At 41.3% G+C, this 144,179-nt stretch overlaps 1 protein-coding gene and 1 long non-coding RNA gene across 5 annotated transcripts; one reads left to right on the top strand and one right to left on the bottom strand.

Moving 5' to 3' along the window:
- Positions 1-10,449: 10,449 nt before the first annotated feature.
- LOC123286646 (uncharacterized) lies at positions 10,450-14,349 on the bottom strand. Its single transcript, XR_006529323.2, has 3 exons — positions 13,969-14,349; positions 13,276-13,407; positions 10,450-12,766 (listed from the first exon to the last, which is right to left on the bottom strand). It is a non-coding gene; the product is annotated as an uncharacterized lncRNA (long non-coding RNA).
- Positions 14,350-32,413: 18,064 nt separating this feature from the next.
- PIK3R1 (phosphoinositide-3-kinase regulatory subunit 1) lies at positions 32,414-115,797 on the top strand. Of its 4 annotated transcripts, none has more exons than XM_044772649.2 (16): positions 32,414-32,655; positions 43,022-43,739; positions 86,788-86,880; positions 87,312-87,386; positions 92,620-92,751; positions 93,570-93,771; positions 93,969-94,048; positions 106,339-106,441; positions 107,228-107,326; positions 107,428-107,608; positions 107,968-108,093; positions 108,841-108,983; positions 109,219-109,395; positions 109,493-109,561; positions 110,242-110,412; positions 111,572-115,797. In XM_044772649.2, the coding sequence occupies exons 2-16, from the start codon at positions 43,406-43,408 to the stop codon at positions 111,759-111,761; spliced, it is 2,175 nt and encodes a 724-aa protein (XP_044628584.1). In that variant the 5' UTR covers positions 32,414-32,655; positions 43,022-43,405; the 3' UTR covers positions 111,762-115,797. The 4 variants fall into 4 exon arrangements, with proteins under 4 accessions (XP_044628584.1, XP_070375656.1, XP_044628593.1 ...); XM_070519555.1 differs by having other exon boundaries at positions 32,433-32,655; positions 87,312-87,446; XM_044772658.2 differs by lacking the exons at positions 32,414-32,655; positions 43,022-43,739; positions 86,788-86,880; ... (2 more) ...; positions 93,570-93,771; positions 93,969-94,048 and adding an exon at positions 102,149-102,671.
- The last annotated feature ends 28,382 nt before the right edge of the window (positions 115,798-144,179 follow it).

The following is a 144,179-nucleotide window of genomic DNA, read 5'->3' as shown; positions in this document are numbered from 1 at the left end:
TGCTCACTTTTAGTGTCTTCATCCACCCTCGAGATGCTCATTCTTACGTCATCCAAGCTCCTCCCGCCAAAATGGGTAGTGGGGGGTTTTCGGGGGGACTTTAAAGCACAGTTTAAGCATCATATCGTTTTCTTTTCATTTTCAGCGCATGCTCTGTCGCTGCCCAGAGAGTCAAATGTCAAAGCCTTTTAGGCTGGGATTCTTCCAGTTATGCTACAGGGTCTGAGCCTTTTCAGAGTAAACAAAAAAAAGTTGTTTAAAGAAGGAATAAACATTTAGGCTAAGATATTGGGAGATGATTTTTGAAAATATGAGCATGTTTTCTTCTTGTTTCTTGAAGAGTCCAAGATGCTCCTTTTGACCTATGAGGAAAAACCAATGCAGCCACTGTGTTCAATGTGTGGATTATTGTGGCCTTTGCATTTCCTGGGCCTGCAAGTCACAACGCAGCCATCTCGTTACACAGAGAGTGAGTAGGGATGGAACACGTGAAACTCATAGACTACATAGACCCGTCTGCCTAAGAGTGGCATAATGCATTCCACCTCTTTATTAGTCTAACACTCGGAGACATTAAATAAATTGCCCAAGATTATAAGCATGAGTGGCATTAATCAGAAGTTCTGTAAGGGCAGCATAAGAAAGCTATTTCTCAAAATAAGTTTTGGAACTTCTGTTTCTTAGTTTCATTTCCCCATTAGCTCTTATCTCTAATACTGTGATAACCATAATTAATTATGTCTGCATCAGTGAAGTTTGAAAACCCAATATTTTCTAATAAGGTGCACCGGAAGACCAAGGCAATCAGAGATGTCACCTTGGAGGAACTTGACATTGGTGTGGTGCTTAGCACCTAGTGGGCATTTGAAGAACATGTACTGAAATAAACTGAGTACGTTGAATCCTAGCCTCTAATTGCCTACACACTACTGTAAAATACAGCAGTTGCTATTAATTTATTCCACAAACGCATATTAAACCACTGCTCCAAGTCAGGCACTTTGCTCAGAGGGGCCTGTGTTGATAATTAAGACATGAACCCTGCCTTCCAAGAGATCACAATTCAGTGGAGAAGACAGATGCATAATGTATTATTCTGTTACTGTGTGACAAATCACAAACTTAGAACTTAAAACAATACTCATTTATTAACTTACACTTCTGTTGGTCAGAAGCCTGGGTATAGCGCAAGTGGGTTCTCTGCTCTGGGTCCCACATGGGTGAAATCAAGTTGTTAGGTGGGCTGCATTCTTGTCTGAAGCTGGCATCCTACTCTGAGCTCATGTGCTTGTGACAGAATTCATTTCCTTGAGGTTATAGGACTAAAGTTCCTTGCTGGCTGTCAGCCAAGAGCTACTCTCAGATCCCAAAGGCTGCCAGCACTCTTTGCCATGTGGCCCCTTGCACCTCCAGGGAAGCAATGGATTCTCTCCCTTGCATCAGATCCCTCTCACACTTCAAGTCTCTTTTGAAGAGCCTCATCTTTTTTCAAAACTGACCTGATCAGGTAGGTCAGTCCTGCCAAGGGTAATCTTACGATCCTAAGGTCAATTGATTTGCAACTTAATCACATCCGTAAAATCCCTTTTGCCATATAATGTTACGTAATCACAGGAGTAATATCTCCTCATATTCATAGGTTTTGCTTACATGTAATAGAAGGGAATTATACAAAGGGCCCGTTGGTCATCTTAGAATTCTGCCTACTGCACATAACAAAAAGTTAACCACACACCAGAGTAAGTGATATATTGAAGATGGCTACAAAGAGCTGTGAGAACCCAGAGAAGGGGACAAATAACTCTACCTAGTGGAATGCATAGAGTTAGAGTACGAGAAGGGGTAAAGTTGGAGCTGATCGGGAAGAATGAGCAGGAGAGCGGCAATTAGAGAAAGAGAAGGCTCTTAGATGTCTGTTTTCTTTCTCCCTTGAGTTCATGGAGCAAGCCACCCCTGGGGACTCCCTCCCCTCACCCACAACATCCCAAGCCTAGTCATGGATTCACAGACAATGTTTAAGAAAGATTTTGATTGATTATCTAATTTACGAGCATCATATTATATGATCTCAAACCTCTCACCTCCCTTATTCTTACCCTTCAAAGGTTTTAAAAATATAAAATTAAAAGTCACTTATTAGACAGTTGGTGAAGTCTTAATACTGATCTGATATTAAGGAATTAATTTTTAAGTGTGATAATGGTATTGTGGATTTTAAAAGGAGTATTTATCTCTTAGAAATACAGATGGATATATTTATAAATGATGATATCTTGAAAAAATAAAAATAGTAAAATTTGATCTTGTAAATTTTTGAGATACCTGTGTGTGTGTTTGTACACAAAGAAATACATAATTGATTTTTGGTGACTGACTTCTATTAACCTGTCCCATATTTTTTTCTTTCGCTATTCTATTATATTCGGAATGTTCAGTGACACGTTGGTTAAAGATATTTTGGGTTTAAGCAACAAAATCTGATTCTGTTTAATGCTAGGGAATGAAAAGGGAAATTATTTGAAGGATACTGGTTGTCCAATTTCGGCAGCTGGTCTCCGAAAATGGCCCACAAGGAGCCACACCTCCTAGTTTCATGACCTTATATAGGCCCACATTGAATCTGTGCTGGCCTTTGCAACTCTTGTTTGTTTGTTTTGTTTTTTCCAGTTTTATTGAGATATAATTGACATATAACATTGTATAAGTTTAAGGGGTATGGCATAATGATTTGATATACGTATAAATTGCAAAATGATCACCACAATAAGTTTAGTTAACATCCGTCACCTCACGTAGTTACAAATCTTTTTTATCTTGTGATGAAAACTTTGTTAGAAACTTTCAAATATACTATACAGTATTGTTAACTATAGTCACCATGTTGTACATTACATCCTCCTAACTTATTTATGACTGGAAGTTTATACCTTTTCTTCACCTTCACCTGATTTCCTCACCCCCCAACCCCACCTCTGGCAACCAGCAGTCTGTTCTCTGTTTCTACGAGTTCAGGTATTTTTAGATTTCACATACAAGTAAGATCATACAGTATTTGTCTTTCTCTGTCTGACTTATCTCTGCCTGACATATTTCACTTAGCATACTGCCATTAATGTCATCCATGTTGTCACAAATGGCAGGATTTCCTTTTTTTTATAGCTGAATAAATATTCCATGGTATATATATACCCCACATTTTTTTTATTTTGACCCATTCATCTTTTAATGGGTACCTGTTGTTCCCACATCTTGGCTATTGTAAATAAGGCTGCAATGAACATGGGTGCAGATATCTTTTTGAGTTAGTGTTTTCATTTCCTTCAGATAAATACCCAGACATAGAATTGTTGGATCATATAGTAGTTCTGTTTTTAAAATTTTGGGGAACCTCCATACTGTTTTGCATAGTGGCTGCACCAATTTACATTCCCACCAACAGTGCACAAGGGTTCCTTTTCTCCACATCCTTGCCAACACTTGTTATTTCTTGTTTTTTTAATAATAATCATAGTAACAGGTGTGAAGTGATATCTCATTGTGGTTTTGATTTGCATCTCCTTCAAAATTAGAGATGTGGAACATTTTTTCATGTACCTATTGGCGATCTGTATGTCTTCTGTGGAAAAATGTCTTTTCAGGTTCTCTGCCCATTTTTTAATTGGATTGTTTTTTCCTATTGAGTCGTATGAGTTCTTTATATGTTTTGGATAGTAACCCCTTATTGTATATACAATTTGCAAATATTTTCTCTCGTTTGGTAGGTTGCCTTTTCCTTTTGTTGATGGTTTCCTTTGCTGTGCAGAAGCTTTTCAGTTTGATATAGTCTCACTTGTTTATTTTTGCGTTTGTTGCCTTTGCTTTGGGTGTCAAATACAAACAATTATTGCTAAGACCATTGTCAAGGAGCTTACTTCCTATGTTTTCTTCTCGGAGTTTTATGGTTCCAGGTCTTACATTCAAGTCTTAATCCATTTTGAGTTGATTTTTGTGTACGGTGTAAGATAGGGGTCCAGTTTCACTCTTCTGCATGTGGCTGTCCAGTTTCCTTACACCATTTGTTGACTAGACTGTTCTTTCCCCATTGTATATTCTTGGCTCTTTGTCATACATTAATTGACCATATATGCATGGATTTATTTCTGGCTCTCTATTCTGTTCCATGTATCTATATGTTGTCTTTATGTCAATATGATACTGTTTTCATTACTACAGCTTTTAATACAGTTGGAACTCAGGAAGCGTGATGCCTCCAGCTTTGTTCTCAAGGTTGCTCAAGATTGATTTAACTATTTGGGGTCTTTTGTGGTTCCATACAAATTTTAGAATTATTTGTCCTACTTCTGTGAAAAATGCCATTGGAATTTTGATAGCGATTGTGTTGAATCTGCAGGTTGCTTTGGGTAGTATGGACATTTTAACAATATTAGTTCTTCCAATACATGAGCAAAGGATATTTTTCCTTTTTTTTTTTTTTGTGCCTTCTTTAATTTCTTTCATCAGTGTCTTATAGTTTTTAGTGTACAGGTATTTCACCTCCTTGGCTAAATTTATTCCTAGGTATTTTATTCTTTTTGATGCAATTGTAAGTGGGATTGTTTTCTTTGTTTCTCTCTCAGAATGTTCATTATCCATCTCTAGAAATGTAACTGGGTTTTGTATATTGAGTTCATATCTTGCAACTTTATTGAATTTGTTTAGTAGTTCTAACAGTTGTTGGGAGGAGCCTTTAGGGCATTCTGTACATAATATCATGTCATCTTTAAATCAAATTTTACTTCTTCCTTTCCAATTTGGATAACTTTCATTTCTTTTTCTACCTAATTGCTTTGGCTAGGACTTCTAACACTACATTGTTTAAAAGCGGTGAGAATCAGCATCCTTGTCCTGTTCCTGATCTTAGAGGAAAAGCTTTCAGCTTTCCACCATTGAGTATGATGTTAGCTGTGGTTTAAGGTGTTGAGGTTGCTTCCTGTATACCCACTTTGTTGAGAGTTTTTATTATGAATGGCTGTTGAATTTTGTCAAATGCTTTTCCTGCATTTATTGAGATGATCATATGATTTTTATCCTTCATTTTGTTAACATGGTGTATCACATAGATCGATTTGCAGATGTTGAAGCATCCTTGCATCCTTGGAGTAAATCCTTCTTGATCATGGCATATGATCTTTTAATGTATTGTGGAAGTCGTTTTGCTAACATTTTGCTTAGTATTTTTGCATCTATGTTCATCAGGGACATTGGCCCATACAGTCATGCACTGTTTAATGACATTTTGGTCAATCATGGACCACATATACAACAGTGGTCCCATAAAATCAGTACCATATAGCTTAAGTGTGTAGTAGGCTATACCATCTAGGTGAGGTTTGCATAATGACGTAATTGCCTAACAACGCATTCCTCAGAACATATTCTGTCATTAAGCAAAGGATGACAATAATTTTCTTGTTGTGTCCTTTTCTGGTTTTGGTATCAGAGTAATGTTGGTCTTGTAAAATGAGTTTGGAAGAGTTCCCTTCTTTTTTATTTTTTTGACAAAGTTTGAAAAGGATTGGTGTTGGTTCTTTAAATGTTTCATAGAATTCACCTTTGAAGTCTTCTGGTCCTGAACTTTTATTTATTGGGAGGTTTTTGATTACTGATTCAATCTCCTTACTAGTAACCAGTCTGTTCAGGTTTTCTATTGCTTCATGATTCAGTCTTGGTAGGTTGTGTGTTTCTAGGAATTTATCCATTTCTTCCAGGTTGTCCAATTTTGTTGCTCTTAATTGTTCATAGTAGTCTCTTATGACCCTTTGTATTTCTTTTGTATCAGTTGTAACATCTTTTTCATTTCTGATTTTGAGTCCTCTCTCTTTTTTTTCTTGGCAAGTCTAGCTAAAGATTTATTTTGTTTATCTTTTCAAAAAACCAACTTTTAGTTTTATCAAGCTTTTCTATTGTTTGGTTAGTCTCTATTTTATTTATTTCCACTCTGATCTTTGCTATTTCCTTCTTTCTACTAACTTTAGGCTTCATTTGTTCTTCTTTCTCTAGTCCTTTGAGGTATAAAGTTAGGTTGTTCGTTTGAGATCTTTCTCATTTCCTGCTGTAGGCACTTGCCACTGTGAACTTCCCTCTTAGAAATGCTTTCGCTACATCCCGTAAGTTTCGGTATGTTGTATTTCCATTTTCATTTGTCTCCAGGTATTTTTTGATTTATCTTTCAATTTCTCCTTTGGCCCATTGGTTGCTCAGTAGCATGTTGTTTAATCTCCACATACTTGTGATTTTACAGTTTTTCTCTTTTAAATAATTTCTAGTTTCATATCATTGTGGTCAGAGAAGTTGCTTGATGTGATTTCAGTCTTCTTAAATTTATTAAGACGTCTTTTGTGACCTAACATATGATCTATCCCAGAGAATGTTTCATGTGTGCTTGAGAAGAATGTATATTCCATTGGTTTTGGATGTATCGTTCTGTATATGTCTGTTAACTCCATCTGGTCTAACATATTATTTAAGGCCAATATTTCCTTATTGATTTTCTCTCTGGATGATCTATTGGTTGAAGAAAGTGGAATATTACAGTCCCCTACTATTATTGTATTGCTGTCTATTTCTCCCTTTGGATCTGTTAACATTTGCTTTATATAGTTTGGTGCTCCTATGTCAGGTGCATAAATATTTACAAATATTATATCTTATTATTGGATTGACCACTTTATCATTATATAATGACCTTCTTTGTCTCTTAGTGCAATCTTTGTCTTAAAGGTATATTTTCCTGACATAGGTATAGCTACCTCAGCTTTCTGTAGGTTCCAATTTGCTTGGAGTATCTTTTTCCATCTCTTCACTTTCAGTCTGTCTATGCCCTTACATTGGAAGTGGGTCTCTTGTAGGCCGCGTGCATAAAGATGGGTCTTGTTTTTAGTCCATTCAGCCACTCTATGTCTTTTGATTGGTGAATTTATTCCATTTACATTTAAATAATTATTAATAAGTGTGGACTTATTGTCATTTTGTTAATTGTTTTCTGGCTGTTTTGTAATGCCTTTATTACTTCTTTTTCTCTTGCTCTCTTTGTGATTTGATGACTTTTTTTGTAGACTCTTTTTTCTGTGACTATTTTAATTAACAGAATGCAGCTGATGGGATGTTGTAACAGTTTGGGTCCTAAACCTTAGGAAGGAATTTTCATCTGGGGATCCCCAAGCCCTCATGTACTCAGTACTATCACTGAGCTGCTGGAGCAAGCCTCACCTTAAGTTTATATTTTGTTGGACATTTCTGCTCTATGAGACAATAAATTTATGTTATTACTTAAACTTTTGTATTTTCTGTTATTTGCATGTGAAAGCATCCATGTATCAGGGTCATTCCCAAAGAAGAGAGAATTGTTATAAGCTAGACAGATACCTCAGGAAGTGTCTACAAAAAGGGGTATAACTCCTTTTCACCTAGATCAAGAGCTATTTTGGAAGCCCAGAAGACTCAGGCAATAGAAGAGGATATGAGGTCACATGATGTCCCCATTGCCATTGCAACTCTGGATTCTGCATATCACCTGTTAGAAAGGAAGAATGATAGAAAAAAGAACTAAAACTAAAACTTAGCAGCTACCATGTGCCAGGCACTAGCCTTGGTTATTTACATATCTTACCGAATCTCATACAAAAACCCTTGGAGTAGCTATTCTTACCCTCGCAGATGTAGAAGCTGAGACTCAGAGAAGATAACTAACTTGGCCAAGATCATGTTGCTAAGTGTCAAGCAAGTTTTCCTTCTGGCTGCAATGCTCCCTTCCTCCTTCTCAATTTTGACAGATCCCAGAAGCACCTTCTCATGTCAGTTCTGTTATCATCACCATCAATTGTAATTAACTGATGAGGATAAGGAAAGGAAGTCGTAAAAGCAACTCTGGGCACATAAATCTCTGGGAGTAAGAGTGGGAGGACAAGGTTTACCGTCAACTTCACTCAGTTGCACACACTGTCAAGTCTCATGGCCATATGTATTCCATGTAGGATTACTGAATGTCAGAGCAGTGAGGGAACCATGTGCCATCTATCTGACCTTCTCCCTTTCTGGTTTATGGAACTGAGGCCAGGGACTGACATGGCCCGCCCTGAAGTCATACAGCTAGAGGCAGTGCTTGAACTAGACCAGAGTGCACTTTTAGCTGTACCTCTCCGGTCCATTGCACAGTGCAGTCTGACAGTTTGATTTTGGAGCCACACTGCCTGCCTTCATCACTTGGCCCTGCCATTCACTGAGTGCATTGGGCAAGATATTTAATCTTTTTGAGCCTCAATTTCCTCATTTGTTAAATGGCGCATAATAACAGTGCTTAGGTTTTGGTTATAAATCATATAAAACAGCATTGGGAACATAGTAATATGTATTTCCTACTGTTGACCAGCTTACCACTCACTGCTTCAATCGCACTGATTCTTTTCCCATCCTGGCCCCATCTTCAACACCTCTCAGCGACCTTATTACATTCTGGTTACCTCCAGTGTGATCTACATTACAATCTGTCAGTCACCTGCTTATGTCTGTTCTAGAAAAGAACTTTAATTTACTGCGCTAGATGGTAAGGGAGACAATAGAGCAAGAACCCTAATTTTAATCTTAATCTGTCTAACCTTTGGTTTTCCCTTTTTGGTTTTCCTGACTGTTGGTGGAAGTAAGGGGAGGAAGTTTCAGTGTTCTCTTTTCACCCACTATTGAAATTTGCCACCAGGAAAGAATCTTGTAAGCTCATTCAGTGGTAACTTACTAAGACTTAACCAGTGACCTTTGCTTTTAGGGGCACTTCGCAGTTTTACCATAGGTTAAAGCCTAAACCAAAGGCTTTCTAATGTTAAGCCTTTCGTATCAGTCAAGACTGGGAGAAGTTTGCATTTTGATTTTGTTTTGTGGATGTAGGGTAGAGTAGAAAGAAAGGGAAGAAACACTGTCTTTCCTATGACTCTAGGTTCTACCCTCCAGGCTGGGAGTGAGCTAATCTGGTGGGCAGGTGGAGAAGGGAAAGTGTTAAATTTTCCCCAGGACTTCCTGAGGCAGGCCAGCCAGGGTAGAAAAATCAGAATTGCCTCCAGGGGAATCAAGGTGTGGGGGTGGAGAGCAGATCCACCAAGAACAAGGTCTTTGCTGAGGACAAAAAAGCATGCATCAGATCCAAGAAGCCAAAATAGGATAGAGTGACCCATAGGTGACTTCAGGAATGAGTCTGAACCCAGAGCTCACACTTTTCTTTTACTTGAGCTGGCTCTGTGCTGTGGTGTGGAGACAATTTCAAGGCAACAAGACATGGACACTACTTACTACCTATTCTTGGTACTCTCAGGGTTGGTACACCTTCCAGACAGTTGGGGGTAGGGATGGGGAGAGACATTGACCAATGTGACCATGAGTTGCTTGGACTCTAGAAGAGCACCAGAACTTCAGCCAGGTCAAACCCATCAGCCCACACGGAATTCCCTCTGCACTTCCTTCTCACAGAGTCTCTGGAGATGTGAGAAGCAAGTGGCTCCACAGAAACCGGAAGTCCAAGTGGAACAGCTCCTCCACTAAAAGAGAAAACCTAGGGAGGAACCTAGGGATGGGCATAGGAGGGGGGGCAGGGCAGGGGGAGCAGAAGAAGAAGTGCATACCTTCCTGATTAGGTGCCCCAGGGGTTATTACAAGGCTTTATGCAGCAAGTACTATCTGCAGACTTAACAGATAACAAGTCTTCGCACATACACACCACTGGTTTCTCAAATGCATATGGAAGTTGTAGTGGGGTTATGCGATTACTATCATCCCTAATTTATAATTCTGTATTTTGTCAATGAATTGATAGGAAAATAAAACTTTTCTCATATGGGGACCCATGAACTTGTTTTGACTTTCAAGAGATTCTCATTCTTGGGAAGGTTCGAAACGTTGGGCCACATTATTGCTTTGCCATTGCTTCTCCTTACCACTGCTGGATGCTTCCATCACAGGTGGATGAATAAGATACCTTTGCCCACCACCTTCACCACCAGAGGATATCTTTTGATGTCCTCTTCTGAACAGCAATAAAATAAATCAAATGTGTCTGTTAAAAACTTCCTTTAAAATATCCTTCAGTGTTTTTCCATTGAGGTGTATCTTTTATGTTGTTCCCTGAGGTGAATTTCCCCTAATCCATCTTGTCTACTAGCTCCTTATATAGATTTGGGGGCAGATTCTTTTGGAGAAAATTGAACTCTGCTTTCTGAATCATCCCACTTACAAAAAAATTTAGGCAAATGTGACCTACAGGCGAGAGATACCTAAGCAATTTGGGAACTTGACAGCACATTGAAAAGCTTGCTGCTCAGATTGCTAGTCAAAGAATAGTTCAGGGTCAAAGGCATGCTGCTGACTTGGTTCAGTTTCCTTTCCACGAAAGTAAGGTAATGATCAGACAATTTTTAGTTATATGTCCAACATAATTTTTAATTATTTCAATGTTTTAATTCACAAAAATATACTGTAAAACATTTAAACAAGATAGAAGTGTACAAGAAAAAGCACCCTTATTAGTCCACAGACAGAGAAGATTAAAATTTGAAGTATTTAGGAAGATAACAATTGTGCTTACCTCTGAGGTTATTTTATGGTTGTTTATTTTTTCTTATAAATATTGTAGATGTCCAAGCAAACTGTTTTTATATAACATTGAAGAAGTGCTACTCCCTCCATCTCACACTTCTGTGCTCCTTCATCCTCTTTGTCCTCATCATCAAAGTAGCAGCTGCCCTTTGTGTTTTGTTGGGAAGTCTGTGTCATAACAGATGTCTGTCCCCATCTGCAGCAAACAGACTTTGTTTCCTTGAATTGAGACACCCACCTATGCAACCTGGGTCAACTCACTTCACCTCTCCAACTCCTCTGTTAAAGATGAGGGGTCCTTAGGACTTTGATACTGAAAACACTATGCCACCTTTCGATATTATTCAAAATAAAAAAAACACTGGACCTTAAAGTAAACATCAGGACACCTAACAAATTTCTGATTCTCCCATGGTGACTACTTCCTTGCTTTTGAGAAAAATTGAATATGAAATCCTTTCAATACATGTATGCATTTCTGCTTCATCTGGCTATCAGATAATCCTGTCCCAACAGGGGTAGGTAAACTTTATGCTCCTCCAAGCTCTGAAAGTCTATGATTTGATAGTTATAATTGGGAGAGTGGAAGTAGAGGTGAAGAAATTAATGAACACAAGTGGTATCAAATCAGGTTGAACAAGAAGAAATCACTTTGAGAGGCGGGGAGAGATGAATGATTATTTTAAAAGTTAATGCACACCCCACTTAGGTTTGAGCTATGCCTAGTGACTTCCAAAAAGCACAGTATGGAAAGGGGGACAAAATGTAACTTTCCAGTGAGAACCCTAACAAACACTACCTCAGCCAGGTGATGAAGTCAACATCAGTCATAAATCATCTCGACAGCATTTACCCTTGATATGATATGATGAAAATGGCACTTTACAGCTGAGGTCCTCCACCCAAAAACCCATTACCCTAGTCTAATCATGAGAAAAACATCAGACAAATCCCAGTAGATGGGCATCCTCTTGCTTCTTGCAAAATCACGAGTAAATCTCAGAACTATCAAGGTCATCACAACCAACAAAAGTCTGAGAAACTCTCACAGCCAAGAGGAGCCTAAGGAGAAATGACAACTAAATGTAATGTGGTATCCTGGTTGGGATCCCGGAATGGGAAAATGACATTAGGTAAAAACCAAGGAAATCTGAATAAACTCTGGACTTTAGTTAATAGCAAATCAGTATGAGTTCGTTAATTATGACAAATGTGCATTATTAGATGTTAATAGCGGAAACTGGGTGCAGGGTATATGGGAATTCTCCATACTAGCTTCTCAACTTTTCCGCAAATCTCAAACTCTTACAAAAAAATGAAACCTATTTTTTAAATCAAAAAATTAATGAGCAATTAAACTAAAAACAACAGCCTGATGGCATTAAAAATTTTTTTTTACAGGCTCATGAAGCCCCGACTGGGGGGTTTTCTTATTCTTAAAGTATTGAGAAGGAATCCTTCTGCAATTCTGCCCAATGATTCTACCTTGTCTGAATTTTCCTGGAATTCTCTGTGATGAAAAGAGTCAATATGGTTGTGTATATAAATTACTGACTTGCTATGCCATGGCCAGCTCACCCGTTCTAAGCCGCAGTCCTCTGGCACCTTGAATTTGAAATTTGTAAGGCGTAAGCTATGTGTTTACCAAAAGAAAGAGTAAAAGTTGTTTTATACTCATACCAAGATCGCATTTCTGGCTGTACCATTTATAAACTGTGTAATAATGTTGAACAAATTACTTAACCATTCTGAAATTCAATTTTCTCCTTTGTTAAAAAAAGAAAAACAGCAACAAAACCTTGCAAGAAAACATAAAGTACCTAATTCGGTACCTGGCACATAAAAGTTCTCAGTAAATGATAGTTAATAATAAACAAGGTCATCAGTCCAAATCTAGAGAAGATAATCTGCTTCGGTTGAACCAATATGTAACTTGGCCCTCTTTCCTTCTGACCCTCCTCCCCACTCCAGTAGGTCACACTGCATCAAGCATCTAGAAGGCTCTCTGCCAACGACTGCGCTGGTTTGTTATCTAAGCGAGTCTTGGTCATTAAGCAAAGTCAGGGTCTTTGTTATTGTTTTCATCACCACCGGCCAAGCAGAGAAAGACCAAGCCACAGGGTACATCTCTGCCTGCCAAGGTCCTGTATTCCTGAAACAAAAACGCGATAAAAACAGCAGTTAGTGTCACACACTGAACCCGGGCTTGGGAGCAGGTGGGGAGGGGCTCCTCCTCCTCCTTGTTCCTCAGCACCTGTCACTGAGACAGGGACTGCTCAGGCCGGGGCAGCCCAGCTTCCTCCTCCCCCCACTCATCTCCCGGGCAGCTCCAGACCCTCGGCTCCCAGCAACTCAGAGCAGCCCACTCTGCGACTAGAAAGCGCCCATTGACGGCTTGCAGCTGCCGGTGCCGCTTGCCCAAATCCTAAATAAAGCCTCAGCTTCAGCTCCAGCGAAGAAGTCACTACTGTGTTCTTCCTAGTCAAGGCTTTCAAACATTCAAAGCAAACTGGCGATGGTTAAACACTGCGTGTGTTTACACCCCGAATCTTGAATCACAATGGGGCGGCTAGAGCTGCCAAGGCCGGCAAGGCCCGGCTTTATCCTGGACACTGGAGTCTGTTCCCTGACCCACGAACAGGAGCAGAGTTGAGTAAATACCGTATCGCTTTGCTTTTGATAGATGTTCGCTCACAGGGACTTCAATACGGTCGTCTCGGGCTGGGGTGGAAGGGCACGTACTTGCAGAATCAAGATGCTGCTCACATGAGTGGGCGTTCAGAAGCTTTGAGGCTTTATAAGCCGTCCCAAAAGAGAAAACCCAAGCTATATAAAATAAAATGTATCCAAACAAAGTAAAGGATAACTGGGATCTTTTAATAAACTGCTTTGATGAAAAAGTGAGAGTGGGAAGCTAGACGAAAGAACGATGGCGTGTGGGTAGTGGGTTAAGCTGAGGGACGGATGCCTGGGACCTTAACTCTTCTCTGTTCTTGAGAATTTAAAAATTTTATTCCTTAAAAAAAAATACTACAATAAAAAAAGTCCCTTTGCTCTCCTTTTTTCCCAGGCTACAATGCAAAACATTGATTTTCTTTAAAATGTCCCAGTCTACCCTGTGTTTTCAACTTTTTCAGGTTTTTGTCCTTCAAATAACGTCAGGGTGTTGTCTTTTCTGGTTATAAAAAAAAGTATATTATTATCATGGTAAATTGAGAAATGCAGGAAAAAAAGTATAACAAAGAAAATATAAGTCCCATGTCTTTGAATTAGCACTTAATATTTTTATGTATTTCCTTTCAATCTTTATACACGCGCACACACAGAAAGAGAAAAAAGAAATTTTTAACATACCTAAATGGAATCCAGTTCTATTTAGCTTTATCCCATGCTTTTTTTCACTTCTGGTGACCATTTTTCACACCATTAGATATTCTTAAAAGAATGACTTGTAACAACTTTGGAATATTTTCACCCTGTGTTTCTCAATGCCAGAAAAAGTTCAGAACACAGTTTTACTTACACCATACCATACTTAAAAAAAATAGAACAGAATTTTTATAACTAGAGATTACAAGGAAATTCATTTTGCACTAGATATATACTACTTTCTTCAGAATAATTTAAGAATTGCAGCAGAATTCAGCATAGTATTTGGCAAGTACAGAGACAGTAGTAAGATGAAGTTTTCTCACCTTCGGATGTGCTCCCAAAGGGAAATGAGAAGAAGGAATGAAAATAGAGCATAAGGGTGGGGTGTGGATGTGGGGAGCAAAGCCAGAAATGGGAGACGATGACTCAGCTCATGCAAACACACACACACACACACACACACACACACCCCAACTTCTCCAGACCTTGCACCAGCTGGTGTGATCCCTGCCTCTCAATTAAGAACTGTGGAATCAGAACTGAAAAGGATCCAGCGAAAATCACAAAGATTAAGAGAAAAAGACATATTAGATATTAGAAATGCAGAGGAAATAATGATGGCAGACAGAAGCAAGGACAGGCCCTCCAGCACTGACTGAGCACCTGCTGCCTATAGAGCTGTACACTGGATGTGAAGACAAGCCACATCCTCGGCCCCATGGAGCTCTCAGTCTAATGGAGGAGACAGGATATAAGCAAGTCACTTCAATTCAACTTTGGAATTGCGTCTACAAAGAAACGAATGAAGTCCAGTGGGAGCCCAGCAGAAGAGAGACGACGATTCAAAAAAGAAGGTCAGAAGGCCCCAGAGAAGAAGAGACCTTGGAATCACGTTGAGAAGAATGAGATCTTACAAACATCGGGGGAAAGCAGAAATAATGGGGGAAATTTTTGCAACTGGGTGAGCAAAGAAAAACAACTATATTTTAAAATGTCTTTTTCTCATGCCTTGGGACCCAATGTAATTTGATACAGACTTGCCCTTTTTTTCTGTGGTAGAAGTATTCCTGAAAAGATTTGCATGAGACAAACTTTAATATTTTTAAGCATATTCCAAGTAAAGGGACTTGCCATTAAAGGAACCCCACTGTGAATTTGTTTTTCTAGATAACTCCTTATTTGTCTGTTTTTTTCATATGGGGCTTTACATACCACCTATAGTTAGTGCAATCATACAATAGATGTCTCTCCACTTGTGCCATTCATTAGTTCCAAACCTAAAAGGACCTTGATGGGTTTTACATTCGTTTGCTGACCCTCCCCCCTCCACACACACACATTCCCTCACTTTCCTTATATTGTGAATATTAAAAATCAGATGACAAAAGGCAGAAAACAGCACAGGCAAACGTGGCCAGGGTGAATGCAAATTTTAAAGATTAATCTTTTTTTTTTTTTTTTTAAAGATCAACCTTTTTAAAAAAAGTTTAGTTGATTTTGAAAACTACCATATTTGTAGATTTAGTATCTTTAATTCTCAGACTTTTTTCTTTTCTTTTTCTTTTTTTTTTTTTTTTTTTACCAGTTTGCAGCCTCCCAAAACCAACACAGTGACTGTTAAGATAGGTCAGGACTATAATTACAGCTCTACAAATAGAGAAACCAAAATGAAGTGGCAAGGTTAGCTCTTAGCTGCTTTCCCAGGTAGACCTTTAAATTGTCACCTGAAAATGGAGATATTTTCTGCAGTGACCAGAGGCTGCATCCTCAGACAGACTCTGGGTCCATCAAGTCCCGAAGCTGTCATTCTTAGGAGATGGATGCATCATGCTCCTCTCTCCAGTTGAATTAGGGCCCTTGAATCATGATGGTGCTGAAAATATCTGCGTATTTATGACAGGAGGATCCTGTGCCACGAAATCTAGCTGAAGGGGTGGGAGGCAGGAGTCTATTCTTATCTTCCTGTATTTTTCCTCTGATCACCAGGCCAGAATGTGTTTCACTGTGGTTAGAGTAAATAAAGACTCAGGATGACTTTTTTTTTTTCAAACAAAAACAAAAACTTCAGTTGTCCTGAAGAGCACTGATAATGTGAACTAGGACGACTGTGGCTGTTATTTAAAAGTCATCTTGGTTTCATTTTTCTTAAATTTTTGTTTTTCAGATAGATTATAATGTTCCATGGATATGTTTCTAGTTTGAGGAAACAAACTACTTTTCAAGGCTACACTTAGAAAAAGAAGACATTTTAGAACATTGCATTATTCCATTTTGAGGGTTGTTGGTCACTTATACCACTGTTATCTTTCTCTCCTTGAGCAGGGACTGGATACCCATTGGACAAATGTATTGTAATATGAAGGTTTCTATGGTAACTTTGATTCTGGATTATTTTAAGAATAATTTTGGTGAAGATATTCTTCTGGTTATTATTGCTGCATAACAAATTACTCCAAAACCCAGGAGCTTTAAACCACCATTTTATTTTGTTCACAGTTTCGTGGGTTGGGAATTCAGGAAGAGCTCAGCCTGCGCAGGTCTCCCTTGGGATCTTTGATGCTGTTGAAGTCAGATGTGGGCTGGGGATCCTGTCATCAAAGGCTCCACTGTGCTCTCTCACAGGTGTGCCATTGAGGAGTCCCCTGGGAACTTGGGGTTGGGGAGCTGGTTAACAGAGCACCCACACCAGCTTGGCTGTCTTAGGGTCATCGGCTTCCTACATGCTGGATGGCTGCCTCCACAGCAAGTGTCCCGAGAGAAACTTTTCCAGTCTAATCTCTGACATCACACAGCATCACTATCCCAAGACTCAAGTGGTTCCCAGCATGTCTCTAAGGTTGGCCCCCTCTTATTGGGAGGAATATCAAAGACACATTTTAAAACTGCCATACATGTATTTTCGTGTTTTTCTTTAACAATCACAACTTAGTGTGTATTATCTTAAACTGGCAACCTGGATCCCCTTCAAGACCCCACAAGTTTGTGAGTTCATTTTGTATTTCCAGAACCTAGCACGGGGTCTATGTTATAGCAAATACTCCAAAATGTTTGTTTATTTAAACTAAACAGAGGGCTGACAAGCCGAGAAACCTGCCATCCAAAGGAAGGAGAAGGGACTCTGTGGCTGCTACACTTTTACCTTTGATAAGTTGGAAGGCTTATCAAGCTGATAAAACCACTCTGTATAGAGATAACAGAAAGGCTTGGGTTTTTAAAGGTAAAGGAGGCTCAGAAATCTCGGGGTCGCACCCTCCTCTTCCTCCTTCACAGTCCTCACCCCACCCCCGTTTCACAGCTGAGGCCCAGAAAAGTTAAGTGACAGAGTTAGAGTCCCTAGTCATAAATTTTAGTCATCGCTTCTTTTCCAGTCCATTGTTTTGTCAGTCACTGTTTGGGGCTCAGAGTTTATCGAAAATTGCAGGGTCACTGAGATTTGCATCTTTTTTATACATGTGGGTGAGTGAGGTGAGACCTCTGCCAACCTCTTCATCTCAACAGGATTCCTTTTCCTCTATGCATTTCATGGAGCAGATAAAGAAAAATCCCAGAAAGATCTCACCAGGAGGCCACAGGACTCTGACTTGCTCTCTCCAGATATAGGTCAGAAAAATTAACTTCCTGACCCTTTCCTCCTGTCTTGCAGTAAAATCTTGTACTATCTACATCTAGGGCAGTGCTAAGTCTGGAAGGCTTCCTGTGATTTACAAAAAGCCTGTGAGGAAATGGAGATGTCCCCTCAGGGATGCCTGCCTAAACCTGTGACAGTGACCTGTTTTATTTCCAGGTGGTGACCACACATTGTACTGTGATATTGTAAGACATCATCTGAGCTGTTTGGGGTCAGGAAGGCAGAATGTCAAGCCACCTATTTTGAATCACAATGATACAGTTTGTCAAGAAGAACAGTATTTTTACAGTGACCACCCAGTTAATTAGCACAAGGAAAGCAATCACCTCTTCTCTGAAGTGTCCACAACTTCCCTCAGCAAGAGAAGGTCCTTGCCTAAGCCTGTGTCAGGGCCATATTCGAGGCTTTTTCAGTTTAGTAAATTCCATATTTATTGGGAAAGGAAAGGATAGAACAAGTGTCTGGAACTTGTTCTTAAACTAATTTAGGTCAGGAAAGTTTTCATCAATTCATTAAATTGATGTTTGTGAAAGTGACCAGCTTATACTGAGCTCTCAGGACATGTTAATTCCCCCTCTCCCCACAACGGCACTGTACCGTGAGTGACTCACGTTCGCAATGCTCAGCATTTCTCTAAAGTCCTCTGAATCTTTGTTAGCAAGGAAAAGTTCAATAACATTTGGCCTCCTGGATTTACTAAGGCAGAAAAATCTTCTAAGTTCCTTGTATTAGTCAGGGTTCTCCAGAGAACTAACAGAACATATATATATACGGACAGAGATTTATTATAAGGAATTGGACCATGTGATTATGGTGGCTGACAAGTCCCAAGATCTGCGGTTGACAAACTGGAGACCCGGGAGGGCCAATGGTGTAGTTTCAGTCTGAAAGCCAGCAGGCCTGAGCCTCAGGAAGAGCCAGTGTTTTGGTTTGAATCCAAAGGCAGGAAGAAAACCAATGTCCCACCCCAAGGCAGGCAGGAGGAAATTCTCTCTTACCCGGGGGAGGGTCAGCCTTTTTGTTCTATTCAGGTCTTCAACTGATTGGATGGGGCCCACCCACATCAGGGAAAGCAACCTGCTTTACTCAGTCTACTGATGCACGTGTTAATGTCATCCAGAAACACCCTCACAGAAGCATCCAGAATAATGTTTGACTAAATGTCTGGGAAGCCCATGGCTTAGTCTAGTTGACACATAAAATGAACCATCACTTTCCTCTTTGGATAAGGGTAGCCAAATTGAAATTTCAGATGAAATTGGCATAGTTGCAACAGAAATGACTATCTGGTTAAAGAGGATGCTTTACCAAGGATGTATAATGTGTCCAGTTCTCTGAGCTTTCAGGTGTTACTGTGAGCTCAGAACATTTCATTCCAGGGCATGTGAATAAATGGGATGCCCCCTTGTCCTGTCCCTGGAAATGTATATACAGTGACAATGTGGAGCTGGAGGGATGAGGATGTTCTATGCAGCCTGCTTGCCTCTGTGACCATCCTAGGAAGGGATGCTGAAGCAAGCTCTCCATCTTCACTCCAGAAGGTGACAGACTTGCCTTTAGAGCTATTACAGGGCATGGAGATTACAGCACAGCGTCACAGACATTCTCAGACAGCAATGACATTTTAGTCCATGCAGTTGGAAGGCAAATCACCAGCACAATTATGATTTATCCAAAATTCAGAGATTGTCTGTATGCTGCATGTTAGTCATATTCAGAAACCAGTAGCCTTTTCTCCTTCAATGGTAGGGAGTTTGGCTTGCCCAGTGGAGGCTGTGTTGCCCTGGTTAGGCACCTGCAACTATCAGGGCTTCAACTGCATATCCACCAACACAGAAGCAAAAATGAGGAACCTTGTACAATTGTTAGCATAGGAATAAAATTATAAAAACAATGGCTGAAGAAGGCTTGTATTAGCTAGAATTTATGCTTATGTTAGCTAGAATTCCTGACATTTGTAATTACTATGCTAAAGAGATTAAATAATTTATATACATGCTGTGAGGTAGGTACCATTATCATCCTCCTGCTACAATCTGGAAAGAAAAGCATAAAGGACATGAGTAACTTGTCCTAAGGTCACACAGCCAGCATGGAGCAGAGCTACCTGCAGAGATTTAAAACTAGGGAGTCTGGCTTCACGTCTAACCACCAAACTAGATGTCTTTTAGTTGGGTGCCACCCACACAAACCCACAGTCTGCCCCAGTGACCACCACAGGGCTTCTGCCTGGCACTGCCAAGTCCCTCTGGGATTAGTGGGCAAATGTTCTCCTTTTCTGCTTTCAGGTCATACCACTTATGCCACTGGCAGAAGTCTATGGGGGTGAAATGGAAGACCAGACCTGGTGGGGTCAGAGCCCTCTCCTCCAGACCCTTCACCTGTCATGAGTTTTTTACACCCAACTCTCTTCGTGCTACAACCCACCATCAACCACCTGCCCCTTAGAGTTTCGTACTGTCCGTTCCACTCAAGACTTATGTTCCCTTTGAAGTTTTTCTTACTTTTGTAACAAAAATCTTGGTGCTAAATTTAACTTCCACAGCCAGCAGGGCTCCCCTCAGTAAATATTGCCCTTCTCCCAGCTTGGTCCTCATCTATAAAGAGGGCTCACCTTCCAGACATGAGGTTGGGATTGGAGATGCAGTGGTGAGTGAGGCAAGGATGGTCCCACTCAGGGAGGTCAAGGAGCTCTTTCCTAAGGGAGTGGTACAAAGTGCAGATCTGGAGACAGAGAAGAGTGTGTCACAGGAAGAAGCTGCTCAGAGCCCTGTACCCAGGCAGGAAGGAGTGTGGTGATTTTGAGGAACTGAGAGAAGGCAGGCGTGGCTGGAGAACAGAGGATGGGGATGTGGTATATGACGAGGGAGGAGAAATAAGTAGGGGCAAGACTGTGTACAGCCCATGGTAAGGATGTTGGTCTATATACCTAAAGCAATTCTTTCAGTTCTGGCTACTTATCAGAATCACCTGGGAATAATTAAAAAATACTGATAAGAAGGGGCCGCCCGAGGCTGAGTCGATAAGTTCTCGCACTCTGCTTTGGCTGGTGGCCCAGGGTTTCAATGGCCCAGGGTTTTGCTGGTTTGGATCCCGGGTGTGGACCTAGCACCACTCATTAAGCCATGCTGAGGTGGCGTCCCACACAGCACAACCAGAAGGACCTACAACCAGAATATACACTTATGTCCTCGTGGGGCTTTGGGGAGAAGAAGAAAAAGAAGAAGAAAAAAAGAAGATCGGCAACAAATGTTAGCTCAGCTGCCAATCTTTAAAAAAAATAAATACTGATAAGAAGATCCTGCTCCAGAAGAATTAAATCCACATTTCTGGAAGTGAGACCCAGGCATCAGTATTTCTTTTTAAAGCTTCCAGGTGATGTTATTGTGAAGCCAGGGGTGAGAATTATTGCCCTACAGCAGTGGCAAACCATAAATGTTTAAAAGAATATATATATACCATATGCATTTAGGGGGAGATGATGCTATCAGGAGATTTGCATTTCAAAAAGCATCCTCTGGCCAGAACTGTGGAGTTAAGAATGCTAGGAATTAAGAGGTTCTGGGATGAAAACTAATTACTTGACTACTAAATGATGCAACTAAGGACCGGGGTAGCAGCCGTGGGGATGAAAATAAGCGAATAAATATGAGATACTTCTGGTTGGTTAAACCACTGGGACTGATGGAATGATGAAATGATGGACTCAGTAGGAGTTCCCCCTTTCCCGTGGGGCATACTTTCCAAGACCCTCAGTGGATGCCTGAAAACGCAGATAGTACCTAACCCTATATACACTATGGTTTTTCCTGTACAGACATACCTATGATAAAGTTTAACTTATAAATTAGCCACAGTAAGAGATTAACAATAATAACTACTAATAGGATAGAACAATTATAACAATATACTGTACTAAAAGTTAGGTGAATGTGATCTCTCTCTCTCGAGATATCTTGTGGTACTGTTCTCACCCTTCCTCTTCTTGTGATGGTGTGAGATAATGAAAGGTCTACGTGATGAGATGAAGTGAGGTGAATGATGTAGGCATTGTGACATAGCGCTACTTCTGGATCTCAGTTGACCGCGAGTAACCAACACCACAGAAAGCGAAACCACAGATAAGGGGGGACCACTGTACAGCACAGAGGGAAAAAGAATGACTACCAGGGTTCTGCTCATACAACAGACTGGAAAGGTGTCCTAGTTGTTGAGATAAGGACAAGGGCTAGAAGCAGACATGAGTAGAGTGGGCGTGGGGCTTCAATTTTGGCATGTGGAGTATGTTTTCATTTCATCATGTGCTTTACTTCTCTTTTCTCTAGATCATCAATATGTCACTCACCAATCCTTGTTATTTATTATTCATTAAAACAAATAATGGCAACAACAACCACCAAACTACTGAGCACTTACTAAATTCAAGATATTGGCTTGATTAATCTGCCTTTGATTGTAATTTGAAGCAGCTTACTGATGAGTAAATAAATTTCCTTAGTAAACACACACACATTTTCCTAGCAAAACTGCTTCTGTTTCATCTTCGCCATAAAATTTTTTATGTTATATATTTCTTAAGATGTTTAGTGCCAAGTGACAGAAACCCCACTCCAGAAATCTTAAACAAAAAGAACATTTTATTGTAAAGTTATGAAGGTCTCTCACAGAATACAAAGATGAATCTGCAGCCAGGTTTCAGGAACAATCAAAGTCATGAACTCATGACTTCATGGTATCTCTCCTCAGTTCTTCTTCTCCGTACATCTGCTTTGTTCTTTCTCTCTTTTCACAAACCAGCTTCCATCACTTTTGTCAAGAGAAAAGAAAACATGGCAACTGACAGTTGCTGTGGTTTCAGTCTTAGAGCTCCAACGTCAGGGAGGCAATCCTAACTTGCTCAGTGCAAAATCCAAAATCCTGAGGAAGGAACTCATTGCCTCAGTTGAGCCAGGTGTCTTCCTCTGGACCAATCAGCTGTAGCCAGGAAGTAAAACTTGAGGAAAAGGTTATGACCATCTCACATGGATTCGTATACCCCATTGAACTGGGGCTGAAATGGATGCTCCCAGAATAGTCTGTGGGGATTGTGTTGGGACTAGGGTTGCAAGTCCTGGAAAAGCAGGGGCTGGGCAAATAGTGCAAGATAGCCAGTACATCCCAATCAAGCAAGTTAACATATGTGAACCACAAGATCAAACTGAAGACAATTCCAGAAAGGTTGACAATTTAAAAAAATATTTCATCTCTCTGGACTGATGTTAATAAGGCATCTGAAGTTTCCAAAATTTCTAAAATTTCATATTAGATAGTGATGTATGCCAATAGATTTGCATTTGTAGATGATTGGGACTACGAAGTTTCGAAATGATTCAACAAAGCAACGCACTAGTTCTGAAATTATACTGACTGAATATCATTTGCATTTCTGTAAGACGGAAAGTTCTATAACAATTCCAGCTGTTTTGATTCTTATTAGTATTTGACTAACACTCAAGACCCCCCAAAGCCTAAAAAGAAGTAGCAGGAGTTGAGATTTCAATTACATTTGGGAAAATATATCCTTTGTTCCCTTAGAAATAAAGGAGAATGCGTGCGATGGCGAGTCATGAAGAAGCTGCTTTTGACAGTGTATTCTTTTGAAGCTCTAAGATAAAATGATGGCTTTGCAAATGACTGGTGATGAAAATGATCATAAATAAAGATCTCTTATGAGCTTCCTAATGGATGGGCATTGAACGTACTCAGAAATAATCAGGCCAATATTTCCATTCTGACTTCCCAGGGTGTGGCCCTCTTTGTAGACTCTATACCTCGGGTGTTCATGACCTTTGGAATTTCCCTCAAGGAATTTACAGTAGAGGTAGGACTGAACAAATCCATGGTTAAGAACATTTATATAATAATCTACTCTTGAGTGTCCAGTAGACAGTCTACACTAGTTTAGAGAGAAGTCAGGGCCGGGAGTCCAGTGCCAGGCCCGGCCCTTGAGAGCTGTGCAGCCAGTAGAGTCCGCCCCACCTGCCTCGCACCCCTTTGTCAGCACAGACTCTCCATGCTCCCTTTTGGCTTCTCCGTACTTACCCTTAACTTCCTTCTCTATCTCCCGGATGGTACCTATGATTTGCTCTACTCTTGCTCTCAACTCATTCTCAGTTAATCCCTGCTAAGGTGCTAACTGAAAATCGAGGTGTCGTCTCCAACACAGCAGAACTAGGGGTCAGGGGTTTGGATTCTAGACCTGGCTCTGTTGATACCACTCAGTGTCATCTAGGAGCAATTTTTTCATGTCCCCAGACCTCAGTTCCCTCATCTTTAAAACAAATGGGAGAGAATTAGGTGGATGCTAAACCATCATCCAGATATTAAGTTGTTAGTCTTTGTAACAGCCTTCAGATGTGTTTGCATTCTTTTTAAAGGTCTGAGAAAGACAGTCCCTTTTCCACCCCAGTATGGTTTAGAGCACAGGTCAGCAGACTTTTCTGTAAAGAGCCAGAGAGTAAATATTTTAGGCTTTATGGGCCACACAGTCCCTGTTGCAACTACTTACTCTGCATGGTTGTGTGAAAGCAGCTGGGGACAACAGGAGTTGTTTACACAAACGGGTGATGGGCTGGAGTGGGCCTGCCAGGGATGGTCTGCAGACCCCTGGTTTAGAATATGCTGTCTGGAGCCGAGTTGCTTGAGTTCAAACCTCAGCTCGAACAGCTACCTAGCCTTTCTGTGCCACAGTTTCCTTATCTGTAAAATAGGAGAAATGGAACTATGCCCACTTCGTGGGGTGGCTGTGGGGACTAAATGAATTCCTGTGCACGAAGCACCTGGACAAGCGCTCGATTCAGAATAAATGCTGTCAGCCACTGTTATCATCCTCCCTCTTTGCAGCTTCCTTTTATGTTTCTGCACACGATTTTTCTGTTGATGAACTTGGCCCAACAACCTCTTTGGTAGGGAGGTGGTTCTAGGGCAAGAGCTGCTCGCCTGCAGGTGAAGAAAGACCTTATCCCTGAGGGAAACTCCTGTGTTCACGGAATTTCTCCTGGTGAAGAGTCATAGATGTAGTCAAAGTTTCTTACTAGAGTCCAAGCGCATCAACTTCGCCCGCCTCAAACTAACAGCTCTAATGCTCACGGTAGGATAGCACTTTGAATCTGAAGACAGATGGTCTTGTAGCCTTCTGCAGGGCAGCCTGTTGGTGAGCCAGGAAGCTTCTGAACCCCCTTCCAAGAAAGAAGGAATAAGGAAAAGCTTGGCAAAGCCACCTCTGTCAAAGTACTGAGCCTCATGTCAGGGAGAATTGCGGGTTTTCAGTGTTTAGTAATACTAGGTTTTTCATGTCACACAGGGATCAGTAAGGGAATACTCCCTGAACGAGAGACGTATTAGGATCCAGATTTAATGGGGTCCAACAGGGACTGTGGAAAGGAGGCGGTGGTGGTGGGCATAGGGGGTGTGTGCTGACATTTATGATCAGGTAGGTGGCTTGAGAAGAGACACATATTCTTTTTTTCCCTTCCAATGCAGTGACAGAAAAAATGTCAGGAATTGCCAACTCTTTTGCCACAGAATTGTCTGGTAGAGGATTTTACAGCATTTCAGGTCTAAAGAAGTTTTGCCTTAGGTTGCATCATCAGCCTGCAGAGTTCCTCCTGTTTTCTATGTGGCACAGTGCCTAAATTATGTACAAGATTATTAATCTTTTCCAAGGGCATTGTTGACAGACTTGTAATCATGTATAGGTGTCATAAATCTTTTCTTCAGTAAGTCAACGGTGCCTGTTATAGTTGGCAGGTATTTACTGGGCACTAGCTAAACCAGAATGGTACCAGTGAGGCCACGACTAGAACAGTGAGGTCTGAGCCTGGAATTAGGAGACTTAGGTTCTCATTATGATTCTGTCATTAACTAGCCATGTGACTTGGAGCATCAAACAACTTTGTAAAATAGAGAAAGTTATCTAACTTTTCTGAGACTCAGTTTCCTCATCTGAAAAACGAGAAAGTTAAACTAGATGCATAAGACTCACGCCAACTCTACAATTCCAGATGCCCCAAGAAGAGAGAGGAGGTGATCCCAGAGGTCTGAAATTCTGTGTGGAGCAGCCCAAATCCTTTTGGGCTGTCTCAAAGTTTCTCGATTTATAGTGATCACAGATCAGTTGAGAATTACGGTAGTTAGAATGAAAGTTGCCCAGAGGTGGCCGATCACAGATTCAGAATAAGGAGCCTGTTAACCTGAAGGGAGGCATGACTGCGGGAGGAGGCAATGTGGGCTGCAGTCCTGGCGTCTAAAGGCCCAACTGGAGATGTGGTCCTGCTGCTTTCCCATCTATGGACCCGGGGCAAATCACACAGCTTTCCTGAGTCTGTTTCTTCATCTGTAAAGTGGAGATCATGATGCATGCTCTGCCTACAATCCAGAGCTAGTGCATCACATAAAATAATTCATGTGAAAGCCCACTTTAAACATTAAAATGTAATACAAAAGCCATCATAAGCATAGCTTCCTTCTTAAAACAGAAAACGTAAGATATATTTTTCAAATCTGTTAGTGGTTAAAGAAGCTAATAAACTACAAAACATCCTAAATCATGAGTAGACATCCCTTCAAAATGTGTTTTATTCATAACTGAAGAAAGGAAATCCTGTTAACAATCTAATACATCCACCCAACAAGGATTTTGAGTATTAAAAGATTCTAACCAGTTTTAGAAAAATCGGTACTGTCAGAATACAGCCGCACCTGATCCAAAGGGTTTTCTATGCATACACAGCTTGGCAAGACCCAGAGAAAAAGCTGTGTGATCAGAGCTAGATTGAGGAGGCTGATGGTAACGTGCTTCCTTTATTCTGTGAGGCTGTCTAAATTCTCAGAAGCTCTGACAGCTCTGGATCCCCTCCAGTGGAGGGAACAAAGGCTGGGGTTTCTTTTGAAAAATTCTTTCAGAGTGGTGAGATTGTCCGACACAGTTTCCTTAATAAAGGGCTCATTCTCCATCGGTGTGACTTTGCCCTTAATTTTTATGCTGGCAGTGCCAACACGAGCATATTTAAGCAAATCCTTTCCCCAGACAGCTGTAACAGCACCCTAACAATCTGTGCCAGCGCTCCAAGCTGGGGTGTGGAATAAATCAACTACAGGCGAAATTTCCAATTAGTTGAATCACTAAGAAATATAATTTATTAGCTTACTTTTCATTGTATTTCCAGTTCTTGTCACTTTTCAAATGCAAGATCATCTTCAAATAAAAAAAATATTAGAATGTTTCAGAATTGCTTCTTTCCTTCAAATGACACATCCTCATGGATCTAAGAGGGTTGCTTTTGTTGGAGTAAGATGGCTCTAGGACTTTGGGAAAAGGTGACCCTCTGAGAAAGAAATCAATATAACAATATAATATAATAATTGAATCAGTCTGAGAGAGAGAGAGTCTGTAAATGGTGATGGGGAAAATCTTGCATCACCCAAGCCTAAACGAGGTGATGAAGTTTTAGTTTCTAAGAGGCAGAACTGGAATGCGATGTTAGCTCAGGAAGCTGAAAGCTAAGTGTACTGGAAGCTTTGTAAAAGATTTTTAATCAAAATGAGGTAGCTTCATGGAGCCCACCCAAAGAGAAGTCAGAGAGTACGACTGAGTCCATGCTTATCAGACAGTACCAGGGAGAAAGTTCCTGAGACGGGGGATACAAGCATTCTGCTCACTAGAGCAGTGTACTCCATTGGGTGCCTGAGATACTCCAGCGAGGTTTTCCAAAGCCAGGATGAAATCTCCCTCAAGCCTCTCTACCACCATTTACTCTGGATGTTTTCAAGGTTCATCCATGGTGTAGCCTGTATCAGAACTCCATTCCTTTTCATGGCCAAATAATATTCCATTATACGTATGTACCATATTTTGTTTATCCAACCATCTGTTGATAAACACTTGGGTTTTTTCCAGCTTTTGGTTATTGTGAATAATGCTGCTATGAACATTGGCAAACAAGTATCTGACTCCCTTCTCATGGTGGTTTTAATTTGCATTTCCCTAATAACTAAAGATACTGAGCTTCTATACAGGACTCTATTTGCCATCACACATCTTCTTTGGTAAAGTGTTCAAATGTTGTTCATTTTTAAAAACTGTGTTGTTTGCTTTTTTATTATTGTGTTGTGAGAATTCCTAATGTATTCTAAATACAAATCCTTTGTTGGATGTATATTTTGCAAATAATTTCTCCAAGATGTGGCTTTTTACTTTCATAACAGTGCCTATTGAGGAGAAAACTTTTCAATTTTGATGAAGTCCAATTTATTTTTTTTCCTTTTTTGTGTTCTATTTAAGAAATCTTTTCTTTTCCTTCTAGATCTGTTTATATATATATATATATATAAGTTTTCTAGTTTCAGCTCTTAAATGTAGGTCTATGGTCCATTTCCAGTCACTTTTTATATGGTGGGATATCAGCATCGAGGGCCATTTTTCCTTGCACGTGGCTTTCCAATTCCTCCCTGCTTGGTGATGCTTTAGCATCACTTGTAGATTGACAGCATCGGCGGCCCTGTTGCTCTGTCCCCAGATCTGGCTCTGACTTATTCAGACCCTCAGAGGTTCTATCTGAACAGCACTTGCATTCTGTTGCTTTAATAGTCCTGAATATAGGAATTTCGTGTTGAGTTTCCTTCAACCCTCCAGAGCTTTCTCTAGGATTGAGTGTCTACTGGGTACCAGGAAGTCTATTAGATGCTGAAGTTACACAAAAATAAAAAGTGGCCCTTGCTTTCAAGAAAATAACTACATAAAAATTTGTTTCTATGTTTCATATTTTATCAACTCAATTGAGTTTACTGTATTGTAACTTTTTTTAAAAAGTCCAGCTTCTTCTTACAGAAGATTTTGAGAGCAGATGTTGAGTACAATTCAGCCGCAGCTATCACTAAGGTGGCTCCTCGATTTCCATCTCATACTGGTTGATTTATTTAGTCTTATTTCAAAACAAAATAGAGCTAAAAGAGACAAGGACGCCCAGAGCACGGACTGTGATCAGAATAGGTGACCATGATCCGACGCATCCTCCAGGATAGTCAGAAAGTTGTCTCTCCTAAAACTCAAAGATGGTTAATGGTGTGTACAAACTCAGAGACAACAGAATGAGAATTACAGTACTGTTGGCCTTCCGAATTCTCGCTCTGCTAGGAAACAATCCAGCCAACAATTTTTTTTTCATGTTCCTCTTAATATGTGTTTAACCTGGTTGACTCACAAAAGTGAAAGATTTTAAGCTAAGTAATACAAAGATTGATTTTTCCCCTTTCCAAACATTTCAGTTGTCAGGACAGGAGAGAAGGAAAAGAAAAATATTGGGCAAAATTCCATAGTGTTTTGCCCAGGGGTTGCTAGCACTGGTATCTCAGCCATTACCAACCCTCAGTCATCGAATGCCTGCAGTGTTTAGCGCTGTAGAGAACAGAAGATTCAAAATTCATGGGCCTTTAAGATCAACAATTTGACATTCCAACAAGCTAGTTCTCTTGTTGGGTGTCCTTTTTCTTTTTTTCAGGCCCACTTAATTTTATGATGTATAGCATCATAAAACCATCAACTGATGGTCATCACACTTATTGGCTTAACCCAGGTTTCAAAAAATGTTGAATTAATTGCCAGCATTTAAAAATTGGGAAATTTCCCATAAAAATCTGGATTTCCAGCTTGTCTCTGAAAATTGAAAAGTCTGGCAAATCTGGCCTCACAATTCCTAGGTGGCTGAACAATCAGCTCAACTCTAACACCAGCTGCTCCCTGCAAGCCCAGCCATTTGAGCTCCCGTCTTTCCCCAGCTGACTTTCTTGATGGCACCTTTCCCCCTGGATCCTCCAAGACAGTGTTTCTTCAACCTGGCTTCACACTGGAATCACCAGAGGAACTTGAAAAGCTACCGATGCCTGTGTTCCACCCCTGGAGATTTTGATCTAATCCCTCTGGGGTGCAGACCAGGAATTGGGATTTTTATAAGCTCCCCAGGCAATTCCAAATGTGTAACCCAAACTGAGGAACCCTGCCTCAGTCAGAGTATCTCTAAGTTCAACTTGCATATCAGTCACCTGGGGATCTTGTTAATATGCAGAGTGACTCAGTGGGTCTGGGATGGGCCTGGGATTCTGCATGTGTAACAAGCTCCTAGATGGTGCCCATGCTGCAGATCTGTGGACCTCTCTTTGAGAAGTAAGACTCTAAGGCATTTGTATTTCTTTTGTGTTTTGAATCCTAAACTACATGCTTAGGTTTCAAGTCTACGGGAAGCATATTCTAGCATTCACATTGTTGAAGTAGCTCGAGCGATGGTGGCAAATGAGAGTATCTTATCAGTCTTCTTGGGGGAGGGCACTCAGCTTGCTGTGGCCACTAAAAGCCTTTCAAGGTCCTTGACTCCCTCAGGTCTGACTTCCAAACCACCTTGCTTGTCACCAGTTGTACATGACACCCCTGTCTCTCTTTGGGAAATTATATATCCTCTGACATTCTGAGCTCCTTGGTGGCGGCAACAGTTTGGCTGTCACTGGTTGAACTGTGGTGTTTGTGTGCTTATTTGAGCGTTTTATTGTGGTGGTTTTCAGTCTGTGTTCCCAGATGCCCTAGGCCTAGAGCAGGGGTTCTCAAACCCTAGCATGCATCTGACCACATGAAAGGCTGGTTTAAACAGCTTGCTGGGCTCTACCTCCAGCATTTCTGACTCAATGAGGAGAGAGAATTTGCATTTCCAACAAATTCCCAGGAGATAATGACTTGGCTGGCCCAAAGACATAGAGCTTCTCTCGGCCTCACCACATGGTTACATTTTGGGAGTCTAGATAAGATTTTATTAAAGAAAAAGGTGTTTTTTTTTTTTTTTCCAGTTTGAATACCACTGTTTGGTTGTGTTTTGTTTTACTTCATAGAAATTAATGGAAAATAAAAATAAATAACAATGCTAATATTAGTGATATAGGGGCAGGTATCAATTCAATACAGATGAAACAGAGACTGAAATTATTCAGTTTATGAAAAAAGAGTCCTATTGTCCTTCTGTGGGACCCTCTTTGAACTTATGCTATGTGTTGAAATACGATGGAAAAAATTAAATGAAATACAACATATACTGGAAATATATTGCTAAAGACTATCTAAAAAAGGAAGCTCCGTTAAGAATTTCATGCTATTTTTAGGTTTGGGGGAACAGAACCTCATTGTAGCAATATATAAGTCCTTTTCCAGGAACTCATCATGTACAAAAGGAGGAGGCAGCGGGTAAGGTTTCTTCAGACCCAAGCCTAAAAGAAATACTGTGAACATCACAGCAGTTACAACTCAGCATGCTGGACTGGATCAAAGTAATCCTACCACAGGGTGGGACACCTCCTTTCATTTACAAAACTCAGACAAACAATATATGAGGCCCTTCCTTTCACATAGCAGGTGCGAAAGATGTAGTTTGGTACACTTCATGTTCACTTTTATATAAAGTGGATTCTTAAACATGCAAGTATGTGTCTGCTTCTGTATCTCCACTTCAAGAGACACATTGGAATAAAAGAAACACCAAGGCCTGAATAACCTAAAGTAGAACTTACTTTTCCGTTAGAATGTGTCACCTGTAAAAGTGGTTTTCTAAGGACACTCAATAAATTTCATGATGTTCTTTCCTCCACTTTCAACGCCCACAGAAATAAACCACCAAATTCAAAGTTTGACAGAAGTCTAAGCGCCTCGTTTAAAAAAAAAAGTAATATTCTTGCAGGGAGATTGGCAGTGGTAAAAAGGGCGTTAGGGCAAGCAGGCTGGGCGGGTGCAGATCTCAAGTCTGCAGAGAGGGGAATCTGGGAACAGCTTTTGAAGAAGCGGATTCTAACATGTTTTAATGGGAAAGAGCGGAACGCAAGGTGCTGGCATTCCATCTCCCCCGTCAGTGGAAGGTCTGAACCAACATCAGATTTTCCGGGAGGAACTTAATGATTATTAGTTGAAGAATCTGCATTTGAAAACTAACAAATTGACAGGACAATATAATTCACGTGAGCTTCCCCCACCGCCCCCGTGAGCAACAAGGGGGCCGCGGTCTGTCTGAGCGACCTACGTGTGCTCCCTCATGTCAGCCCTGGAAGGGATCAGCCAGCGTGCGCCCTTCTCATGAGCCTCTCTTCCCTTCTCCAGGACCCCCTGGCTCTGGGGGCGGCGGTGCCAGGCTCCCGGAGTTGGCGGCGGGCTGCGGGCGCGCGTCCCTCCGGTTCACCCTTTCACCCCTCCTTCACCCCGGGCGCCACGCGGGGTGGCTGGCTTTTTCCGCCCACTCCCTAGGCTGTGCTGGCGAGGCCGAGAATTGCAGGCCCTCTCCGCTTTGTCGACCTCTGGAATCCGAGTCCTCCCCGCCCCAGCCAGTCTGCTGGGGCGCTGGGGGCGCGAAAGAGTCTGGGGTTTGTTTCAAGACACTCGGATTAGAGACGCAGCCTCTAAATCTGAACTTGGCCTCGACCTCCCCCAGCCCCGCCGCCTCTGGCCCCGGAGACGCCCAGTAGCCTGGCCGGCCCGGCGGGCGCAGACCCAGAGCGCTCCACCGCGGAGGGGGCGCGCGGCACGGCCTCTCCGGGCATCCCCGCGGCAGGGGGCGGAAGGCGAGCCCCGCGGCAGGAAGGGTCGGCGGGTCCGGAGCTCCGCCCCCCGGCCGCCCGGCTCGGAGGCCGGCCCGGTGAGTGGCAGCGGCGGAGGGCGCGGCGCCAGCGCCGAGGGGCGGAGGCGCGGGCGCTGGTTGGCGCGGGCCCGGGGGCGGGGCGCGGGGCCGGGCCGGAGGCGGGGCCGGCGCCGGGCGCCGGAGCTGCGGGCGCACGGAGAGGAGTCGCGAGCAGCTGGAGCGGAGTTGGAGGAAGCAGCGGCTGCGGCGAGGGCGGCGGGCGAGCGGCTCGGAGACGGCGAGCTCCCTGCGGGAACAGCCGGCGGGTGGGAGCTGGCTCAGAGGCGCGTCGGAGCGGTGCGCGCGGGAGGCCGCCGCTGCAGCCCGGGCCCCGCGGAGGAAGGAAGCCGGCCGGCGGGGGAGGTAGGCGGCGGCAGCGGGTCCGGGTGTGTGTGCTCGGGCGGGGGAGGCGGTGCGTGCGCGCGCGGCGGCCGCCGCTCTCTTCCTGTCACCAGCAGCCGCTTCTCCTTCTGCAAAGCCGAGCCGGGGAAAGCGGGCCGGCCGCCGGCGTCTCCCGCCGGCCGGGCAGCCGCGGGCCTCGCTCCCCGCCAGCGTCCTGCGTGCTCCCGGCCACCTCCCGGCTCCCGTTTCCCCGGTCGTCTACCGAGCGGGTGCTGCACGCCGTCGGGCGCAATCGCCGCCGGAGTTGCAGGCGATCTCCGGCTTCCCCCAACCCTTCGTCACCGCACACTTCTGAGGGTCCCCACTGTCCTCTTGCTGCAGTTTTCTGGGGCCCTTCACCCTGACCGCTGCCTTTGCGTTAGCGGGAAGGAGCGGTGCCTTCCCCCGCGCCGTCCAGCTGCAACCGGGGTCGCCGCTCGGGCCCTTCCCCGGGGCGGGCGGGGCGGCGGTGGTCCCGGAGCTCACCCCCAGCCCCCGCCCTCTCAAGTTTGCCTCTCTCCTCTTCCGGGGTGGGGGAAGTGTGCCTCGGGGCGGCAGGTCGCTGGGGCCGTCACTCGGCGCCTGGTGTCGGCCGGGCCTGGGCAGGTTGTCGGAGACATACTTAATGGGGTCTTGAAGCCGCCCGGAAAACCAGCTTTTTGTCACGCGGGGCCAGGCTGGAGGGACTGCCCAGCAATATGGAGCCGGCTGGGGAGAGCAAGAGAGCCTGTAAGCCAAAGCTAAAATATCGTGGGGAATTGTCTGGAAACCACAGCTCCAACACTCACTTCCCAAGGGCAGAAACTGCCCCGCAGATCACAAGACAAAGAGAACAGAAACGCTCAGGCCAACCTCTTCAGGACAGAAATACACTTTGGTAGCCAGAATTCGAGCATGAAACGTAAGGGTGTGAACGGAATGGCTGTTACATGTTGAATGCAGAACATGTGTGAACCGGGTTTGGGGAAATTCTAATGCTTCTCCGGGCGCTGTTAGTGTCGGAATGGTCTCGCTTCTACCGTTAATCCCTGGCGGAGCTGTAGCGCTGTCGGTGTCTGTGTGTGAGGTTACTCTTGATTGGGGGTTTTATGACTTTGGACGCGATAGGATTTTTTTTTTTTTCCTCTTAGTCAGTGCGAAGTACGAATGGATAAAGCAGTTCCGGGTTTTGAATACAGCATAGGATTGTCATTTCTGTGTGATGAGGGTCAGGTTTTAGTTGTTAGGCGGGACATTTACAAAGCTTAGTGACCCAGGCTTTATGTGGAATTGTATTTTAATATTTCATCAGCTTGCGTTGCGTTTTGGCAACTTTAAAGATGATTAGGTATTAGAAAAGGTCAGAGTTAGGTAGACAGGTTCATTTCTGAGGCAGGCTATTAGAGTAATGGATCTTCAAGGTGTAAATCACTGGAAATTTGGTCACCTCTGCACAAGAGAAGGCCACGGATATCTTTTATCATTGAAAAAGAAAGAGATACAAGCGCCCCCCAGCTATAATTTTTTGACAGATCACGTTCTTGAAATCAACAGTTTAAAAGCAACAGATGATAGTTTTCTTAGGAGCAGAAGTTGCTTGAACTTTGGGAAGCAAGTGTGTCGGTCATTACAAAGAAAACACCCTAAGAGTGATTTTATGTGTGTTTGGGGGGGGTCCCTCTAAAGTTTGGGAAGGTGGGTTTGGTTCAGAATCAAGGTTTTAACTGGGAAGGCTGGTGGAGGAGGCCCCCGCCTTGCAGAGAGTTGAGTTATGTCACTGCTGGTTGCTTCAGTGTTTATTTGCCAGTTGCAGACTGCTCCTAGAGAGTTCCCCTTTCTCCATGGAAGTGTATAGATTTTTCTCATTGGAAGAAAGTTTTATGTATCTCATCTTGGCTTTCGAAGTCTTATGTGCATTTGCTTTTTAACTTTCATCTTGATTTGGGACCTGTTCTTGTCAGTTGCATAACAGAACTCTCTGCAGTGTACACACGACTATCTGCCGTTTTATCTGCTTGTGTAAAATGATGAGATCACTGTGTGTTTTCATATCTATGCTGGTGACAGTCACTGTGAAAAAGCATTTCACTTCCCATTGATTAATTATGTTGCCTTTCTTTAGCTATTTCTTGAAATTTAAATTTATGAAGATCAGGAAATTCTGGAGTATAAAGTTGGTTTTGGGAAACAAATGGTACAATAAGTTATAGGTAGTATATATTTTGGTTATTGACAGGGGGAATGGTAGTATGCATTTATCTTCTGGAAATGTTAACTGCACCTAAGCTGCTTTTTGAAGGGTTTTGTTACTTAAATGTGAACCTATTCGACTTACCCAAATTTTATGTTGTTAAAACTGTTGGCCAGACCTTTAAATTTCTCCATGAATGCCATGTAATTTTTAGGTTAGTATTTTTGTTGAAACTTCCTTTTTTTCTTAGGTAGTTCAAAGGAGTATTCTAAAAAGGCACCCACTCTGAAAGATTGTTCACATACATGCTCATTAAAACAGGAACAATTCTAGTGCAGCTTTTATTATGTTTGCATTTTGTGATTTGCAAAAGGTGTTTTATTGAATAAAGAGATGGTGAATGAGCAGATTGCAAAAAAGGATTTTATGGTCAGGTAGAATATAGAAAGCTGAGGTGATGTTTGCATTTGGGGTTTTGCTGTTAATTTCCTCACGTACACAATGAGGCACACACAGTGTGGAAGAAAATGGGAAGTACTTTTTTCGGTACATTCTCTGTTTGAGACAGGCTCTCTCTCCACAGATCTCCCTCTTTTGGACAGACAGGGATTTGCCAGTGATGGCAAGAGAATGGAGCATCTTAGTGAAGCCCTCAGAAGACGAGAAACTTACTTATCAGTGGAAGGAAGGGATTATCAATTTAGTTTTTACCTAAGAAGGCATAATATAAATTACTTAACAGACTTGAATCAAAAACTTAGGTCATAAGTAATTTTTAAAATGTTCATGTTATTTATTGCTCTTTTTCCTGTCTCCTCCACCTACACCCTAATGTGATTACTTGCCATGATTCTGCCAACACTCTTATTGGAATTACTTGCCTAAAAGAGTGGTGATTAAAGGCCATTTCATGTACATTATGCCAAATGAGCTGAAAAATAGACTATGTAATTACTCATAAACTTGTCTGTTTGGCTTGTGTTAGTGTTTTTTTTAAAGGGTAGAATGAGTATAGTATAACCTTTACTAAAAAGAAAATCCTACTGTAAAAGCATCTTTGGAGATTGTATCCTCTCAGCATTGTTTTCTTTAAAGTAAATCAAATATGTGCCCACAGGCACCTGTAGTCAAAACAGCTTGCAGGTGAACGATCACCCCAGCAGAGAATATTGAAGTCACAGGAGTCTGGCCAAAGTGTGAGGAGACTCCACCAGCGGGTGGAGTGTGTTAATCAGCAAGGTGCCTGGCCTGGTGTCCCTTCCTCTTGCCTTCCTCGCTGGACCCCTAGTGGTCGGGACCCAGGGCTCAGCCCCAGGAGCTAAGGCTGTAACATGAGGACACAGGTGCCTTCAGTCCTTGGAGGATTGCATTAGTGCTGTCATCTTTTCTCTTTGAGGGCAGGTAGGGAGCAGCCACCAAACCCTGTTGGGGAGGAGTCTTGTCCCCTAACTCCACCCCCTGCCTCACACCACACTCTCGCACACTCCTGGTCCCTCCCAGGTCTCCTTTACTCTCACCTCTGCAGAGCCACGCTCTACTTCAGACAGGGAGAGAGCCTGATGGGCAAAGTCCGCGTGCAGTGCAGCCTTTATCTCTCTATTTATTTACTCTGGAAAGGAGTCAAGGAGACGAGACGGCAGAGAGTTTTCTTTTGGCTAGCTTCAGGATGCATTTCGAGCAGTTTGCAGCATTTAGAGGCAAGCAATGCAAAAGAAAAATTCCTGGCAAATGTCCCTGTTTAAATATAAATTGTATAAGTGGCATTCAATATTAATAGTAATCAAAGTACTAACAACAATAATAATGATACCATAGCTACAGTTTGCTAGCTATGTAGCTTCAGGCAAATTATTTAACTCCTCTGTGCTTGTTTTCTTATCAGTAAAATGGCAATAATAATTGTACCTAGGGCACCGGTAAGGATTAAATCAGTTGATATATGTAAAACTCTAAGAGCTGTGCCTGGCTCATCGTGAGCACTGTGTCAGTGTTAATTATATTAAGCTCTAATTATCAAGCATGGAGCTAAGTATTTTATATGTGTAGTTTCATTTACTCTCATAATAACCCTATGAGATATAGGTTTGCTTGTTGTAGCTGTGTCACAGATGGTAGATTGTGCCACAGAGAGGTTTAGGCAACTTGCCCAAGGTTGAAAATCTAGACACTGATGGGGACAGCCGCCTGAGTCTGAAGTTCAGTGCTTTTACCAACCTTCTTGTTCAGAATTTTACAAAATAGCGTTGTTTTTTTTCAGAGACTTTAGATCATCTGCTTCAGGGCCCCGGCGCTGTGATGATGGAGAGAACTGGAATGGTCAACCCCATGGCCTTTTCTGGGTGATAGGATCTGTTTCTTAGGCCCTGGAAGCCACAGCATGAGGACCCGCGTCGTCCTTTCTCCCGCCTCCCAGTGATGACCACTGAGCCACAAGCTGCCTCCAGCTGGGCCTGGGTCTGTCTCTCCTCTGCCCCTCCTGCAGAGCTCGGGTGCCATCCCATCTCTGCTTTCTGGAGAGCCCTGCCTCCTTGTTGTTTCACCTGGGCTTGTCATGTCTCCTCTGTAGCCCATAGCCCTGAAAGGGCTATGGGCAGGAATTGTGGCCTAGACACCCAGCTTCTCCGCAGTCCTGACCCAGCCGTGAGTGTGGCAGCTGGCAGCGCATTCTGGTTACTTGGTCAGTTTAAAAATGAATGGAGAGGGGCTGGCCCTGTGGCCGAGTGGTTAAAGTTCCGCACACACCACTTCAGTGGCCCAGGTTTACCAGTTTGGATCCCGGGCATGGATCTACACCACTTGTCAAGCCATGCTGTGGCAGCAGCCCACGTACAGAAATGGAGGAAGATTGGCACAGATGTTAGCTCAGGGCTAATCTTCCTCAGAAAGGAAAAAAAAAAGGGAGATATTTGAATGTCTGTGACTTTGGGCTTAATCTGAGCCCATCATTTTTATTTTAATTGTGATAAAATTCATATACCATAAAATTTACCCTGAGCTCATCATTTTAAATTGAAATCCATTATTTTACTAGGAAATTTGTTCAGTTTGATTTTCATCATTTCCAGGACACCATATTTGGAAGGTGAAAAGATCTTTACATAATGGTTTTTTGTTTTTAAAGACTTTATGAATTTAGGTGGGGAGCATGCCCTAGACTCAGAGCTGGCACACTGAGGATGGAGAGCTGGCATGTAGGGAGGCGTGTCTGGGAGCCCAGGAACCCTCCATAGCCTTTGCAGCTGGATTGAAGATCCATTTTGTGCTTGGACCCAGTGCCAAACTCCTGATTTCATCACAGGATAAAATCATGTGATTAGGATATATTCTTGATTTATTTAAAGTGATTTAAAAATATCCTTCATTACTGCCTCCACACTAAGTTTGTAAATCCTTGTCCTTTGTAAAAGGGGAATGAGTAAGTCAACAAAGTCAGAGGGCTTTTCAAAGAGTTTTGTTTGGTTCTTTTCCAGAATGCCTGTGGGTTAGAGGGTTAAATTGAAAATTTACTTTTGAGCAGTTGTACATTGAGAAGTTATGGATTGCTACTTGTCTGGCATCAGAAGCAACTTTATTTTGAGGAACAGAAGGAGAATTCTGCAGTATCTTAGCAGAGAGAGAAAATATACTGCAATTAATGGTATTGCAGGTCGTCTTTAAAAGGATTGAAAGACTGGAGCAAAATAATTCTTAAGGAAATGTTGAACTGTTGCATTTATGTAAGAGTAAGTTAATTTGTTGTTTGTTCATAGGACTCTTTTATACCTTTTGTTACAGTAACTTATATATGCACCAGCTTGGTTCTATATCATAAAACTGCCTTGGTTATTTGAAAACATGAAATTATGCACATTTATTGTTTTCAAGTAAAACCTTTACTATGTGAATAGTTATTTTCGAGCTGGGTGGAAGTAGTTCAGTGACAGGTGTGTGTAGCCCAAGAGATTGGAGGTGCCATCTTGGGAATCTGGGCAACATGTATCCTGTTGATTGAGATAGTGTGGGCTCCAGATTGCTGTCAGGAGGGTTACATAGCACGACCAGGGCCTCAGGCTGCTGAGCCTTCTGCAGTCCTGGGGAGAATTTGAGGTGAGAGAAAAGAGAACTTGCCAGTCCTTTAGTGATGACAGCCCTTGTGCCTGTGGCTTGTGCTTCATGTATCCCTCTAAGGAGGAGCTGAGCTGTTAGAAGCTGGGCAGGGAGGGGCCTGGGATAGCAGCAGGGGCCATAGATGCCAAGAGGGATACAGGTGGCAGAAGCTAAAGCTCGGAGAGCAGAAATGGGCAGGATTCCAGAAGTGGGCAACCTTCCAGAAGTGATGTGCCCGGTATTCTTTCATTCACTAGTTTCTGGACTTCTTTGGCAAGGATGCATTTTAATGAAGTCTCTTTGGAAGGAAATTTGCGTGGTCCAAGATGCTGCTGGGTCTTGGACTTGATGGAACTGCTGCTGAGTTACAGTGGCTTCTTTTTGTGCAGGTGTGTTTGTGAAAGAGCCATGACCACTAGCAGTAAGGCTGCTGTTGCAGAGAGTAAAAAGCAGACATTCAAGGTTAATCTGAGAAGTCAGAGTGTGCAGGCGAGGAGTGTGCCTCGTTGATCCCCTGGGCATTGAAGCCAGTTGCGTTTGGGAAGTAGGTTCTAGTGGTGGTAAAGTGGAGGCTCTGGAGCCCGACTACCTGGATCTGAGTTCTGGTTCCACCTCTCAATTGCTGTGTTACTGTGCTCAAGATACTAAACTCTGCACTTCAGTTTTCTCCTATGTAAAGTGAGAATATTGATGGTACCTGCCTTATGGTTATCTTGAGTATTGAACGTGTTGATGCACATATAGCTCCCAGTAAATATTAGATGATGATGATTGAGTGAGTTAATACCCGTATAACTTCCAGTAAGTGTTAGATAATGACCATGATGACCATGACGGCAATGACAGTCATTAAAATGAGCATGGCGGTCAGGAGAAAGTGTGCAGGCTGCAGTAGGGTAGAGGTGCCTGCCTCCTCTCCCTAGCTAAGGCTTGTCTGTACCTCGCCACCCAAATGACTAGTCAGCTTGCCCTCTTACAACATTGCTCTCCAACCACCTAAGTGGCACTGAGTCATGACTGACTTTGAATTGTTTTGATTCATCTTCCTGGCCTTGATTGTGGAGTCCCAGAAGACAGGAATGATGTGTTCTAATTACAATCCTAGAGTCATAGAAGATCTGGGGTTCTTTTTATCCAACGAGGACCCAGAGTTCTGCACAGGATTCTTTTTTTTTTGCTGAGGAAGATCAGCCCTGAGCTAACATCTGTTGCCAATCTTGCACTTTTTTTGCTTGAGGAAAATTAGCCCTGAGTTAACATCTGTGCCAGTCTTTCACCACTTTATATGTGGATTGCAGCCACAGCATGGCTGACAAGTGGTGTAGGGCCGCGCCTGGGATCCAGACCTGCGAACCCTGGCCACCAAAGTGGAGTACACTGAACTTAACCACTCTGCCATGGGGCCGGGCCCTGCACAGGATTCTTTTTACACAGAAAGGAAGGTTCTTAGAAGTGGCAGTGGAGGGGGAGTTTGTGGAGCCATACGGGTCTCTGGCACATGTGGCAGAGATTGCTCCTCTGGAGTCTGGTTGTTAATCATCAGGTTCCTTGGGGTTCTTTTTCTCTTTGCACAGATTGAACCTCAGGCTGACCTAAGCCCCGTTTTCAGGTTTGTAAGACTTTGACCAGACGTGGAGCCTTTTCTTACTACAGTGTCCCCTGGCGAGAAACACGCATAGCTGCATAGGTGTGCGGTGAGCAGTGGCTTGGTGGTGGCTGAGGGCTGTGTAAGCGAGAGAGAGAGAGAAATCATTGTATTCCCCATTCTGTCAGGAATCTCACCAAACTGGCCCATTGGGCTCTGGAAATAGAGGAAACCATAGGCAGCAGCTGGCAGAAAGGTCTACCCAGCCTGCTGGTTCAGGAGTTTTCTTCCAAAAAGGCATGCATTGCCAGGAAAAGCTAACGAACATTTCAAGGCAGATTTGGAGGAAGTAAATTATTCTTAGGCATATTGCCTGGTTTCCAGGCATTTAGGGATATGTAAATTTTCACGTTCTTTAGAGTTCTGTCTCTCATTTGTACAGAGTGCATTAGTACTAAAAGTGAGATTTGCTGCTTCTACATTTTTGTGTGAATTTATGCAGTGACTATTTAATTTCATTCTGGAGCCATCAAGAGGAGAGGCTGTCTTCAGACATAATATAGTTTATTTTTCTCGTACATTGTGCTGGTTGCTTTAATTTTTTTTCTGACAACTGAAATACGAAGTGGAATATTATCTCAAATTAACATTCTTGCTTACACAAAGGTTTCCAGTGTTTGTTTTTGCTTCTTTTAATATGGAGCTCTCCTAAGAGTGTTATTGTATTCCAGCTAAGAGGCTTTCCCCAGGTACGGTGGAATACTTTACACTTCTGAATGCCAGCATAACAATTAATCTGTGATTAGATTTTGCTTCTTAAAGTGCCTACACTGAAGAGTGCCTATAATTTTAAACTTCTAAATGTTCTGCTCTTGAAAACTTAGAAAGTCTCTCTTTGATATAGCACACTGAAATTGTGTGGCTATTGTTTTTATTGCTTTATCGTTCTGCCAGCTTAACTGAAATTCACCTTTAGGTTGCTTTTACCCTTTACAATAAAGGTAATGCTGAGGAATGAAGGCAGTGCGGAGTGTGCACGCTGTTCTATTGGCCATCCACGCTCTGACTTCGTAGCTCTGCCTCTCCACTATGTTAAAAAAAGAATAAGAAAAAACTTTCGTTTCCCATTTCCCCCTCCACTAAACTGTCTTTAAAGAGTAACCTGCAACAACCATCTCTGCTTCCTCTTCAGTTCCTTAACTCCTTACATTCTAATTACCATCCTCAGTACTGCTAGACATAGTCTGCTTTCTCAAAAGTCCGTGACGATTCCACGATGCACAGAGCCCAAAATATGTTAGCCTTGCCTCAGTTTCCCCCTTCTGGAGGCCTCTGCAGGATTTAGTCTTAGGGATCCCCTTTTCATACTTGAACTCTCCTATCCCTTGTTTCTGGAACATTGCATTGTCTCCAAACCTCGACGTTCCCTTTTCAGTCGCATTTACTGAGCCTCAGCATTTGGTCCTTGGATCATTTTTTAACTTTTAATATTTTTCCCTGTGACTTCCTCCATTCCACTGTGTTCATCCTTGCCTCATTTGCAGCTGATTATGGAATCTCCAGTGTGTCCCTCTCTTGAACCACAGACCAGCTTTTCAGCTTTTCAGCCACCCAACAGCACACTTGCATTTGTATGCCCAGCAGCCCCTTCAGCCCATCAGGCCTCCGGTTTCCCTTTGCCTGATGCTGGAGCTCAATTCTTCCCATTAACTCAGGATCATGCACCTTTGGTCCTTTCTGTCGTGACCCATATGCAAGTATTGCCACATCCTCTACAGTGTCTCTTACTTCACTCCTCCCCTTTCCATACCCTCTGCTGCCACCTTGGCTCATGCCCTCATGGGTGCTTGCCCAGACCGATGCAATACACCTTACATAGCTTTCCTCACCTCTTCTGTCCCTATGCCAGTCCCTCCTACACACCCTGATTAGACAGAGATCCCTCAAGTGCAACTCTGATCCTGTTGCTCCCCTTTCTCCAAGACTTTTCAACTGTAGACTGCGTTACTCACAAACTCAGCACAGGCATGCATGATGTCCTATGACCCCTGTCTATCTAACTCAGTCTACTGCTCCCTCTATGGCTCCAGATGGATTGGACTTGCTGTTCTAACTCTCCCCATATTATGACATTGTTACATCTGTACCTAAGATCATGCCACACATTCCATTCTATCTTCAGATTCCCGCATTTAGATGTGGTCTGTCCCTCCTTTGAATCCCCTAGCATTTAGTCTCTGCCCCTCTTATGGCATTTACCTGGTGTAATGGGTCATTGTTTACCAGATGTGCCACATGCCCATACCCCTTAGATCCGTGCCTAGTGTTCTTAGAAGGCAAGGTCTGTCTTACTAATCTTTGTTGTGTAGACCCTGTAGGGCTGTGGCGCTCTGCCCTGTGTATATCTGCAAAATCGATTAAGTACTTGTTGAATGAAGTAGAAATTCAGATTCACACAGATGGAGAAGTGTGATGTTCATTCATAAGTCTTGTGTTTCCTTTGCTAGGTGCAGCTCGCCAGTGGAGTGCAACAGCAAAATCAGGCGACAGATGGACAGTGTGACAGGAGTGTCGGAGAGGATTGGGCCTCGCTGTGAGAGTCAGCCTGGAGTCAAAGTGTTGGCAAGTTGCTGAAGAGGAAGCTAGTGGGAGGACTGTGGCCCACAGAGGAAGTGGAGCCCTGACTTCAGTCACAATTGATGGAGGACAGATGGACAGCAGGATGGCCAATCACCTCTCCTCTTAAACCTTTGGAGAGTTGTCCTTTGTCCTCTGCTGGACACATATTGGGAATCTTAACACACTCTCTGACTTCACTTTCCATAGAAACGTAGAATTAGGCTGCAGTGTGTGACCAGACTCGTCTGTTGCATGGTCACAGGTTTGCAGACATGAGTGCAGAGGGGTACCAGTACAGAGCGCTCTATGATTATAAAAAGGAACGAGAAGAAGATATTGACTTGCACTTGGGTGACATATTGACTGTGAATAAAGGGTCCTTGGTAGCTCTTGGATTCTGTGACGGACAGGAAGCCAGGCCTGAAGAGATTGGCTGGTTAAACGGCTATAATGAAACGACGGGGGAGAGGGGGGACTTTCCGGGAACTTACGTAGAATATATTGGAAGGAAAAAAATCTCGCCCCCGACACCAAAGCCCCGGCCACCTCGACCCCTTCCCGTCGCACCAGGTTCTTCAAAAACTGAAGCAGACAGTGAGCAACAAGGTCAGTATTGACGAGTGATTGCTTGATGACTCCTTTTCTTTTTGAAAGGAAAAGTCTTAGATTTAGGTTGGGCTGTAATGCTTGGGCAGAAGTCATTTGGGAAACTTTACTTGAATTTACATGTGGTGCATAAAAGCTTAGTCATTACAAGGCTAGAAATTTGTGTTTGTAGAGTGGGGAGTTGTTAGAAAAATAGGGAGATGGTGTCTGAGAACCTGTATAGTGAATGTCCTTAAACACTGTTATCATAGTTGCCACTGAATTAAATGTCTATTGCATTCTTATTGTTGTGATTGGTATTAATATCTGAAGAATCATTTTGAGAGAGTGGAAGGTAAGTCTAATATGAATATATTCAACAGTAATATGATTTGCATGGGGACATATAGAAAGTAATAGCATGACGACAGAACTTGGCAGAGAAGAAGCCCTTGTTTTTGTAACCTGGTGTCTACCTCTGGCTTCCTCTCCAGGAACACTAGGGCTGAAGCTGAAGTTAATCCTGTAGTTAGCAGAGATATACAGGGTGGTGTTGTCCTTCATGAGCAATGTCATTTGTGGCATTAATGCCTGTAGTGTGCTTGGCCTTCAGGAGAAAACAAGATCTCTGAATACTTTTCTTCATTGGAAAGCACCTTGATTCACAGAGCACTCATTGTTTGTTGGAGATAGTCCATACTCAAGCTTTGTGCACAGCCATTCATTTGACATTTTTCTTCTATGCAGTTTCAGAGACAAGCCTTTTGCTCAGCTTCGCTGTTATCAACTTTGTCAAACAATTCGTTTCATCACTAGTAAATCTCAAGCATATTTTTCCTTGTGTAATCTTTTTTTCTCGAACACTGAGAAAGCTATGTTTGAAGTCAGTGGACCCGACTGCAGTGGTTGCATGTTGAGCAGCACTGACTGAAGCATCCCCAGGTACTTCTGGAAGAGGTTCTCATGTGATTATGCCTTCTTTAACGTTGGCTGATTCTAGCACAAATGAATGAGATAGAGAAGCAGAATGCAAGGGGAAATAGCTGCCTTTTGGCATTGGGTCATAAAAGGATTGGGAATATTTTGTGAAAGTCAAAGAATTTACCAAGGATATCCGAGGGGAAGGCTTTTCCTTCCCCCATCTGACCCAAAACGGATACTTGTTTCATAAACATTGTACTGTACTTTATAAATAATATCCGAATAATATCTTTTACTCTACAGTTCAAAAGCGAAAGTTAATTTTTCTTTGCAAGTGAATCAGAAAACCTTGACTATGCACATATAGATTTAATTTTGTCAGCCCTTACGTTTCTTACATATTTTCACTTAGCAGATTGAAGGTATATATATATATATATATATATATATGTAATTGTTCTTTTCCCAACAAACTACGTATTTTTAATTTGACTTTTTATTTTTTAAGTTGGAAACACTTTCTTAAGTAGGCTAATTCAAAAGGAAAAATGATTTAATTTGTCCCAGAATACAAAAGATTAAAGAATCCTAAAAATATCTGAATTTGATTAAGAAGATTGTTTAAAAGGTGAAAAGAGGGTACTTTGTCAACATTAGTGACAAAAAGATTTTGTAAAAATAATTTCTAAACAAAATTGCATTTGATAACCGCTGTCAAGTGTAACTTCATTTGGATACAGAAAAGCAAGTCTTTCCTTATAAGAAAAATGGTTTTCTCTCTTTAGGTCCTAAACTATTTTATAGTGCTTTCTTCCTCATGTAATGTGGTGACAATTGAGATTTTTATCAGCTTTTTCATTTTTCTTTTTAATACATGGAAAGGTAGAGTAAAATGAAAATTTTTAACAGAATTCAAGAAAGAGACCCATGATAATGTGCATGAAACTATTAGAAAGAGCAGGTCTGAATATAAATGAGAAATTAGGGTAATTGAAAGGTTGAAAAGGCGGTGTGAGGGCTTGGGTGGGAATATAGCACTCATCATGAGATTTTCTAGAAACATTAGTCTTGTATTGTTTAAATGATTCCTATGGAAGGAATTCAGTAGCTTCTAGTGGTTGTATGTCAGATTGATATGGAAAGTAGTTGTAAGGATAAATTTATATGTTGGAACCCATGGGATTCTGCTTTCTTTTGCCTAAGTGTGTATTTATTTGAAAAGCTTTTACAGTGACAGATTGTGTGCAGTTGAGAAAGGATGGTTCTTTTTTCTTACTGTAACTGAATTCTGTAGCCCCTTGTTTGTTTTACTCCTCCCACCTGACTTAGCCTGTTTTTTGTGCTTGACTGTCTGTATTTTATTTAGAAGGTTACCTCTGAGGTCTGAGGCCCAAATGCAGGTCTCTTTTGTTGAGACAGTGTCGTGTGGACATTGGCTCATCCCTGTAACGGCCGTGGGGTGAACAGAGGGTGCTCAGACTGCCTGCCGGCCGAGCACGTCTAAGCCTGTGCTCCCTGGATCCTGCTCTCACCATCTTCTCTCTGTTTAAAAGAAAGTTGTCATTAGACTCTGGCCCATAGTGGACTCTGTATGTGGATCTTCCTTATATAATAGAACCTGCTTTTCTACTTTCCTTGTATGTTCCTGGAAATAAAGCTGTGAAGTTTAACTTTTAGGGGCAAAGAGAGTCAAAAACCCATTTGAAAATCTGATACACAGCTCCTCTCACGAAAATGTACTTTCTGCCAATACATTTTGCACAGGGTTTTCTTAGGAAGCCCTAGCCTATAGATTGAATTGGATTTGTTTATTGGACAATCTTGTATTTATTGGAATTGAAGTCACTCAGTAAACATGAACTGCATCCTTATTTTCTGCCAGGAAGCCGGGATGAAAGATGAAATCCAGGCTTGAGAGAGCGTGCCTCCTGATGGCCTCTCCCACCCCTCCCCCCTCATGGCTGTCCTTCGTCCCCTCCCTCCCACAGCTCTTCCTCAGACATCCCTTTGGCTGACCCACTCTCACCTCTTTGCTCAGATCTTTCTTCTCATGGAGCCTCGCTCTGCTCACTTTATTTCATGTGGCAACCGGTCCTTCTGTTTATGCAAAGCATTTTTTATCTAAGGTACTTCAGAATTTACTCACCACCTTGATTGTTTATGGTCTGTTCCCTCTGGTCGATTGTAAGCTCCGTGAGGCCGGGGATCTTGGTTGTCCCCCAATTATCCCGAGCCTCTAGAACAATGCAGTAGGTTCTCAGCAAGTGGGTGGGTGCTTGTCGTTGAAGCTCATCATCTAGCTATTTCACATCCTGTGTGACTTTTGAAAGTAGCCACGTGCTTTGTATGTCAAGTGGAGGCACACAAGGCTATCACAGCCCTTCCTGTTTTTGGAAATCATGGTTTGTTATTCGCATCATTCACATCTGAAGAATCTTGCAGCCTTGGCCTTGACCGTTGCATGCTACGTCTCCAAAACTGTTGTTTTCTACACCAATGCTTAGGACAGGTAGTTCTGCTGGTGGGAAAGTGTGTTAAGCTGATAGTGTATTCAGTCAGCCACTTAAGCAAAGCAAGTAGCCGATGTGTCAAGATCAGCACGTGTCCTTGCGTGCACGTTTAATGCCCTCTCCCCTCCTTTTATCTCCTTCCCTTTGCATGGGGGCTAAAATTGCCAGTATGAATGCCGCATTTCATTTTCCCACAACCCAGTAAAGCCCCGTTTTACCCTCTTTGGAGAGCGCCTCCTCCATGTGCTGTGCGGGTGAAGGTGTGATGGGTGTGCAGAATGGGTGTTACAGGCTCCTTAGGAGAGGCGAGCTCCTCTCAGGACAGGAGTGGAAAGGCGATACTCAGTCTGTTGCAGGCTGTTCCCACACTGGCATTCCATGCCCGTACACACCATGTTCCCCCTGTACACAAGGAAATGAGTTGATGGAGGGGGAGGTTTAGTGATCAGGGAATGAAACTGTATTCCTTTCTGTCGTAGGTAAGTTTCCCAGCGGGGCTATTTCTCAAGACACTATTTTGAGATGCCTTAATTAAAGTCATGCTCATGCACAATATTCAGACAAGTGAGATTCTGTGACCCTGTTAGTTTGTACAGAATGTTGAGATCTGCTCACTTGAGAGATCGCTATTGATCTGAGTTCATATCCATCTCCATTCCCCCGTCCACACACTCCCACTTTGAACTCTAAGGGCGGGTCCCAGGTCCCAGCTGGTTCCACGAATAAAACATGAAGCACACATTTGGTGTGGCCTATTTTAAATTTTGGTGAAAGTTCTTTTTAAACAGAAAAAGAAAAAAGCCTGCAATGTGAGTTTGCTTTCATAGTTTCCCCAGCCATGTTATTTTTACGTTTTTCACACTCAGCATTTGAATGTCCCTCCACCGTTGTCGCTCCCTATCTAGAAAGCAGGGCTGTCCTAAATCACATCAGTTGACTACACTGCGTGGAGGTCACAGAAGATAGTGACCTGATCCCAAATTACACACCTTTGGTGAGTATCGCTGTTACTCACAGAAATAGTACCTGTGAAAGTAATATGTTTTGCTTCACAAATTTCTGCCATTATGGATTCTGTTTTAGTTCAGACTTTGCCTTGTCATAACCTCTGTCACCTTTTCTCCTACTCACGTGAGACTTTGCTGTGAAATTGGAGGATTGTCTTGATAAACTCCCCTGAATGCTGGGGTAAGACGTCCGACTTTTGGTGCTGACTGCCCGTTCTGCATTGACCACTCTGCTTTTGTGAGAAAGCAGGGCTGCTGACAGGATATTTGACGAGATAAGGGTTTTTGAGCTCTGTCTCCAACTTCTGACCAGCCAGAAAAATTAATCAGAACGCTAGAGATTTTTACCTAGGTGTAAAAATTTACGTGTTTGCCCTTTGTGCTTTAGGACAAAATGGAATACATTTCTGAAGATGTAATCAATAGGACTCATTAAAGAGTAGATCTGGAGAAAACAAATGTGATAATTATTTTTGATAAAATCAGATGAGCCTGACCACTTCTCTTATGATCACAGAATGTTACTCACGTACTAATTTACATATTATAACGGTTCTCTCGTAAGCACCAGCATTTCTCTTCTTCTTACTAAATTCTTGATTTTTAAGACATTTTTCCCGGTAATTTTAAATTTAAGTATTTTGTTTCCCCAGAAATGTGAGAGTAAGGAAAGTAACCCTAATTGACAATTTGCATATCCATGGTTATGTGAAAAGGAAATTGACAAGAAAAGAAAGGATTCTCACCTTTGCTGCTTTTTAGCAGGAAGCTTCTGCCCTGAGCTGGCCACGTGAGGGATTCACAGGCAGACCCTGAGGGACATGAGTTAGGGAGTCCCACTGGTATGCCCGGAGAGGAGAGGAAGACATCCTCCCTCCTTCCTCCAGTCTGTTTGACCGGAGGAACTAGGTTTTCTCTTTCCTGGCACTGTGGTGACAAGTTAAGTTCAGGATTACAGATAAGATATTATTTGAGGAAAACCCCTCCACCAGGTTACCAGGACCTGTGTCATTTAACACCATAGTGCACGACTCATATTTTCTTAAGTGAGATGTACTTGCAGGTGCTTTCGTTAAGGCTCCTAGCTTTAGACATTTCATTCTGTGCTCTTTTTTCTGCAAGGGGTAAAGGGTCGAATGTCCTTATCTGTACAACCTAAATAAAGCCTTCACACCTCTTATTGGAACAGGAGCTGTGTAAGCAGACTGAGCTTGTTTTGGTTACCAGCAACCAAGTTCATTTAGATGTTCTAATAAAATTTTCTTTGTCGTAAAAGTAGAGCTCTATATGCTGTTTCTCTTTTAGCTTAGTTGTCAATAGATTCTTTGATAACTTTGATGTCAGTCTTTTTTGATTTCTAGGTGAATGCTGCTTTGTCTAAAATAGGAGAAATTCTGATTAGTAAGCGCTTCTCCAGTAAGTCAGAGTTTGAGAAAATAAACATTCTGAAATTCAACAACAAAAGATTATTATCCTTACATCTGCTAAGTAGCATCCAAAAAGGGGATAATTTTGTACCTCTGGCAAATAAGAATACTAAGTATATCATGCCGTTTATGTACCTATGTTTTTCTTAGTAAAAGCAAACAGATGTTAGTAGCACAGCTGTCTGTTGCATATATGTGTGTCTTCGTTGCTAACAGATTTCCATGGGGAAGGACATAAAATTGTTTGAAGGCTGAAAGAGGAGAAAATAACTTGGTGTGATAGCTAGAAATGGGAAGCAGAATTGCATGATAGATTATATCTTAATGTTTTGAGGTCTTAATTGAGTTTATAGCACTCAATATCAAAACAGTTCTTAGGCTTTCAGTGAAACTAATCTAAATAGAAGAGATCAAAGTGAACTAGAAATTGGCCTTATTTGAATTACCTGGTACAGTTTCGCTGAAGTGTCAAGTTTAGTGAAATATTGTCAGAATACTTTATAAAGGTGTTATTCCTACTTCCTAACTTATGCGAGTGACCACGATATTTTGTTTCTGTATGATAATTCCATGCAATATCCGTTGTTAAAATGTTCTCATAAAATATGACTTTGCAATTAAAAACAAAACAAACAAGCAGCAGATCTTTCTGTTTAATTATGTATGCAGAACTTTATCCCAGTGGCTTTATGCCATCTAAAGCATGGCTGTCCTTTGCAGGAATACCTTCTCTGTACTGTTTCTTGCCTGGAGGTGGTTGTATTCATCTATTTATCTGTTCTCAGTTGGTAGCATGTATTATGCAATGCCTATAGATTCCTCTGTCCTGTCACAGTTTGATACATATTGAAGTTCCAACTGTGAATTTATTACCCTGTATTGTAGGAGACTATTTGTAATTTGCTGATCAAATCTGATATCCGAGATAGTAAAGATGTAGACGTAAGTGAAATATGAGTCTCTGTGATGCATTATTTGAGTCAGAAATTTCTCTCTGCCTTGCTTCCTATAAATTCCTTAACCGTTCTAATACTAATGTTCTCTAATTGTAGAGGAAAAAGTAGATACTGTCTCTTCTGAGTTTTAGCTATATTTTTGCCTTAACCTCTTACTGACACTTGTTCAGTAAAAGTTTCTCCCTTCCTACTCTTAAGAACTGTTGGAGAAACAAAGCCCAGAAAATTTAAGTTCTCACTAGTGGTGTTTTCCCAGTGTTGCAAGCCAAAAGCCAGAAGAAGGGAAAGTAGTGAAGGGACTTGAGAAACAAGCTAGGATGGATAGGCAGATGCACTCACGTGACTTCATTGCAAGATCTCATTGAAGGTTGGTCTGAGGGATTATATGGGATTATTGGTAACAAAAGTGCAAATTGGTACCAAGTTTTTGCAAATCTACATACTATATGATTTTAAGATCTTTTTCGCCGGTGTGAGAATTTATACTCTACCTCTGTTGGTGGGCACTCACCAGTTGGTGATGTCTAAATTGGTTTGAGACTTCCAGTTTCACATGTTGCAATTCATCAGCGAATTAAAAGATATTCCTGGAATGCCTCCTTTCTTCTGCATTTGTGTAGTATAACTAAATTTGTTGACATAATATGCGCTTAGAGTTCCTAGGGATTTGTCTTGGGGTTTTTTTGTTAAATTTTCCAAGGCAGGTAGAGTGTGATGGTTATAACATTTGTCTGTTTCAGACCTCTTCAAATTTATGTGATAGAAGTGTTAACATATGTACCCAAGAGGTAACACATTAGCATAGACATTAGGCAAGGCTGCATTGTAAATGTATCAAGACCATCAGGTGGTCATTGTCATCTTCCAAGCTTTACCCTAAGGAGGAAAACTGCCATGGCGCCCTCAGACTCAGCACATGCATGGTACCATTGCTATAGCGAGAAAAATTCAGCATTGATTCCAGCTTGCTGCTGAGTTTTGGAAAATGCAGTTTTCAAAATTACAGAAGGTTGTTAAAATAATCTATTGTGAATCTGCATTAAACACTGCTAGCCTTGTTTTTATCCTATTTTTAAAAATAATTTTTAATGTTTAAGAATGTTGCTTTTTTTCTATCAGTAAACAGTTCATTTGAAATATATCTTTCCATCCCTGTGTCCCGACTATAGAAACATAGTTGAATGTTTGTATCATTATTGATTTATAATTTCAGAGTATTTCACAATGTTCTTAATTATGTTATTTTTTTTAGGTAGCAAAATAAATTTTCCATTTTAGAAGGTGAGAGATTCAGAGATTAGAGCCAGATGACTTTATTGCTAAATAGTTATTATCTACTGAGTACCAAGGAATGAGGTTTAATGAATTTTGTTAGAACATATCAAAAAGTGTGTATCATAGTCATTTCCCCTCTCTTCCCCATGGGTCTGTTTAAATGTTGAAAACGCCTTTCTCAAAATCTACCTTAAAAATGTGCAGATTTACTCTTTGCCAAGCATTGTGCTTGGCATTTTATAGACATTTTTCATTTGATCCTTAAATCACCCTGCGTAGATGGCACGATGGTAACCATTTTCCAGATTAGTAAACTTAAAGCTCAAACGATTGTGTAAATATTTAACGGGATGGGGGCGCCACAGAAGGCACAGTCAGGGGATTCCAGAACGGCTCCTGCAGGCACTCCTGTGGATCGTTCAGCAGTTCTTGGTGAAGTTATCAGTAAGTGAAGAAACCAGATATTTTCTGCTCTTTGGGTGGTCTTTAATTATGTCTGTTTTATCTGTTCAGTTTCATTGGCTGTTACATTCATACAACCACGCAACAAATTACCTCTGCTTGACATGTGATTTACAACATTTTCTTAAGTCTTTTAAATATATTAAAGGGTTAAGTTAGAAAGAGACTGATAAGACCATGAAACTGAGACAGAGTTTTGGGTACATGTGTATATATTCAGTTTTTCTCGGGAAGAAATTCACCTTGATCAGATACTCAAATTTGTGCCCCATTGATAAATGATTTTCCTTCCATTGCTGCTATTTTTTTGAGGAAGTTAAATATCTGCTTCAGATGTTTCCCTGAGTTTCAAATTTTCTTATTTCTGACTCACAATGATATCATTTTGGTTCAAGTGGAGCACAGGCTGGTTATTACCTACTTAGAAGCCAAAAAGCTGAGGGTATCCATCATAAGAATTAATGTATTTTGGCATGTGGATAGCGGCTGCTTGAAATCCATAGGTACAGATTCATTCCCTCAAATGAATCTGAAATCTTCTACCTGAGTTCTAAGTTAGCAATAAATGCCCTTTTAAAAGACTGGCTAAATGACTAAATTTCTTTAAATGTCAAACTTTATTTCTCAGGAAAGTCAATCACTGCCAAGTTTATAACATAAATGTTGTGTTTTTGTTACCTGAATTCCGAAGACAGGAGGGTGGATGAGGGCAAGTGAGAGGCACGGGTGGATTTTATTTCTAGCTATTTAAAAGGACATGTGACATTGCACAGAGATAGTCTCTCAGAGGCGAGGAGTGCCAGCAAAACTTCTTGGATGCTTTTAGTTTGGCTTATGTTTCTTTCAGGTGAAAAAGAAATTTATTTAAAAGTTTCCTGATTTAAAAAGGTCACTGCCTGGTAGTCCTGACATAGCCTCCTGAGCCTTCTCAGTAGAGTCCCTAGGAAGATCGAGAAAAGCACTTACATTCTAAGTAGTTATAAAAACTAGAACTAGTGGGAGAAATGTCTACTGTAAACTATTGGAACCAGGTTTGAAAACATAGGCAGAATAAGTTTGGACCACCTAAAAGGAGGTGAGCAGAGCCATGTCCTCCCCAACTCTCTGCACAAAATTTAGAGAGCCGCCGCAGCTGTCTCCAGAATGCTCTTCCTTTCCTCTTTCTAATCTCTCCCAACAATGTCTTTTTATTCCATGAAAGGTCGTAGCTCAGAAAAGAACCAGGCAGAGCTGGGTGGGTAGGACAGGGGCTGTTACTATTACCTCCTGATAATCTCTCCACAAAAGTGAAGTGCTGGAGGTGGCCTGGAGGTGGAAAGACCTGTGAGGCCTTCCTGAGGGCTCCGGTATTGTGTGAGTCCCCCCTCGTTCAGACGCCCACAAAGCCAGGAGAAGCTTTTCCTTCAGGCTAGCAAAACTGCCTAGAAATGAAAACCACATTGGGTCTTGGCCTGGGAACTGTTCATTTCGACCTGCCAACCAGCTGCAGATCTGAAACGAGCCCCCAAGTGGATCAGGAGTAGCTCAGAGCAAACCCCAGATCTGGGTAGATCTCCCTTATTTAGTGATCAATAAGCAGGAGAAATATAGCTGAGCCTACTGAGAGATGTTGCTGCATAACGGAAGGGGGAGATCATATTAAAGATTTGAAGGAAGGGCAGACCTCTAACAATGACTTATTACTTCAAGAAGCGTGGCACTAATGAAAGAGGGACAGAAAGCAGTTCACTGATGACAAGCTAAAAAAACAATAGGGTGGGATGAAATGGGAGTGAAACCATAAAAAAGAATGATTATAAAGAAATTTAAAATGTGCACATTAAAATTCATATGAGAGGCAGTACAGAGTAGAATTAACACAGCTGAAAATAAAATTAATGTTGTGAAGGAGAAACTCAGGGTTCTTCCCGAATCCAAAGAAAAATATAAAAATGAAGGAAAAGGTTGTAGATATTTAGAGAGAAGATCTAACGTGAGAATTTTAAGCGATAAACAGGAAATCATAGCAAGTGAAAAAGATCATCATAAAAATTAGCTTGCATGCATGTGTGCAGATCCAAGTGTTCGCCACTTTCTTCATATGAAATCCGCAAAAGGCCACCTCTAGGTATGTTTTGGCAATTTTTTTTTATTATTAAGAATACTATTAAAACATCTTGCCAAAATGTCTCGTTAACTACTAAGGAACAAAATTCAGGCTTCCTCCCCCTTGTAGCAGTAAATGCCCAAAGATAATAGATTGCTTTCCGTAGAGTTTTGAGGAGAAAAGATGGTGACTCAAGAACATAATGGGCTGCTTCCTTATACATGTGGAAAGGCAATTGAGAGGCATTCTCTGATAAGCAAGAGCTCAGGAAGATATATTAAATTTCTCATGTCACATGGGAGGGCATAAAAGTTGCCTTTTCATCCTTAGGCTTTATAATTAGAAAGGCATAGGTTAAAAAAGAACTCGATTTACTTAAAAAGCAATTACAAGAAGGGGCCGGCCCCGTGGCCGAGTGGTTAAGTTCGCGCGCTCCGCTACAGGCGGCCCAGTGTTTCATTGGTTCGAATCCTGGGCGCGGACATGACACTGCTCATCAAACCATGCTGAGGCAGCGTCCCACATGCCACAACTAGAAGGACCCACAACAAAGAATATACAACTATGTACCGGGGGGCTTTGGGGAGAAAAAGGAAAAAATAAAATCTTAAAAAAAAAAAAGCAATTACAAGAAGAATAAAACTGTGAAGTATATATTTTCCAAATTCTTAGAAATACAAATGCACATTCCAAAAAATACACAACAAACTATAAAAATATTGACTGGAGGAAGATGCTTACCGTGTGTGAAATATTAAAGAAATACATATACAAATATATGTATACATACATAAGTATAAAACTGAATTTATACCTACTTATACTTGTGTGTTGAACAAATATTAGTTTTGTGTCAGGTGCTGTTCTAGCGTTTTATTACATTAACTTGTTACTTTTCGTAAGAAGTCCGTGACATTGGCTTATTACCACGCCCGTTGTGAAGATAAAGCAGTTAAAGCTTAGTTGAGTGTTGGCCCCCGGTCACACAGCTAGTGGAGGAGTTGGGGTTTGACCCCAAAGCATCTGACTGTTAACCCAGTGTCCTTAAGCAACTGTGCCACGCTGCCTGGAGGTAAGTTCATGCTGTGTGACACTTCTTTGTCCCCAGCCACGGCCGATTGGCCAGCGGGGCAAATGATCTCCTGGCTTCCCAGTGACCCAGGATGCGGCCTGATATGAAAAAGTAAGTTTAAACAGTCCGATTTTTCCACTATCAGGCAATCGACCCAAGAAAAACGGAAGAGAATGAAGCAGATGTGTGAGTTACTCTTCCTTTCAGCAAAAGAACCTCCTCAGAGCAACAGGCGGGGAAGATGCGATCAGTTGTAGAGATCAGTTCCTTCCCTTGGTGGATTAGAACCGGTGAGGCTTAAATGGTTAAAATGTTAACCTTCAAGTTAGCCCTCGCTGAGGGAGTGCTTCTCAAAATGTTGCATATGTAAAACATTATAAATTTATAAAATGGTATGTAACATTTATATATGAAAACATATACGCTATCTATAAATATACTTATATATAATCTTCTACATAAACATATATCTCATAGTACAGTATATAAGGCAATACAGAAAGGTCATTGTTGGGTTAATTATGCAAATACACCTTTATAGTTGACTTTGCTATTTCACTAAAATTAACTTTAAAGGATTGAAAACTAGCTCGGACTTGCTCCTTTGCTAGGCATCATTGTTTGTAGTTACATATGCAGTTAGATTGTAACTGTCGTTTGTGGTCTAATCTTCCCCTTAAGGGAAACTTGAGAAACCTGGTCAGCTTTAACATTTAGAGGAAGTTTAAACCTCTTGGAACAAAAAATTCACAATTGTTTAGGTTGAAACTCTTTTTCTTGTCAGACCACATCTATCCAGCTCTACTGTGACTAGAATTATCAAACTTTGGCCCACATGAAGGAGATCTTTCACAGGATGCCCAAAATGTTTACTTTTGTTTTCTTTGCCAACTTCCTGTGTCTGTGCTGCGACTCAGACCTCTGCGTGTCTAATGGCAGTGTGAATTGTTATCACTTCACTATTTTTATTCTCTTAACTGCTTTTGGGGAATTCCAATCTAGTTATTACATCTCTTTAATATTTTAAGTAATTTATATTCTCTAACTAGAAGAGAGAAAATATTTGTCTTTTTTTTCTGGAGGGAGGGTTAGTTAGAGTCTAGCTGTGAAGCTAGTTGCTTTTCATATACTCTAGAAGAAAAGGATGGGGTCAGTTTCACAATGATCTTTTTCCAAAATACAAAACCACTGTCCCTCCCACCTCTCGGGCAACCCCCGCTCAATCCACTTCTAGAACATTTGAAAAATAGCTGAGGCTTTTGCTTAACAGTCCCTTGATGCAATGGATCCCTAAGGGACCATCTTTTGCCAGTGTCTGATGCTATATTTAATTCTCATATTGAAATGTTTTAAATTTTATATCCTAGAAAATGTAGTTGGTAATCTTCAAATTCTGTTGTCTCACATTTAGTGTATAATTTCCTAAGATAAGGAAATGGAGAGGATGGGGTTACAGTAATTAAAGCTTCTTAAAATGAAGGGGAAAAAAATCTTTTGTTTATAGGAGTTGAAAAGAAGAGACCATTATTGATTGGTTTAAAGCCTTTTCCCAGAAATCACCTCATGGAGTTGATATTTAATGTTTTAGGCAAAGATGGTGTAGGCTCTGATTAATTTTGTTGCCTTACTCTGGACCTTTCATTTATGGGCAGGTAGCTGAATGATGACAGGAATTTTCGATATCCTGAAAAGAGGTGGTATTTGCCATTTTTTTGTATTAGTGTTTTTAGTTCATTGCTTCTGGATGCTATCTTTTTCTTTTCTTAAATGCATGTCAGATGAAATGTTTTACCTCTGAGATGAGAAGCTTGAACTTTCTCCAACAGGATTCTCTATTAATGTGGCTGCTGGTGTGCGCTGAGCGTTCGCCTTGTACCAGGCACGGTGCTGTGTTCTCAACCTGCATTATCTTACTTAGTGCTGTTTGCAGGTCGAGGCTTAGAAGAAGGCAGCTGCCCAGAGGCAAACGCTGGGAGAGGCTGGACATCTGCGGCTTGCATGCAGACTCTCTGACTTCAGGGATGCGTGCTCTCCAGCACCACACTACACCCGCCTGGAAGTGAAGTGGGGGAGGAGAGGCGCCGCCAGCAGGACTGACTTCTCCAGAGGTCATGTCATGTTAAAGCAATCAGGGATTCTGAAAGCAAACATTAGATTAAATTTTAGGAAGTAATGACCTATACATTGTAGACTTTTAAATACAGTCTCACATCTCTGTAATCTTTGCCCATGTTCCAGTTATCCTCAAACTAAAAGATCTTAAAATCTAAAGGTTTTTAAGATTTAAAAATCTTATCACTGTTAAAAATGCTTGATTGGCCAATATTTTGTTTCTGTCAAGATCATGCAGTTGAACCATATATCAAACCAGAGACTTATCTGAGACAATTTATACATTTGTGTGAAATCATCAACTTTTTAAAAAGTTTTCTTGCAATAAAGAGGGAAAAATATGAAACGTTATAAGTAGAAGCAATGATCCCCTTCCTTTCAGGCTAAAGTATCGTGCTCTTAGAACATTATCAATGTTTGAACCCGGAGTTGGACTCCTTTATAGCAATTCCAGTCTCAAAGAATATTTGTGTTTTAATTGTTCAGTTAAATCAAAGTTGAGTCTAAGAGAAGAGAGCAGAGAGCAGTTGAGGCCAGAACATGAATCAGGAGTCTGAACTTTTCCATGTAGCCTCAGGTTGAGTCTTGCTGGGGGAGCACAGCAGTGAAAGTTGAGTTCATATTGCTGTCATGATGTTTGAAGCCAAAAGAAAAGTCCGAGGTGCTAGGTGGTTCCATTAGATCAAGATGGATTTAACGATTTTATTTGAAGCACTGCTTCCAGTGAACCAAGGCAGGGGACCCGGAAAGAGAGGTCTTCCTGGGTAGATAGGCTCTCAAATGCTTTCCCAGTGTCAACTACTGCAGTGTGGCTTAACCATAAGACAGATAATTCCACCCCTCTCGGGAGTCAGGGTATCCTCTGTAGCTGTGACTGGGGAATATTCACTCCTGTGAAATGGGAGGTACGCTGACTTGAGCCGATGGCCCAAGGACAGTGCCAGACTGAGCTATAGTCAAGGATTTTTCGAGTTGAGGTCTTCTTCCTGAGCTTGCCTCCTTTCAGACTTAACCCTCAGTTTCTGAGGAAGTTGGAGTATATCTATAGGGAAAGCCCCTGGGTTGGGTTTAGTCAAGTTTGCCAGAGAAAACTGGATCTAAGCAGGAATAAAATTTGCTGACCCCCATCCCAGAGGTTAACATTTTCATTTATGTTTTACATGACTCATTTTAAATTACAGTGCTCTACAGATATAGAAAGAAGCCTTCTTCCCACCCTCCCCCAGACACCACATAATGGAAAAAGCAAGAATTTTTTGCATAAGCAAGACTTTTATTTTATTTTTTTTAAAAAAAAAAAAACAAAATCCAGTCTCTGATGGGACTTTTTTCCTGCCAGAATTCCCACTGGTCCACTGTCGCAATTTTTACAAAAGACCAAGATGAAAGAGGAAGGCCCATTTTGAGGCCTTTGCCTCTGTGTTATGTGAAACGTAACTTGTATTTCTGTTTTTGGTATCTGAAGAATTGTTATTTTTGAACCTCTCTGACAGGCCTGTAAAATCTTCTAGGCTCTTTAACTGTTAAAGTATAATTTTGATTAGGAAAAGATTTGTTCCGCTGCTCTGACTAGACACATAAAACTTTGAGAGGTTTTGATGTTCTGTTTCCTGTTTAAAAAAATGTGTCCTCTCTTATGAACTCTGACTAGATGAGAGGATTTTCCTCAGAGAAAACTCAGCTCTGGGAAGAACCATCCGTGGAGGTCATAACCTAGAACATTTTTGAGGGGAAGTTTCAGTGAATTAAAAGAAGGCTGGGTTAGGAAGCTGAAAGTTCTGTTCTACCACAGCTGTGGCTGAATAAACCGTTGCCTTTCTGGAGCCTGGGCAGCCCCATGATTTGCAGCAAACACGTCTACAGGAGTCACTGATGTCAGTTCACCGTGGAGGGGGAGGTGGCCTGGGGCCCCCCTAATAGTTGTACCTTTTTTCCCTCCTCAGAATGTTCCCTAGAGAAAATAAGTGTAAACCAGCTGTGGTAAACACACACATCCCTCTGGCGCAGCCTTTTGCTCTGAAGGCAGTTCACTTTCCTAACCAAAAAGATGCGATTTCGCAACAAGCTCCCAGCCCGGGGGTTTTAGCATAAAGCAAGTGCCCATTTAACTCTGGTGACTCAGCGGCGGAAACAAGTTAGCTTTGGGATCCAGATTCTGAATAGTCTGCCGTTGAACAGTCGCATGGACGAGAGTGACGAGAGGCTAATTGAAACTGCGTAAAATGGTTCCTTAAGTTTCATGGACCCCAATTGAGTAACTGCAGTTTCCTCTCTTCACTCGTTTACTTCCTACTCCTCTAGGATCCGGCATTAGGTATTCTGGTCTCTCATAATGAGCAAACAGCTGTAGTTGAAATTAAAGCATTAATTTGGAGAGTTTTTGTGGCTGCGTGAATTCTGTCTTTACTAAGATTGCATTCCTATGGATTTGACAGGTGCATATAAGCAACAGTGTGGCTTATCCAGGGCAAACCAAAATTCTGGTAGCCACTGATTCTTGGTGATTTTTTACTTATACGTGAAAACCTTTTAAAATTGCACTAATTCTAGTTAGGTGGAAGGTAAAAGAATCAGCATAGAGCACAGTTGTGAGGGGTGTATTTGCCCGGGTGCAGGACTGAGTGATGGTTCCTTCATTCAGTAGGACTTAGCAGAAAGCCTGTGTTGAAAGTTTCTTACCTAAATGGGTTGTCGTTAAAAACTTTACGATTTTTCTTTTTAATTTAAAATGTTAAGCCTACTCAATGGTCCTCGTGAAAACTTTTCTTCTAGCTGCATATTTTATATCGAGGGATAAGTTAAATTTCTATTTCAATGAAGAGTTTGCAATAACCGTAATCGTAGCTTATGCTGAATATGTTAATGCCGTTCACTGAATAGTTGACTGGTCAGATCCATTGTCGATTTTAAGCTCTTTTCCTTTGTTTTGGAATGATAGTTATAAGACAATGTATGTTTTAGAAAAACGTACTTCTTTCAACTTCTCAGATCGAAGGTGGCAATCATTGGGACTGGAGGTAAGAAAGAATAGATTTAAGAGAACATCATCGAAAATTCTGTAATATTCTATTGCATAGCACATCCCATGGGTTTTGTCACTAATTTCTAAGAGATCCAAATTAGTGTGCGGTTTTATCAACCTTGCTGCACAAGGTTGTGCACAAGAAATTATTTTTGTTATCGAGGGGGCAAAACAGGGCTGAAGTGACACACAGTTAATTACCAGATTAAATCAGGCATCCAGGTCGCTCTGAGACTCAGCTGCTCTCTTCAGAAGGAAGAGATGCGTTTCAGCATCCAAAAAGGACACACTGTGCAGTATGTGATGAGTCTGAGTAACTCGCTCTTGCTTTCTAATCCAGAGAGTCTCCTGGTCGGAGGAAAATTTTGAATTACTTTAGTACATCAGCAAATCCTTATTATATTTCATAATTATTTATTGCATTGTAAGTGAATATATTTAACAGTGGTTGCACCTCTTGGAAAATTTAGGAATTTTCATGAATAGGCTTTTTTTGTTTCTTTTTAAATTTTAGCTCGGTGAGTTTTGAATAAGCTAAGTCTGGGTCCTTGGGGGTATATGGAAGATATGTAGGAGAATGAGTTTGTTACTGATGTTGCAGAGCGCCAGAGCAACCACTGGACTTTTCTTGCATGTCCTCTTTCATTGTTCTTGCTCACGTGGAGCCCTTGTGCACAGGCTGCGAGTCTCAGGGCTTGGAACAATGCCCTTGGCCAACCGTTCGTCCTAATTGCTGTGACTAATTTGCTGTGTGACCTAAAGACGGTAACATACTTAGCTTTCGTTTTCTCAGATGTAAAATAGAATTAATGACACTTAACCAAGCCAAGGATTCCAGTGAGGCATTGTGATCACAACCAAGCCCCTAAAACCCTAATTAGAGTGTTAAAAACCAAATATTTGGTGAAAACCAAATACTTGTTGATACCATTCAAAAATTTAAAATACACGTTTGGCGGGCACACGCACGCACACGCGTACACACACACACACACACACACACACAAATAGTTGCTTAGGCCTAAGTGATATGTTTAGACCTGAAGGAAATGAAAGGAATTGAAATTGTTTAGCCACAGGAAATAAAGACCTCAGGCTGATTTAAACAGCTGAAAATTATCTGAAGCAGCGCTTTATGGAGAGCAGTAACGAACTGTTTCTCAGCTTCTCTGAGGCTCTCTGAAGAAGAAATGAGGTTAATTACAGCAGAATTACATAAGTTAGACAGCCACAGTGGGGATGCTGACCAATTCTTTCGAAGACACATACTTGAATATTCTCTTCAGTTTCAAGGAAAGGGGCAGTGAATTTGCCAAACAGCTGTGTACGTGTTGCCTCAGAAGAACTACTGGAACAATGCTTTGTTTCTTGAGACAGTATTTTCATTTGCATATATTGTCTTATCCCTTGGAAGACATTTTCTAGTCAACTCCCATACACTCATGTGTTGCTTAACAACAAGGATATGTTCTCAGAAATGCATCGTTAGGCGATTTTGTCGTTGTGTGAACATCGTAAAGTGCACTTGCACAAACCTAGATGGTATAGCCTACTGTACACCTAGGCTGTATGGTACAAAGCTTATGGGACCGCCGTCATATGTCAGTCCGCCGTCAAGCGAAATGTCGTTATGCAGCACATGACTATATTCTTTTTTCATTGTATGTCTCTGTTACCTGTACCATTTGGTTGAGAGCCATTGCAGAGTCTTTAATATGCCATTTGGATATATTCTATACTTACTCTATGCCTTACTTAGAGGTAATAATACTCTCAAAACTGTGCTGGACCAAAAAGAGTCTCTTTTGGCTTTTGTCCATTTGGTGTGTTTCTTTTTGAGATTTTCAGGTCATCTTTTTCTCTTACAAAGCCAAAATTACAGTAACTTAATGAATTACAACTATTTTACTTTTATGATTACTAATCGTTTATCAAATAGCTCATTAGTAAAAGAAAAAAAAATCTGAGGCTTGACAGGAGGGAAGAAAAATAATCTTTCTCAACTAAATCTTTTGCCTAAATAGTCTTAGCAATAAGGATTGCCACCTATTGGTTATAAAAAAGAAATAAAACTAGAAGATGTTTGCCAGTCTTAGAAGTCGTGGCTGTGGTGAACAGAGTTGTTTGGAGGGTGCTCTTGTTTGAGGTATTTGGGAGTATATGATTTGATGGTCATACACTTTATTCTGTGCGTTGAATTTCTCAGAGCCAGTCTCATGAGATCATAGCAGTCATTCCAAGAGGGGAGACGCACTGCTTTCATGGTCCCTTTTAAAAGCATATTTTTCAGACTGTCAGAATTACATTTTAATGCAATATGGAGTAGATAAATGCATTTTTAATTGGACAAATGTTGGAGGCTTGATTTTGAAAACATTTATCTAACTCTGTTGTTAATTTGGCCTTTCCTTCAGTCCAAGCTTTGAAATTCAGCATTTCCTGTCTAACTGAAATGGGATGGGCTTGGTGACATTGGCCTTTTGTGTCTTTTGTTGCCAGGATCTGTTTTTTCCAGATCAGGAGCACTATACAGAGAGCACTGACCTGACTCTGATCTCCCCAGGGTAACTGAACATCCTTAAAGTACATTTGATAATCAAAAAAACGCTCCTGGGACCAGCCCAATGGCCTGGTGGTTAAGTTTGCACACTCCACTTTGGCAGACCAGGGTTCATGGGTTCGGATCCCGGGCATGGACCTACACACCACTCATCAAGCCATGCTGCGGCGGCATCCCACATATAAAATAGAGGAAGATTGGCATAGATGTTAGCTCAGTGCCAACCTTCCCCATGAAAAAAAAAAAGTTCATTGTTTTTGTTGAAAAGTCTCAAGTGGCTACAAACTGGGAAAATGTTCTTTTTAATAATTCTTCCCGCAATATTTGGGTGGATACGTAAATTCAATAATTAAGAATAGTTGTATGTAAATATAAAACACCAGATGTAGCAATTTTTTTATTGTTAATACTATATCATCTTAAATCTACTTGCCCTCTGTCCGCAATATCTAAACATCCTTCAAATGCTGAGAATGTTCAAATTTCCATAGATCAGTGTTTTATCTGTGATTGTGTGTGTATGCAGGCATGTGTTTATATGTATCCTAACAAATTTAGGAACAAAGCCACCACCATTCCTATATTATCTACTTGTTTTTTGCTCACATGTCTGTTCATATTTGAAATTTTAAGCTTTCTTTATGTTAGGGACTTCCCAAATAATCGTTTGATACCCTTTGTTGGCATTACACATTCGATTAATTAATTTGGCAAAGTTTATTTACCACCCTTCCCCCCCATGTTGGAAACCAAGTACTCTAACAGCTGAAGAAAGAGGTGGTACAAGGGAAATTAGGAGAACCATATGTTATTTGCTTTAATTTTAACGTAGTATACCTATATATGTGTGAAAAATATATACAAACTGTCATAAAGCAACATGCTGATGAATTTAAATGAGTAGACGTAATAAAAGCAAGAACCAAACACAAGAGTGGTTGGAGTGAGGCCATGATAGATTAAGGAATGTTTTCTGAAGGAAGTAAACATATTTATATCTTCCAGCAGATTCCTCTGGATGACAGCAGTAGGCTTGGCTTGTACCTGGTGTTGCTGTATAGTTTGAAAAGCTGAGATAGAGGAGCAAAGGTGGCTTTGTGAGCGTGGTCAAGGAATTCAAGACACGAGCATTTTGGTAGGAAAGTTGAAATGCATTGTTCTAATCAGTCTGTGTAATTTCCTTCTGTTAAGGCCCGCCCATTTACCAGTAATGATACCTTCTTTCTATTTTTGTCCCTTCCTTTAGGAAAAGGAATATATGCTTACTCATTATTTAAAATTCAGAGTCATTTTCCTGCTCCACTTGGTTTTGTTCCTACCATTAAAGAAGAGTCGAGTTACGTTCACATGAAACTTTATTCCTCTTTAATTTCTGCTTTTTTCCAACTATCCAACTCGTATCCCTTTTTAAATTCTACTCTTTTAAGCATCAAGTCTGAATAGGACTATCTCTTCTTCTTTTTTTGGTGTATTTCCATAAAAGCAGATGTACCAGGCTTTTTAAATGCTGCCCAGACAAATTATCTATGCTGGCACTAAGTGGTCCTGTCACAAAATCCAGTACTTAAACATACATGGTTGAACTATTGAAATTCAAATTCTTTTTTAAAGAATATTATACTGGGCAGTTGGACTTAGTAACTAAACAGTTTTTCTCCAAATGACATAGGTTGGTCCAACGGGCTATTCTAGGAATTCTGCCGCCATAGCTCCTGAGACTGCTGCTGCGATAATGACAACCTGTCAGAAAGCTGCATTTTAATAGGTGTTTATAGGCATCACTTACCAAGCATTTCAGATACTCTTTAAATGGAAACTGCTGGGAGAAAAAGTTAACACAGATACTTTCTCAATCAGGCTACCATTTGAACATTCCAGATAGAAGTCAGTTGATAGACTATTTGGTGAGTAAATGAATAAATGGATGAACGCGCATCTCATGCCAGTGACCTTCAGTTGTTTCCCTAAAGAACTGGAGGTGATTCCCGGGCACCCCTGTTCACAGGCATTTATTAGGTGCTTACTGTATGTCAAGTCCTGGGCTGGATACTGGGGTCGCCATAATGAAGAAGGCATCTTCACTGCCTTCAGTGAAGCTCAAAACCTAGTGAAAGGAGGCAGAGAGCATGAGCTGTGCCACCCCAGCTGTGTGAGCAGCGTCCCTTGGAAACGGGCGAGGAGGCTCCCAGTGCTCTTTGGCATCACTGTCCTTTCTTCTCTCTGGAGTCTAGGTTGCTGGGGCGGCAGTGCCCCTTCCTCAGATTGTCAGAGCAGGAAGAGGGAGTGGGTACCTCCCACAGGGTCTGAATCTCAGTGACAGGCCCCAGCACGGGAAGGGAAGGCAGTGGAAACCCGTGTGTTGCTCTCTGGCACTGCCAGACCTTCTCTGTCCCCTGCCTCCCACCCCTTGTAATTCCCCGTCTGTCGGCACCCTGGCTTCTGACATCCTTTGTGCGAAGAGAGGAGGATTAGACTGTTCCCATTGGTCTCAACATAGTTAAATATAGAAATGATCCTAGGTAAGTTAGGTTTCCATATTTATTTACTAAAATATATATTATCCATAATGTCACTGAAATATACCCATTTGCAGTCATCACCAATGTAGTCATTCAAAATGACTTGAGTGAAATAGACTTTGGTGGTCTCATCTATGAACCTAACTACCTTTTATAACATTACCGGGGCAAAATGTGTTCTGAGTTTTGCACAACCAACTTACAAATGAGCCTTGGAAACACAATCCCTGTGTGAGCTGGAGACTTCCTGTATTGGTATTCCGCTGGCCTCGTAGAGCCCTGGCTTGTTAGGGCTTCTGTGTGCCCAGCCTTTTGTTCCTAAAAGCAGGCTGCTCCTTGGGGATTTTGAACTGACTTTCTTAGAGTTTTTGAGGTTAGATACACAGTTTCAAAACCTGCTTACCAGCGCCACTGAGCTAAAGGAAACCTAATTCATATCCAGAAAGGTCCTTTTTTAAATCAAGAGTGTGTCTGGGGCTGGCCCCGTGGCTGAGCGGTTAGGTTCGCGCGCTCCGCTGCAGGCGGCCCAGTGTTTCATTGGTTCGAATCCTGGGCGCGGACATGGCACTGCTCATCAAACCACGCTGAGGCAGTGTCCCACATGCCACAACTAGAAGGACCCACAACGAAGAATATACAACTATGTACCGGGGGGCTTTGGGGAGAAAAAGGAAATAAATAAAATCTTTAAAAAAAAAAAAGAGTGTGTCTGTTTACCTTTTATGCACATACTAAAATTAACCTTGTCCTCCAACAACTGGTTGCTTTGTGATTCCCCAAGGGAGAAGAGAAGTGAGGGAAATGCTTAATTTCCTGACAATAATCAACTCTTAGGTATTAAAGATTTATCTTCAAAAACCTATCAGCATACAATGGGTTACTGCTATTGCTATCAGATAAGGGTCCCATTTAAACTATCCTAGGATTTTTTTTTGCCTGGGAGGTCCTTTAAGGTAGGATATAGTGGTTCTGTTGGCTAACTTTGCCTTTGTCGTTGTGGAAATTAAAATTCCCGGGTTCTAGATTTGATTTTAAAATAGCTATTTAATAATGTATAGTGGGAATGTACTCCTGATCAAACCTTTGCAAAACATCTCTCGTAGCCTTGCTGTGCATGAGATGACTTGGGGGTTCTTAGTTCAGAAGATGAAAGGTGTAAATAGTGTGTCTGAGTTAGTTTTTCACTGTAACTTGTTATGTTAAAAAAATGTGTAATAATTTTTATAATGAGTATCTCCTATGAGATCTAGTGATCCTTGAGGTTTTTACTTGTTTGGCAGAACTAAGGGGGCTGGACATTGTGAGCCATTGACCAACATTGACAGGAAGTGCGTAACAGGGTGCTTAAGTCAGTGTCCAGGTTGGGGTTGGGGTGTGCGGAAAGTGGGGTTCCTGTAAACCTGGATTAATCAGCCAGTGATTTCTGATGGTTAGACCCAGCTGCAAAAAGTAAGAAACTTTTCTTATGGGCTAGAACCACAACTCCTATTCTTTCTTTCAAATCTTTCAGCCTTTTCACTAGTCTTTTCTTCAGACTTGACAAGTTTTGGAATAGTCTTTCTCTATCCACAGAGGAAAGCACACAGTAGACAGCATTGTGAGAGAGAGAAAGGAGCAAACTGGGTATCATCCAAGGAGATGCCTGGATCAGAGTTCTGCAGGGCCCGCCCTGGCTGGGGGCCCTTGGAGCCTTGGCTATGTGCAGAAGGAATGGCTGACCTTGGAGATGTTCTGGTTGGATCTAGAGTTTGGGCTCGGAAAACACTGCCTCAAGTTCACCAGCAGGAATGAGGCAGAATTCACGGTTTGGTGTCTTAAGACCTTTACGTTTGCCAAGTTTTTGAGCAATCCCTCCCATCTCCCCATTGAGCTGAAGAGCTGTGACTTGGCCCACAGTGAGTCCAGCAGAAATGAAAAAGGTTGGCCCCTTGCATCTCTCATTGCTGTTTAGACTAAGACCTTGACTGCCCTAGACCACCCTTGGCACACTGTCCGCGGCCCAAGGATCAGCAACATTACAGGCCCAATTTTAGGCGGACTTGAGGAGTTTGTGTCTGAGGACCAGCAAGTACCTACATGTGTCTTTCATTATTCTGTTGCCTTAGGAGATGCTGTTTCAATTGGCAGATATCCTTACTGAAAGCAAAGCTTGTCACTGGTGAGATTACAGATTTCACCCCCCCCCCAAAAAAAAAAGAATCAAATGCCAAGGGGGGGGGGCAATGTGTAGCATTTAAAAGTGTGGTGAAGCCATCAAGTTAACAAGAAAAAGTAGAATAAAATGTGGTTTCAATTTCTTATACTGAGCTTGGGATGATAATGTTTCAACAGTAAACTGTAAGGAGTGTGCGTGTGTGTGTGTGTGTGTGTTCTCTGAATTTCAGAATCCCAGAAGTTATTCAGAAGTTTCGATTTCAGTCCCCAATTCCATAATCTGATAGTAAATACTATTTTTCAAGGGACTTGGTGATCAGAACAAAGGTTTGCAGTTCCTAGGCCAAAGGTTCCCTTGTTTGAGGAGGGGAGCTCCTTTTTACTTCCTGAAGGCTTGAGTTATTGGGGTGGAGCGTGTCAAGACCCTTCCTAACACTTAGCAACTTCCCCGTGTGACATCCTGCTGCCATCCAGTGGCAGCTGCCTACACCGCACTGTAGCTGTAAACTCTACCTTGTTCTGTCTTCTCTTCCTGAGCGTCCACCTTTCTGCTGCCCTTAATTTTGTTTTCTTTTTCCAGGTAATACCTACACAGTATTTGATGGCAAAAATTGACTGTATGTCTGGCTTAAGTAATTCAGGGTGAATGTAAATTTATTTACTTCATCCCTTCCTCCTAGCAATACTGATTATTATTTGCATTATTGTTTTTTCTCCCCAAATTAGTAATAATATACATACTTTTCCTTAAATGTTTTTGTTTCCTTGGCTGAAGAATTAATGGTTGGTGATATTTCTGCTTGTGATAGTTTTAACCTAAAATGGATCTCCACTTATATCTTTGTCTTTATGCTTTGAACTGTGGTTTCTCCCTTTCCAAGTAGGTTTCATGACACTTATCCTGCATTTCAGGCAAGGATTTGTGTGTCCCATAGGATTCAAGCTGGACTTGGAGGAAGAGCCAACTAGCAAATGGAATTATTCTGTCTTGTGAAAGGTTCCAGCCCTTTTAAACTAAACTCAGAAAAATAGAAAACAAATATTCTTGGGAAGAAACTGGGTTTGTTAGTACTTGGCTAGAAATTTTAGGAAAGGAAAGAACATTTCCTCTGGCCTCAGGAGCACATTCAATGTGAAATATTACTGTTTTTAGAAGAGCTAAACTTAAATTTATCTTTGGGTCATTTATTTGACTTGAAAATAAATGGATCTAATCCGTATAAAAAAAAGTTCAGAATCCTATTTTAAATAAAGTGATAATTCAGTAAGTTAGACGAGATGCTCCCAACATCAGCTATTAACTAAAAACAGCTGGGACTTATAGAGGTGTTTGCAAATGTCTGCCGTGAGCTGGACATTGGCAAAATGTACAAGTTCGTTCCAGCTGCACACATTTGCCTTGTTAGAGTTCTTTATGGTAAGTGAAATGCATGCTTCATACGTGCTTTGGTGTAGTCATATTCTCTCAGCACTTGACTAAGCAGGTGGAAAGTTTGTTTAGTCAGAGGAGTGACTGAAAACAATGAATAAACTCATCTCTATCCATTCCAAGAAAAAGCTATTAAATGTCTCTTCTTTTCTTTTCCCATGGATCCCATTTTTTGTTTTTGTATTTTAATAACCTTTCCAGAGTCTCGAGTGATTTTTAAATATTTGCCATTTGGTCATAAACGTGGCAAGTAAATGTAAGCCTGCACACTTGAATCTTATATAAATCAGTTGACCAGTCAGTGTTGGAGCGAACTTCTGGTGATTGCTCTGTGAACACTCTATTCTTCTGGCACTGTCAGCAAATAGAAAGCTAGACCAGGATAGATTTGTTCCTGACAAGGAATAATTCTGCATCCTAAATTTAAATGTGAACTGTTTAGATGTTTCATTGTTTTGTGCGGGCAATTCCCTTCTCTTATCTTCTCTCCTCTTCAGTTAGGATGGAAAATTGTAAGTTTACTGGAGAGAATTTGGAGTGGGGTTTTAGATTTGAAAGGACCATAGGATCATCCAGTCTAACTTGCAGAAAAAAAAAAAGAAAATCCCAAGAGGATGAATGATATGGTGTTGGCACATTGGAATCTCTACATAAAGCAGAAATTATCTTAATACATTTTCATCTTAGATTTCTATCCAAAAGGGTATATTTACAAAGGCTTTGTTTTAGTGAGGTCTTCAATTAAAAAAATGACCCTGTGTGAGGAATTCTGAGGACAGGGTTTATGGTATGTTTCAGGAACATTGTTCGATATTTAAATCGTTCTTACCTTGGAGCTAGCCCAAATGGACTGAGAAGTGTTTGAGTTAGTCGCTATTTGTTTGTAACTTACTTTTTACAGTTTTAATGTGATTTAAAGGAAGATACCCTTGGAAGTGCTTAGCTATGGTTCATACCCATAATCATTTTTCTGTTAGTTCTTAAAACTTTACACGATGCAGAGGAGTCGACTGCATAAGTGCAGTCTATTTTTTTTCCTCAATGAAGCAAATGAAGCAGTATCTTAAATCAGGATTTCCTGAGGTTCTGGAATCTTATTCCTAACTTTTCCACTGGGTCACCTCCAAGTCCTCCTCTTGCCTTTGTCCCTGGTTGACACGAGTCAGGCCATGATTTGTTCTGCAAATGGATACAGTGCTGCTCTGAGGCTGTGCTTGCTGGGGAGAGAAATCCTTCCAGTGAAATAAATCTGGAATGGCCCAGAACGTTAGTCACTGGGTTGCTCCAGAAGCTTTTTTAGAGCTTAAGTCTGAGGTTTGCAAATGGGTGGTGAAATTTAACAGCATCTGATTTTCTAAAATTACCAAAGGAGAATTGTTTCAGCCCTTCCTTGATTTGCAAAGTACTCGCTTTTGAGTCCTCTGGAAATTTTTGTCAGATAAAAGATTTTTCCATGCCACAGATGTGGAAGGAATAACCCTCTCTTGCTGATAAAGGGAAGTTAGTGTTGTACGGAACAAATGGTGAATTCAGGGCTTTTCCAGAGTCTCTGGAGGTATTCATTTCTTGATCAAGCTAGACTCGAATAGCATCTTTATCTGGGTCAGCCTGTGATTCAGCCTCTTCATCTGCTTCAGCAATGGGGTAAACAAATGTCACTTGTTAGCTACTTCTTCATGACCCTTATGGACCCAGCATTAATTTGAAGCCATGCTTTGTGAAATCATCCTTGGGGCAAATGGGTTAGTGATTTTATAAAGATAGTGGGGGTTGGGGAAACACTTAAGCTTGCTTGTAATGAGCTGTCTCTTCGTTTTGATCCTCAGCCTTACTCCTTTCATAGTATTCTTTTAGGATCCCAGCCTGACTCATCCCCACTGTTCTTCTTATAACTTGGTAGCGAATCAGAGGGCAAAAGGGAAACATACTGGCTGTCAGTGGGAAACGGCTACTCCCTCTCTAGTATCGGTGTCTGTTGTCATTAATCGCCCTTGGAATGGAGAGATTATAATATGCGCATTCATAGAAGTTCTTGTGTCGTCTAGAACATCATGTATGCTTTGCAAAATTCCCAAGTAGTGGCGATTATTGGGAACTTCAGTCTGTGAGACATCTCACATTAAAATGCTGATAACATCTTCAAAAACCACAGAGAGGTGGGCTTTGCAGGCTTGCTTGCTGAGTGCCTTTGTGCTGTGGTTTTATTTTTTCTGAAGCACCTGGTTGCACGTACTGGGACACTGAAGTCCTAAGGGCATTATTCACAGAAATCTTTAAAACCAAATATCTGTTTATTCAAAATAGCACATTATACCAAGGTTTGACCTGCATAGTCAAGCCCTAAAACCATTAAAACTGACACCTTGAAGCGTGTTAACTTGATCAACTCTGTATCAACAGTCTCACAAGGGGCATACTCTTTCAGACCTCTTCTTAGAAATTCAGGCACGGTGACCCCCACTGCCTTCAGACTGAGAAGGCGTCCCTTAGACAAAGCCCAGAACCGGGGGAACCCACTCACTGCAAGTCTCGCTGCTTTTGTTGCCTTTCCTGAATAATAATTTTTGACTAGTACCTTTTAGCTATTTATAATGTTATTGTATAATCTGAGTTGGGAACTGCCTGTCACTTCCAGTTTCTGCCACCCATAAAACATTCTACATTTGGACAAAACAATAGCAGCTTGACTTTTTAAAGGAAAGAATTTCTCTTCTGGGTCCAAACTGAAGGCAGATCTTTGAGCTGTGAAACTCATTTTTTTCTTAGAAGTGTCGGTTAGGAGCTGGGTTTGAACTTCGAATCCCCTGTACGTGGACAGAGTCAGGTTTCAGGACTGGGAGCAAGCAGCATGGGCACCTGCTGCAAGGAAGACAGCACAAGTGTCACTTCAGCGGCTTCACCCTTGTCCACAGCCTCATGTCATGTGCCTTTTAGCAGGAGTTTGAAGCCCAGAATGCGCTTAATATTGTTACCAACACAGTTGAGAAATCGTTTCCAAGTTTTTAAAAGAATGGATTCATTAAATGGCATGTTCTGGAAAGAGGGATGTATTGAGAGACTTTGAAGATGCTGGGCTATGAAGATGTATACCATCAGACTGTCTTATCAGAAAGAATGACAGCTTCCTAAGGTGCCTGTCTCTGCCTCCAGTACGAGGAGACGTTCCTTCTCTATCCATTTTGTTTCAACTTCTGTTCATTTGTCTCATAGCCAATATTGGACATGTTAACAATCAGTAATTTTAGAAATGAAATTATTGCAGCTCCTACTGTCAAGATGTGAATCTAAGCAGACCTCAGATTGTCTGACTTAATGGCTGGACTGTGGCAGCCTTTCCTTGATAATGGGACCTCTGTCCGCTGTGGTCAGCACACTGTCTCTAGCAGGAGGTACACAGACACATTCAGTGCTCATGTTGAGGGTAGCCAGTGGCAGATGGAGAGCCATCAGATGAAACAGTTTGACTAATCACGGCGTTTCTGAAGAACCAACTTACAGGTCTTCCTAATGTCCTCACCCCGCGCTGGGCACCGTGGCAGACACTGGGATCCCTGCCTCCTGGTGTTCTCAGTGTGTCACGTGTACTGCAGTGCCCGAAGCTCCCAGTCCACCCGGCCTGAAGGCCTTCACAGGAGGGTTAGCTGATTTTCCTCATTACACACTAAGAGTAAAGAACACACGACTCTTATTTGACCCTCTTGGGATATGAGTGTGGTTCTTTTTTGTATATCTTTTCCATTTTGATTTTAAAGCTAACTCATTCCCGTATAACCAAATTCACACTAAGAAAAACTGAAGACTGTGTCTTCTAGAGCTGTGCTGCCCAGTACAGGGTCCACTGGCCACAGTCACCAGCTCAATGTCACAGTCACATTGAGCCACTGAAATGTGGCTGGTCTGAATTGAGATGTGCTGCGAGTGTAAAAGAAGAAATTGAAGAATGTAAAATATCTTATTAATAACTTCTATATTGATTATATGTTCAAATGATAATATTGTGGATATATAGGGTTAAATAAAAGATTAAATTTTCACCTTTTTTTGTGGTAATGTGACTACTAGAAAATTTTAAATTATGTATGTGGCTTACATTTGGACCTCATCATTACAGAATACTGAAAGTCATTCTTCTTCTGAATTTCTGGTGTAAACTATACTCAGTGACTGTTTTGTATATCCTGTTGGATTTCTTTTCATGTGTATCTCTGTCTTTTCTTCCAAAATGAATGATCAGCTGGTAGAAGGCAGGACCATGGAAACGGTTGGTCTTATACTGATTTTCAGGGATGGAGAGGATAGGTTGTCACCGTGACTGGGAAGTTCTGCTCTCATTCAGTGGGCATAGATCAGATGTGCTCAACATCCTGTAGAATATCACAGAATTCAAAAAATACAGTAAAGAGGGAAGTAGGCCAATCCAGGAGTGGCTGTACTCGAGCTCTCTACTCTTCAGGTCTGTTCTTGAACTAGAGAGCTCTTCTTCTGACTTTGTTATCAGGCTCTGGGCATTCCCACTTCTCAGAGTAGTGCACTGGGCTGTACCAAGAAAACGTGCAGTCTTTGAGGAAACCGTATGCCCTAAAGGCACTCAGAGATGACACTCAGTACGTAGGGATCCCTTGGAAGGGAGCTGCCTTTATGTCCTTGAGACCAGATGACCCCTGTTAGGTAGATTCTAGCTGGTACAGCTGTGTGAACCTGGACAAATCACTTAAGCTCTCTGAGCCTCAGTTTTCCCCTCTGTAAAATGGTGATGGTGATGATCGAACCTTCCTCATAATGAGATAATTTCAGTAAAGCAACTTATGCTGTACTTATTATGTACTTTGCACATAGTAAGTGCATCATAAATGTTAGCTGTTATTGTTAGCATCTTGGTAATGATGCTAACTTCAAATGCTAAAGGCAACCTTTGGTATGTTATTTGCAATCCTGTGTGATTTGGGATTATTTCCTACCACCACATTTTTGAGAATGCATTATTTTCCGAATGAATGAATGCCAAGTCCCCTCAGAGGGGAATGGATACACTTAGAATGATCTAGGGTTTGGGGAACAGAGCAGTTTCCTCTGCGTATCATGACCTCTGACTCTTAGAGCTGCTTTATCACGGGCGTTTGTACTCACTGACTGTGTACTTCATAAGCTGATTTGGCACTGACCCTCCCTCCTATCTCTTAAAGCCCTGTGTGCATTGGTCAGAAACCTCAAAATGTTAAAAGGGACTGCATTTCCAGGCAACTTCAATCAGAAACTCAGAAGAGGGAGAACGGGAGGAAGAACTACCCGTGGGAGAGATCACAGGTGAAGTGGAAAGAGCAGGTCCTTGGATTCAGGCAGACGTGGGCTGTGGTATCTGCTCTGCTGGATGCTGGTCAAGCGATCTTGTGGGAGTCGCCTAACCTCTCAGGCTTTCCCACATAGAATGCGACCGATGTCCTTCACAAGGCTGTGTTCATGACTCACGGAGATAACCTAAGCGTCTATCCGGGCCAGTGGCTGTCCATCCCTTCCTCGCTTGGCCTGACTTGCGTGTTGCTCTCAGTTTCATAATCTCCACTCCTTTCCTCTCACATCATGAGAGTATACAGATGACCCCAGTGAAAGTTACATCCTCTGCTTTGTAGCAGTCGTGACTTGGGAATACGTTTAAGAACATGGAGTTAGTTATCTTCTGTTAGAGCCACATACAGAAATTGGAGAATTGTTTTAGTCCTTTTCAATTTATTCACTCCGACAAAAGTCAAAGTTTATATCTCACTTGAAAACACCACTTCAAAAAAGTTTCCCTTCCCCCCTGTTAGAAATTATAGGTTAAAGTAGCCCAATGAAATATAATTAAATGTTCCCATTTTTCCATTTAGTTTATACCCCCATATCTAAAGTAATATATTACTTGATGTCAACTATAGCCATCTCCCAGGTACCTTTCTGTGATTTTTACCAGATTTGCAACATTGTGGCTAAAGAGAATACAGTTATTTTTAAAGTAATTCATAATTAAATGTAATTTAGTAATTTAATATTGGCCATGTGATCTTCTTGATTTTTATCTTCCAATCATAGAATTTAAGACCTAGGAATTATTTTCGGACTTCTTAGCTAAACCTTACCACTTCACTGAGGAGGAAGTGAAGTCCCAGAGATAGTAAATGTTTTCCCCAAAGTTCCCCAGCCTGTTATTGATAAAGAGATCTAGAACTCATGTCCTCCTTAATCGTCTAATTTTTCTTTTACTGCACAGTGGCTTTGCAGTTGTTTTCCATATGATACAGTAACAGTCGTGCATAGGTAAGGCATTTGTACTTTTTTTAAACAGAAGTCACAGAAAGGATGCAGTGTGTGATAAACTCCTTTCTAGTTTATGGACTAAAACATCTCTCTGCCTTCAAAAGGGTAATGCAAAAAGTGACCAACAGGGGGCAGCCTAATACAGCCTTTTGGATTAATTCAATTCACTTTAAAAATTACCCAAGCTCCTAATGAAGCCAGCAAAAAACATCTGTTGTTTTATTTATAGCCACAATTTCTACGAAACATATTCTATAGCAGATGAAGAAGAAGTTGACAGCTCATAATTCATAAAGTTTCTGAGGCCTAATCTGATAGAACAAACTGTACAAAACTCCCCCTCGTGGCTCAGGCCCTATCACTTCCCTTTCAACTGAAGACAGAGGTGGCGCAGGGAGAAGTGGAGCACAGATTGTTACATTGTTAAGAAAGAGGCAACTGTGAGGCTAGAATAGGGGAAAGGAATACCCCGCCGTGATCAGTGATTGCTTTCACCTCCGCCGTCCCCCAGCCGGAGTCACTGCGTACTTTTTCATTAACAGCGTCACAGGTATTGCCTTATAGGAAGCCAGCATTTTCCTTACCCTCCGGCTTTTCGCTGGGAAGTTTGAGCAGTGTGCTATGTACAAATTGTTACCATCGTATTTTCTATCAAGAATCTCAAGTGCTGATTAAAATTGCTGATTGAATAGTTGTCTATCTGGGTCCAGCTAAATTTTTGACTTCACTCCTTTTCTTTCACCGGTTAGCTCTAGTTTATTTGACATAGCCACTTTTTCCCTGCTGACTTTTAAACAATTATAAAAATATACCCACTCCTCAAACACCACCTATCTATATTTTTTAGCTTATTTCTGACAATTTTTTGGGAATATGGTCGGAATTCTTTCTGTAATTAATATATATTTTAGATTTCACTTCTATCTGTAGGGCCTCCTGATTATCACAGTTTAAAAAAAAGGTGGATTGATCTGGGACAAATAAATCTCTGTAGCATAGTGCTATTTATTATCCTTTTTTGTGTGTGTGAGAATTTAGTGAAGTGATCCAAGTGCTGCATTTGATGGACCCATCTAAAGTTGTTATCTTTAGACAGAAATTCATAAGCAGAATAAGTCCATGAATTTCTTTAGCTGAGAGGTGAATCGCCTCTTGTTCATTTCACTAATGATCGTAGTATATTGTGAGACAGGAGAATTTATTAGCCCACCAGAATTCATCACATCTGTCTGAAGTTGTGAAAGTATATTGCTTCATTTTTTTTAAAAACTGATTCCTCATAAAATTATTAAGGGTTGTGTTTACGTTTACCTCAAAACTGCTACCTGTAATTACATCTGGATGGCTTAGTTTTATTTCAGTGATTTTTAAAAGCTTTTGATTGAAAAAAATCTGACTGAATAGTGTCTTATTTGCTTATGTAGTATTTCTGCATTAACTAATAGGGAATTTTCTATTCCATATTTTCTGGCTCCTTGTCTTTTTTGCCTTTATTTTCTTTTTCTTCCTGATCCCACAGACAGTTCCTTTCTTGCCTTTTTTCTCTCTCTCTGATCATGAGCTCTTTAACTCCCTTCAAATACTTATTGAGCATTTTTAGTAAGATTTCATTTTGGAATCCTTTGAACTATGTTACACAATATATGTATTTGTAAATTATTTGCCCGGCCCTTTCTCCACCTGACGATTAACCAGAATAGTCCGTTTGTGCCTTACTGAAAGTAATGTTAGCCAGCTATATTTAGCTGAATAAAACCCATTACATTCTTGGGGAAGAATGTGCTTAGTTTAGCCTTATGAGAAAATATTTAATAAATGCTGTCCTGAAAATATTTAGCCTGGCTGAGAGGACTGGCGAGGGTTCAATCCTGATAAAGCAGAGGTGATGGTGAGAAGCTGGCCTTCCAGTCCAGCTCAGGTTGAACAAACGCACCTCTTGTCACTAAGGGTTGTAACTGTGGGTGTCTCCTGTTGCCAAGTGCTTTTCCACCCGTATTCTGCAGATGTTTCAGTGTCTTCTCATGGCTTTGCAACCTCCAGAATGGCATCATGCAAAGCGTCTGCCAAAGCAGGCAGCTAAGATTCGTGATGTGGTTACCGCTCGCCTTGAAGTCGATCTGCTCTTTAAAATCCTACCTTTACCACTTCCTGCTGGCGTGACTTTGGCCAACTTGCTTAATTTTTCTTCGCCTCAGTTTCCTCATCTGTAAAATGGGGACAATTATAATACCTCCCAAGCTTGCACAGATTAAGTGAGATCAGGCACACGCAGCCCTGGGCACAGTTTCCAGGACTAAGTTCAGTACGTGAGAACCGTCTGTTGTAGCAGCTTCTAGCAGAAGTAGTAGTGGTAGTAATTTGACAGATCAGCCTTTCTGATATTTCCTATTCCTCTCCTCCCCCCACCCCACCAGAATTGAAACGCCTGAGTCCTCTCGAATGTGGTCCAGTGGGAAAAGCACTGGTGTGAATGTCAGGAGAACTGGGAGCTAGTCCTCAGCCTGAACTTACTGTGGGGCCTCGACGAGTTGTATCCCATGTGATCCCTCTCCACACAACAGGACACAGACGCACGCAGCAGTGCAGCCCCGACCGCTGATCTCTCTCTTTTGATATCTAATTAGATATGATATCAAATATACTTAGATTTGATAGCTGGGCCCTCTGAGTCCGTCAGCATCATCTACCCAGCACATGTTTAGATGTTGGGCTGCTGGGATCTGGTGTAAGATGAGCCCATGAAGCCCAGGGCATTTAGGCAAGAAGTATGAAGGAACAGGTAGGAAGGTTAATCGTTGGGTTTCTGTCTCCCACCGAGATCTGGATTTTCTCTCTGTGACTGGTGGCCTAACCTTAAATCCTGACACTCAGAGTGTGGTCTGAGGACCAGCAGCATGGGCATCACCTAGGAGCTTGTTGGAAATGCAGAATCCGGAACCCCACGTCGATCTGCTGAATGATGTTATTAATATGCATGTCAAAGTTTAGGAAGCACTGCCCTTGGGAATATTCCAATACACAGAAGATGTCTCCTAGATACCTATGGAATCGGTATTTGATATTAATTTTTTTTCTAGACTTGTTTCTTTCCTCTCTTTAGAGGAAGTGTATTGACGTGTTAGGCAGCTTGGGCTGCCATATCAAAATACCACAGACTCAGTGGCTTAAACAACAGAAATTTGTTTCTCACAGTTCAGGTGGCTGAAGTCTGAGATCAGGGGCCAGCAGGGTTGGGTTCTGGTGAGGGCCCCATCCTGGCCTGCAGACAGTTCCCTCGCCTCTGTGTTCTTACATGGCGGAGAGAGAAAGAGGAAGCCCTCTGGAGTCTTTTCTTCCAAGGACGCTAATCCCATCATGATGGCCCCATGCTCATGACCTCATGTGAACTTCGTTACCTCCCAAAGGTCCCATCTCCAAATACTATCACATTGGGAGTTGAAGCTTCAACATAGGAATTTGGGGGACTCAGCTCGGTGCATAGCAACTGATTTCTGCAACTTACTTTGAAATGCATCAAAAAAGTAAGATGGATCAAGGGATGGATGTGCGATAAAGCAAATATAGTAAAATGTTACTTGTAGAATCTAGCGTGACGATATATGGGCATTCACCATACAGTTCTTTCAACTTTTTGGTATGTTTAAAAATGTCACAGAAAAATCCTGCTCTCTCTAGTTATGAGAATGGAATCTGGTGGTTCTTTTCTCTGATTTCCATCCAGGCTTTTTTAAAACTGCCTGTTCCGCCTGGCCGGACAAATACGCCTCTTTGGCAGTTCCTCCCTCTCTGTGCCTCTTTCCTCAGTCAGCTGATGTCCTGCTTTCACGCAGCTCTTGAGGTTCCAATCTCGATCAGAACGCTTGCTTCTGGTCTCTGGTTTCACCAGTAACATCTTTCTGTCCAGTTCGTCTCTTAGCTCTGCCCTCTCCTGCTCAGAGGGTCCTGTAATTCTTGTGAGAGATGAGCTTCTCGGGTTGCATTGGAAGACCCTGCTGTGTTATCCTTAAGCATTTCTATCGTTAAATTTTATATGTTTGACTGAAATCTATTATCAGATATAAAAGGCGGAAAAGAGAGTGTTCTCCACAGTTTCACCCTGAGCCTTGGAGATAGCATGGCTCACCTGGTGGAGCACCCAGGTCCCTCTGGTTATTAAAGGCGCTTCCACTGCTTTGTCTTTATGATGTTAATTATCTGCATTTCAAAATAGTTTATAGTGAAGGAGGATGTAGTCACTTGCTTATTGGGGGGGAAGTACAAAAACTGGTTATATCGAGGTAGCCTTACCTGAACACAGCAGAAAGTACTGTGGCCACTCACGTGTGGGCTCAAGCATCAGATACCTGTGTGTCACGTGACAGTTACCACAGTTACCCTTTTAATTATGGAACTTGGCAGGACATTTTGGGAAACTTATCATAAGTTTCTTTTCTTGACTGGGACTTGTAGACCCTGGTGGAAAGAAACAGGTCCAAGCCGAACTTAGGAACGCTGCTTATGAGCTTTGTGTCCTTGACCAGATGACTTAGTTTCCCAAGTCTCAGTTTCCTTGCCTTTAAATTGGGGAAAATAAGGACTGTAGGTCTTTGAACTGCTGTGAATAATAAGCGAAACCATGTCTGTAAAATGCTTCGTGTGAGCAGTGTGGCTTCTAATTGATATTCAGTAATAGTCATTCGTTCACTTACTCATTCAGCGAATGGTCAAGCACCTGTTGTGTGTGTGTGTGTCTCATGTGATTTTCCCTTCTTTCCTTCCTTTTTGGTCACACTTCGTATGAAATCTTTCTGAGCCGACAGACCAACTCCCCTTATAAATCACTAGCCTCCAAAATCCCAGAAACTCAACTCTAAGTTATTTTCCTGGTGGGGTGAGAGGAGTCCCTTTCTTCCCTGTTTACCTCCTGCTCAGCATTTTAATTTGCTATACACTGTCAATTGTAATCTTTAAATCAGACTCCAATTTAAGTGACGAGAATCACAGTGAATTAGGCTAGCCTGTCAAAGATTAGGTATAATCTTGCGTTTCAGTTATCTCTTAACTCCAGGCTTTAGCTAAGGCCATCAGAAGCCAAGCCAGAGCGTCTGCTCACGTTTGACAGTCTTTGCTGATGTTGGTTTCCTGTACTAGTCTGTTGTCTAGAATAAAACTAAGTGAGCCGTGGATCTCAGATCCCTTTCCTTTGTTTTTAAGCTGTGGAACAGAAGAGATAAGTGGGAAAAGATAACCTTAAAGGTATTAAAGACTAATTAAGGTCTCCAAAAAGATTTGCAGACTTCTTGTTTAAATCTGCTGACAAGTCTTTTAATTCCCTCCAACAAGTTATCTCTGAAAACGGTGTAGTTAGGACTGAAGATTTATTTTCACGTCTACTCTTTTTACTCCCCTTTTCAGTTGGTTATGCTTTTTTTTCCTGCTTCTTCCTCTACAAAAAAGTCCTTGTCTCCACAAAGTTCAGTATCATTCCAACTTCATTTTTCCTTTACATTCAGAAAAGTGAAGTACAATAACTCAGTATGATAGTCCTTATAGGGGAAAAGAGCAATATATTGAAAATAATGTGATGTTTTAGATAGGACTTTTGAAAAGATATTGAGTGTGTTTATGTATGGAAAGAAAGGCAAAATGCAGATGTCTACCCCGTCAAATATGCTTCCAGTTTGCCACCTTAAAAAAGTATGGAGAATTCTGTCTATCTTAGTTATAATAGTTTCTGGTCTTAAAGTTTGCCGTTGCAATTGGGTATTTAAAAAAATCTATTAACGATAATAATGAAAAAGATTACATGAATTATTCTGAATAATAGCTACCCATTAATTTGTGCTTTCTACATGCAGAGCACTATGCTTACCATGTTTATTTATATTATCATTTAATCCTGTTATATTCATAGTTGTTCCATTTTATAGATGAAGATACTGGTGTTCAAGTTCATTAACAAGCCCAAGATTACGCTCAGTAAGTGGCAAAACCAGGACTAAAACCCAGGGCTCTCTAGTTTAAACCTGTGCTTAATAATTTCTCTACTGCTAATTAAACAGGTGTGTTCCAGTTAACTTTAAGGAACCCATAATTGGTTTTTTGCTTTTAGTTTCTTACCGGTATTATCTAAGCCAGCATTTGTTATGACTTTGCCCATAGAACTGAAGGAGTTTAAACGTTCAGGGTATTAACCATTTTAGGCATAAAGTAGGAACGTGCTTATAGGGTTTATTTAAGAAAAGTATTGGGGTTTGTTAGATTTTTACCGAGCAGAATGTACGTTGTTCATTTGAAGTAATGAGAGGTTGTTTCAGACAGAAATAAAGTTTTGATTCAGCCACAGTTAATAGACAAACATCTTGATTTAATATTGGTCCTCACTTTGCATATACTCTTTCTTTCCTGTGTATGGAATTACATTTTAAAAGGTAAGTGTCAGTTTTTCATATACTTCCTAGCTGCTTCCATCAGTAATGAAATACTTGGCTTGGGCAGTCTCTGGAGTCCCAGAATTTCAGCTTAAACTTTCCATTCGTCCCTGCCAGGCACTAACTCTAAAATATCTTTTTTGATGGAGAACGCCTCCAAAAGGTGCAGCTGTGTGCCGGTTTCATCTTGCATTTTGTAGCGCTGTTGGCACCGTTCAAGGGGAGGAATGCCACTGTCTCCCACACACCGCTGCTGCCCAGGGACTGTTCAGGCCTGTCCCTGTTAGTGGTTTGGGAAGGGCCCGAGTCTGGAGAGAAGGCTGTCTTCTATTCTGTGTGATGGGTTGTCACCAGGGCAAAGGGGGGAAAATAGAACTAGTGGAAAATGCAGCATCTGGTGTGCTATCAAAACTTCTTTGTACAACCTGGGACACCTCGTTCGCTGGTGCTCTTGTCAATGTTGAGGCCTGGTTCCTCCTTTTTTCTGAAACAATGCGTGTCTTGGCTTCACCACTTTTAGACCTTTCTACTCTTCTTTCTTGTTGTCTTTCTCCTTAAGTAATACTGATTTCTTTTGATGAAAAATTATTGAGCTAAGTGAAAAACTGGTGTTGGATTGGAGTAGGGAATCTACAAATCCGCCCCAATTCTTAAGAGTAGAGTAGGTTCTCCAGACTCAGACACTGGCTACAGCAGGATTCAAAACCAAAAAGCATTCCTCATTCGAGTATAAAATCTGTCTGGAGGGGCTGGCCTGGTGGTGTAGCAGTTAAGTTCGTGCGCTCTGCTTTGGTGGCCTGGGGTTCGTGGCTTTGGATCCCATCTCGCACCTACACACCACTCATCAAGCCATGCTGTGGCAGCATCCCACATACAAGATAGAGGAAGATTGGCACAAATGTGAGCTCAGCGACAATCTTCCTCAAGGAAAAAGAGGAAGATTGGCAGCAGATGTTAGCTCAGGGCCAATCTTCCTCATACACACAAAGAAACCCAAGAAAACCTGTCTGGAAAATGAAATCTAATGAGAATTTATATGTAAACTTTGTGAGGATCATGCTGTGTTGATTTGTGTTTTGTTTGATACCCACCATCTGTGATATATATATATATTTATTTTTAGTTACATTGTGTTTTGGTTTATTGACCTGTATGATGTGGTGCTTTGTTATGGACTTTTTAGAGAAGAACTAGCCAAATTTGGTAATTCCTAGCTATTGTCATTTCCTGTTGGAATTTCTTAAAGTGGAATCTAATGGAAAAGTAAATATTGACCCTGTGTATTTAATACATTTAAAGATACGGTTGATTTTAGGATTGTTGAAATAGTTAATATTTCGCTTTAGAATGCGTTTTAGATTTTTGATATTAATTGATCCTGTTGCCCAAAGTAGACAATGTGAACTTTAAAGGTGTCTTGGGTAGGGCTTCCACAGTCCCTGTGTTTAAAAATTTTAGAGGGGAAATGGGTTGAATCACAGATATTGTGCTAGAGAATAGGAAATCCTTGAATTGTTATTTTAAAAAATCATCTCTCCTTGTAAAATTTACCTTTTAAAACTCCCATTGCAAAACCTTGATCAGTTGTGATGATCCACGTGGTAAGAAAGCTTTTTTTCAATCTTAAAAATTCAGTGGGAAATTCACTTGATATGTTACAAAAGCAGGACCTGTACTTCCTACTATCCATGTCTAGTTTTTGTCTTTTTAAATACTCTGGCGTGCACTTCAAGAGAAGCTCCGATGCTGTCGCAGATGCCTGGCAGCCACCACAGCGCTTTTTAGAACTTCGTGTAACACTTGCGTGAATGAAACAGAGGGTATTTCTGTAGCTCAGGGTACAGCAGGTGGACTGTATTTTTTGCCAAAAAAACATTGAAAGGACTAAGGGAAGAAAGTTTTGCTTTTTTTTTTTCCTTCTTCAATCTGAAGCGAAGAAAAGAGAGATGGAAACCCTTTTATATGTAATATTTGCCAATCTAGTAATATAACTGCTGGGTGCATAGTTCAATCACAGTTAGGTGAAATCTTTAATTATCACTTAATTTAACTTTCCTATTTGTCTGCAGAAATGATCGTGTTGATAAGATTCTGGAAGGAGATAAACCTGTGTTAAGTAATTCCATTTTCTGTTGCCAACTTTAAGAATTTTTTTATTTGGAAAAAAAAATGCTGTGTAATTTGAGGGAAAGGAAAGAGGAACTGGGCATTTGGTCAGACATGTTGATGTGGGGTCATGTGTTTACTCTTTAATCTGTAGCGTTTTCATCTTGGCCTGTGCTAAGACCTGTAAGTTGGAGAGGGCTGGAGAGAGACACCATAGTGAATCCTAATTAGTACCATCTCTCTACTCCATTTCTACCCTTATGTTTTCCTCCTGTTACATGTGCTGATAGGATGATGTTGCATTTTGCTCAGTGTAGAAGGCATTTATGGGGGAGGATGTTTTTGGGAACTGATAATCTTCTAAGGTAAAGGGAAGTAGTTTCTAAGAGGAAATGATACGCTATTTCATTTTATAGATTTTTTTTTTATTTTACAATGCTTTTAATTAAAAAGACTGTGAAACTTTCGAGACATTTGTATTTTAATTGCTTTTCAAATGTACTCATATTTTAACATTTAGAGGTTTGGGGGACGTCATTGCTGGATTCTTTTGAAGGGGTCACCCGCATAATTTGCTTATCTTAATGTCATATTGTTACTAACCCAAAACAGATTGCCAGCTCCATTCCTGGACATTCTGATGTCAGGGATTTGTGGTTGTACCCGGGAGTCTGTCTTCTAGGAAGTTCTCTGGGTGATCCATAAGTTCAGGCGGGCGTGGGAAACGCAGGAGAGCTGAAGTTCCCATTCAGCTCTGCATAGTGACTGTCTAGAAAGTCGATGGCATATCTGTCCTGCCTCTATGAAGTCCCAGATGTGGTCAGTGATGTTGCCGTAGGACAGTCACCCAGGAAACTGAGTGCACGGAAAACTCTGCATGCCCTGAGTTCCAGTGTCGCTTAGCCCTGTGTCCTGATTGTCCTGTCCTCAGGGATGGCTTTATTTATAGTGGGGTCTTTGTGGCACACAGCCAGCTCAGGAATCTTTCATCTGCTAGTGACAAAATTTGCCCTTACTCAGGCCATAGGAATGCACCCTCCAATACTGTGGTCACTAGCCACATTTAGCTATTTCAATTTAAATCAATAAAAATTAAAAATTCAGTTCCTCAGTCGCGGTAGCTGAATTTTAAGTGCTTAGGAGCCACTTGTGGCTGGTCACTGCTCTATCGGATAGCACAGCTCGTAGAACATTTGCATTATCACAGAAGTTCTGCTGGACAGTGCTGCTGTAGGATTTCCTTTCGTTATTTAGCTCTTCTCCTTTTATCCTGGGTAGTTGCAAGGGCTAATAGAGTTAGGTGGCAAGGTCACATGTGTGTGTCTATCTCAGGGATTTTCCAATCTGGAAGGGTCTTAGACCACAGGGTTTAGGATTTGCAAAATGACATAAATCATACTTAATTCTCTGAGGTCAACATTTTAATAACATAATTTTACTTTATATCATGAATCTGTTGTTGCTCTGTGCCGACTCAGTATTAGAAAGGTCGGCTTCATTAGGAGTTTGCTTAACATGACATATGGCTTGTAATAAAGAATCGCACCACTAAAATCTCATTGAAAGAAAATTGTAAATATTTAGTCTTTCTTAGATTATATAAACTATGTATTCCCTGATAAGAGTACACAGTGATGAACCTTAAGTGTCTAAAAAGTTATTTATTGATGGCTAAGAAACAGGTTACACAGGGAGATATTTTCATAAAGACTACCGTTTATTTATATTTTGCAGTTTGAGAAATTTGAGGTGAATATATTTAGCTCCCTCTTCTGGTATATTATGAGAAAGATATTTTTACTTAAAATGGTTTCATATATTTTTGGAGTGAGAATATAGTTATCAATTTAATGTTGAAGGACATTGTTTGTGAGTGTCATCCAAGTTGTCTTTTTACTTTTGTATCATTACAATTGACAAAACATGTAAATAAAGTATGGATAAACAGTTTATGAAAGCATCAGACTTCTTAAGATATTTACTGACCAAAATATATGTACACAAATAAAGGCCTCGACAGCTGGTACACGGGGACTTAACCTGAGTGTCTAGTGGCCAATGAGCGTTTGTACTGGCTTCCGTGTCTGACATGAGGCCTGCCCCTGACATTTATGGGGCCTATAGCCAGAGTACAAAAGGAGGGCCAGGTATCCCATGTTTCAGTATTTTGAAGTTATAAATCACGTTAACAAACTGTTCAGTGAAATCTGTTCTCTCCTCCTGTCTGGACAATTACTCCTTCATAACGACCAGGAGGCCGGATTTGAATTCAGATTTCTTGGGTTCTGAGTTCTGCCCCAGAGCTTGGTGATATGAGGGGAGTGGCCCCCCAGCTCAGCCCTGGCTTTGCCCTGCGCTGCCAGGGCCTGGCACATCTAAACTCTATTCTGTCCTGAGCCCTCCCGCCCCCTGGGGAGGACAGACTTGGGGAAGAGGCTTTGAGAAGCCAATGGGGAGAGGAATTCTGGGATTCTGGGTAAGAATCTTGAGGGTGTCCTAGCAGAGAAGAGGTAGGCATGTCCCTTTGGCCCCAAAACTCATCACACTGTGAGAAGAGGCACAGCTGGGGCAGGGCCAGCGAGGAGCCTTCTGAAGGGCAGGGCCCAGCACAGGGCTCTCTGTTCCTAGGGCCTGGGATTGCTTCTGTCTGATAGAACTGAATGATTTTGTGTTTAAAGTTTCTTCATCGTTATTCAGTGCATTTGATTGCACCAAATGAAACATAATTGTAGGACTTTCATTGTTTGCAGCTTTGACGCTTCCGGACCTTGCAGAGCAGTTTGCCCCTCCTGACATCGCTCCGCCTCTTCTTATCAAGCTAGTGGAAGCCATTGAAAAGAAAGGTAATGAGCTGGAAGAGGGACCCAGTGACCTTGTTTCATGGGTGTTGGAATTTATATCTGTCCTTTGGGCATTCATTAAATACAATTCTTGCTACCTGTGCTAGACACACAAGCTATTTGGAGCTGTGTCCTGGGGAAATCATCTCGGTCTAATATGGATAAAACTCTATATTAACATGTAGTTATTGTATGGAAACTATTACATTGTCCATCATTTAATAAATATAATTAACTCGCTCTTCAGTGGCCAGAAGATTTTGCCAAAATTATTGACATGCCAGATAAGATTAATAGTAGGAGTTGACTTCCAAGAATGTTTGGTATACATCTAGAATAGATACTGGATGGAGACTGGAACATCTTTCTGGCAGCAGGCTCACAGGTTCTCCAGAGAGCTGTGTTTCGCATACTCAGTCTGTTTTGTGTCCTAGGTCTGGAATGTCCAACTCTCTACAGAACACAGAGCTCCAGCAACCTAGCAGAATTACGACAGCTTCTTGATTGTGGTGAGTGTCACGGAGCTCGAAATACAGACGGGAAAGACAGTTCTTACTTTTCTGTTTCAGGTAAAGCACAAAAAACTTGAACTTAACCATTCAGCGTTCTGAGTTTGAAGGGAGCTCAGAAACCACACACAGTTCCCTCTGCCCTGTAATGGTAACCATGCCAACCTTTGATGCTCGTCTCCTCAGTCGGCTTGTGTGCACGCCTGCCTGCAGGCACACTGGCTGTCATCACAGCCAAGAGCCTCTGGGTCTTGCAGGAATGCAAAGGAGAGAAACAACCTCTTGGGATGTCTCTGGCTCTGCATCTCTACCGTCTTTCTCTCCCCCTGCAGTGGGCTACATCTAATTCATCTAGATCAGTTTAAAAAATAGTTATAAGTCAATGTCATTTAGCAAGTCTCTTCTGACCTTTGCCCTTTGCCCTTGCCATTCTCTCTGTCTTGCTTTCTTCCTTCTTTGCTTGCTTGCTTTTCCGTGCCATATTTACATTAAGTAACATCACAGTATTGTTATATTCAGTGGTGTGCTGGTAAACCAACTCTCTGGGGGAAAAAAAAAGCCATGGTTTGTAGCATTTGCCCATTTCTGTGGTATAAACATTCCCACCATGGCTAATTTCAAGCTACCGGCATGTTATCGCTGCACTCCAACTTGGGAAGAATTGAGCACAGTTGGCCCTTGTGGGCTGGTACAAGCCGGCTCCAGCACACCACTGGTTAAATGATATCAATTAATTCAACCAACTGGTGGCTTTATTGTTTGTCCCCTTACCCCTTGGCCGTACAGAATAAAACTGTACAAATGAGAATAAATTCACTTGCCATCATTCCAGCTGTTGGTCTTCTATATCAATTTCTAGAATCTCTCAGATCCTTCATTCCCTCCCCATACTTTTTTGCTGTTAGAAAAATAATTTTCTGCTTCACATTATTTTAGCTGAATTCAAATGTTTGAACCACAGAGAGTAAAACCCAGTTTTGGAGGAAGCTCTTTCAGATGTATAATTGTGCAAAGAATGCCCATATGATGTTTAATAAATGAAAATTTGAAATGTGAAGCAGCTTATGAAAATTTCTAGAAGAGGTATTTCTGGGCAGAAAAGAAGGAGATTGATCAGATCTTTATCAGTAAATAGTTTCACTTGAAATGCACCGCCCAAATGGTTGAAGCTTTAAGAAAATTTTTTTTTAACTTTCATTTTTCCTTTGTGCATGGAAATCAGTCTGACACATGTGCAGGGCATGTCGTCTTTGCTGCTGCATCTCCTGCCCTCCCCACAGAGTAGGTCATTAGAAGTCGACTGGCAGAAAACTCAAGGTGAAGAGACTTGTTTTTCTTTCTTTCTGACAGCTTTGCTTAGGAAACGCTGAATTTTGTCCTAGCCAATGGAAATAGAGATACGTGTTTTGGTCAGAAAACTGGTCAAATTGAACATGTTAAAAGTCACAGGAAATGTTTCGATACCAGAGACTGATGAGATGGGAGGTATTCGAGAAATAGTGGTTAAGTTTTTAAATGTGACCAAAAACAAATGATGCAGTTTAGCTTTAAAAAAACCTTCACACCACCTGTGAGATGGAATAAATAACCAAAATTCACGTCAACAATGTATCTTGACAGACATCTTTCCTTCCCCATTTGAGATCAAAACACGCACATAGAAAAGTAGTTTCACTTGAATTCTGTGCAGTAAAAGTGAATTTTGTGGCAGAAAAAAAGAAGAAGAAGAAGAAGCATTGTCTAAATTTAGGTAGGACTGTTTCCAGCTTGAGGATTTTTCAGTCCATAAAAATATTATAATACCCTGGCGAAAGCTCAGAGATAAGTCACTTACAGTAAAAAATCATGGCTTTTAACCAACCCTGTGAATTACCAGTGTCTGAAAAGGACAGACGTGAGGGACAACAGCCTACTTATATCAGTTATTTTATTTCATCCACACGTTAACCTCCTTTTGTGGAGGAATGGGGATGTGCATTATAGGATGTTTAGCAACATCCCTGGCCTCTACCCAGTAGATGCCAATAGCATTATCCCCTTGTTGTGACAATCAAAAATGTCTCCAGACATTGCCACATGTCTCCTGGGGTAGGGATGGGAATGGGGCACCAAAATGGAGAGCCAATTGAAAACTACTAAGCCAGTGGGAGGAGGGGTGGAGTGCTAGAGAGTTTACTGGTTACCATCGTGAGTAGACTCAGTTAAAAGTGGGATGGAAGAGGATGTAAATTCCCCCAACCCAGACCTAAAGATTGTGCGGCTCTCACCTAGTTAATTTCAAAAGTCATCATGTGACAGATGTGTGTGGCCGTTGGAAGAGCATGTTAGGATAGCTTTAATTCAGAAAAGGAGGCTTCTAGAACAGAAGTCAGAAGCTCCAGCGAGCTTTAGGAGCTACATTAAAAAAATAAATAGAACAGACTGTCACCAACTCCTGTGGAATTTGACATAAGGTGAGCTTATCCAAAGACTTGAAATAAGGTTATTTCATTCAAAGGCTATAAAGACTCCTTGGATTATACCTCATGTGTTAGAGAAGGGCGTCGGTAAATTAACATTACTTTAAGGACTTCTTATAGCTCAATCCACAAACATTTGATAAGCACATTCTATGTGCTGAGCACTGAGAGAGGCAAGGAGAGCAGGTGAGTGCCCCCAGTCCGTGCCCTGGAGGTCTTGCAGTCCAGTCAAGAGACACGTAATTACCGTTCTGTCTGGGGAGTGTCGGGATAGACAGACGGCTCATCAGTGCTGCTCTTGCACGGAGAAGGCAGCAGAAACCCTGCCTGAAGGAGGGACATGTGGAATATTTAGCATCTTAATGTTTATACCTCATCCCCAAATGATTTGTCACCATTTTTAGGATGAGTAAATTAAGTAATATTAATTTGCTGGCCAAAGAGACATATTAAATGAAGCATACAGGGGGCGAAGTCTATGGGGGGCCAGCAGCTTGCCAGATAGTCAGTGGGAATGGGATGTTCCTATGGTGATGCACACAGTTGTGTCTGACGGCCGCACTAGTAGTTGCGTTACTTCCAGTGTGGATCCTTTAGGCAAAGACCTAGTCTCGCCCTTCCCACACTTGTTAGAGATGTGATATGTCTCTCCTTAGTTTTTTGTAGGACATTTAAGTGATTTAACCCTTTTCCTCTCCACCTTTTAAGGTTAATAATTCTTTTCCTCAAACTGGCCTATCCACGTTTTCTACCAGATTGACATTTCTCAGAGCTTTGTGGTGGTGTGTGATTATCTTTCATAAGATCTACCTAGGTCGTGGGGCAGATGTGGTTTATGGTAACAGTGTGTCCAAGGAACTCTTGTGGCTTCAGGCTCAGCCGGGAGTGATTTATATCACAGCTAGTTCCCGGGCATCCAGCATACCACCTTCTCCTACTTGTGCTCAAAAACCTTGGAGTAAATTTCAGTTCTTTCTCATTCTCTCCCAGGCCACAGCCCAATCCAGTCAATTGCCAAGTTATGTTAGTTCTTGATAATGCCTCACACATTTCTAACTGCATTAAAATTCAGACTACCAAAAGTAGTATCTTCACTTCCAGCAGACCCCTTTCCAACTTTCTTTTCTTTTGAGGAAGATTAGCCCTGAGCTAACATCTGCCACCCATCTTCCTCTTTTTGCTGAGGAAGATTGGCCCTGAGCTAACATCCGTGCCCATCTTCCTCTACTTTATATGTGGGATGCCTGCCACAGTATGGCATGCCAAGCGGTGCCATGTCTGCACCCAGGATCCTAACCGGTGAACCCCAGGCTGCCGAGGCAGAATATGTGAACTTAACCACTGTGCCACTAGGCCGGCCCCCTTTACAACTTATTTTTAACACCACAATTAATAAACCTGTTTAAAAATGTAGCATTTTGCTCATCAACCCACCTTTTCTCTGTTGAGCACACACGTCTCCAGGTAATTTCCCCCCAGGTCATCCTTCCCGTAACCAGTGCACATCCTTGAGCAGCAACCAAATGCCTCTCCTCGTTTCTAGATGCCCGTGGTCATTCTTGCCCCCAGGATCCCTCCTTTCTGCCAGGCACTGTGCCTTTTCTACCCCAAGTACTCAGAGAGGGGTTTTGATTGGAATCAGCCCGTTATTGAATTGCCTGCCTTCTTTTCTAGCTGGAAGATTTACTGGACAGATAGACCCATCTTTTCTTTCTTCTGAGATAGTTCGGGGTCCACAGGGTAGATTAGTAACACCGTGTCAGAATTAGGGTGAAACGTTCTAAAAATGTTCAAATTATTTTTTATGGCTATTCCTGAGATTGACTGCTAAAATCCTGTAATATCTTACTGTTTAGTCAGTCACTCTGTTGGATTAAATTTATATTAATTCTGGGATGCACTATTTAGCAACTCAAATTTTAAGAAATCTATGGATTTGCATTTCACATTTCAATGATTCCTGCTGAGGTTTAAGGAAACATTTCTGTATGATTCACCATCCCCAGGGAGAACCTGCTTCAATCAGGGCAGAACCACCCTCCAGAAGGTCTTTGGCAATGTTTTAGGGGCTGTGTTAGTTTGCTAGGGCTGCCATAATAAAATGCCACAGACTGGGTGGCTTAAGAGGCAGAAACCTGTTTTCTCACAGTTTTTGAGGCTGAAAGTCCCAGGTCAGGGTAGGTTGGGTTCCTCCTGAGGCCTCTCTCCTTGGCTGACAGATGGCCGTCCTCTCGCTGTGTCCTCACATGGTCTTTTCCCTGTGTGTACGCTACAGGTGTCTCCAAGTCCAAACTTCCTCTTCTTATAAGGACACCAGTCAGATTGGATCAGGGCCACCCTAATGGCCTCATTTTAACTTAACCACCTCGTTAAAGGCCCTGTCTCCAAATACATTCACGTTCTGAGACACTGGGTGTTAGGACATCAACATATGAATGGTGGGGAGGGGGGGGCGTCACAAGTCAGCCCATAGCAGGGGCATTATTTTGTGTTGCCCCAAAGTCTGGAAATGTGCTTCTAGCATCATAGGCAGGGGCTGTCACGCCAGCTGCTTTAAGCATGGGGGACAGACCTTCACAAAGAAAAATGGTTCTATTTGAAATGCCAGCGGCAATCCCTGTGAGTAACACTGTTAATAAATACGAAAGTAGCTTACGTTTGTCCTCATACTGCTTCCTTTCATGTGTCGTGTTTAAGTCAAACATTCAGCAAATTGCCCCAACCAACTAAATGTCTAAAATGTCTGAAGTATTTTTTTAATGTTTCTATCATAGATGCTGCCTCCCTGGACTTGGAAATGATTGATGTGCAAGTTTTAGCAGATGCTTTCAAACGCTATCTCCTCGACTTACCAAATCCCGTCATTCCAGTAGCCGTTTACAGTGAAATGATTTCTTTAGCCCCAGGTTTGTTTTCTCTTCTGAGAACCTCATTGAACATGTATTGAGATGTGGGTGTGCTTGCCAACTTTCTTAAGTGCTGCATAGAAAGAGAGAACTTTTAGAAAATATTGGTAGGGATCTGCCCTCCTCTTCCTCTACCCTCCGTCGGCACAAATTCCCACACCATGGCATCCAGTAGGAGTCCCGGATCCTCATTTGCTTAAGAAGGCTGCCTGCAAGTTGAAATGGCTAATTGTCAACCTTTTATCAACATTCACGAAGTTCACTGTGTCAGCGAAGGCCACAGTGTTCCCAGAGCCATCATTGGATTCAGGGAACCGGGACGAGGACCCAGTGGCTGGAGCTGTTCTTGCCCTCTTCTCTGAGTGGCCATTACAAAATGTGTTGAGGGAAGAGGCCTAAATTAGTTTTCGGAGCTAATGCTCAGTTGAAGTGCTTTGGGGACAGGAAACTGTGGTTCGTAACCTTCAAAGTTAAAACCTGTGATACTTATCAGATGCTCCTCCACATGAGCCAATCACGCTTGAAGCTGCTCCATGGAGGGCAGACCTCTGCCAGTACACCCTGCACCTCTTGTGGTTTTCTACACCCAGAGTTTCTCGCATTTCCATTTGACTTGAGACTTCTACTTTCTCATAATGCCTTTTCTAATGAGAAGAACGCATGTCCTGTCTGCTTCTTCTGTTGACTTTATTTTAAACGACTCCTTCTTTTGTAGCTAGAAGAACAGAAATTTTCTAGGTGTTTATTCAGTGGTACCTAGAAACTGTCTCTTATTCTTTTTTTTCTTTCTTCCTTTCTTTTTTGTTTTTAACTCGTAGAAGTACAAAGCTCCGAGGAATATATCCAGCTGTTGAAGAAGCTCATTAGGTCGCCTAACATACCTCATCAGTATTGGCTTACACTTCAGTATTTGCTAAAACATTTCTTCAAACTCACTCAAACCTCCAGCAAAAATCTTTTGAATGCAAGAGTCCTCTCTGAACTTTTCAGCCCTCTGCTTTTCAGATTCCCAGCAGCCAGGTGAGTGAAAGCAGAGAAATCTGTATTTTCGGGTGATGTGGGTAATCGAGTTGATTGGTCATTAAGCTTAGTCTAAAGATACCAGTTCGCAGGTGCACGCACATATTTGCACCAGGCACATTCACTTGAATGTGCATAAATGCAAGTGAGTTGGTTGTTTAGGGAAAAGGTTTCTAATAAAACTCTCTTTTTCGTAGCTCTGAGAATTCTGAACACCTCATAAAAGTTACAGAAATTTTAATCTCCACCGAATGGAATGAACGACAGCCTGCACCAGGTAATGCCTTTAGAACATTTAAAAATCTCTCATTGCTCATTTTTTAGAGCCTGAAAAATGGTGGCTTTGGGCATCCTCCTAAGGAACATACGTTTCTTGTAGAATTGAGATCCATAATAACATGTTCCCTTGTGATTTAAAGACAAAACAGCTGAGTGGTAGTGTATATTCAGATTTCAATATTTGTGGATTTTGAATGATTTTAGTTTCGGATGAGCGTTGTTGGGAGAGCTCTCCGTTCCCCTCAACTTTTATGCTTCCAGTTGTTGCATAAATTATGGAGTTCATTTTAATTGTTGACAGTTTTGTTTTTCTTTCTATTACTTACAAAGTAGGGGATTTATAATTACTATATAATTTAAACTATTTTGGAATGTGTTTTTGGAGGCAGGTAGGCTGAGAAATGTCTGTCAAAATAAACACGTTCAATAATGCAAGCAGTATGAACCCAGGGTGTTCACTGTAGCATGTTAGAGCAAGCCAGACACTTCTTTGAAAGCAGGCTGGCATTCAGTTAGCCATTTAACAAAGCAGGAAATGTAGACATGTTAGAAGTGGATTTAATTTAAATTGATGTATTTTTCTTCTACTGTGGAAAGTCTGAACAACCTTACTTTGCCATATACTGGTTAAAAGTTAGCTAATAGAGGCTGGCCATTTAGAATAATGATTTGGGTCCTATAAGTGAAGTTTCAGGACCAGTAGAAGGTGTTGCTCGTAGTCCTAATTTATGCCTAGAATTTAAGTAAAACATCATGAATTGATTGTTTATTGTAGGTAACTCATGCAAATGACCAAATTTATCTCTGTATGAGCAAGCATGGAGAGCCAGTTATCAGTGTCACGCAATGGAGAATTCAGTTGTACTCTTTTTAGTGTTACATAGCCAGGCTTGGGCTTTTCTGCATCTGGATGGGGCAGCCCGAGAGAGGCGAGGGCCTAGGCCAGACCTGTAGGGATAGGGAACTACTTACAGTGCAGGCATGGGAAGGGCATCGGTGGACAGGCCCAAAATATGGTATCCAAAGGTGAGAGAGGCAGCAGAAATAGTACATATGGCAGTCGTGGCATGTTCCAGATGTTCCAAATCACGGCAAGCGGCATGTTCAACACGGATACCCCAAACTGTAGATAAACTGCATCGGGAGGTCTGTCAACACGTATCGTCTAGTCCAGGGGTTGGCCAGAAGGTTTCTTCTCATGTGACTGCTGGGGTCCTTTGTTAATGGATTTGGAGCTCTGTCTTGGAGTTCAGAGGCTCCCTGTGGGCTCAGTAGGAGAGAAGGCAATGTAGGTTAGAAGTACCCTGTGATGAGGGGGTGGGGGCGGGGGTAGAAAATGGCACTTGAATTATTTATTGACTAATCACATGGGTGGGGAGGAAGTGGACTAGCAAGAACAAAGCAGGACCCTGGGCCAAAGGGCTGAGCCATGATCTTTATCTTTCACTTCCTCCTGACTCGCACGGAGGCATCTCTCAGAGACTATGGGGAGAGCTGGGCCCTGCTTGCAGTGAAGGGCCAGGGGATAGTCCTGGTCTTCTCAGTGGCTACCCCTCTGGAAGAAATCCCGACAGGGATTGACAGATACCACGAACGAATTTGTCAGATGGAGTTTTTGAGAAGTTCTACTACATGGGGTATAGTAGATGTAGGGTCGGTGGTGGAGTTTAATTAGTCTGGTGTAAACTGGTTAAATGTCTAGCAGTTTCAGCCTAATTCCACCAAAGGAAAAATTGATCTGCAGCCATTTTCGTAATGCACACTTGAAACTGCTTGATGTGGTCATAGACTCTACCTACATTCTTCTGAGAAATTGGTGTGCCAGTGTTAAGGGCGGATTAGTTCCATCAGCTTTGTTGAAGAAGGATAAAGCCTTGAACGTTTGCCAGACCATCCCAGAATTCATGCACCCTCTTCAAAAAGAATCCAAGTAATTTTTAAACCCTAGTTTGAGCCCTTTTTCCCTTTGGGTGATATCTTTTAGCCATTCTGGAACTCATATAGGCCCTTTGGAATTAAATGGATGCTTCAGTGTCTCTCCCTTGTGAAAATATACCACCAACCCCAGGAAGAACATCCGAATCCTCAACACCTTTGCGTTCAGGAATGGCTCCAGTGCAAATGATTGGCAGGGCACCCTGCATTAGAGAAGTGATTTCTTAGTCCTGGTCAGAATGCGACATTTTCGTAGTCCTTCATCATTGCCCCAGCATGTGCTAGTACCAGAGGCACAACACCAGCACATTTTCAGTGAACGGTCATAAATCATTTATTTGCAGTAACTTTATTGTTGTGAATAGAAATGAGTACTTGAGGGGCCGGCTGGGTGGCACAGCAGTTAAGTTCACACGTTCCACTTCAGTGGCCCGGGGTTCGCCAGTTCAGATCCCGGGTGCAGACCTATGGACCACTTGTGAAGCCATGTTGTGCCACGCATCCCACGTATAAAGCAGAGGAAGATGGGCATGGATGTTAGCCCAGGGCCAGTCTTCCTCAGCAAAAAAAGAGGAGGATTGGCTGCAGATCTTAGCTCAGGGCTAATCTTCCTCAAAAAAAAAAAAAAAGAAATGAATACTTCAATGATATTTGACGGGGAAGGGAACAAGACCATTATGGGATAGATAGACATCTTTTCTAGTTTTTACTAGATAGAGCTTGAAATGATCAGCAAAACTGATGATGTTTGAGGCAATATGTCAATTTAAATAGAATCATGTGTCACTTAACGATGGGGATACATTCTATGAAGTGCATTGTTAGGCGATTTTGTTGTGCGAACATCATAGAGTGTGCTTACACAAACCTGGATGGCACAGCCTACTACACACCTAGGCTATATGGTGCTAATCTTAAGTATATGTGGTCCTTCGTTAGCCAAAACGTTGTGTGGCGCATGACTATAAGACCCATTAGCACATAGTATCTAATTAAATATTAGGTGGGAGGACATGAGCTATAAGTATAAAAAGAATTTTAGAGATGTGATTGGTGACTTTTTAGGGTGAGTAGAGAGAAAAAGCTCATAGAAAAAAATAGGATTTGAAATGGGCTTTGAAGAATAGGTAAGTTTGAATAGGGAAAGGAGAAATAGCATTTGGAGTGAAGGAGTCTCAAAGATGTATTCAAAATAAGTTGCAAAGCACAAAAATAATGGCTTGATATTTTTGCCAGATTTTAAAAACCAGTAAACATTTTTTTGAAGTGACAGTATCATGAACAGCATCACTTTGGAGCTGAAAGCGTTGTCCAGCTCTTTGTTTGCACATGAAGGAACTGAAGCCCACAGAGGCTGAGAGTTTCCTGGAGCCACCCAGCCTGGGTCTGTGGGAGAACCCTGGACCCCAACTTGCTGCTCTGTCTGCTGCACCTGCTGCCTGGGTTTTTGGAATCTTCCTGAACAATGAGGCTGCTTTTAGTGTCTAGTCAAAAAGTCTTCTGGGGGCCGGCCCGGTGGTGCAGCAGTTAAGTTCGCATCTTCTGCTTCAGCAGCCCGAGGTTCGCCGGTTTGGATCTTGGGTGTGGACATGGCACCGCTTGGCAAGCCATGCTGTGGTAGGTGTCCCACGTATAAAGTAGAGGAAGATGGGCATGGATGTTAGCTAAGGGCCAGTCTTCCTCAGCAAAAAGAGGAGGATTGGCGGCAGCAGTTAGCTCAGGGCTAATCTCCCTCAAAAAAAAAGAAAAAAAAAGTCTTCTGAAGTTTCCACAAGTAGTAAACTAAAAATAATGTGACGTTTGCTCCTGTGGGTCGCATTTAGTAAAGAGCCTCAGGGCAATTTTTATAGCTTTTGGGGTAGGTAAGGCTCAAAATCACTCCATCCGTCGTGCAGTGGAAAGAACAGCGTGAGTCAAATAGATCTGGGTTCGAATCTCAACTCTTGCTACTTACTTGCCGAGGTAACTGTGCCTCTCCAAACTGCTGTCCAGTCTGTGAAACAGGAATAATGCCTCTCTCCTGGAGTGGTTGTGAGAATTAAATGAGGTAGTGAGAACTGAAGCCCATGGCCCTATAGTCTGTCTCTGCTGTCTGTTGCATCAACCTTAGATTTCACAGCCCCGCCAGAGCCAGCCTCATTCTACAGCTCCAACCCCCCAGTCCATCCTTCCTAGTTAGTACTGTCTGAATCCTGTCAGGCCCTTCTCCTGACTGACCCAGCCAGCAGAGCCAGGCCTCTGGGAGCCTGTGAAGGGTTTTAATGGAAATCTGAAAGGGACGCTCACTGGGCAGTTGCTGCCCCGTAGGTGCATTGCCTGGAGAGAGGAAGGTGCCTTAGTATGATGCCCTTCTTCTGTGTGTGGCTTAGTGAGTGGAGGGGCCCTGATTTCAGTACCAGCTCCCTCTGCCACCTTGCCCAGGTGCCTTTACACAGTGCACAAAGTGTACAACCGTACACAGCAGCCCCAAACAGTGCCATCCACTTCGTCTGCACCCAGGTAGGTCCTCTCCCTGCTTTATGTGCAGGTCATCGGCCCATTTGATGTGTTTATGCCCTTAACCCCCTTGTCCTCTTAAACTTAAGTGTTCTCTGGTTCTTCCTCTTAGTTTCAGCTGCTCAGCTACGTTTCTCAAGGACAAAGGCTGCTTCTCCTTTTGAGCTCTTCCTAGCATAGACTAGGCACAGCTTAATAATCATCCATGTAAAGTTTTTAAAGTTCTTTGATAAACTCCCCAACTTTCAAAGAACTTTTGCAAACCAACTCATTTAGTGCATCCAGCAAACCTGTGAAGCACGGATTCTCCCTAGATGGAGGGAAACTAAGGTTTGAAAGGTTAAGCACAGAGTAAGTTCCCAGAACTTTGTTGATAGTCTGCTGTTCCCTTTGTTACTAAAAGTCTTAAAAATATTTAAAGCCGAACAGCAGGTTCCCTGGAATCATTATGTGTTATGTTGACCCTATTAATACTTAGGTAGCTAAAGTAGATTTCTATAGGGCAACTCAGGTAAAAATGGGACCATTTAAAACGGGGTGCCTTTGAATGAAACCCATTATAAATGTATTTACATATTTCAGATTTCATGGATATATTCAGAAATATTCATGTAGCATAACTGATGTCTAACATTGCATCCTCAAGCTCAGAGTGGAAAATAAATGACTCTTTCTCCCTCTCTGCCCTTCTACACCTGTCAGAGTTAATTTTTAACCACTGGCACATTGCAAAACATTCATCCTGAAGAGCCTGATTCATAAATCTTGTTTTAAATGTTCTGGGCTTGGTTTTCAACCAAAACTAAAGCCAGCACTAAGATGGAGGGAAATGACTTTCAAAGAGTTTTACTTTTCTCTGATTTATTTTTTATTGGGTTTAAAATGTGGTCTGACATTAGAGGTTTATTTCAAAGGTGAGAAATGAAACCTTGAAAAAAATGCATGTATTTAGATGGGTAGAAATAAACAGAGGCAAGCCATACTAGCTTATATTGAAAACTAGGAAGTTTTATCTGTGCTTTGAAAGAGAGAGAGATTTCAGGGCGCGTGTGTTGGTGGGGTATGGCTCGGTTTTACTTTTGTTTTCACGGTGCCGCCTTCTCTTTCAAGCCTCAAGGGACAGCATCTGTGAGGGAAATGGCAGGGAAGGAGTTCTTTATTCCACTACGCAATGGGCACACCTTTTTAGGTACTTGGTAGAATGTGTCAGTTTTGTGCATGTGTCAACCTGAGTTTGCGTACAAACTCAAATGGACATTTTCCTTAGCGCCGGGTCATGAAGAGCACTGGATGTGGGGTAAAGAATGTGCATCATCGTGAAAGGCCCTTCTGTCCCAAGTTGTCTTAAGTTAAAATTATGAAGGGAGGCATTTATTTAACCCTTAAACGACGATTTTGGTTCATTTTTTTTTTCTCACTGCCTTTTTTTTTTAAGTGGTCTTTTGTTTATAAATGATGGCCCACAAAAATATTTAAGCAGTTGTGCAGAATGAAAGCCGTTGTGGCCCCTTCGCTATTTGGTGGTGACTTGCACGTTATGAGACACAGTGTTCAGTCTGTAACTTTCAAACATATTTCAGTGATTCTGGGAATAGACTAGGTCACACCTGCTGAGAAGTGAAATTTGGCCTATTTTTGCCTCTGAAATGAGTTTTACAAAACTTTGAGGAAAGGGAAAGTAATAAGATGTATGGTTTTGAAGAATCTAGAAGGTAAAGTTAGTTTCGATTATGTAAGTTTTCCAGTGTGGCTGAGTCTTTGGGCCTCAGATAAACGCTGAAATTAAAATACGTTTTCTGAAAAGAGCTTCGCAACCACATGGAAAATATTTCCTAAGTTGTTATGACATCTGTGCATTTATTAGTTGAGTTACTTGTTAGTGAATTGTATAGATTAAGTGATGTTTATTTTGTGTGGCATTTTTGACACTGTGGGATGAATGAGATAGAACGTTGTTTTCTCCCTAGAAGGTTCTGATTCCGTTCTACCAGCAGAGGGCTCCCTTTTTAAACTAATGAAGAGCATGCCTCTTGCAGATCTCTTTTCAAAGACTAAAATTGAATGAAAAGACTCCACTCACACTAATATAATGGAACCTCCATGGTAGATGATTGTACATATTGTGAGAAATTTGAAGCAAATTCTTCAAATCTCTTTTAAGCTTTTTTTCTGTAAGTAGAGGGTGTACTGCTCTCCAGTGGATAATTTTCTTCTGAAACAGAAAATACCTTGTTGGACTAGAGAGCATTTTAATCTTAGGAGGTTTTGACATGAAACATCATGTGGATCCAGACAGGTATGCTTAAGAGACTGATGTTTCCAAGGTTTCTAGCTTCAGAGAAACTATTTTTAAAAGTAGGGCGAGATTATGCAGCTCAGGGTGCAAAGGTATTCTCTGAACTAACCATGTGGCCCTGTGATCAGCTGGCAGGACCTAGAAGATTCACTTATATAGACTATTTTTTTTTCCATTGGAAAAGTAGGGTTTTTGTATTATACCCATTGCACCAAAGGAAAGTTTGTAAAATCGCTTTCATTGTCAGTTGAGCACCACTTCCCAGACACTGCAAGTAATCCTGAAGCTGGTTCCTGCCTGTGTCGACTGCACATAAGCGCCTAGATCTTCCTTTATCACTGCATGTGACCACTGGGGCACTTTCCCATACAGAGTCTGAGGGGCTCTATAGACAGAACCTGTGTTTCTTCAAAGAGAATTAGAAGGTGGCTTTTTTTTTTAATTTAAATAAGCTAAAAATAGAAAACAGTTTTGTTGTAGGTGTGAAGTTTTTTGCATGTGGCATAAAAGAAATTAACGTTAGTTTCACTTGTTAATTTTTACTTTCTCTGGCAGAGGGAAGTGAAGAGCAGGGCCAGTGGGTGGAGCAAAAGGAGTTCAGGAAAAGGCTGGATTCTGGTCCTAGTGCTGGAATCTTGTGCAAACCACCTCGCCCCTCTGGGTCAGGATTGTGTGTGTGTGTGTGTGTAGCGTGAGGGAGTTGCTTGAAGCGATCGCCACATTACTTTCTGGTTTTAAAGCCAGTAATTCTGTGATTTTACATTGTGTTTATGGTCCTTGGGATAATAGTAAAGCCACGTATGCTGATGCAAATGAAGATTTTCTTAGGTCAAATTTTAATGCTTTAAATAATAGCCAGCAGTCCTAAAACTGGTTCATTTCAGCTTCTTCAAATAAAGGACCAAAAATCCTGTAGAAAGGTATGCCATTCTCCTTGCCCTCCTCTCCTTTGCTCTATGTTATGGTCACATGAACCTCATGCAGACACACCTTTGAATTATTAGAAAGTCATACGGCTGTTTGAACGTGAGTTGAAATCGACCTCATAAAAATAGCCGCAGAGTGGATTTTTTTCTTTGTTAATCTTCACGTGGTCGTGGAGTATAGTATCCACGCACAGTTACAATGATCTAACCCAGGCTCCTCTCCTAAGACTATTAAACATTTTTTAAACCTAGTCCTGCCTTCTTGCTCCGTAGGGCTTTCCTGTTAGACCTGCGGGGCTGTCTGTGCTATTGTGTGGGAGGTGGACAGAGCTAGGCACGGTGTTCTGGGCCGTTCGAGAGGTTCAGGCCTTTACAAGCAAGGCTTTGATTCTATTTTTTGCTGAACTAGCTCAGCCACTTCCTGTGTTTGGCAGCGCATAGTGCCTCGCTTCTCTGTGGCCACTTGAGCCCCGCGAGCCAGCGAGCGCGCCGCCGCAGCCAGTTAGCGAGACTATTTTAGGTCCCCTCACAATGGCCTTCTCATTTCCTCGGTGAAAATGAGCGAGTTGGGCTGGCATTGGCCACTTGTTAGCCGATGACAACTTTGACTTTGACTTGGGCTCCCCTCCCCCACCGCAAATCCCGAGCTCAGCAAATATTTGAACCGGCCCGAGTTAATCATGAAGCCGCGATCTTTATCTCCGAGCGCCGAGCGAGCGCCTGGGCTCTTTCCCTCGCCGGCGCAGCGCCGACCTCCAGGCCCCGGGTGCGGGCGGCGCCGGCGCTGAGCCCGCTGCTGAGCCCGCTGCCGCCGCCGGGCCCCTCGGCCGCGCGCCCGGGGCGCGAGCACTGCAGCCCGAGCCGCGGGGGCTGCCAGCCCGTGCTGGAAGAATAGTTGCTGGGATTTTTTTCTCGTTGTCGGATACAGGCATTTCAAAGGGAAACCGTTAAAATGCATAACCTGCAAAGTAAGTTGCCTTTAATTTGTGCACTTCTCGGCCCCTTCGCTATTTCACTGTTTTTTTGTACTGTGAAAGGGTCCTTTCTGTAGTCTGTCTTCGTGTGTGTGTGTGTGTGTGTGTGTGTGTGTGTGTGTGTGTGTGTCGGGGGCTATGGGGGGGGGAGATTAAATACTGCCTGGGAGGGCAGATGAGAGATTAGGGGAGACACTCCCCCCTTTCCTCAAGGGGCACAGTGTGAGGGAAAGATAGGGTTTAGGCTGGAAATGGGGAAGGAGGTAACTACATAGAGCTTGGCTGGAAGTTGGTGGCCGGCCAGGCGTCCGAGAGACGTGGAAAATCACCTGTCTTCCTCCCCTCCTCCTTGGGTCAGATTGCCACATGGGACCCAGCAGCAGGACTGGTTTGCACCAAGTGCTCGCAGAGCGTGAGGCGGCTTTCTGGCTGTGAGACCGGCCACACAGCTGCTGGCAGGACTTGCTGCCCTTCCTTTTGGGGGAGGGTCAACTTTTTATTAAACTAAGAAAGAATTTTTTCCTGAATTGTATCCGAAAGCATACCTCCCCCCACCACCACCACTTTTGCCATTTTTATTTGAATTTGAGTTTAGGTTTACTTAAGCTCTTAGGCAAATAGAAAAGTGTGAGTGGGAGAGGGTGGGAGGGTGGAGGGGGAGTCTGCCTTCCTCCTCAGTGGAAAAATGAATTGCACCGGAGAGGGGACACGAGTGAACAGTGCTCAGGATGTCTTGCCTTTGCTCTGCTATTTTATATATTTAATGATTCCAAATTTGATAGAAAGTCTAAGAATAAAATTTAAGGGCTTCTGTGATCTTTAAATTGTCACACAAATATGTGACATACATATGTATGTAGACCACAAAGCCCACTATAGTTTTGTAAGTCAGCTACATTTCCATGAGGGTGGGGAGCTTTTCCCCACTTCCTCCCCTCTCAGCATCCTATGGAAAGTGTAGGGAGACTGGTTCACTCTGGGAATGTACGTTAGGCTCCAGCGTGGGTGGCAGGATTATATGCAGAATGGCTTTAAAGAACTAAAATGAATAAGTAAATTTATAGAGGAATTAATTTCTGTGCATTAAAAACTGCTAAGAAGGAATGATAATCTCTGTCCCTAGAGTAAGCCATTTCAGGTAGAGGGGAAAAAAAAAGCCCCCCAAAGTGGTGCCTCTCCCCCTCAGGCAGCATTAGCACAATAAATCCTAGGACGGGTTCATCAGGGAGAAATACTTTGCAGAGATAACTTCACCTCTGCTCTGCGTTCTGATATATGGCCTCTTTCCTTTTGGAAGATGCAACTTACCTTGACCATAGTAATGTTGACAATTATGTTTATTATTTCTGCTTAATGGGCATCTTCATTCTGTTAAGAATTTTCATTGTTATTCCAGAAAGTCTAACTTTAACTTTGCAGCATTTGATAGAGAAGGAGATTGCCTATGCATTTTTTTTAATTGTGCTTTCTAATGTTGTACATTTGTGACAGAGTTTCAGTTCTGAGTTTTCAGAATTATATAGGACTGAAATTAAATATCCAGAGTTCTTGACCCTTTCTGCTTTTAATATATATGGGAGGTATTTAATACATATGGGAGGAATGTAAAATAGATCTCAAATATACCATTTTGATGCCTTTGTAAGATTTTTAAACCAAGGAATGACCGGTCTATCTATAAACCCAGATGCACTAAGGGAGGAAAAGAAAAAAAAGCTCCGTGCTGCAGCATATCAGCTTTTGTCAACCTGCCAACAGCGGAGCGTACCATGCTGCAGGGAGTAATAAAAAAGGAATTAGAAAACTCACTGCTGGAGAAGAACAGTCAGATTAAACACCTTTTTGAAACAATGAGCATGTCTCCTTTGCAGTTCTATTAAAGGTAGGTTCTTAGTGAGGCTGGGATCGTGTTAGGGCCGGTATAGAGAAGTGATGAAGCAGGAGTGGTCTGGTGACATTCGTCTGACTTGATTGGCTGGGCTGTGTGATGTAATAGGTTACAGCGCAGCCCCTTATAGGTTTTAAAATGAATTCCAAGACACCATTACAAAGAAAGCCGGACTCTTTCCTTATTACTGAGCTCAGCCAAGGGAACTCTTGCACAAATGTACAACACTGTTTGGAATATGGAAGACCTGGATTTAGAATATGCTAAGCCAGATATAAATTGTGGCACTGACTTGATGTTTTATATAGAAATGGATCCGCCAGGTAATACTGCAGTATTCTTGTAGAAAGCTAGTTAATTTTGTGGCATTTAATTTTTTTTGACAACTACTGTAACAGATCCTCTTTAGATTTCTATTTTTATTAATTTGTTTTAATTTAATAAGAATCCGTTTAATCATAGCTTGAAAATGAAGCAAATTGTTTGCCTGCCTGTGCAGACAGGCAGATCAGGCTGTGTGTGGTAAATGCTTATTCTAACTTGACTGAATATGAATTCAATTCCAGTCTTTCACTGGTGTCTTTTGTTGATCGAGGTCCTTTGCTTTTGGAGTTACATTGCTGTATATCGTTCCTTTAATTAAAAAGCTGCATCCTTTCTGCTGCCTGTCTCTGCTGACAGCGGAGCGGCACAGTGTGATCCTTTGCAGTGGTCACACTCGGTACTTCAGAAAGCTTGTCAAATGGAGCAGTGATTGCAACTGAGTTCTAGGTGACCTGAAACTTCTAGATCAAATGTTGAGACTTTGCCTGCTCTCTCTTGTATCAAGATACTGTAATGAGAAGAAAGGTTGGCTGTCCATTATTTAGTCCAAGTCTTTATAAAATATTCTTGACAGACTCCTGAAATACTTTTTGCATAAATTAAAATAGTAGCAATGCTTTAAATCTTACAACTTAGAATTTAGCTAAAGATCCTAGACTGATTTTGCTTTCTAAATTATTTTATTCCAATGTTAACCTTCGTCCCCATTAAGAAATTCAGAAACACTGCAGTCTTTTATTTGTCACCAATGGGCATATGAATACCGATTTGACTTTGAAGAAGAGGGATATGGTTTTTAATCAGTCTTGGCATATAGAGCACAATTTATCCAATGGAATCTTAACATGAATACTAAAGAGATTTAGGTCACAGATGAGTTTCTTAAAGTGGCTTTTGGCAGAGCAGTGACTGAAACACTAAGATTAGAGAAACCCAATTCCTCCTTTTAAAACTCAGCTGCAGCAATGTGTTTTCTTACTGCAGCAGCATTTGTGAGGACACAAACTAAATTTGTCTTTTATAATTAAATAAGAGGAGGAAATTGAAGCCAAGCCATGTGATTCCTTCTGCTCATCTGTTCGTAGTTTCTTCCTTTGGATGGATTTGACCAGGCATGAAACTTTAATACAGCTAGAACCTAGAAGTAAAAATGTCGTGACTCTGGATTGCCTTTGAAATTCATTCACAGGGCCAACCCAATTTATTTGTTAGTCTCTAAGCTGTTTCTTTTCTCTTTGAGCCATACTCTGAAAGATTTCTGATTTTTTTTTTTTCCTAAGAACACTGTCTTCCGTGTTTCATGAATCAGGAATTATTGCCATATCTCACAGTTGCTCTAATTTTTTCTACATAGAAATGTTATTTAGCTAAAGAAATTTAGGTCTAATTTAAAATGTTCGATTGTCGTCAGGATTGCAAACAACTTTTTTTTTCCTCCTTAACCTACAGCACTGCCTCCCAAACCACCAAAACCCACTACTGTAGCCAACAACGGTATGAATAACAATATGTCCTTACAAGATGCTGAATGGTACTGGGGAGATATCTCGAGGTAAGGCTGCAGAAATCGGACTTTCTACTGGAGATAGAGAGTTTTAGGTTAAGAGAAAGAAAAGCACCAGCTTGCTAAGTTCTGTTTTTGGGCTCCCATCCAACATAAGCATGAAGCATAGTTGGTTTTCTTCCAAAGAAGACCAGAGAAGTCACTGAGCACTGGAGAACTGTGGGTGCGGGATGCCACAGGAAATTAAAGCCCCGAGAAGTTTCATTATTGACAGAGATGTCAGGGCAGCGCCAGAGTGAAGGGGCACTGCCTAAGGGCAGAATGTAAAGTCACTCTTGATTAAGCAAAGCTCTAAGAATTAATATGATGGTCAGCTCAAACATCATAAAGTGAAATGGCATTTTTATTCTTAGTTTTCTTTAATAAAGCAGAGTGAGGAGTTGGGGAAAACCTTCTTGAGATCACAGCTGTCTGTGCTGATTTGTTAGAGTAATTGGAGTGCTTGGTTAAAAAATAAATTAAAACTTTGTACCACAGACGGGCCAGTAGTGAAAGCGGGTGTTTTTTTCTTTAACTCCCATGCACCTGTTTGTAATGCGATGAAATGTATAACATCTCTGTGGAAATAAAGAATAAGTTATTAAGCTCTGACAACGTAATCAGTAACGTAAATCTGGAGGGGCAGCGGGTCCATGGGTGCCCTGTGGACTTTCTGTTCAGTTTTGCTGTGAACCTAAAACTGCTCTTAAAAAAATAAAGTCCGTTAAAAACAGTGTGAACCTAGAGTCACTGAATCCTCGACGTGAGTGTTATCCTGTGTTCTCTTCACTCCAGGGAAGAAGTGAATGAAAAACTCCGAGATACAGCCGATGGGACCTTTTTGGTACGAGATGCATCTACTAAAATGCATGGCGATTACACTCTGACACTAAGGTGAGTCAGAATGGAGCTCCAGTTGGGGTGTTCAGGTGGACATGAAAAGACCTTTCTTTAAAGAAAATTGTAATGCCATTGTCTTTATACTGTATTCACAGGAAAGGAGGAAATAACAAATTAATCAAAATATTTCACCGAGATGGGAAATATGGTTTCTCTGACCCATTAACCTTCAACTCTGTGGTTGAACTAATAAACCACTACCGGAATGAATCTCTAGCTCAGTATAACCCCAAGCTGGATGTGAAATTACTTTATCCAGTATCCAAATACCAACAGGTAATCAAATACTCATGTTGTTAATAGTATTTAAATAAGATACTTTCATCCCACAACTAGAAGGACCTGCAACTAAGATATACAACCATGTACGGGGGGGGTTTGGGAAGATAAAGCAGAAAAAAAAAATAAATAAATAAAAATTTAAAAAATAAATAAACAAATAAGATACTTTCAGTGCTTGGTAATGAAGTTTGAAAAACTTTACACTCGTGATCACAAAATTAGAATTTTAGAGTGGCTAAATGAAATTTTGCTTTAAGGATTTTTCCACGTCAGCTATTTTGTTAAACAAATTATTTGATTAAACACTTTATCAACTGAATTTTTCTTTTTCTTTCAATCCGTCATCCTTCTAGGATCAGGTTGTCAAAGAAGATAATATTGAAGCTGTAGGGAAAAAATTACATGAATATAACACTCAATTTCAAGAAAAAAGTCGAGAATATGATAGATTATATGAAGATTATACTCGCACTTCCCAGGTGAGTTTTCTGTGAAAATTAGAGCTTTAGAATTCTTAGTTATTAGAACCTAACATGTGCTATATTCAGCTTCAAAAAAAGAAGAGAAGAAAGGTTGAGCTTTTGCACATGAAGTCGGGGGAGAGATCATTTGTGAATCACTGTTGATTATTCTAATAGCTATTCACTGTATCTCTAAACTTTTTAAATGAAGCCTATAAAAGTAGCAGAATCATAAATTAGGTTGACTGGAGAAATGCAGAGTTTTAAGTTGATTTGACACAACTCCTAATTGAAGAATTCTTTTCGGATTGGAAGCTAACAAGAACTGGAAGTTCCACAAACTTGTCTAATCTCTGAAATGGAGACTTAACCACCATAGACCCTGCTGTGAAAAGTAGAAGCTTCAGTTACTGCAGTGTTTTCCTAGAGACTTTAATCTTCTCTAGGCCGTCATGTATCTGGGACCGCCAGAGGGAGTAGGAGGCAACACAAGATGCCATAAATTGCTGATAAAGTGGAATGGCTTTAAAAAAGATGAAAGCTATAGGAAATTGTCTAGCAATCATCTTCCCTAGATTGGGGAGAATTCTCCAGAGGAAGTGTGGTCTTAGTTTAATGGGTTTTGTGAATTAGAGTCCCGCCTTGTTCACAGAATATTTACACGCCAAGTGGTAATACACATCAAATGTCCTGGTAGTGTCTTGCAATAAGAAATTGTCTATTCTATGAAAGGAATGACAGTGTCTTATTAAAATTATGTCACAGGAAATCCAAATGAAAAGAACAGCTATTGAAGCATTTAATGAAACTATAAAAATATTCGAAGAACAGTGCCAAACCCAGGAGCGGTACAGCAAAGAATACATAGAAAAGTTTAAACGCGAAGGCAACGAGAAAGAAATACAAAGGTTGGTGAACCATGAGTGCTTCCATTGTGCTTGTGCTAGTGATAACCAAAATCCTCTAAAACTCTTTATAGGTGATCCTCCTCTCTGTGCTTTGAATAATTACAAAATGACAAGAAGAGAAAGCATTCTTTACCTGAAGGAAACTGCTGGGCATCCATATTGAAACTTTTCGTAAACTTTGGGGAACCCTCATAATGCACCCAGGTATTTACAAGGGCCTTTCTCTTGTCTGCAGAATTATGCATAATTATGAAAAGTTAAAGTCTCGAATCAGTGAGATTGTTGACAGCAGAAGAAGACTGGAGGAGGACTTGAAGAAGCAGGCAGCCGAGTATCGCGAGATTGACAAACGCATGAACAGCATTAAGCCAGACCTCATTCAGCTGAGAAAGACAAGAGACCAGTACTTGATGTAAGTGTTAGAAGTGGAACCCTGTAGTTGAAAGACTGGTAATTGCTAAAATAAGGATGAGTTATTAATGCATTTTCTTTTTAAAACTGTCTTTCAGGTGGTTGACTCAAAAAGGTGTTCGGCAAAAGAAGTTGAACGAGTGGTTGGGCAATGAAAACACTGAAGAGTAAGTCCTTACGACGGATGGGCGTTAGCAAAAGACTTTTCTCATTTGAGGAAAATGCATGACTTGCTTTGTTTGCAGAACAAGTGAGGAATGTTACTGAATTTGGAACGTCTTGTCGGAGAAAATGTATACGCTCAGTCTCATAAAGGAAAGTTTAGTGAAGGTGGATACAGATTTATTTTTTCCCATAATGCTGTAAAGTGACATTGTGTCCATGATGATGTCCCTGAACATCTGAAAGATCCCAACCGATTTTTGGAAAAATCAGAGAAAAAAAAAGGACACAATTATATTTAGTATATTTTTGAAGCTTATGTTTTGTTTGAATTATTTGCAAACTGGCAATCCTCCTAGTCAATCAATGTCCTGATCTAAACTGGACAAACAGGATTGTTTAATACCTTCCTCTCTGCCCAGGTACCTGAGCCTAGTTGCTGACTTGAAAACAGGAAGAGTATAACTTTTGTGGCTAACTGTTTGTCCAGGAAGGTTACATTGAAGGCTAAACTTGATGAGAGGAAAACTCAGGCCAGGAAAGCTGGTCGAGTCCAACCCACGATCACTGGCCTGACTTGCTTGTAGGAGGGGCAGGAACGAGGTAGAAGTGGTGAGAGGGACAGTGGCGCAGGCTGGTGGCCCCCATGCCCTTCATTTAGAAACCTTCTTTCCCGCCCACTTAGCCAATATTCGCTGGTGGAAGATGATGAGGATTTGCCCCACCATGATGAGAAGACGTGGAATGTCGGCAGCAGCAACCGGAACAAAGCTGAAAACCTCTTGCGAGGGAAGCGAGATGGCACTTTTCTTGTCCGGGAAAGCAGTAAACAGGGCTGCTACGCCTGCTCCGTGGTGTACGTATCCCCAGCAAACTCTCTTTCTTGTTAAACTTCTCTTGAGAGGGTGTTTCAGCCGGCAAGCCAGCCAACCTTGGGGGCGAGGATTTGAAAAAGTTCTAATCTTGGAGAATCTTACGTTATAATAATGTAGAAGAGGAAATAGACATGATATTTTAAAGTTTGTCTGCTAATAGAGTCTAGTAGGAAGAAACCTGCTGTTTAGTTGGAAGACTGGGGTTTGGGTCCCAATTCAGCAACTACTTAATCATGAGACATCTTTGTCTTTTTTTTTTCATCTTTAAGGTGGAAATAGCAATGCTTGGGGATTTTTTTGTTTATTATTAGTTTTTTTGCCTCCCAAGGCTAATATAGTTAGAATCTGAGGTAATTCACATGAGAGCCCCACCCACAGGTAAAAAGTCCCCATCAGAAACGGGTCAAAATAACAAGAGAAAGGACCCTGGTCACTGTCCTTGAGATATGTACACACAAGAGAAGACAATTCCATCATACGGCATATTTTCTTTTTATTTCTTAGTAGTTTGGGAAGTATTTTGAAAAGTGAGTTCCGGATCACTAACCTTTCAGAGGAGTGAATGTCCTCTAGGAGGAAAAGTTTCTAAAAGTACCTTACACTCCGTGATCTCCTTCTAAGCAGAGAATTATTCCTACAGAAAAGGAGTGAGAAGAACTTGGAGTTAGGACAAGAGAGTAGGAGAACATAGCGTAAATGCAAAAACGGAGAGGTGTGTAGACATCTTAAGGAACCCCGTTAAGAATTGTCATGATAGTACTCCTCGGTCCTACAGTGGCCTTGATGGCGACAGCTGTTGCATGCGTACTGCATTCTAGGCATTCTGTCCAGCATGTTACATACATTAGGTCATATCTCAAAGCCACTCTGTTACATATATATTGCTATCATCTTCCTTTTAAACCATTTTAAAGATGAAAATACGTAGCTCAGTGAAGCTGGGTTACCTACCCAAGCCACTCAGCCAGCAAGTGACAGAGCCACGAGTCTACAGCCAACCCAGGACTATTCCCCTTGCGGAGACTGGCCTGCGTAGAGTGTACTTTTTCACACTGATGATTTTAATAAAAACACCTCGTCGAGTCACGCATTGTCCCGGACAAGCTCGAAAGGCATTTATTTGTTCTCTCTCTTCTCTAGGGTGGACGGCGAGGTGAAGCATTGTGTCATAAACAAAACAGCAACTGGCTACGGCTTCGCGGAGCCCTACAACTTGTACAGCTCTCTGAAAGAACTGGTGCTACATTACCAACACACGTCCCTCGTGCAGCACAACGACTCCCTCAACGTCACACTAGCCTACCCGGTATATGCACAGCAGAGGCGATGAAGTGCTTGCCCTCTGATCCTTCTCCTGAAGTTCAACCACCCTGAGGCCTCTGGAAAGCACAGGGCTCCTCTCCAGCCTGCCCTGTGAATTGAGCCGTGGAAGCCAAGCCGTCCGTCTTCAGATGGGACTCAGAGCTTTCGACAAAAAAGTAGTAGGGGAAGTCGTGCAGCCTAGCGCTGTGCGATGACCGTACGATTCTAACCTGGAGTACTTATCCTTCCTTTCTTTCCTTTTGTTTTTGGTTTCACTTAAAGCCACCACAACACACGACACAAAGAGAAAAAGAAAAGCAAAAATCTCTGCGCGCAAGGACAAAGAGGCCTTTAACCATGGTGCTTGTTAATGCTTTCTGAAGCTTTACCAGCTCAAAGTTGGGACCTTGTAGACCGGAGGGTGGCCAGGGCTGGAGAGCCCTGGCCTGAGGACGCTCGGTCCAGCCTGGTTTAGCCTGGGTGTTGCTGTGCACGGTGGACCCAAACACGTCGCACTGTGGATTATATTTTCTAACAAATGAAAGATATGTAGCAGAAAGGCACTTCCGCTCATAAGGGACACTTTGGGAGAACGTCAGCTCGCATACGTTCAGAGGAAATTCTGTTGTAGCAGAGTGCCAGAAAGTGTTCTGTTTGAACTTTTCAGGAAAAAAAAACCACCCACCACCAGAAAAATGGAGCTTGGAAAACAGGACTTAAAATGACATTCAGTATATAAAATATGTACATAATATTTGATGACTAACTATCAAATAGATGGATTTGTATCAATACCAAATAGCTTCTGTTTTGTTTTGCTGAAGGCTAAATTCACAGCGCTATGCAATTCTTAATTTCCATTAAGTTGTTATCTCAGTTTTAAATGTACTTTCAGAATAAGCTTCCCTCACCCCAATTTTTGTTGCTTGAAAATATTGTTGTCCTTGTTGTTTGTGTTAAAATTCATTTGTTATTCTTTTCCTTTTTTAAAAAAAAAAGAAATGTACAGGATGCCAGTAAAAAAAAAAAAATGGCTTCAGAATTAAAACTATGAAATATTTTACAGTTTTTCTTGTACAGAGCACTTGGCTGTTAGCCCAAGGTTAAAAAGTTCATAACAGATTTTTTGGACTAAATGTTGTGTTGGGCAGTGCCTGATAAGCTTCAAAGCTGCTTTATTCAATAAAAAAAGAGAGAAAGGTATATGAATATGATGAAATATCGCTGAGTTCAACAATATTATTTCAAAACTCTTAACATACGGTACCTGGCAATGTTTGTTTCGTCAAGAATTGTGAACTTCTTGAATCTCGGGAGGGGGAAGGTAGGCGAGAGATGTACAGGTGGGTGGAGGGAGGGGCAGCGCGGTGGATGCACTTTCTCTTTCTCATGATTATAAAGAAGTGAATAACTGCAGAGTGAAGTTGCTATGCTCAGTCTTTTCCCACTTTGATCTGCTAGTTATTATCAATGAGTGACAATTACGGACTTCCTGGAACTCTGACGCAGTGCAGCTGGCTAGATATTTCAGTTCTTAGGGAGGAGGTTAGGCTCCAGAACAGTGGTCACCTTTGTTGGGAACACTGATTTCAAAGAATAATCTGTGCATTTAGAAAATGTCTCTTTCACGTTAGACTACCCATTACAAACATCAAGCGTTCATTTTAGAAAAAGCATGATCTGAAAAAAAATGTCATCTGGATATTTGTCATTTTCCTACCTTTCCTTTCAATTAAGATCATAAAGCAAATAGACGTGATCATAACTGTTACTGCCCTGGGCTGTGAGGAGCTCGTTAACGTCAAGGCCATTGCAGGAATTGTAACAACAGTCCTTCTCGTTCACGTAATTGTATGTGCTATACTTCACTGTGGTCAAAGGCAGGGGTGGTTAATCTTTCCAGTTTAGGGCCAAAGGGAGAGGTCTCTCTCCCTGACTGACGTAAGCAAAAGCCTTTCAGTGCAGTGGAAACGTATGTATGTTGGGAGGAATAAAGGACAATGAAAATCATGGTCACTACTCCGGTAGATTAAAATGGAATCCTGTATATTAAGTTCCTCCACAGCTTTATTTCTCTTCCCTTCAACTAGTGGGGTGAGGGGTTTTTGTTTTGTTTTTTAATGTTGTTCCTTTAAAAATTCTTTGGAAAGAATCCATCTAGCAGCTGAGTTAACTGTAGAATGTATTTTTTTTTTCCTTTACATGAAGCTACTCATATCAAGAGCAATAGTCAGTCTTACAACCAGACTGTCGGCCCTCAAACTTGACTGTACTGATCTGACCATCTCCCTCTCATCTCCAGACAATTGATGATCTCCCTGGTTTTAGTCCGTGAGTGTCTGCTTTAAGATTCTCCTCCCATGTCACACAGAAGTCTAACAGTTAGTTAACAGTACTTTATAAATTAGAGGTGGTTCTTTTTTTTGGTAGCACATCCATGTATGCTGTTAAGTATAATTTTCATTTTATTTCTAAAATATAAGATCTGAGATGGAATGTTTCATTAAAAGCTACAGTTTTGTTAATGTTTTTGCTTCAACGCTCTCTGCAAGATGCCATGGCGTTTAGGCACTTGCCTCATTTTTGCATCTCACAGGCATAAATGCAATAGACTTTTCTTTCAACAGCAAAGGCAGGATTCATCGTTCCGCATCACAGCGAATTACAGCTTACCCATGATTTTACACCTCTGCTGAATGCCTTTTTGATTGTGCGTAGCATGCCCACATTTGTCCTTCTAGATGTTTGACCAGCAGGGCTCTTTGGATTCAATCAGACAAGTCATCTCCTAACTGCATTGAGTGGCTCACAAGTGTGAGTGGATCCAGCAGAGGCACTCCTGATACGTGCTTTTATCCATGCGTTGATTCCCCCGCCACAATGTAGCATCCTGAACATAAAAGCCAGAAGCTCAGCTGCAGAGAGGCTGTGATAGGGCTGTAGAAGTGGGAGCACTGGGACCTGATAATACACACGAGAGAAAAATCATAACCACGTGAAAAGGCAAAAAGCATGTGTTTGCAACATTTGACAACTTCACAGCCCTTGATATATGTATATATGTATATGTGCATGGACTGTGTTTCCAGGATACCTTTCAGCCAAAACAGATCCACAGTTGTTGAGTTCAAGTACATATCATACAAATGTCTAGTAGAATTCTTGTATATGTTTAGGGGTTGTTTTTTTCTTTTGAAGTTGCTTTGTTTTGTCTTATAAAGGTGAAAATTGTTTGCAAGTGAAGTGAGAAGTTCATAATTCTTTGGCTTTTTTCTGTTTTTCAAAGTTACTCCTTTTGGGGAGCTGGTCTGGATGACTCGCTTAACTTGGAAATCTTTGTTTTCAGTGTGTCGAGTCAAAATGTGTTTATGTGAGCTGTCACTGTGGGGAACCAATTGCTTTGTCCTATAGCTAGTTACGTGTTTGGGAAGTCCTACTGATGTTCCTTATTGGGAGAAAAATTCTGCTGGTTTTAACAACTGTGCTTTTGCTATGCATGGTATCCAAGTCAGTTGGAAAGCAGACCCTAAAGTTTGAGTTCAGGGTCATTTAAGAAAGGGGCAGTTTAAAACACAATGCCTCACATGGGACAAAGTTCCAAAATGCCAAATTCTTATTTTTTAAAGATCTAGTGATATAAAATACTAGTCTTATGAATAGGGAGGGAACAGAATTGGGTTCATTGGAAACACTATCCAACTTAACATTAAACTTGTCACCATGAGATAGCATTAGCTGCCCGGGATGCTGCTATTAAAAGAAAAAAGAAAAAAAATCTCATTTATATGTGTATTTTTTAAAGCTAGGATCTGTTCAATGTTTTTACAAATCTTGTTTCTATGACATTGTTAGAGTAATGTTGGTCTTTTGACGAGAGGGAGGATGTCACGGTCACTTGTAATTTTGCCTTTACAAGGCAACTGGGGTGGGGGCGGGGGGAAGGTGGACCTCCTTGACATTTTGTTCAAGCTATAGATTGAGCGGAGCTATGTCTTGTTGTTTTAAGTTGCTTCAATGCATTGTATTAGGTCTTCAAACAGAATAAAGGTTGTTTTGAAACTTAAGGTATGGTTTGAAATTTCGATTATCGCCTAAGCAATCCTTCTAAAACCGTTCTCTTGCTCTTTTGGTTAGTAAAAGTTGCTTCTGTTTCTAGAGTCTCGCACCCACCCCCGTTCATTGTATTATCACATTATTTCATTTTTAGAAAGTGAGAAGGACATTAAGAGCGATCACATTACTGATAGTTCAGTGTTCACATAATTTCACTGTATCTCAATGAAAAGGAATACCTCTAGGAGATGTCACTTCAAGGCATGTTCTTGCTATAAGGAAGCATAAGAATGCCCACTGTCCCCTCATTCCCTCCGCTCCTCCACCATCCAGCCCCGAACCTGTAGAATTGTTCTCCACAAACTCTGGTTTGTTAAGGAATTGGGACAATATGAGGCATTGTGCAGTGTGCAGAGTGTGACATGGGGTTGTGGACAGGGAGCTAAGCTACACTCCAGGTTCAGGTTTCACCCTGTAGCATCTAGTCAATATATAAAAACCATTCTTAACCTGAAATAGCTTTCTCATTTTATTTTTATTGCTGAATGAATTTTCGACAATGCCACTTCACATGTATATGGCACTTACTTTACGTGTAGGCACGGTGAGCGTCCTGGACATGAAGACACAAAGACGTGGTCTGGTCATGGAGGCGAGAGGGGCACATAAATCATTACAGTCATGGCAACAATGAGTTGAGTATGGCAATAATTCTGAGATTCATTTCCTGCTTCTCCCCTGCTCCGTTCTGTACCACAGAGAACCATTTTCCTGGGGTCTTTTGCCCTCTGGCTTCTGGGTAGTGAGTTTCTCCTGTGGCTGCAGCTCCTGCCAGACCGACCCTTTCTGGGGGTCGAGCAGCCCCACTGTGCCATCTCTGTCAGAAGAAGCCTCTGGCTTCTGAGCTCTGGCAGCATTGCCTCCTCCCATTTGTACTCTAGCCTAAGGGAGATAGCAGCTGTCTGCTATTGCTAAACCTCTCATTTCTCTCGCCACCCCGTTTGGTTTTTGAGCCCTTCCATCACCTGAGTAACCAATTATATTTAGTCAACCCTCTATAAAAGCTACAGTCCTTTCTTTTCTCCTGACTGGTCTCCGGTTGATAAACCAAGTGATTTTTACCCATTAACACTTCGTACACGTTATCTGATTTAATCTTTCTACAATTGAGTTAGAAGATAATATCCCCATTCTACAGATGAGAAAACTGAAGCAGGACGTTAAATAATTTAAGATTATGCAGCCTTGAGAGCATAGAGTAGAGCACCTAGGCGGTCCGACTCAAGCCAGAGCTCCTCACAGCCTTCTAATGGAAAATGCACTGGAAGTTCAAAGAAAAGTTCACCAGTCACTTTCCCTGCTGGGGATCTAATCAGGTGGCTCTCAATTGGGGGACAGTGTACAAGTGGCCGATGTTGAACAGCAGGGAATGGCATGAGTTTGCTTTGGACAAGGGGTTGCTGAAGTGTGGTCCCCAGACTGACACTATTAGCATCAGCACCACTTGGAAATCTGTTAGAATTGCAACTTCCAGCCTTCCGCCCCCATCCCTCCCCCAACACACACACACCTGCCTCAGAAGAGGACCCAGCAATCTGTTTCAACAGGCTCTCCAGGTGATTTTAAGGCATGCTAAAGTTTGGGAATCACTACTTAAGATCACCCAATTGTTGAAAGAGTATTTCCAAGTATTTTAATTAAAAGCTGCTACCAGTAATGAGTGATATAAATATATTTCACTTTATAATTTATCCTCATAGTGTAGGCTGTATACAGGAAAGATAATAGACTGTTTTATGGCTTAGGAGGTCCAGCCTGGTCTGTATTTAACCAGCTGTGAGAACTTGACCAACTCGGTTCACCTGTCTAGGCCTCCAACTCAGTATCTGTCAAATAAGGTTATGACTATTGATGGTCTCCTGGACTCCTTCTAGAACATATGCTGTGATTTGGTGTACTGAATGAGACTACTCAGTTCCCCAGGTCTCTACTCACAGTTTGGTCACAATTATAACCCACAGCATGACCGGTGACTGCAGACCTCTGTAGTTGATTGAGTGCTGGCCCTTTGTGTTGTCACTGACCATGGCCAAGAAAGCATTAGCAATATTAGGGTCCGCTTATCTTGCTGATATCTTAAAGCTACGCTTCAGCTGAATCAAAATGGGCAGCCACGTTCTTGATAATGTGGAGGGGAGTCTGCTTGGAAGTGACACTTTGACCATCTATCGAAAGCATGAGGCACTAAGTCAGAGAACTTGGCCTACCAAGTCTTCTGGAGTATCACAGGAAGTGGGTAAGTTACAAAGTGTTAAGAACTGATACTGTGTCAACTCATTGAAAACTTTTTTTCTGAACTTCTCCCTTAAAAAGTCTGTCTAAAAATAAGAAACCTGTAGAGATTTAAAGGTAAGACTGGAAACCATAAACTTCTAGAAGAAAACATAAGAAAAACGCTCCTTGGCATGGGCCTTGGCAGTGATTTTTTTGAACATGACACCTAAAGCACGAGCAACAAAATTAAAAATAGACAAGTGGGACTACATCAAACTAAAAACTTCTGCATAGCAAAAGAAATAATCAACAAAATGAAAAGACAACCCACGTAATGAAAAAAATATTTGCAAAACATCTATCTGATAAGGGGTTAATATCCAAAATATATAAAGAACTCGTATAACTCAATGGCAGAAATACAAATAATCCAATTTAAAAATGGGCAAAGGATCTGAATAGACATTTCTCCAAAGAGGAGAAATGAATGGCCAACAGGTACGTGAGAAGGTGCTCAACATCACTGATCCTCAGGGAAATGCAAATCTAAACCGCAATGAGGGCCAGCCCCAGAGGCCCAGTGGTTAAGTTTGGTGTACTCCGCTTAGGTGGTCAAGGTTCAGTTCCTGGGCACAGACCTACACCACTTGTCTGTGGCCATACTATGATGGCAGCTCACATACAAAAAGAGGAAGATTGGCAAGAGGTGTTAGCTCAAGGTGACTCTTCTTCAGCAAAAACAAAAACAAACCCACAATAAGATATCACCTCATACCTGTTAGAATGGCTATTATCAGAGAGTGACATCACCAAGATGGCTTTATAAGTCCCCTCACAAGAAGAACAATTAACAACTATTCATGGACAAGACACTGCTGAGAGAATCCTAGAATGTCAGAGTGAGAGTGAAGCACCCCCTGTACCACAAAGACCATGACAGACCTCATTAGAAAAGTAAGAGGAAAGTCTACACAGACTGCACTGCCCCTCCCCTCAGGCCGGTGCAGCACCAAGCCAAGGGGTCTCTCCTGAGCCTTTGGTTCCTCCAGTGGGAAAAGAGAGCCCTAGGGTGACATCCAGGGCCCCCTCACCCAGCATTGTAGGCTCCTTACTGGGAGCCCCTAGTCTTGTTTCACCCCACAAAGATCACAGGGGAATCTGTGGGGCTTAACCACTGGGAATGTGATTGTGATGGGGAAGAGGGAGGAGCTTCCAACAAGCAGCAATGGAATCTTGGGAGACCAAGTTCTTACCTGCAGAGCCCAAGTAGAAGGCCTAACCAGCGGCTTTGCTCATCTGCAGAATCAAGTCGATGGGGGCAATCTGACCAGGGATCTCAGCAGGGTGCAGGTCTGCCTAATTCTAGTCCTCAAGTGAGGAGTTTCGCTGGCCCTGCAGCCTGGTCTGCCCAAGCCCAGGTAGAAGAGCTGAGTCATATCCCCAGCCACTGCAAATGTGGCCCCCAGCCCCATCTGACAAGAAAGTCTGGCAAGAACACCTGGAAGCTGCGTAATCCAGGAGTGCTCAAGCTGAGAGGCGAGCAGGCAGGGCTGATATCCTCAGAGCAAAGCCAGTGGCCCTGTTTGGCCAGGGACCTTGGGGCAAGTGTCAGCTTGAGTCAAGACCACAAACAAAGAGCCTTAGTGGCCTTGGAGCTCTTCTCCCATTGCACCCAGTCAGAAAGACTAATTCATATCCCCTGCTATTGCTGAATACAACCTTTAGCCTGCCTGACCAGGGAATCCTACCAGGGCACACACAAAGCTGTGTATCCCATTCAACAGCCCTGCTTACAGTGGCACTTAAGCAGAGAGCACAGCCCATGGCTTTCCCTATGTGCAGAGCAAGACCAGTGGCTTCGCCTGACCAGGATATTCAGTGTACACTCTTTCCTGATTTGGGTCCCCAAACAATGAGCCATGAAGGCCCTGGGTCATGCCCTGCTGCCCCACCAAGGCAGGGAAGCTAATTCATAGCCCCACCTACTGCTGACTATAATACCCAGTAGTGACCATCTAGTAAGCCTGACAAGAGACACTAGGCAACTGCAAAGCTCATCCTACAGCCTCACTTGGGCAGAGAACCAAGCCAGCAGTTCTATCCTGCTGTTCTCAGCCAGTGGCACATGCCCTCACCCCTGACCTCAGAGATCAAACAGTTGCCTCACCCAAAAACAGACCCTAATAGCAGGCCCCATCTGCCCAAGGACATTACTAGCAGACGTATCCAGAAATCTAAACTGAGCTGAGTGGTGAAGAACTGCCTCTGCCAAAGCAAACCTGCAAAGTCCGGAAGAGAAGATCACTTACTCAAATGCACAGATACTAATGTAAGGAATCAAGGATCTTGAAAAGTGAGGTAACAGCACCACAGGAAACTAATAAAGCTCTGATAACTGATCTTAAAGAAATGGAAATCTATGAACTGTCAGACAAAAAATTCAGAATAACCCTCTTAAAGAAATTTAGTGGCTATAAGAATACACAGACAACTAAATGAAATTAGGAGAACAATGCATGAACAAAATGAGAACTTCAACAAAGAAATAGAAACCATCAAAACAAACAAACAGAAATCCAGGAGCTGGAAAATGCAATCACTGAAGAATTCAATACAGTGCTTCAAAATCAGACTCAATCATGTAAAAGAAAGACTCAGCAACCTGGAAGATAAGACATTTGAAATTAGCCAGTCAGAGGAGTAAAAAGAAAAAAGAATGGAAAAGAGTGAAGAAAGCCTATGGGACTAAGGGACACAATGAAAAGAAACAATATTTGCATTATGGGAGTTCCAGAAGAAGAAAAAGAGAAAGGAACACAAAGTATATTTAAAGCAATAATGGCTGAAAATTTCCCAAACCTGGGAAGAGAAATAGACACCCAGATCCAAGAGGCCCAAAGGATCCCAAATGGGTTGAAACCAAACAAGGCTACACCAAGACACACTATAATTAAATTGTCAAAAGTCAAAGACAAAGAATTTTAAAAGCAGCAAGAGAAAAGAAAAAAGTTACATATAAGGAAACTCCCATAAGACTATAAGCAAATTTCTCAACAGAAAATTTGCAGGTCAGGAGAGAATGAGAAGACATATTCAAAATATTGAAAGAAAAAAAACTGTCAACCAAGAATGCTGTACCCAGTGGAGCCATCTTTCAGAAATGAAGGAGGGATAAAGACTTTTCTGAACAAACAAAAGCTGAGGAAATTCATCACTACTAGACCTGTTTACAAGAAATGCTAAAGGGAGTTCTTTGAGTGGAAATAAAAGGATGTTATTAACATCATATAAACAAAAGAAGGAAGTGTGAAACTCACTAGTAGTGGTAAATACATAGCCAAAGTTGGATCCTGCAATATGGAAATAGTGGTGAATAATTCACTTACAACTCTAGTTTAAAAGTTAAAAGATAAATGTAGTAAAAATAACCATAACCACAATAATCTATTAGCTACACAATATAAAAAAATATGTGAATTGTAACATCAATAACCTAAAATGTGAGGGGGAGGAGAAGTAGAAGTATAAAACTTAGAAATTCTATTGAAGTTAAGTTATTAGTTTAAAATAGGGTGTTATAATTTTAAGATATTTTATGTAAGCCTCATGGTTAACCACGAAGGAAAAAACTAGTAATTACATAAAAAGAACATAAAGAAGTCAAAGCACACTGCTACCACAAGACATCAAAACACCAAAAAAGACAACAAGATAAGAGACAAGGAACAATGGCTCTACAAAACAACCAAAAAACAATGAATAAAATGGCATTAGTAAGTCCTTATTTATCAATAATTACTTTAAATGTAAATGGATTAAATTCTTGAATCAAGAGATACAAAATGGCTGAATAGATTAAAAAAGAAGATTCAACAATCTGCTGCTTATAAAAGACTCACTTTAGCCTTAAAGACACAAATAGACTGAGGGTCAGAGATGGAAAAAGATATTTCAAGAAAATGGTAACCAAAAAAAAAAGCAGGTGTAGCTATACTTACATCAGACAATCAGACAAAATAGACTTTAAACTGAAGATGTTAAAAACAAAGAAGGTCATTATAAAATGATAAAGGGTTAATACATCAAGAAGGCATAACAATTGTGAGTATTTATGCGCCCAACATCAGAGTACCTAAATACGCAAAGCAAAAACTAATAGAGCTAAAAGGAGAAATCAACAGTAATACCACAATAGTTTGGACTTTAATAGCCCACTCTCAATAATGGATAGACCATCCACACAGAGAATCAATAAGAAAATAGTGAATTTGAACAACACTATAGATGAAATGGACCAACAGACACAGAACATTCTATCTGACAACAGCAGAACACACATTTTTCTCAATTGCACACGGAACATTTTCTAGGATAGACCATGTAAGGCCACCAAACAAGTCTTACCAAATTCAGGAAGATTGAAATACCTAGTATCTTCTCTGCCCACAATGGTGTGAAACTAGAAGTCAATAAAAGAAAACTGGAAAATTCACAAATACATTGAAATTAAACAAAACTCTCCTGAACAATCAATGGATCACAGGAGAAATTAAAGAGGGAAAAAAGTATCTTGAGACAAATGAAAATGCAAGAAATATCCCAAATAAACCTAACTCTGTGCCATAAGGAACTAGAAAAAGAAAAACAAAGTGAGCCCAAATTAACAGAAGGAAGGAAATAATACAGATTAGAGTGGAAATAAATGAAATAGAGAACAGGAAAACAATAGAAAAGATTAACCAAACTAAGAGTTGGTTCTTTGAAAAGATAAATGAAATTAACAAACCTCTAGTTAGATTAACCAAGGAAAAAAGAGGACCTAAATCAACAAAATTATAAATGAAAAGGAGACATTACTACTGATATAACAGAAATACAAAGGGTCATAAGAGGCTACTATGAACAACTACATGCCAACAAACTGGACAATCTAGAAGAAATGGAAAAATTCTTATAAACATATAAACTACCATGACTGAAATAGAAAGCCTGAATATACCAATTACTAGTAAGGAGACTGAATCAGCAATCAAAAATCTTCCAGTGAAGAGAAGCCTAGGACCAGATGGCTTCACTGGTGAATTTTACAAAACATTTAAAGAATTAACACCAATCCTCTCAAACTCTTCCAAAAAAACCAAAGAAGAGGGAACACTACCAAACTTATATTATAAGGCCAGCATTACTCTAATCCAAAAGCCAGAAAAGGACACTATGAGAAAAGAAAATTACAGACCAATATCCTTGATGCATATAGATACAAAATTCTCAATAAAACACTAGCAAACAGAATTCAGCAGCACATTAAAAGGATCATTTATCATAATCAAGCAGGATGTATACCTAGGATGCAAGGATGGTTCAACATATGCAAATCAATGTGATACCTCACGTTAACAGAATGAAAGAGAAAAGTCATATGATCATATAAATAGACACAGAAAAAGTATTGACAAAACTCAACATTCCTTCATGATAAAAACTCTTAACAAATTAGCTCTAGAAGAAATGTATCTCAACATAATAAAGGACATATATGATAAGCCCACAGCTTATATCATACTCAATGATGAAACGTTGAAAGCTTTTCTCCTAAGATCAGGAACAAGATAAGGGTGCCCACTCTTACTACTCATATTCAATATAGTACTGGAAGTCCTTGACAAAGCAATTAGGCAAGAAAAAGAAACAAAAGACATCAATTGGAAAAGAAGCAGCAAAATTGTCTCTCCTCGCAGATGACATGATTTTATATAAAGTCTTAAAGATTCCACCAAAAAAATTGTTAGATCTAATCGATGAATTCTGTAAAGTTGCAGGGTACAAAATTAACATACAAAACTCAGTAACTTTTCTATACACTAACGACAAATCATCTGAAAGATAAATAAAGAAAACTACCCCATTTACAATAGTATCAAGAACAATAAAATACTTAGGAATAAACTTAACCAAGGAGGTGAAAAATTTCTATGCTGAAAATTATAAGACATTGATGAAAGAAGCTGAAGAAGACACAAATAAATGGAAAGGTATCCCATGTTCATGAATTGGAAGAATTAGCATTGTTAAAATGTCAATACTACCAAAAGCCATCTGTAGATTCAATGCAACCCCCATCAAGATCCCAAGGACATTTTTATAGGAGTAGAAAAACAATCCTAAAATTTATATGGAACCACAAAAGACCCCAAATAGCCAAAGCAATCCTGAGAAAGAAGAACAAAGTGGGAGGCATTATACTTTTTGATTTCAAGCTGTACTATAAAGCTATACAAATCAAAACAGTATGGTACTGGCATAAAAACAGACAAATAGATCAATGTAACAGAATCAAGACCTCAGAAATAAACCCGTGCATATATGGTTAACTAAAATTTGACAAGGGAGCCAAGAATACTCAATGGAGAAAAGACAATTTCTTTGATAAATGGTGCTGGGAAAACTGAATATTCACAAGTATAAAAGAAAATGAAACTAAACCCATCGTGCACACTCAGAAAAATCAGCTGAAAATGGATTAGAGACTTAAATGTATGACCTGAAACCATGAAACTCCTAGAAGAAAACATAAGAAAAAAAGTCTCCTTGACATGGGTCTTGGCAATGTTTTTTTGGATATGACACCTAAAGCACAAGCAACAAAATAAAAAATAAACAAGTGGGACTACATCGAACAAAAAGTTTCTGCGGAACAAAAGAAACAATTGGTAAAGTGAGACAACCTACAGAATGAAAAACAAAGTATCTGCTAACCACATATCTGATGATGGGTTAATAGTCAAAATATATAAAGAACTTATACAACCCAATAGCAAAAAAAGAAATAATCCAATTTAAAAGTGGGCAAAAGACCTGAAGAAAATTTTTCCTAAAAAGTTATATGAATGGCTAACAGGTACATGAAAAGATGTCTAACATTGCTAGTCATTAGGGATGTGCAAATCAAAGCCACAATGAGATGTCACCTCACAACTGTTAAAACAGCCATCCTTAAAAAGACAAGAGATAACAAATGCTGGTGAGGATGTAGAGAAAAGAGAACCCTGGTGTACTGTTTGCGAGATTTTTGAATTAGTGCAGTCACTATGGAAAACAGTATGGCGGTTCCTCAAAAAATTAAAAATAGAGCTACCATATGATCCAGCAATTCCACTTCTGGGAATATATCAGAAGGAAATGAAAACACTATGTCAAAGAGATATCCTCATCCTCACGTTCACAGCAGCATTATCCACAATAACCAAGACATGGAAACAACTTAAGCGTCCATTGACAAATGAATGGATAAAGAAAATAGAAACAATGGAATGTTATTCAGCCATAAAAAAGAAGGAAATCCTGCCATTTGTGACAATATGGTTGAACCTTGAGAGCATTATGCTAAGTAAAATAAGTCAGACACAGAAAGACAAATCCTGTATGATCTCAATTATATGTGGGATCTAAACAAACAAAAAACACCAAACTCAGAAAAAGAGATCAGAATTGTGGTTACTAGTGGTGGGTGTGGGGATTGGAGGAAGGTGTTTAAAAGGTACAAACTTCCAGATATAAGATAAGTAAGTAGTAGAAATGTGATCTACAACATGGTGTCTATAGTTAACACTGTTACAGTAGATATGAAAGTTGTTAAAAGAGTAAATCCTAAGAGTTCTCGTCATAAGGAGCAAACCTTTTTTTTTTGGTAGCTATATGAGATGATGTATGTTAACTAAACTTCCTGGGTAATCATTTCACAATATATGCAAGTCAAATCATTATGCTGTACACTTTCAACTCATACAGTGCCATATGTCAATTATATTTCAATAAAACTGAGAAAAAAATCAAAGAATCCTGTTGTGATAGCCTAAGTGTAAACAGAGATGATTGTTCACCAAACTTCAGATAATCTTCTGAAAAGATAGCACTTTGTTATCTCCAGCTTGGAATGGATGTCATAAATCAGCTCAACAGAAAACCACTGAGATGCTGTTGAAAAAAAGAAAAAGGAGAAATGAGTAACCAGCAACATGCTTATCTGCATTTTGCTTTCCAGAAGGAAATTTACAAATTCCCCGCTCTCTGCAGCACTCGATCACAACTGTCTGAAGAATGACCTCGGGCTTAACTTGTTAAGTAAAAAATTCTGGAGCTATACCCGGCTTGACACATGTAAAGCTCTGGCATATGATACAAGAACAGGAAAGCCAAGCTCCACTACCACCACTCGGCACACCACAAGCAGTTACAGGATGGCTCCATCCATCACCGACACTGCTCTTTAGAATTCGGGTTTTGATTGGAAAATATACCTTACATTTTATGACTAACCTACTGGAATCAATCTATTTATGGAGCTCTCATTTCAGAGCTCAGTGATTTATAGTACAAGCCCCTGCAAACCAAAAACTACGGATAACTTCATCACAGTGGAGAAAATGTGCTGGTCACTTTATTTTATATTTATCGTCATCTTAAGAAAGGCCTTGTGCTACGTGGCTTGGGACTTTAAACGGTTTTGTGGACAGCGATGATGACTTGTTTCCTTGGACCCATGAGGGTGAGATGTCCGACAATGGCTTCATTCTGCACCTGTTAGTGTGGGACACTGTGCCTCCCTCTGGAAGTCCAGAGATAAAGATGAGAGGTGGCAGCTTTCAAAGACTTCAGTCCGCTGGTGAAAGCAAACTCTTAAACAACTGTCATTCTCCATGATAAGAGATATAGTAAAGAGGAATGAACAGGAAGCTTCAAGAGGTCAGCAGGAGAAGGAGTTAGGCAAAGCTTCAGAGAGGAGATGACATCTTCAAACATTATCTAGTTCAGCAAAAGGGGCCATCTACTGCTGATTGCCCCTTGGCGTAGTCAGCTCAAGCTGCCATCACAAAATACACAGACTAAGCAGCTTACAAACAACAGAAGAACAGAAACATATTTCTCACCATTCTGGAGGCTGGGAAGTCCAAGATCAAGATGCTGGCAAGGTAGCTTCATCCCGAGGCTTCTTCTCTCGGCTTGTAGGCAGCTGCTGTCTGCTGTGTGCTCACGTGCCCTCTTCCTATGCCTAGGTGCAGGAGTGGGGTGGGGGAGCACTCAGGCATCTCTTCTCATAAGGGCTCTAATCCCATCAGGAGCCCCACGCTCCTTACTTCATCCAACCCTGGTTCTCTCCCAAAGGCCCCATCTCCAGATACCATCATGTTGGGGGTAAGGGCTTCAGCCGGCTTATGAATTTGGGCAGAAACAAACATTTAGCCCACGACACTCCTCCCCTGCCTTCATGAGAGCTAGTACTGTTGAAGCTAGGCCACTGCACCTCTTTAAAACAATCATTTTTCAGGTAAAGTTCATTTTGTTTTATTTTTTTAAGTACTGTCATAAGCATTATCTCTGTTACAAATGCTCCTCCAGAATTGAATGTCCTCATGTGTGGTTCCTATGTGGCAGATGGTTCCAACACCTGACATCACACTCTCTGCTCCAGGCAGGCTGCTGTCCTCCCTAGGCATGGACAGGCCTCCGATGCTTCATCTCCACCCCCCCACCCCCACCTGCAGTGCATGGACAGATGCAGGGCTTCACTTGGCTTTGCCGTGGTGTCGGATGTGAACGGCATGCAGCTGCATCTATCCCTTTTATTCCGGATTAGAAATCTTCCACCCTGCCTGCACATGAGAATCACTTGGGTGGCAATTTAATAGGAGACCTGATCTATTGAATTGAAGTCTCAGGGGTGAGGATTAAATAAGATATAGAATGCATGTGGAACATGGCTGGCATCTAATAGACAGAAGCCAATAATTATAGTTGCTGGTAAGGCTTCCCTAGCCAATAAGATTAAGTTCTCAAGAAACTATCTACAACTTTTGATTTACTGTAGATCTTACCATAGGGCTGGACATACGGTAGATCACTCGAAATGTATTCACTTAACTTTAAAAATAGTTTTTTATACCTTTACTGACTTCCAGAAAATACTTTTTTTATTTTACTTTGTTGGAACTTAGGTACACAACAGTGGATTACTCATAACTCAACACTAAAATCACTGATCCATGCATGATTGGCTGTTCTTTTTATGTCATTATTCTGAAAAAAATATTGTAGAACATTTTATGAAACACAAGTATGACAAGATAAAAAAAAAAAGACCAACATAAAATAGACACAAAACAAGTCGTGAAAGAGAGGAGTTATTTAAAATACAAACAAATCGTGTCTAAGGAAAGTTCCAATAATTGGAGGAAATGGAGCTTCCTACCAACCAGGCAAAAAAAGGACCACACAATGGTTTCATAGTTCTATTCCTCCAATAGGAGGAACATGTTAGTTCATTGTGAGATAAACATTTCCCGCGCCCTGAAACTTGCGAGGAATTTGTCAAAGGGGTCTTTGTAAATGACAGTGCCTTTTTCACAACGTTTCTGATTTTAAAAATCTGTTTCAGAGATATTCCCCATATAGCGCTTTCTTATTCAACCTGTGGCAGAAGTCAAATATTGTTCTAGAAAAAAGGTTCTGTGGCTTCGTTCTAAAACCTGGTTCATGGTGCGATTTGTCGATTTCCTAGCACTGTTTGGACTGCACTCACTTCAATGTGTCTGGTAAAACTTATCTGCAAGTTCTTCAGCAGGAAAGGCCAACAAAATCGTGGATCACAGCTTATATGCTAGACGGTTCCAGACCAGAAGCTCCGTGGTAAATCTCTCTTGCCACTTAACGTTAGTTTTGCCACGTGGATAATAAAAGTTAATGCAAAATAAAAGTTCATGCAACTTTTCAAGATGTCCTTGTGACATCTCTGGCAGTGCCAAATCTCAAAGCTATGGGGAACCAGACACTGCGCTCTCTCCTGCTGACGTCAGCTTGGTCTGGTCTGGAGCCCAATTTCACATGGCACTATGTTCTGTTCATCATTCTCCCACGGGATATACTAGTTCCAAATCGTTTTTACTGTTCTTTTTTTTTTTTAACTTCATCTCTCAAAGATAGATTTCAATGATACACTTCATGTAAATAACACCCACGAATCTTTGGAAGTCCAAATTTTTCCGGCCTTTTCCCGTGAGGAGGAGTTGTCATCAATACATAGAACTTTTGAGGAATTTCTGCAAAAATTTGTGAGCACAGGATAGGATGGAAGGAAGTTCTGACCAGCCTATGATTAACGGCATTATAAGGGCAGGTGTCTTTGGGATGTAAGTGGCTATAAGCCTCAGCAGAACTCCACAGCAAACCCTCCCTCCCCCAGTTCCGACATAACTGAGGCTAGAGGTAAGGGGGGCCAGCAGGGGCATGGGGGAACATCTTCAACCATCAGCTCTCCTGCCTATCACTGAACATGGAGTTGAGAAGAGGCGCACAGTAGCACATGAAGGTACAGTTGCCACTATACAGGTACAATAGGTGAAAAATACCCTCAAGAGCACATTCAGTAATATGTAGTAAAACAATTAGGAAGTGAGTGATGTTTTGAATATTTATTTGATCCTATGTTTATATGATTTAATTTTTGATATCTGTGATTATAATTTATTTGATTTTGTTTGTATCATTTAATTTTTAATAATAGCTGTGTTTAAGAACCAGCTCACAAAAGACCTGAAAATAGAGCAAGTTGATTTTTGAGTTGGCTTCAGCATACCACTGGCAGTTGGAAGGGGCCAAATCTTAAGTTTAAGGATACTTTGGGAGATGAATTGGGTGTTGACATCCACCAATTGGCTGTGCAGCTGATGTCCAGCTTCTGCTTGGAAGGACGGTTGCCAAGAAAAGCAGAATGGTCCCATACCAGGTTTCTAACAGAATTGGTCAGGAGGAGTGGACTGTGTCCTGGCTAGTTTAGGCTATCCCAATAACATGGACAACAAATTGGAGAGATGACTGTTTTTATTCGGAAGTTCTGCCTTATTCCACCACAGAACGATGATCCTGCAGTTGAGAAAAATAAAACTTTTTAGATTAAAATTTTTATGATTATTTTTTGAAAATTAAAAGCTTTAAAGTATTAAAAAATGTTCGCTTAGCTCCCTCTCCTCTTGACAATCACAGGCATAATCCATGTGTGCTTCGGTACTAAGCCACTCAATCTTCCTGCTGCAGAATTTTCACAGCCAATCACTGGGCACATGAAAAGTTTTACTGATTAAAATGAAAGGGACATTTCTGGAAGGTTAGAGGAAATATCTCCCATGTAAAACAAATAGACTCCAGAAAACAGAAAAAAAAAATCAAATCAATTGTCTCAATGAAATTTGAGAGAACCTTGCATTATAGGAAAAAGAAACAATAGGAGCTCACGTCTAATCACTATCAGCTGAAAAACACTACCAGCAAAGTGTAAAATGGAGTGCTGTCAGTAAAAACACAAGTGGATGTTACAGAAACTTAAACTAGTGAATTAGAAGAATAATTCAATGTATCCTCTCAAGATACAGAGAAAGAGAGAAAAAGGATGACCATGATAAGTGAAAAGAGAAAAGATCTAGCAAACACATTGACAAGATCTAATACATATATACTTGGATACCAGGAGAGCAGAGCAGGCAAAGAAGTACTAATGAAAGAACTGATAGAAGAAAATTTCCTTGACTTGAATAAGTATTAAGCCTACGTATACCCACTGAGTAGCATAAAATAATAATTAAGAGCCTCAAATTGCTTATTACTCTTTTTAGGACTCAAGAAAAAATTATTTTATGAATAGCCAAACAAAAATAACAGGCTACTAATACAGTATATTTTAAAAATAAGGTTGATAATAACTTTCCTTCACAGCTTAATGACAGAAGACAGTGGAAGGACTTCTACAGTGTTTGAGGAAAAACAATTGTGACATAACAGCTATAAGGCCACCAAATAATTATTCATGTTTGAAGGCAAGAGAAATTTAAGATATACAATGCCTAAGGATGACCACTATTTACCTTTTCTGAAAAAATTTACTCAAAAAAATCCTCCAGCCAAATGAAAAGTAAATCAAGAGAAAGAGAACAAATATGGCAAAATGTCTCTTAAAAAATGCTAGAGAAGAGTGACAGCAGTAAAAACAATCGATATCCAAGTAGTTGTGGCTAACATACATGTGAAATATAATGAAGATGACAAAATAATTATTGAATGAGAGTATATGTAACATAAAGATAAATTCAGATGAAAGATACAATATGGATCTAAAAGCTGAAATTGTTCCAATAATCCTGAGAGTCAGGGGAGAGAATGGATAAATGGACAAGTGTGTATCTATATATGAGCAAGGACACTTACTGATGCCTTCCTTTTAATAATAAATATTGGAATTAATCTAGATGAACAACAATTTATTGAATAGATAACAGTATAGTAGACATCAGAAGGATATCATTAGAAAGTTGTACATTCTGATCTCACTTATGTATGAAATCTAAAAAAAGTGAACTCATAGAAATAGAGATTAGATTGGTAGTTGCCAGGGGTGGGGGAAATGGGTGAAGTGGGTCAAAGGGTATGCACTTCCAGCTAGAAAACAAATAAGTCCTGGGATGTGATGTACACCATCGTGATTATAGTTAACGATACTGTATTGAATAGTTGAAAATTACTAAGAGAGTAGATCTTAAAAGTTCTCACTACCAAAAAAAAAAAAAGGTAACTATGTGAGGTGATGGATATGTTAACTAAACTTATTGTGGTAATCATTATGCAATATATTGATAAATCAAATCATCACATTGTGCACCTTAAACTTACACAATGTTGTATGTCAATTATATATCAATAAATCTGGAAAAATTATATAAAATTGAACTTTATCCTTCATAATTGCTTATTGTTCCATTTAAAAATAAAAATAAATCAAGAAATAATACATTACATCGGCAGTATTATTTAGTAGTTACCTAAGATATCTTTTATAGATGTTTCAGTTTTATTCAAATTCACTTATTAATTGCTGGAGAATTATTTACATAAAACGTTACTATTTTGACCTATTAACAAAAGAGAAAAGTTAAAACTCTCAGGAAGATATAAAAATTATTGAAAAATTGTCTTGCTTTTTTCCTTTTTGTTTCTGTAATATTTATTTTTTTAACTTTTAATTTTGACTGCCTTGATTATATAAAGTTTCAATAAAAAAATTTTCACTGTCAGGGGCTGGCCCCGTGGCCGAGTGGTTGAGTTCGCGTGCTCCACTGCGGCTGGCCCAGTGTTTCGTTGGTTCGAGTCCTGGGCGCGGACATGGCACTGCTCATCAGGCCACGCTGGGGCAGCGTCCCACATGCCACGGCTAGAGGGACCCACAACAAAGAATATACAGCTATGTACCGGGGGGCTTTGGGGAGAAAAAGGAAAAGAATAAAATCTTTAAAAAAAAAAAAATTTTCACTGTCAAAAAAAGTTATACATTCATATCTTGTTTATTGGTATGGAAAGATATTCATGATACTCATATATATTTTTATCAAACATTAAAAATAATATATTCTCATTTTGTTAAACGTGTGTATACATCTTTATCTTATATCTAATATTTATGAACATATGGTGATTTTTTTTTCTCTTTTTTTTGTATTTTAAGACTTTCTTTAGGGCAGTTTTAGGTTCACAGCAAAATTGAGAGAAAGGTACATAGATTTCCCATACACCCCCTGCCCCCATGTAGGCATAGCTCCCTTGTTATCAACATCCCCCACCAGAGTGGTACATTCGTTACAATTGATGAACCCACATTGACTCATCATTATCACCCAAAGTCCATAGTTTACACTAGGCTTCACTCTTGATGTTGTATACTCTGGGTTTTGACAAACGTATAATGACAGGTATCCACCATTATAGTATCATACAGAGCACATTCACTGCCCTAAAAGTCCTATGAGCTCTCCTATTCACCCCTCCTTCTCTCCTGACCCCTGGCAACCATTGATGTTTTTATTGTCTCCATAGTTTTGCCTCACTTCTCCAGCTCTCACTGAGTTCACCTCTCACCGATCTTTCAGAGCGTTTTCTCTCTAACATTCTCATTTGGCCTTAAATTCTATCTTCTGCATCAGTTAGGAACAATCTGAAAATAAGAGAAAATAAAGGAAAATAAGAGAAAATAATATTCAATGAATATTACCAGAAGTCTGGAGGTAGGCAGGTGCTGGAATTGGTTTGGAAGCACAACACCGCTATTCATGACCAAGGTTCGTGTCATGCTTTGCTCTGCAGGTGGGCTTTTTTGCCTCATGTTTGTTGCTTGGCCCCACTACATCCAACAAATTCACATTCCAGGCAGGAAGGATAGGAAGGGCAAGTGCTGATGAGCCCTCTTCTCACACCTGTCCCTTTTATAAGGAAAAGGAGACTTTCCCAAATGCCTCCAGTGGACTTTATACCTCCTTACCCACCCCTCGCTTCCAGTGAGGCCAGGAAAGCAAGTAGCTCACTTCTACTTCTATAGTGCAAGGTTGTCAAGGAGAAGGTACTGGAATGGCTGCTGGGTCAGCCAGTCAATGGTGTCTGCCATTATGGCATTGTGGTCTCTTCCAGCTCTTTTTCTTTAATCCTTTGTCACCCTGAGATAGCCCATAAAGCTCTTGAGGGCAGAGTCTTTTTAATTCTCTCTTCACTGTGCCCCTTCCCCACTCTCACTACTAACTCCAAAAGTTCTGGGGCACATTATTGATATTGTATAAATACGTATAAAATTGAATTTATTAAGTATAAAATGCATACCAGAAATCTAAGGAGTGTTCCTTTTTTATTTCATAAAATCTTGATTGAGACCAAAAAAAGAAAGAAAATCTTTGGGAAATTCTGCCACGATTTGACTGTATTTCACTGTTGTGCAAAATGCTCACAGCAGAGGAGAGGTTGCTGAGCCAAACACTTTCTGTTTGGGCCACCTTTTCTGACCATTTCCATGAGGGCTGACCCCCTTACAGAGCCTGAGCAGGAAACAGCACAGGAAGTCAGGCTTACATTTGCTTTTGGTTGGCAAGATTGATTAAAGCCCTGCTGGGATGGACATTTGAAACCGTTTGATAAAGTTGACTCTGTTACTGCTTCTGTCTTGTAGCAGGCACAATGAGGGCTGATCAAGACACTCTTGGCTTAGCGTTCCTGAAATTTTTCTGAGCCTCTTAACTGATCCTTACTCATTGCTCTTTCTAAGGATACATGACATCTCCTTTCCTTCTCTTTCCTATCATCTACACAACCTCCTTACCTACCCTGGCTCCCCCAAATGGCCTTTGGGAAAAAACGTGTTTTGGAGTCATAAGTTCAGAGAACAGAAAGAGCTGTTGAGCTGAGAGAAAGACTGAATTTTAGCCAAAGTCATCACTTAAACTAAAAGTAGCAATTTACAGCAATATTATCAGATAGAACAATAAATCTCATGACTCTTGCAGTAGCCAGCTTACAAAATGGCCTCTAAGATGGCTCCAATGATTCTTGCCCCCTGGTATTCATGTTCCTATGTAGTCCTTTCCACATTAAACAGGGCTGACCTGTGTAACCAAGGGAAGGCCTGCACCGAGGGCAGCCTGCTGGATGTCATGAGAACATTCAAGCAGCCCTCCTGAGAGGTCCACATAGTAAAGAACTAAGGCCTCTTGCCAAAAGCCAGCATCAACCTGCCAGCCGTGTGAATGCATCATCTGAGAAGCAGATCCGCAAGCCCCAGTCAAACCTTCGGATGATGCAGCCCTGGCTGCTATCTTGATTGCAACCTTATGAAAGTCCTCAAACCTGAGCCCCTCAGCTTAACTGCCCTCAATTCCTGACCTACTGCAACTGTGTAAGATAAGAAATGTTCATTGGTTTTGGAAGCCACTAATTTTAGGATGCTAATATACTCATTCTCTCAGTATTTATTATCTCAGTTGATCCTCATAACCATGCTATATGAGGTAGGAAGAACAGTTATAACAATCTACACTTCACAGAGGAGAATGTATAGCCTCAGAGAGATGAAGCAACATGGCCAGGATCACATTGCTAATACACATTGGGGCCTGGCCAAGGATCATCTGATTTCTAGTTTGGGATATTTTCTACTTCAGCCCTCTGCTATAACAGTAGGGCTTAAGGAAAGTGACAACAGAGACTTCATTTCATTCCCTGCTCCAGAATAATGGATAGCTGGCATAACTTCTAGACTGAGTTGTATTCAAGTTGAAACCAGCTTAGATCTCTAGCCTCTCACTGAGATAGAAGATATTCACCTTATTGACATGGACATCCTGAGCTTGGGAGCCATGCTATCTGAGTAGGGTCAGGGAAATGCACATGATATCTCAAGACTAAATTTCTTTTCTTCCTCCCACTTTAAGCCTCAATCTTCCTCTGGCCATCTTTGTTTCTTTCCCAAGAGGATTTTTTAAGTAATAATGGGAAGATGATGACTTTCTGTGCTTAGTCTTAGCTCACAGTTATATTAGTGGGACGTCATTTTCACATGGTTCAAGATCTTCCTAGTGATTTGGAGTAAAGTTTTGGGTAGAGAAGAAACTCCCATGTTTTCCATGACTTCTCTTTCCATGTTCTCCCCTTCATAACTTGTTTCTAATATCACCTCCATTTCCAGAAGATCTCTGGTTCAGGAGGTAGAAAATATCACTTAGCCACTGGATCAGGCCCACGCTTTATAAATCCCTGGTTAGAGAGCAGCTCTCAAGGCTTTAGATGTAGAACAGGTTTTCCCAGCATAGACCACAGCAAAGAAAGAAGGAGCATAGAGACAGGAGCTCTAGGCAACCCCTGTCTACAGGACAATAAAATAGGGGTTTAATTGGGCATATGGGTGTTAGCCCATTTTCCGTTTCAGCCAAATTTTCCTTCCTGCAGTTGAGTTCTCCATCATGGCAGGGAATGTCCAGCCAAAGCCTCTAGGCTACCCCAGGCCATGTCCCCCACTGGTCCACTTGTCCAACAAGAAGGCTTGTTTCCAGTTTGCAAACATCAAAAGGGGATAATGTCTAGTGTCAAATGTGACTTCTGTCTTTCTAAAACTCATCACTTCTGTATAATTATAGGCTTTCACAGTTGGAAATGTTCTTGGAAGTAATGTAGATCAACCGTTACATTTCACAGATGACCGAGGACTAAAGGACAATGAGAAGTACCTGGGTTGATGATGGTCAGGACTGTTGCTCCGTGTCTTGTGCTCCTCCCCACATACCACAGGGCTTTACCCATAACCTTGCTACAGATAACTCAGAATGTTTCTTTTCTGCCATCCCTCTATCTGAAGCTCACAGTCTGGGGATTCATCACATCAGGGTTTGGGAGTAAACTACCTTTGAGACCTCCTCAGTGGGAATCAGCTGTAGTATTTAGCTCAGTGCCTGGCATGCAGAAAACTCCCAGTAAATGTTAGCCATTGATAAGAAGCAATCACAAGGAGAAAACATCTCACCATAAAGGAGTAAAGACTCACCATGGAGGCAGAGTCATAACGGGGTTCCATCCCTCAGAAGTGGAGTGCTTATCAAAACTTGTTCTGGAATAAAACCACACATCTGTGGACAGTTAATCTTTGACAAACGAGCTGAGAACAGACAATGGAGAAAGGAAAGTCTCTTCAACAAATGGTGCTGAGAAAACTGGACAGCCACATGTAAAAGAATGAAAATAGACCATTCTCTTATGCCATTCACAAAAATAAACTCAAAATGGACCAAAGACTTAAAGGTAAGACCTGAAACCATAAGACTTTTAGAAGAAAATATAGGCAGTACACCCTTTGACATCAGTCTTGAAAGAATCTTTTCCGACACCATGTCTTCTCGGACAAGGGAAACAGTAGAAAGAACAAACAAATGGGACTTTATCAGACTAAAGAGGTTCTACAAGGCAAAGGAAAACAGGATTGAAATGAAAAGACAACCCACCAACTGGAAAAAAAATTTGCAAATCATATATCTGACAAGGGGTTAATCTCTATAAAATATAAAGAACTCATGCAACTCAACAATAAAACATCAAACAATCCAATCAAAAAATGGGCAGGGGATATGAACAGATCTTTCTTCAAAGAAGATATACGGATGGCCAACAGGCATATGAAAAGATGCTCATCATTACTGATCATCAGGGAAATGCAAATCAAAACTACATTAAGATATCACCTTACATCCGTTAGAATAGCTGTAATAACCAAGACAAAAAAGAACAAATGTTGGAGAGGGTGTGGAGAAAAAAGAACCCTCATACACTGCTGGTGGGAATGTAAATCAAGGAGAGTTATGCACCCCTACGTTCATTGCAGCATTATTCACAATAGCCAAGACATGGAAGCAACCTAAGTGCCCATCAACTGATGACTGGATGAAGAAGATATGGTGTATATATATACAAACAATGGAATACTACTCAGCCACAAAAAATGGCAAAGTTGTCCCATTCCCAACAACATGGATGGACCTTGAGGGTATTAATGGTATATGAGATAAGCCAAAAAGAGAAAGACAAACTGTATGATTCCATTCATATATGGAAGATAAACTAACACATGGACAAAGAGAAGAGATTAGTGGTTACCAGGGGGAAGGAGCATGGGGAGTGGGCACAAAGGGTGAAGGGATGCATTTACATGGTGACTGACAGATAATAATGTACAATTGAAATGTCACAATGTTGTAAATTATCATAACCTCAATTAAAAAAATAAACATCGTTCTGTCCACGCAATATTACGTGAGGTCTAAACCAGGTCAAGGGGAGATTAGAGGCCATTATAAGAATAGGATCCAAGGAAGCAGCTAGCAGATGGGAAGGGATGCAGACAAAATGAACAAGAGGGGAAAAAGAAAAGGAGAATGAGGCTGACATGTGACATTTACTCTCCTGTGCAGCTGCAAAAAGCCTTTATGTTCCTGACCATCCTGAGAAGGTAGCCCAAGGTCAGCTCTTTGAGGAATAAGGAAGGGATGAAGGAAACACACCAGACTGACAGCAGTAAAATCTTTGGGCACCACCTATTGCCAGGCTCTCTGTAAAGCGGGCACAGGGCTGGGGCACACCCTCAAGCCCTGGGATTTCCCCACTTGCTGTCTCCTGGCCTCAGCACTCGCCCCACCCTCTTCCGTAGGCTGCAGAAGGTCTCCAGGTGCAGCTGCGGGCTCCCACCTGGAAGGATGCAGAACCCCATTCTGCCTTGCCCACTTCTGTGCGTCACACTCCAGGCTTGTCCACTTCCACTTACCTCAATCCCATTTTCTTCCAGGAAGGCAGCTGGAGCAAGCAAGCCTGAATGGAAGGCTAATTGGTTGAAAAGCCCTAGAGGCGTGTGTGGGTAGTGACCTGGGCAGGTAACTGAGCCTGAGACGCCACATCCAAATAATGAGGTTAATAAGACTCAACCTTGCTGTTATCCCAGGGAGTGGATATGGATCAGTGAATTGTTAAAAGAAATTGCCTCAGGACTGACTGACACCTGTTAATTGCAAGCCATCCTGATTCATCTAGGAATCTCTGATAGGCCAAAGAAAAAGAAAGAGGAGAAAGAGAGAGGTAGAGGAGAAGCGAGAGAGAGGGAAAGAAGGAAGGGAGAAAAGGAGGAAGAAAGGAAGGAAGAAAAGACAGAAAGAAAACTTTAAAAGGCTAGGGTGGGGCCAGCTCCATGGCCCAGTGGTTAAGTTTGCGCGCTCCGCTGCAGCGGACCAGGGTTTGGGTCCTGGGCGCGGACATGGCACCGCTCGTCAGGCCATGTTGAGGCGGCGTCCCACATCCCACAACTAGAAGGACCTGCAACTAAGGTACACAACTATGTACCGGGGGTGGGGGGGAGGGGCGGGATTTGGGAAATAAAGCAGGAAAAAAAACAAAAGGAAGATTGGCAACAGTTGTTAGCCTAGGTGCCAGTCTTTAAAATAAAATAAAATAAAATAAAATAAAATAAAATAAAATAAAAGGCTAAGGTGATTCCCCATATAAGCGGGCTTCTTTCCCGCTCTCCAGCCTCAGGAGAAAAAAGGCACTGGCTCTCTATTCCCTAGAAAGCCTTCCGAAGAGTGAGGGATCCTGAGGGACTTTAGAGGGGGAGGCAAGTTGATTCTGCCCAAGATGCATTCTGCACATTCTTGCTCTCAAGACAATCTCCCTGCCTGGCTCTGCAACTATTTTTAGGGTCACCCTGAAGAGTTTCAGATATGTGAGTCCATTTGTTTGTTTGGAGGACCAACCAGCTCATTGGAATAGATAGTCTGGTAGTATGGCGTGGTTTGCCTGAAAGAACTGGTGCTTCCTCAGAATTCTCTTATGCTCTCCAATGTCCTACACAAGTGGTTCTCAAAGTGTGGGTCCCTGGAACTTGTAAGAAACTCAGAGTTTTGGACTGTAATGAAACCTGCCAAATCAGAAATTCTGCAGGTAGGACCCAGGAATCTGTGTTATAACAAGCCATTTAGGTGAGTCTGATGTTTGGCCAAAGTTTGAGAACCATTGCTCCACGTCAGTGCTGCTTAAAGTTTAACACGCATACAAGGCACCTAAGATCATGTTGGTCTTCAGGATTCGATAGAGAAAGTCTAGGTGAAGACTGAGACGCCACACATCTATCAAGTTCCCAGGTGTTGCTTACGCTCTGTTCTCCAGACCACGCTTGCAGTAGCAAACTCCACATCGGTGATTCACGTACAAATTCACCAGAGAATCATCTGGGGAGATTTTCAGACTGTCAGTGCTTGAGCTCCACCCCCAGAAATGCTGGGCCCTTTGGTCTAAGGTCGCATCCCAGCATTGGCATTTTTTAAAAACCTCCCCAGGTAGTTCTGACCAGTGTGAAAAGCGCTGCCTACACTTCCGACTTTATTGCATTCCGTTTACAATGCTTTCATTCCTGCTTGTTCTACACTCACTCAGGAGTACATGAAGTTTCAGCACTTGATCCTTGTAAATGCATTTCAGTGAAGTAGCTGGCACAGCGATATAAGGGTGGGGAGGACCTGAGGCAGTTAAGAAGGGTGGAGAGATTGTAGAAGGGCTGCAAAGTCAGGACGCTCGAGCTGCTGATGCCAGACTGTTTGTTTCAAGTCTTACCTCAGGGTTGCCTAGTGTTTCTTTGAGAATCAAAGGGAATTTTTCAGTTGTAGGAGGTGTCAGGAAACATTATGAAAGATTGAAATGGGCAAAAAAGATTATGGGTGTCTGAGATAGCACCCTGGGTTATCTTTGCCTTTCAATGAAACCACAATTCCGTAAACTGTAGAATACTGATAGTAATGCAAACTGTTTTTTTGATAGAAATGCAAATTATGTGGAGATGTATTCAATTATTGTCCTACAGATCATGACCAATTTTATATCCATCTATAAATTTATTTCAGCATTCCTGGTGGCCTATGTATGTGTGTGGGTTTTTAATTCACCTCTGAAAGAGTTGTGCCAATTTACTAGTTCCTTAATTAATTAGGGAGTTAAATAAAAATTTTGATGTGTTTATTTTATTTTATATTTGTAGAGGGTCATGGCTTTACCACTAAAAAAACCCTTAGCCTTTAACAAGGGGAATGAACTTCGCTGCATAGTTACGGTAGGCTGAATAATGGCTCCCCGAAGACATCCACTCCCTACTCTGCAGAGCCTCTGAATATGCCACCTTCCTTGGTAAAAGGGACTTTAGAGATGTGATTAAATTAAGGGTCTTGAGATGGGAAGATTATCCTGGATTTTTTTAGGGGGGAGGCAACGTAGTCACAAAAGTCCTCCTAGGAGGGGAACAGAAGGATTACAGTTACAGGGGAATTGTGGTGACAATAGCAGGGTTGGAGTGGAGAGTGGGAGGGTCCCCAGCCAAAGGAGCAGGAGGTCTCCAGAGGCTGGAAAAGGCAAGTGAACGGATTTTCCCCCAGAACCTCCTGCAGGCATGCAGCTCTACCTTGATTGCAGCCTTACTCCGTTTCTGACTTCTGATGTCTAGAATTGTAAGATAATAAATTTGTGTTGTCTTCATTTTGTACAGCAGCAACAGGAAACTAATACAGTAGTGATGGGAAGGCTGCTTTCTGTGCCCCCTAAGGGTGCTGGGTTACGTGGGTGTGTCTCCTACTCTCTCCCACATGACACGCGGTGGTGCCTCAAGCCTGCTCCTGCCTCTGGCTCTCAGGCTGAAAGGAAAGCCTCGCCTCCCCACACTCCCTCTCACCTTCCATCTGGCCTGGTGTTCCAGCTTCCCAGCCGACCCAGTAAATGCCGCCCCGCCTCTAAGGATCTTTGAGCTAATAACCTCTTCTTCCCCCTCTCACTCATACTTAACCAGGAATGACACTCCTGAGGTTTAGACCCTCATATCTCGGAGGCTCTCTGAAGCATTCCTCAGCCTTAGATCACACCTCTATAACTCACTATTACTCCGTTGTTTTTCAATGAGGATACCCAAGGGCCCTGGTACAAGTGAGTTGCTGAAGACCTGCAAGCGAGCCTCATCCTCCTAAGGAGTTCAGCAGCTCTGGACTGACTTCTTATTGAATGAGATACTCTCAAGACGCACTTCACACCGCAAAGGGATGACTGCCAAAGGCTGCTTGGGGGTTGAACTTGATCTTCCTCTTCTCTTGTCCAAAATCCAGGTATTTCTCTTACTCCCCTAAACACTCTTTGAGCTTTAAAATTCTTCACTTCTTCCTCATTTACAAAAGCAGCTATAGAAGCCCCTACCTGCCATATCAATTCCTGGAAGAAGACAATTGCAAAGAGATACAATCCTCGACCCTTGGGCGTTCATGATCTAAGACATGGACAAGATGGGCCACTTAACCTAAACATTAAATGTGAATAGACAAGAAAGAATTTATCCATTTAGGTCAAGGGTAAGTGCACAGAGAGTGAGGAGCTGAGCTGAGTGGACTGGGGTCGGGAGGGAGGGAGGAGGGCCAGGAATTCCAAGTCCAGACAGGAAGAAGCGAGAAGTCATCCATTACTTCCCAGTGGTCAGTGTGGGAAGAGCTTTGTGAAGAGGGTGGCGTTTCACAGGCATCAATCAACCTCTTTGCAGGGGGTGGTGAGTAAGAGAAGACGCGCTGCAGACACCTATAGTTCGATGGGTCCCCAGGAAGACAGGCTTTAGGGGGCCCAGGCCTGAAAAGCTTCAGAGCAGAGTGAGTCAGCAGACACTGTTTGCTCCTAATAAGAACCCTGCAGACAGACCTCTCTAGGAGAAACAAAATCAAGTTCCAGCTGTATCAGCTATTACGGCTGATTTTCAGCCAATTGCACCTAGAGTGAGCTGGAAAAGGTACCAATTAGCTGTTTTGATTGAGCAGCAGTCACGAAAACAACCCTGAGCTCAGCTTATCTCCAGCTCAACTTGTCATCTCCCCAGCTAGACAAGCAGAGAGGCAGGCCCCAGGCCTGTGCCTTATGCACCCCATCACAAGGAAATAGGGGGCTATGCCAGCGCCTGAGGGAATTCTCAGGAGAAATCTCCAGACTGTTCTGCCCACCTTCAAAGAGACAGGCCTGGGAGGGGAACTATTTCTACATATGTGAAGATTTAGAGAGGAAGGCTAGGGACAAACGATTAGTGAAACAAACCTGTTTTTAAACAGACACGGTAACCAGGAAGCTTCATTCTCTCTCTGCCTCCTTTTAGAGGCCTGGGGAACTGGGAGCCACTTCCTGGCTGGCGTGCATAGAAAGCCTCCCAAAAACCCCCTTGAAAGGGATTTCTGTTTATCCTAGCTGCTTTTTAAAAAATTATTTTTTTCTTATCAAAGTAATACATAAACATAACTTAAAAAGTGAAATGATAATGGATAAAATTTATCGAAGGCTTCCTATATGCCACACACTATGCTAGGTGTTTTACAAGGATTCTCTCATTTAATTCTCAACACATCTCGCGAGTCCTGTCATCCCCATTGTAGCGAGGTTAAGACCAAGGCACAGGGAGCATCAGTAACTTTCCCAAGGCCACAACGCTACTACATCGTGGCATTAAAATTAGAACTCTGACAGTTTTTCTCCAGAACAAACGCATTTAATATTATGGCATTTTGCTTCAAAACAGTTTATTATAAAAGGTGAGTTTTTAAAAAAAAAAGGCAGCAGATTCCTAAAACACACACACACACACACACGGACTCCTTACTGTTGCACTCCTTAGAGGCATCTACTTTTAACTTTGTGAGGTGTGTCTTTGGGTATATACCACTGTAGGTCTAAATAATATTCAAATACTTATATCTCTTGGTTTCTAATTGTAGTTAAATAATCTATTTAGTTCTTATTTTGGTAAATGAGCATTTTAGCTCTCCTATTTCTTCAATATAATAATCATAATTTTTGGTTAAGTTCATATTCCTTGTTTCATTATCTTTGACTACTGTTCACTTCTAAACCAAGAAATGTACACTATTTACATTCCCTATATTGTATAACTTTTTGTTTTTCCTGGAGTTAATTATTACCTGATTTTTTTTATTTGCTTAGGGTTTTTTTTCAATCAATGGCAAAATCTTTCCATGTCTTCCTATAGCTACGTGCCACGGCTTTCAATGCCATTTTCCACATCTTCAAACTCATCAGATACCTGAGGTTTCCATGTCTCTCTCTGGAGACTTCCTCCACAGTCCTCTGTTCCCTTGCTCCCCTTGGGGTACAGCTGTTGTTCCGGGACTTCCCTTTGCCATCATCCAGAGAATTCCCCTCACCTCATTCCTGTGTATCTCCCGTTTCCTAGAATCCCAGTCTTCCTCTTAGTTTTTACCTTGTTTGAGTCAGTACATCCTTCAACGGTTTGCTAAAATAGTGGGTAAGATAGTTATTTGGAATCTGGGGAGTCCAAATAACTTTTATACAGCTTTTATTCAACCCCCCCCATCTTTTTCAGGCTCCTTCACCCAATTTCTTCCCATATTTTACAATATTTAGTGTCTCCAGTTTTGACGCCTTTCCAGAGTACTGCAGGTGAATTGGTTAATTTAATTCTTCTTTTGTAGACCCTTCGTTTTGACTTTGTACTATTTGGCTAAGTTGTTTACCAATCTTTCCTTGCTTTTTTTTCCCCAATTATTTTATTGAGATCATAATGGTTTATAACATTGTGTAGTTTCCTGAGTACATTATTATTTATCTGTTTCTTTATAGACTGCATCATGCTTACCATCAATAGTCTAATTTTTATCCATCACCATACATACTTGCCCCTTTACCCTGTATGCCCATA

The sequence above is a fragment of the Equus asinus genome, chromosome 10, assembly GCF_041296235.1.
Source record: "Equus asinus isolate D_3611 breed Donkey chromosome 10, EquAss-T2T_v2, whole genome shotgun sequence".
Lineage (NCBI taxonomy): Eukaryota > Metazoa > Chordata > Mammalia > Perissodactyla > Equidae > Equus > Equus asinus.
This window is presented reverse-complemented; position numbering and strand designations above follow the sequence as displayed.

What these genes read in the sequence shown, in the direction of transcription:
- PIK3R1 (XM_070519555.1), top strand. Translation starts at nt 43,406, where the DNA reads ATGAGTGCAGAGGGGTACCAGTACAGAGCGCTCTATGATTATAAAAAG. An exon ending in AATGATTTCTTTAGCCCCAG is followed by an intron (nt 92,752 to 93,569) that starts GTTTGTTTTCTC and finishes TTTAACTCGTAG; the next exon opens with AAGTACAAAGCTCCGAGGAA. An exon ending in ATTATACTCGCACTTCCCAG is followed by an intron (nt 108,094 to 108,840) that starts GTGAGTTTTCTG and finishes ATTATGTCACAG; the next exon opens with GAAATCCAAATGAAAAGAAC.